This window comes from Coenobita brevimanus, chromosome 47, assembly GCF_032717465.1.
Source record: "Coenobita brevimanus isolate Jiangsu-jjx chromosome 47, ASM3271746v2, whole genome shotgun sequence".
In the NCBI taxonomy this organism is placed as follows: Eukaryota; Metazoa; Arthropoda; class Malacostraca; order Decapoda; family Coenobitidae; genus Coenobita; species Coenobita brevimanus.
Window position 1 is genome coordinate 8,591,274 of NC_137000.1, and position 130,855 is coordinate 8,722,128.

Here is a 130,855-nt window from a genome sequence, read left to right on the forward strand (position 1 = left end):
GATGAAAGGCCTAATGAAGGTTCTGATCCATACACTGCTAGAGGTCTCTCCGGAAGTCAGTAAAGTTGTTATGGCTGGAGGAAGAACAATATATGCTGTACTGTACATGTCATGGATTGCAAGTGTTGATGAGTCCACCCGTGCTTAACAGACATCACTGCGATGGGAAATCGGAGTAGAAAGTTGCACTTCACGTGATGTAAATCTTACCTCGAAAAGTAATTTCCATAGGGCAGGACTAGCAAACTTTTGTTCAGTTCCCTGTCGTGACTAGGAATTGTTTTTGCTGGTTGGACAAGGAAAGGTAAGTGGGGAATCTTTCAGTAATCTTCGCTCTTTCTCCAAAAACAAATTTTAGCTATGAGAAAGAATAAGTTAATCTTTGAATCTAGCCCCAGACCGAGGTTAAATGTGATCTTTCGTATATAGGAATTACACCCACTTACTGAAGTTATGTTATTAGCAGAATACGACAGTTTTCAGCCCTACATGGACTTGGTGCATGTCAGAGAGAAACTGTTGTATCCTCACTTTATCCCCCTCTCCCTGGGGAAGTGGGGAAAGAATACGTCCTTAGTCGCTTGAGAGACAACTAAAAGTGACCTTTTTGTCTCCACTCTTTCTTTCCTTTTTGTCCTTTTCTTCCTTTCTACCCTACCCCTCTTCTTGAAATTTCTGTGTTTCTTCCGGTCTTTATTTTTCCTCTTCCCCTATCAGGTTAGACATTTGATTTTATGGCATGAATGATTTAAGGGCCTCCCATTTACGTCGACCCATCCTTCCTTCCTGTGTCAAACCTTTCAATCAACTGACTTACCAAGCCATTCTGCGCCACGGCCACTTCAGCACCAATACCACTTCTATGCCAAGACCATCTCTACACCAAAAACCACTTCTGCGTCTCATTGCCCGTTTCTGTTCCTATGCAAGTCATAGATCTTTGCATTGAATTAGTGTCATGTGGTTTTTGATACCTGGCGCTAGATATCCATTATTCAATTCCATTTACCTTAGCCCCATCGCCGCGAGGATTTTTTTTTTTTCCCCTTAATGCTGTTGCCAAGTGATGCTACTGAAGTCACGAGCAGGGGTTTTAAGAATGTTTTGGCCAAGGGCTGGCTAAGTCTGTTTATGGGGTTGCCCATGCAGAAGCCTTTGGGGAGGTCTTGGGGCATAGATCTGAAAAACTGGGGTGGCCAGGAATATTTCTGGGATAAATGCCACCTCGGACAACCATGCCACTGGTCATAAGAGACTTTCTGAACGGGAGAGGTTAAATATTGCCCTCATTGACACCACTGCAGCATTCTCTACCAAGCTGAATGGAACTGTTGTGGTGGCAACAAAAATAAATTAATAAAAGACATCATCTGATTACAGAGATTAAAAACAATTTCAGACTCTGTGTATACAGTAATTTATTTGTTTGAACAACTTTCAGCGTTGTGAAACAAAACATTCCCCTCGTATCTGACACACCGCTTCATTTTTCCAGTACCTCAACTCTCTGCAGCAAGAGTATGAGGACGAGAAGAATGAAGACGAGGACGAGGATCACAACGCTGGGTATTTGAATATGGTGGGAAGCCCTGACTATCTCAACGTCCTGCAAGGAGCTCGAGGGGAGGGATTTGTGCCTCTTGCCGAAGTTGCTGATGAGAAAAATGAAGGCAACACAGACAGTACCAGCATCGCTACCGCGGCTGGTAAAAATGAAACTAAGGGAGACTGCGGTATTTTGTCGAACTTTGATGGTGGTGATGGTCCATGCTTGTTATTCGACGATGACTTTTCAGATGTTTTTAATGGTGGTAAGACAGAGTATGATTCACCGAACTTGACAAGTTGCACCACAACCTCTTGTAACAATGCTACAATAACAACTAATCCGTTCCTTCCGTTCAGCCCTCCTGCATCCGCACCTTCCCCTGTGGCTGGTGCCTCCCTTTTATTCTTGCCCACTACTGTTTCCTTCACATTTACACCTATGATCGCTGAAGCCTCCACAGCCCCGACTACCTCCACTTCATATCCAGCCAACAAACGCAGCATCCCGTCCTCTCCCTGTGACACCATTTCCACAGATTCTGGCATTAGTAACATATCCTTACCCTCCATCCTTAACCAACGTGGCATTCATTCCACCATACCTTCCTCAAGCACTCAGACCAAAAGAATTCACAGCTTCAAACCACAAAACATCTCAGAGGAGTCGGGAGAGGCAATATATCAACAGGCAAATAAAGGTTACTTGTCCCTAAATGCTGCTGATAGGATTCTGAATGAACGTCCCTGAGGAATTGGAATTAAAAAAAAAAGAAATAAATCTTGGCTGATTCAGTAACTCAGGGTGTTACAGGGACGCATCCATTATTGTTGGAAGGGGGTGTCTAAAATGTGTGTGTGTGTGTGTGTGTGTGTGCGCTTACCTAATTGTTCTTACCTAATATTGTATCGTTTCAGGAATGAATCAAGCTCGTATTGTCCCGTGTTTTGAACTATTTTTATCATACAAATCTTTGATTTTTTTAATAGTGTTGACACACTATTTTCGGTAGCGCGTTCCATTGATCAATTGCTCTGTTTTAGAAACTGGTTTCCTTACGTCTTTATCATCTCTCTTTTTGTATACTATTTTGCAGTGTCCTCTTGATTTTGCATCCCCATAGGTTATATACTCATTTATATCTATTTTCTCTTTTCCTGTGATGCATTTATATATCACAATCTTGTCTCCTTTAATCCTTCTTTCTTGTAGTGTCAGTAGGTTTAATTTTTCTATAGTCTCTTCGTAGTTTAGATCCATTAAGCTTCCAGCCCATCTTGTAGCAGCCCTTTGTACCTTTTTAATCTTATATATGTGTTTTTTAAGATGTGAATTCCAGATTACAGCTGCATACTCTAGAGTTGTCTAATGAATGATGTGATTATCTTTCTCAGCATGTGAATGCTTCTCTCATTTTAGCAAGAGAGTGAACATGCTCCGTACTTTTTCATTTATGTGGTCAGCCGGTGATAGAGTGTTATTGATAACCACCCCTAAGTCGCTTTCCTCTTCTGATGTGTGTAGGGTTGAACCTCCTAACTTATAATTCCATTCTGGTCTTTTTTCACTTTTACCAAACTTTATTACATTTGTTCACACTGAATTCCGTTTGTGTGTGTGTGGAGGGGGGGAGGAAGGGAGAGAAGTTGAAAGATAGAACCGGAAAACGAAAAGAGATTATGATTCTGCTAGGATCACCCCGCGTATACTGCACTAACATTTAGACTATATTGCTGCATGTTGTATTCACTGAGGGGTAGTGAGCAGGATTTCCAGATTAAAGAAAAGAAAAAGAAAAAAGTATGCCAGGTGTTATGTTCTGGTGCCTGGAAAGAGAATACAGAATCGGTGGTGAACTTTAAGGTTAATGTGAAAAAAAAAAAAAAAAAGTGGAAGGAAAGGTGAAAAGGAAATGGAAGATAAAATGGCACAAGGGAAAACGGTGATCAACGCAATGGTCATGATACGGAACAGTTGTGAGTGACTAGTTGACTGTACAATAGTTATAATACAGGTACAGTAGTTCCCACATCAGCATATGGATCCGGCATAAATAAGTTTGAAAAGAGCTGAAGCAGTGCAAATATGTAGGTGGGATGCACCACGATATATAGACAAAGATATAAAACAAGTATTAAATCTCTTGAAGAAAGGGTAGAAGAGCCTGTACATCGATATATAGTCAAGTAGTTAATGATGCAGATGGATGGATAAAGTAGCCTGTAGCCTACATGAACTCGCACCTTTTCTTGAACTTGACATTTGACGGAATAGTCTCACCCGCAGAAGTGCTTGAATGAGGCATATCATATGGAAGGCGTAACCTTGTGGCGGTGGAACTGAAAATATCCGAGATTTACCTGAAAATTATTATATTAGCCCTTTCACTGAGAACTCCTTTGATAGCTTTAACACTGAATAGAGTCTGGACAGAGGTGAAGAGAGTGTGCTTTGTTTGTTTGGTCATGTGGATGAACTTGGTGTGAATGGATTGGTGAAAATGGTATACTTGAGCGAGTTCGAAGGTGGGAGGAGGCGTGGTAGGCCAAGAAAATGAATAGATAAGGTAAACGAGGTTGTGAGAAAAATATGGAAGCTACTGAAGCAATGAAACTGACAAGAAAGCTAGGTGGCTGGATGGTTTTTGTGAGGAGTTTATGACTATGGTTTAGCACCCATTTTGACTTGAATGTCGCCGGATTTGACTCTGTTGGATAGGTGAATGTGAAATTACATGGTTCTTTTTGGCCTTCTGGACCCGACCTCCCCTCACTGTGATGATAGGGGAGGTCTGGAGGGTGGTGGTGATGTGAATTTCTCGGTTCTATGAATGTTTAGCTTTTACGCCATGACTTTGTACCATGTATGTTTTATAGGACTGATAAGTTTTATATCAGTAACTACTAGGTAGTAGTCTACTGTCAGTATGCTAGCATAGGCTACGGATTAATAAGAATATAAAGTTGTAACTTTTCTATAGTGTATCATGTATTGCTTAATATTTAATTTTCTATCATGAAATTTGCAGTACCATTTTCTTTGAAGTTTTATTTAAGGAGTAATTATGTTACTTCCAAACATAGTCTTGTGCATTCAACTTTAGTTTCACTTATGTGACATTTACACTGGTATTTTGTGCTGGTTGTTTTTCTTTCCTTTTTTTTTTCTTGGTCTTTTGGTTATCGGAATTTGTTTTCAGTGAGGAAACAAGCAATGCTCTAGCCACTGTGTCAAAGGAAAATTACATTTATGTATCATTTTATACTATACGCTACTTAGCAAAATTATATTTGGCCATCGTGGACAAACGTTCCCCAGAGCGTTGTAGGCTACTGTGTGGCGAACATAAAATACCGCGTTCTTTTACTACTTACAGAGCTGCCATGTAATAAAAGTTAGCTTGGAATCACTTCACAGGGTCAGATTAAATGTTGGACCACCAGGAGTGATATGCCATTAAACCCTTCATCTGGTGATATCCTAAACAATGTGGTATATACAGTAGGGTTAAAGTAGAGTGGTGCGGAATTCTAAATATAATGTAAAGGAAGAAGTATGACTGGTGCCATGAAGGCCATAACACGAAGGACAAAGGAATGCATGGTTAATAATTTGATTGGTCCATATAGTGTTCTGCGCCAAGGTTATTTTTTCACCCCTGTCCGTTTGTTTGTTTGTTTGGGCAAGATACACAAAAACTACTGGACGGATTTCCACGAAACTTGGTAGAAGAATGAGCCTTGGCCCAGAATAGACTCCATTATATTTTGGTTTGGATTCGTTTACTCGTAAAGGTACGGATCTTGGATTTTGCTTTTCACTTTAACAATGCAAGATAGGGCGTTTTTCGACATTTTCGTAAAATTTACAGTGAGTATTGCACGGATCTTGATAAAAAAAAAAAAAAAAAAAATCATTTAGGATGTTGGTATAGATCTACGAATGTGTACAGTTTGGCGCGGATCCATATAAAATTCCGGATCTAGGGGATTTAAATATATGCTTTTATAGGTGGGTAGTCTTTTTCCAAATTGGAATAGACTTGATTGAATTATGGGCCTTGGCGGAAGTATGCGCTCTACTGAGTGCCATTCTAGTTGGTGGATGCAGTTGTACATACGTTTTTTTTTTTTTTTTTTTTTTTTTTTTTTTAGTACACTACATATATGGCGGTGGAGATAGGCAGAGACTAAATAAGCATATTGGTGTCGGTAATGATCTGATTATGTTTCATAATCAATTTCGGTACGGTTGTATGGAACGAAGGAGTCTAAATTTAAAGGCACGAATGTATCAGGGGCAGCACAAAATGCGTCGTACCTTTGCCATAAAAAGATTCTGCTAAATGACAACAATTTGACAGAGCTTCGGGGCATCTAGAGCTTGTTGTTATAAAAGGAAATGTATAGGTGTTCATGTAATAAATAATAATTGAAGTACCCCCCACTAAAAATTTAAAAATGTTTGTTGGTTAGAAAAGAACCAACGCTCAAGTTTTTGGCTCTGGCAGTTGTCAACATGTCTGACCAGTGGCAGCCTCTGCAGCTGACAGCCACCCCATAAATATTGGGAATTATGCTCTTACTACAATGATCTGCTAGTTGACAGTGCTAGATATCGAACACTGAGAAATACCTAATTTAGTTTATACTGACTCTGAGGGTCAATTATGGAAAGCTTAACGTTTACAGACAACGAAACTAAATATTATGGAGATCTGTTTACACACTTGGATAGCGAAGGCTCGGGTGTTATTCCAGTTAATCAAGTTCATGAGTTCCTGAGAGCTTCCAAACTATCTCCAGAGGTCCTCACGCAGGTAGGGTTATATCTTGGCATGCCTCTCTCATTTAAACGCCTAACACTATATCAACAGTATTATTTGCTGCCAGGAACTCATTTCTTGGTCAGCCTATGCGGGTTCGCACACAGGTTTTCACAAGCGTTATAATTTCCCAATTGAGTATGTGGTAAATATTAAGGTGAATTTTTACATGTCATTGTCAGTAGATGGAATAGGGCATCATTGAGCCAAGACAACCTGTCCAGAGACTAAATATGAGAATATTGGTTAGAATTGTGTGGGAAGATGATGGGTGGAGTAGTGTGTTTGTGTATGCGTTGAGAGTAATGATTGTGTATACGCAGGTATTGCTGGTGTATTAAGCAGGAGTTCATTCAGTTTCAGCCTCATCTCTGATTCTGAACATACTGTGCAGTGTAGGCATAACATACTATGGACAGCTAAGTACACAAGTCAGCTATATTTTGAATTTGGATATACTTGTGTTGAAGATTTGATAATCCAAAAGGAGATATGACCACCCCTAAATATATATATATATATATATATATATATATATACACACACCTTTGAAGTGATTCAAAGATCCATCAGTGAACAAGAAAATATTATGACAAATAGATTAGGTTAAGTCCAGATGACATTGGGATAAATTAGCATAAAGTTGGTGGGATAACATTTAGATAAATTGGCATAAAGTTGGTTAGTGTAGCATAAAATAGGTTAGTTAGGATAGGATAAATAAGTTTGAGTTTGTATGAAAATTTAGGATAGATTTGGATAAATAGACACTGATAAGGGTAATTTTGTTGAAAAATGGCAGTTAAAGCTGACATCCCTCTTTCTTGACATACCATATGGTGGTGTCCATCTGCAGGCAAACACTGCTTTTTAAAAATGCTTTTCACCACTTAAAGAATAATAATAATAATAAAAACATCAGAACTTGAAAATGCAATCAGAAGATACTTTAAGAATCCCATGAAGAGCTAAGGTAAGGAAAAAACAAGGAGACTGCAAAAATAGGTGGTTCTATGTCCCCTTAACGATTGCCGAAAATTTTACGAGAGCCCCTTCATTTAACTTACAGTTCTCTCTCTCTCTCTTTCCCACTAATCTCAAGCCAGATTATCATTGTGATTGTGTTAACAAGTTGCAGGAGTGTGTACAGTAATTTTTAAGATATTGATAAAACCTGATTAGACATGCACATGCTGCAGCAAATGGCCACCTACTGTGTCGTACTTTCACTTCGATTCAACCTCTCAGTCAGTTTGTTGACGGTCATTTTGTCCCCAATAATGTACCAAACCTTTTGTGTCAAAATTTTCATCATCATCCAGACCTCCTTTCCCACCCTAGGGCAGGGTGAGGAGTAGCATGTCCAGAGAGCCCAAGTTTACTCAGTCCAATGGGCCATGCTTCCATTCACTCATCATTTAAGCCCCCAGAATCCTGGCTCTATCTGATACACCAAAAATTCGCCACAATCTGTAGCTTCATGTAAATATTTCCGATAGAGTCAGTCCGGACACTGTCACGTTAAAAAGGGATGCCAAGTCCCAGATCATGCACTTTCTCTCACAACATTCATCTAGCCAGCTCAGTCCCTTAGCCTCATAGATTTCATACCTCTCTTTCTTGCACACTCATCCACCATATCCGTCCACCTTCTCCTTGGCCCACCTCACCTCCTTCCTCCTCCAGATTCTCTCAGATATACCTTTTTCACCACTCTGTTGTTATCCATTCTCTCCATATGACTATACCAGCTCAGTACAGTATACTCTCTTTGATTCTGGTGTCCACAGATTTCCTCACTCCACATCTTTTCATGAATCACATTATTTCATATCTTATCCACTCTCTGTACTCCACATTCATTCCTCAGCAGTCCCATCTCCACTGCTTGTATTCTTGACATTTCATTTTCATGCCACATCATAGTCTCACAAAACATTGTGTTAACGTTGGCACTAACACTCCTTCATGTAAGCCTCGTGCAACTGCAACACTCGGGTCTTTATATTTTATCAAGGCCTTCATAGCAACAGCTGCTTTCCTTTCTTGTGTCACATTATTTTCCACTTCCTTTGCTCATTTTCCCCACTTTTCTATCACTGTACCCAGGTATTTGAACTCACTCGTCAATTCCAGTCTCTGTCCATTAACTGTAACATCACAGTGGGATTCACCTCTCTCAGTAACCATCACTTTACTCTTTTCTGCATTTATTCTCAAGGCACAGTGCTCACAAACATAAGCAAAACTCGGCGCTAATCTACCAAGCTCTTCGGTGGTATTTGCAAGTACAGTAGTTTTGCATCGTCAGCATACAATAAATTTGAGACATTCCATCCATCACCATTCATTACAAACCCCATCCCTCTCTCCATTACTCTTGTTTTTACTTCTCTCATCACCCCATCCACTTGTATATTGAACAGCCATGGGGACATTACACAACCTTGTCGCTCGCCCACACCAATTGTGAACCATTCACCCTTGCACTTGCCTCACTACCATTATAAAAACTCTTGACAACACCTAGCAGCATACCATCTACATTGCACTTGCACAAAACCTTCCACAACCCTTCTCTGTCTACCCTGTCGTATGCTTTTTCTAGATCCATGAATGCCATAAACACCTTATGGCCCTTCTCACAAGCCTTCTCCACTGTCTTACTGCAAATATTTGATCCACACATCCTCTGCCACTACTAAAGCCACCCTGTTCATCACACACTAGGACTTCTGATATCTCTCATACTATCTTTCTGTCTAATGCCAGACGCTTTAATCCCGAAAGAGGTGGCCACAAACAAATTGCCTCCATGTCCCCCTCTTCCCTGCCATTGCAGTGCCCTGCTTCCAGCTTACACCTCCTTTCATATAGCTCTCCACTCTATTTCTGTACCTCATCCTCAGCCTTCCCTTCCCTCTCCCCCCCTCCTCCTCACTCACATACACTCTCCTCATCAGTCTCTCACTCTTCATCCTCTCCATATGGCCGGACTACCTCATTGTGTTTCTCCTGTTACATCCTATCACATCCACACCACAATACTCCTTCACTTCCTCTCTTACTTTCTTTATAATCATTTTTCCATATACCTTCCCTGTCACACTCAATAAACTTATGCCATGATAATTCTTGCACTCACTTGGCTCACCTTTATTTGTACAGGGATACAATCAGAGCCTTTTTCCACTCTGCTGGCACAGTTTCACCCATCCATGCCTTCTTATATATCTCCAACAAGCACTTCATTTCACTCTTTCCACTAGCTCTAGTCATTTCTGTATACATCTCATCGACCCTAGTTGTTTTCCCATTTTTCAGCTGCTTCACAGTGTTCTTCACCTGTGCAAGTGTCATGTTTCCTGGCTCTGCATTCCTTCTGTGCACACCCCCAAAACCAATTATGTTTACAGCAGCTCTGTTTTCTGCATTCCCATGGGGCAGCTCGGTGGTAGGGTGTCGGGCTCGTAATCGTGAGGTTGCGAGTTCGCGCCCTGCCCGGTGGCTGCTGTGCTGGGAGGGGTAGCGCTCTCTTGTAACCCTAGCAGGGCTATATGATCTGATAAGGTCTAGCTCGGGGATTAATCCCTTATCCCTCTGCATTCCCATTCATCAGGCATGCAAAATATTCTTTCCATCTGGTCTTTACGCCATTCCCATGGGTTAATAATCTACCACATACATCCTTCACACTTTCACATTTCTTTCTGTTGTCACTTCTACATTACCACACCTCTTTCCAGAATAACTTCCTGTTTTCAGAGTAATCTGCATTCATTTTTCTTCCTAGATCATCATTTACCTCCTTCTTTTTCCACTTCACTAGTCTTACTACATGCTTCTTGCACTCAGTGTATTCAGCTCATGTTTTAATTGAATCCCTGTCCCGTAACCACTCAAGCCACTTTTTCCAAAATTCCTTCACTGTTCTCTTAACCTCCTCATCCCACCATGTTGTACCTTTCTTCATTGTTGTTACTCCTGCCACACCGCACACTGCTTTAGCATTCCTGACTAAACAGTCCCCATATGCATTCCACAGGCTGTCCAGATCCATTTAATTCTAGTTCACTTATTCTAACTCCTTCCCAACTTTAGTCCTGTATTCATAGCCTACCGGTATGCCATTTCTTTGATCCTAAGTTTCTCGATTCGCAGTCATTCTCCCCAACTGCGCCTCTCTCTCCTGGTCCACCTCACTCCTCTCAGCTCAGTCTTGCATACCACAATCATGTGATATGACAGATCTCCACATCATCCTCTCACGGCCCTCGTATCAGCAGCCATTCCTAGCATTGACCTTTCTACGAGCACATAATCAGTCAGGCTCGTTTTAACACGATCCCCTCTCCCTCTGTACCATGTATATTTATGTGCATCTTTATTAGGGTGTCGGGCTATAGATAGATAGATAGATATATCTTTATGTTTGAGATAAGAGTTACAAATGCAGAACCTCCATTCCTGACACATATCCTTCATTTGCTTCCCATTATCATTTTCTCCTCGTATTCCATTACAACCCATTATGTCATCCTCAGGACCAGTGCCTACTCTTCCATTCATATTGCCCTTTACGATCACTTTATAGCTCCTGGGCATTTCTTCCACTGCTTCATCCAGCTCATCCCAGAACCTGCCTTTCTCTCTCTCACTGCTGTCATTGCACAGTGCATACGTTACAGTCACAGCCACACTCACTTTTTCAGACTTGAACTTGACAAACAGTACACTCATCTCGAGATGACACATTTGTACTCTCTCATTCCACTCTGCCACCCTCATTCATCAACAAAGCAACCTCTTCCTTTCATCCTCGCCCATTCATGTCCAATCTTACACATTTCATACCCTCTCACTCCTCCACTTCACACCCTTTCATCCTTGTTTCATAATTTTTATGATTCGTTAATGGGAGCTCTACATTTTATTTATATAATACTCATTGAATAAGTCCCACCTCCCATCTATGGTCCACACATGGGGTAATCGTAATCTGTAATTGTAATCGCTTGTAATCGATTAAAGACTTTTGTGTATTTGTAATCTATCTATCTATCTATCTATCTATCTATTGCCAGACGCCTCAATCCCGTTTGGGGTGGCCACAAACAAATCGCCTCCAAGTCGCCCTGTCCCCTGCCATTTCACTGCCCTGCTCCCAACTCACACCCCCCTCTCTCATATACCTCTCCACTCCATCCCTCCATCTCATCCTCGGCCTCCCCCTCCCTCTTCCCCCCTCCACCTCACTCACATACACTCTCTTCGTCAGTCTTTCACCCTCCATCCTCTCCACGTGGCCATAATCGATTACTTAGGCATTTTTTTCAAAGTAATCGCAATCATAATCGATTACTCATTGTAATCGTAATCATGGTTACTTTTACGATTACAAGGCCCCGGATAAGTTATTCTTCCACAAATACTCGTCAAGAATAAAATACTGTAGTTCAGTGTCAAACAGTTAGATATACACCATAAAATTCCATAAGTAATATGAAAACAAAAGTGAATTGTAGGTTATCACTTAGAAGCTTCCATATAATATCCTACCTAAGCTAGAATAATATCACCTGGGAAGATCTCAGTTGGTAGAAAAGTTAATAGAATGAAAGGGTCAAGGACAAAGTGAAGAAAAGTCTCGGTGCTTGAATTAATAAAACACATTTGTATTGCAAATTGGCAAAAATATAAAGGAACAACTTACTGGACATAGCACTGTGCAGTATGTTTTTATCCAGAGTAACAGTTGCCATAGGTTCTGCAGAGCTTAACCCTATGTTCTTCCTTAAGCAGGCAGTTCTTATTAAAATGATTTACATGTAAGATCCCTAGAAAATATCAGTTTTATATTACAGGACGATGTTTTTGCTTTTAAAAACTAACCAGCTATTTACTTAATCATGCTCATAATTATATAGTGCATAACAGTACATGTAAACATGATTACTTCTTATGTAATCATAATCATAATCGATTACTCTTGCTTTTACTGTAATCGTAATCTGATTTGCAAAATAATCGTAATCGATTTCAATACCTCTGTAATTGCCCCATGCCTGCTATGGTCCCTTTGGTATGGTTGAAGTTTAGCTGTGCCTGGGTACCTTTTTGCAGTTTGGAATAATGTTCTTTTTACCTACAAGGCATTTAGTGATTACAGTACAATGGTAAGAAGCTAATTCTAAAATTAAAACAAGAGAGAGAATAGGGAACAAAGTTCCTTCCATTTTTCAGTTGGTTATTTTGGCCGTATTTGCTGTTTTTATGTTTCTTTGTTGTTAAGTTACATGAGTGCAGAAACTGGATTATTCATTACAGTGCAAGATAAGTAAGGACACGGAAATTTACTGTATTTTGAAGAACTGATGAATAGGGCTTATGATAAAAGCAGCTTATTTGTTGACATGAGGGGGTTTGTTGTTACACAAGAGTGTGCAGCCTGAGAATATGCCTTTAACTTTGGTAGGAGTGAAAAAGGCTAGGACATTATTGATGAATGGAAGAACAACAGCTGCTGGCAAGGTATTTCATAGCATAAAAATGATCCTGTGCTTCTTGTTAAGGGATCTCCTTAATAGGGTTTGTCATAACAGCTGATGTTTCTTTTCGACCAAAAGCTAAACCAAGTGCCATATATAATAACAACACTTAGCTTGTTATTATATATCCATGGGACAGCGGAGGAAAATACAGTTAATCTTGTTTTCATCATTGTTAATCACAGCTGAAAAAAATCTGAAAATAACAGCAATGAAAAATTGATCACAGTTCACTTACCTACAGCACACTATCCCTAAATTTCATTTACAATACAAAGTGGTGATTGTAGAATATAGTACCAAATGAAAAAGTCAGATACACCCTTATTTACAGTGTCTTGACCACTTGAGTCTCATTACCCCTTATTGAGTCCAGTTGTCCCAGGTGAGTCAAATAGCCCCCATCTTACGGTGTGTGTGTGTGTAGGCTATATACCGGTATATAGAGAGATAGATATAGATAGATTCATAGTGTGTGTGTGTGCAAAAATTTGATTGTGTAATCATCAGTTTTATTACCTGTTAGTGGTAGGTGGGGGAGCTCACAGTCCACTCACTCGATGTAGTGCTGCTCTCGGGTGTCTGCCCTTTCCTCTCCATCCTTCTTTCCTTCCATCATATTCTGTCTTTCTCTCCATCATTCATTCTGTCTGTGTGTGACTTTACACTCCCTCTTCTTTTCTTTCCTTCATTCTTTCCTCTTCCCTCTGCCTGTAGGTGACTCTACACTGAGTGACAAGCCAAATGGTTTCCTGTACACCAGGAAACCATTTGGCAGTGTGTGTGGACAGTGAACTGAGTGAATTTTTCTGTTTGAATGTTGAATTGTTACAGGGGTGTGTCATGTCCCCATGGTTGTTCAGTCTGTACATGGATGGGGTTATGAAAGAGTTACAAGATAGGGCAGTGGATGTAGGAGTAACCCTAATGAGAGAGGACAGTGTTTGGAAACTCCCTCTACTGTTGTTTGCAGATGATACTGTATTGTTAAGTAATGACAAAGGGAAACTGCAAGATTTGGTGAATGAATTTGCGAGAGTGTGTAAGAAACAGAATCTGAAAGTGAATGTAGGGAAGAGTAAAGTTATGGTCTTTGAGAGGAAGGAAGCCACTAAATGTACTGTGAGGCTGGATGAGGAGGAAATGGAAAATATGCGTGTGTTTAAGTATTTGGGTAGTGTGATGAGTAAGGATGGAAGTTTAGAGAGTGAAGTGCTTGAAAGGTACAACAGGGAAGAAAGGTTGCTGGTTCTTTGAAAGTAGTGATAAGGAATAGGAAAGTGAGCATGGAAGTAAAAAAGTCGCTGCATGACAGTATAATGATACCAACACTAACATATGGAAGTGAAGCTTGGACCTTTGAAAGGACACAAGAGTGAGAGTAGTGGAAATGAGTTGTGAGAGGAGCATGTGGAGTTACATGGAGAGACAGACTGACAAATAAGGAAGTGAAGGAGTGTTGTGGTGTGGATGTGACAGAAAGCGTTAGTGGAAATACACTGAGGTGGTTTGGCCACGAGAGGATGGAGAGCGAGATACTAACGAGGAGAGTGTACGCGAGTAAGGCGGGGGGGGGGGGAAGGCCGAGGATGAGATGGAGGGATGGAGTGGAGAGGTATATGAGAGAGTGTGGTGTGAACTGGGAGCCGGGCAGTGAAATGGCATTGGACAGGGCGACATGGAGGCGATTTGTTTGTGGCCACCCTTTACGGGATTGAGGCGTCTGGCAACAGATAGATAAATACAGAGTAAAACCCGACATTTTTCGTAGCCTCGAAAATTCATAGTACTAGGGTGAAACCTATGGTAACTTTTCTGTTAGCGCATTATTCATTCAGTATACAGGAATACCGACGTACCGTATTGAAGGCTTCCTAACATGTTGATGGCTTAAAACTTTTATTATCATTATTATTATTATTATTAGACTTGCCGCCCCGAAGGTTCTGTGTCCTAAGATGGCGATGCCGATTATTTGAAAGGTCACTAGGTCAATTTTCCAGTGCTTTCGTTCAGTATAATATCGACTTACCTTAATGATGGTATCCAAAAATGCTGATCACATAAATTCGGATCCATAACTCGGCAGAATGCTTCGTAAAGTAATTGTGGATGCAGTGACGGGAAAGCGGCGTGTGAGAGGTTGCAATGATTAGGGGTGATTGTGAGTGTAACTGGTGTCGAGGTGATGGTGGTATCCAAGGTTAGTATTTATAAACGGTCTGGAGGAAGGATTTATAAAGGACCTTGACTGTTTACGATAAACTAATCTTCAGAGCAGTTGATTGTTAGAGATCGTTTTGTTTTTCATACTTTATCACTTAGTATTATGGTTACTCTAATTTGGTTGTGAAGTGTTTGGTCACTGTATGAGTGAAAACCAAAGAAAGTAATTCAACTTGAGCTTAAGAAAGTACGTAAACACGGTACAGTTGCGGACAAAAGTTAGCTTAATATTTCACGTCTTCTGTTTCACGCTTTCCTCTACAGGCTAAATTATTCCCGAGGTGAGAGAGGCTTGGTATGTTTTTCTGCCCGTTCATGAATCTGCTTGATGAAATACCGTACTTTAGGGAGGAATGTGACGGGCTTTCCTGAAGAAGATACGGCGCGTCAGACGCACTGAGTTGGCATTTCTGAACATATTTTTGAATGATTCCTTAAAATAACTTAACTTCTGTTTTAACAGGAAGAACTATAGTCACAGGAAGATTCTGTACTCTCCATTCTTTGTTTTCCTAAGGAAAAAAAAAAATCACAGTTATGACAGGGAGTTCATCGTATGTCTGTGTATCCCTTCCTCTTGATTACGGTCAAACGAACTTTTGACCGTGACTGTAGCGGGGAAAGTGACGACATGCATCAAGTCTGATGTAGATGCACTGGATTGCAGGTAGGCAAACTTTTGACCGTGACTGTAGCAGGGAAAGTGACGACTTGCATTGTGTAGACCCACTGGATTACAGGTGGGCAAACTTTTGACCGCGATAGTAGTAGGGAAAGTGACGAAATTCCGTAAGTGTGATGTAGGCGTATTGGAATACTGTATTAGGTGAACTTCTGACTGTGGCTGTAGCAGGGTCTGGTTGCGGGACATATCTGGTATGAGGGCGGTGACAGTGCTGTCCCTCTGTTACGTCGCGCATGGGGAGTGCATCGTGTTACACCCACCATGCAGTCCACCTGAGCCCAACCTTGCGTGTGCCCGCTGCTTGCCCATTCTCAGTGAACCCTTTTATTGTGGTGAGTTTATGGGATGTGAATATATTAGTTCGTCCTGAGCTGAAAAATGTGAAGTTTATTATTCAAATTTAGATAGAGAATCGTGATGTTTTATAACTTTTTTTGATGCCCCGCGTGTTTCCTTTGAATGAGGCCAATTGTTGGTCATCTGAAAATAAATACAAAGTAAGTCGAGGTCAGAGATTTGGGGCTGTACTTGATTTTTCCTGAAATAAGTTGTGCATAGATTGCTTGGTTAGTCTTTTTGCTTTGACATACAACTACGAAACAATTGACCACCCATTAGGCTGAAAAGAAATTACCAAGCAAGACGATTTCTGATAACAGTAACCGCCAGAAAAACATTATCTTGTGAAGTGATTAAAATCCTTGGCAGATACGAATCCTGGAAATGAAATTCGTGCCTATAAAAAGGTACGGTAAGAGACTTCAACCTTGGAAGTTCTTTCGTGAATTGTGTTGGCCATCAAAATTTTACCGGTACAGGAACCAAACTTCCTCAAGAGTTGTATTTGAGCATTTTTTTTTTTTTTTTAAATCAAGTTTACGACTCCGCTAGGGGCTTGTGCAGTTGAGGGCAAATGTGTGCTTAATGCATATCTCACATCCTTTCTTCATTTTCCTCTGCTGGCTAATATTGTCAAGTTAAGAGATGCTTGTTAAGTTTGTCTTTAGCAGATGCTTTTATTTGAGATTTGCCACGGAAAAGTAACCAACCTGCCTTAGGTGTGTAGGCTAATAGGTTCATTGAATTAGTAGGCATAGTATATTGTCCCCGAAGCGTTAACACAGATATTTGGGTGAAAATTTTGGCCATATTCTTATATATGATAGGGCTGCATTGTACGCCGTTTCCCAGTTTTTGACGATAGATGTTATTAGTCTCCATATAACTTCACAGAGCGCATTCAGCAGGGAGGTAGAAATGCCAAACAACCTAGGTCGCCTCAAACCAGATGCTATTCGGGACAGGCCACGCACGGCATGTTACCGGCACCTGGTACGTGTCTACAGTAAATTGCAGCTAACTCACACCAAAAACTAACACTACGTACCATATCTTCTGGTGTTGGTAACGCCACTGGATAAGGTTACCTGCAATTCAGAGACACGCTACAGCACATACGCGGCGTGGGTAGTGTAGTTTCTGGTATACGTCTTTTCTTATCCCTTTCTTTCCACCTAGTTACGTATTTTGTAGTTTATTCTAGCTTCTGTCAGAGGTCGTAATTTATCTCAGATTCTTTCTTATCCCTTTCTTTCCACCAAGTTACGTATTTTGTAGTTTATTCTAGCTTCTGTCAGAGGTCGTAATTTATCTCAGATTCATTGATTACGCTTCACAGGCCTGGCAGCGTAACATCACAGTTCATTGCCGCCGCACAAAAAAAAATAAAAATAAAAATCCACCTTTGAACCATCACAATTTATCTCAGGAAATGCCCAAGTAGTATAGGGGTTAATTAAGGCCACAGGTATGTCTAACTCCTGCAGTGCGAAAAGTGCACCATAGTCTGAGCAGAAAAAAATATCGTTTGGTATAAGCAGTGGATAAAAATGACCGCTATATCACCTTAACTTGGCAAAGATTTTCACGCTTTTGTAGTTTATTATCCTTAGCGCAGTGGCAGAATACGACAGTACTTTGGCTTTACATCCTTTCCCCTAGTACACCCATATTCTGGTGATTGTATCGTGTTTTGCCCTCCATTCAGGTCTGAGAGATTGCAAATTTTGGCCAAAGTAAAGTGAAGAGTATCGTCCTGCTTCATTTCGCGAAGTTAGTGTATTTGTCGTACTGTGGTGGGACTGACAGTGATACTACTTCTAAAATCAAGGTATTGATGACCTAATGTATACAGTGTATATATATATATATATATATATATATATATATATATATATATATATATATATATATATATATATATATAATCGCGTAAAAGCCCCCTTTGGCGGCCTCCGCGCGATGTCAAAAGCCCAGAAATGAGTCCTAACTCGGAAACGGGTGGCCCGATTGGACTGGAAATTGTTTTATTCTTCATGGTAGAGCATTTTAACAGGTACCTTGCTCTAACAAAAATTGCGCTACGTTGCACCGTTTTTGCTGTGTTACGATAACAGACCAGCAAAACATTCAGAAATTGGATGATTATATATATATATATATATATATATATATATATATATATATATATATATATATATATATATATTAGTGTTTGTGTGTGGTAATTTTCGATTTGTGTTATGGTGAGGCTTTCACATATTTTTTCATGATGTTATCCTTGTTATAGGTAAGTAGGGAAGAGGTGGTAGTAAGTGGTGCATGTAAACTGGAGTAGGTGCGTGCCATGTGGCCGTACTTGCCGTAACGAGAACTGATGTGTAGCCAAAATGCGCCGCGTTAACCCCCACCCCACCCCCAACCCTTCTCCATCCCAGCACAAACAACTACGAACACATACCCTTTCCTATAGGTTATGAAATGATAGAAATATTATTACTATGGTAGTAGTACTGCGATATATATATATATATATATATATATATATATATATATATATATATATATTATAACACTTCATCATCATGTTATAATTATGATTGTATCATATTCTCGCGAAAATTTTGAGCATATATTTTTTGTTGTAGAATCCAACTTAGTAACGTTAAATTAAGATGGATATTGTACAGCATAATGTCGTGTTCAATGAACTCTCCTGCTGGTTGTAGTGGTGGTGATGGTGATTGCAGCTGGGGTAGGATTTCGTAACTTCGGTGCTGTTAGGAATGTATAAATATAAATTATTTATAGCGGACAACTTAATGCGGTAGCTGTTTGTGAGTATCCCCAGTCTACCCGACCACGGTGATGAGTATGTGTGCCACAAATAAAGGTGTTTCCAAGGTAGCCATTACCTCAGCCTGAGCTTCCCATCCTCGCCTAAAATTTCCAATATCTTTTCCCATCCACAATCCCTCCCCCCATATTCCTCCCTCACCACACGTGCCCTCCCCTTTCCTTCCCCCCTCCCTGGCGACACACTCTTCCTTCCCCCCCTTCCTCCCGGACGATACATTCTTCCTTCCCCTACTCTCCTCCTGATGACACAGACTTTCCCTTCCCTTCCCCTCCCGCCAACCTGACGACACAGACCCTTTCCCCCCTTTCTCTCTTCCCTGTCGACACATACATTTCTTTATATTCCCCTCCGTCCCACACTTCTGATCTTCCTTCCCCCATCTTCTCATATCAAAGTTCCCCCCTCTCTCTCTCTCTCTCTCTCTCTCGCTTCCTTAATCTTCATTTACTGTACAGTAATTACAGCGCGCGCCCATGTGTGCTTATTTATGCGCGTGTGTGTGTGTGTGTGTGTGTGTGTGTGTGTGTTCAGGCATCTTTTCATTCATCCAGATCAATCGGATCCCCGTGAATATAAATTGTTTTTATATGAAATTCGTGTATCGAGATATTTATTGCTCTCATACGTGGAGAGAGAGAGAGAGAGAGAGCACGCAGTTAATTCTTGACAAGTTGGCCTCTATAACAGGGTTGATCTCTTCTCCCTGGTATCTTTTGTTTTGTTTATTCGGGCTGTGCACAGACTATTTTAGTCCTTTAAAACGTTTGTTGGAATGTTGGAACTACAGTAGTTACAACCGATAGTCATCATTAATCCCCGTAATACTTGAAATCAATCAAATCAGTCAATTGCCAGACGCCATAATCCCGTAAGGGGTGGCCATTGACTTTGAGTTATTTGTTTTACGGGGAGGGGCACTAACCCTCCACCAACCCACTTGTTGACACGTAGGGAGCACGTATGGTTTGGTTATATGGTTACCACCCAGCGTTGTAAGTGGTGTCTTGGCTTACAGGAAACCATGTGGCTTGTCACTCAATGTAAAGCCACCTGTAAAGGAAAGAAAAGCAATAAGACGAGACAGGAAAGATGGGAGAAATAGGAAGAGAGGAGGGCAGCCACAGGAAAAAAAAAAAAATAAAGGCTGAGGAAGAAGTAGGCAGCACTACATCAAGTGAGTGGATGATGGTCGCCACCACCTACCACACTACTTGAAATATGTCCTAAAATAAATAAAATTGTCTTGAAGTGTTAAGAAAATAATCTAAAAATGGCATTGTGGTGAAAGAGATACGACGACAGAATCCAGGAGAGAGAGAGAGAGAGAGAGAGAGAGAGGAAAGGTCAGAGGAAGCCTTAGGCAAGTGTCACAGTAGTATGACATATGTAAACTAAAGATAGAACGAACGGACCTGGAGATTTTAGTCTCATAAGGAGTGTGAAAGTTCTCAGTACTGTACTGTAATTGCCTATTTGTGTGTGTGTGTGTAAACAGATAGATAGACAGCGTGTGTCTGTGTGTGTACCCGGTATATATATATATATATATATATATATATATATATATATATATATATATATATATATATATATGGTATATGTAAAATAACAGAACATTGGAAGGAAATACAAATTAATAAAAAAAATAGTCCACACACCAGATTACTTGCTGTCCTCCATTCATAAAAAATCAGTAACAGTTGGACTTAAACAGCTGTAAGTTGAAGTTTAGGGGGAAACAACCCTGGGGAAGCGAGTTGCAAAGAGATGCATGTCGGAGAATAAAAGATTTCTGACAGACGAAGTTGTGCAATATGGCAGTGTGACGTTCTAGTCTCGAGCCCTACCAGATGCCCATGTAGCACAGGGGAAGGCATGGAGAGGTGGCACAGTGGATGTAACTCGTCTGAGCATTTGCCAAAAAAGTATCTGTAAAATAATGCAAGGGAAGCAACATTCCGTCTTACCCCTAGGGAAGGTACAGTAGATTATATGTACAGTAATAGCAGGGTTATTAATTATTCTAACAGCTCTGTTCTGAATCTTGTCTAGTTGCTTTAGTGCAACCTTCCCACACCCACTCCACAAGGGTGAGCAGTACTACAGCTGAGAAAGCACATGACTTACAAACTATAGCCAACTGCTCGTCAGTAAAGAAGCTACGAACTGTGTACGATAATCCAGGTTTCTTTTAGGCGGTTTTAGCAAGTGATCTGACATAAGGGGTCCAGCTGAGGTTATTGTTAAGTGAAACACCGAGAATTTCAGTACCTTTGGAGACAGGAATATTAGTAGCATTGAAGGTAATTTAGGAATCTGACAATATCTATTTCTAAATTGTATATATTTGGGTTTTACTAGTATTAAATGAGACAAGGTTACTTTGTCCCCATTCAGTGATTCTTGATGAGTCTTGATTTATGGAGATTGCTGTACTGAGTTATGAGTTAGAGATATTTAATTTTGTAAATGGGTGTTTAAGTGTGAATGAACTGTGAAGTGTTGTCATCTGCATATGAATGGATGGGATTATGGGTGACGGATAAGAGATCATTAATATGAATTGTGAGTAGGGTTGGAGGCAGAACTGATCCTTGTGGCATGCCGGCGTTGATTGAGTGGAAATTGGAATATACAGTACCGTACATTATCTAGGTTTACTCTTATCTTTCTGTCGCTTAGATACTAGGAAATCAGAGGAACAAAAGATGTTTGTCCTTAGCGTTTGTCCTTAGCAAGGGAGTTTGGATAGCAGGGAACAGTGCCACACCCTGTTAAAAGCTTTAGAAATATCAAGGGCTACTGCATGAGTTTCTCCGTGTTGGTCAACTGATTGATGGATGGTGTGAATTAGATTAAGTATATCAATGGCGATCTTTTGTGGCGAAAACCGTACTGTCACTAATTAAGTTATTGGATTCAAGATGTTTGAGTGTTTAACTCTGTGCCAATTTATTACTATTCCAAATACTTTACCAAGAGAAAATGTGATAGCTATTGGTCTGTAATCAGAGGGGTCAGAGGAACTTCTTTTCTTCGGAATTGGGTGGATATTTGCTTCTTTCCAAGAATTAGGGAATGAAGAAGTACGTATGCATAGCCTGAATAATTTGGCTTGAACAGAAGTGAGTTCTGGGGAGCACTTTTGCAAAACAATTGGAGGAATTTCATCTGGGCCTGGAGCTTTGTTGGTTGGTAAATTGTCTAGGATGGATTTTACATATCTTGTCTGTATTTTAAGTGGAGCAATTTCGAGTCAAGTTCCAGTACTGGGACGTTCTGGCTGACATCCTCTACTGTAACGTAGAATTTCTGGCAGATGTACTGGCAAGGATATTCACATTACCACGCAGGTCATTATGTATTAATAATCAACAGAATAATTTTTCTACTTCCTCTGTGATATTTTTTTTTCTTGGTGGATGATTTTACTCATTGCATCAGGGCTCTCAGTTAAATAATCAGTATTGTTAATTTGCACTTTCGGATAATAGGTAACACATTTTTTCTTTCTAGCATTTTATAGCATTATCGGACTTTCTGAGTAAAATAATTATTTATCCAATTTTATTTTGTGGTTACCTTTATAAAATTGTCTGCTTCCTTAGAATATGTGGGAATGTATTAATATAAATGCTTAAATGGCTTCGAAACTTAGGAGAATATTAACTAACCATGATGACGTTTTTCATATTTTAATCTTGTTATCTGTAAACGATTTTCCTCAGCTTGGGAGAGCCTTTTCAAACTGGACTGTTCAAATGTAGTCTAACTTTCATTAACTTCCTCAGTAAGAATGGTATTTCCCAGGTTAATTAAAATTTATTCAGGTATTAGAACAAGAAAGTTATATCTAGGGGTTGAAAGGGTCTAATAATCAGCAGCTTCGGTTTACATAATCTTTTATATTACTGTATTTCTCTTGAGTAATTGCCATCGGTATTTTACTTTTTTCTCTAATATGATCGTAAGCTTAACTAATTTTTATTATACTGCTCCGGATAACGGTTTAAAACAGCCATTCCCCACGTAAAGAGGCTGCATTTACAGGGCACTTGGATCACACCAACCCGGATATTTTTACCAGAATTAAACTTGGAGTGCCCATGAAGCTTACGCCCATACTACAAATGAAACTGACATTATTTCGAGTGTGTTTGCCAAAATAGGCTATTTGGGTGTAGACAGATGTGTACCTTTTTCTTTATCTTTTTTCAGTCAAATTGATGTTTATATGCGGACTAGAGTTTAATTAGCCTCTTCGGTACTAAAAGGATATATTTATATATATATATTTTTTTACTCGCAAATCCTCATACCATGTCTCAATTTTTTCGTCAGTCAGTCAGTTTTTGCCTTTTCAGCTGTTTATTTTGATTAACCTTTTTTACAGTCCTGCATGTTGTAATACCGGTAATCCTTAGTATAACTGATTATAATACTCCAGATAATGGCTGAAAACTGCCATTATCCACGTAAAAGACCTCCATTTACGGCGCAGTTGGATCACGGATAATTTTAGCCAAATTAAACCGAGGACCTAGATCCGAAACTTGCGCAAATGTTACGAAAATATTTAAGATGTACCCGGTATATGTAAACTCCTTCTCCTCAGTTTTTTGTGTGGACTGTAGAATTTGGTTAAGCGAGGCTCCTTTGGCAGTATTACCTAAACAAAATCGTTTTGCGTTAGCTGGAATAAAGTACTAGAGGACACGGTAGCAGAAATAAAGTGTTAGCGGAAAATTTCGGTTTGTGTAGCTCTTTAAAGTGGTTGCGAAACTCAGCTCCTTCTGTTTGATTACGTTTTTATGGTTATTGTATGGTTTATTGTTGCAGCTACCAGACGATTTTATTTATTTTAAAAGAATACCGGTACGGAACCCTAGTAGTGAAGGGGTCATTGTGAACTAGGTGTATAAAAAGTTCGTAAAGCATTTCCAGAGCTAAATAAAATCGTTTGGTAGTAGTAGTGATAGAATAAAAAGATATGCCATAGGAATGAAATGATTAATGAAATGTGAAAATAATTGGGTGCGGTAGATTTGTAAGTACGCTATATACTTTTTTCAGTCGAATGATTATGGCTCCAGCGTTGTTGAATTGTTGAGCTTTCAGTGCGATGGGTCTTAAACTGAGTAAAATCTTGTGGTGGTAGCAAGCATGATGTTAAGGATGTGGTCATATTCTTTTTCGTTTCGTTTTCTATTCTTTCTGCCTTCGAAAGAGATGATGTGATTCGACTTTTTAAAAATGTCATAGCTGGTACTGAAGGGATTAAATAAGGCTGTAGCAAAATCCTTCAGTTCGGAAACTTTCTCCCAGGCTACTGATGACTAAACTCGTTTTGTGGTAGCAAGAACAAAGTAAAAGACCCGTATTAGGCTAAAAATGGGTGGGAATAGGTGCTTTTAAAGTTGGGAGCTATTTAGTGACATCAGAGGAAGTTTAGCTTCTCTCTCTCTCTCTCTCTCTCTCTCTCTCTCTCTCTCTCTCTCTCTCTCTCTCTCTCTCTCTCTCAGGTATCCTTGTGGCTGTTACGTCACCAGAGGAAATGAGCTTTGAGCGGGATTGATCGCTGTACTCTCTCTCTCTCTCTCTCTCTCTCTCTCTCTCTCTCTCTCTCTCTCTCTCTCTCTCTCTTCTCAACCTTCTCTCGCTCCCTTTCTCCCACTGGCACTCCCTCTTCTCACCGTCCCTCTTCTCAGCCCTCTCTCCCTGCCTACCTGCCTGTCTCCCTCCGGACGCCCTATCGCAGCGTCTGCTTTAAGGCGCCCTCTGGTCAGGCGGACTTTAAACATTGGTGCAGGAGGACGCGCCGGGGGAGGGAGAGGGAGAGGGCGGGGAAATGGGACGCACTTTGCCCATTTATATTTGCTGGTTCTTTGTATTTGTTCTACATGTCAGACGTTGTCCCTAACTCCCTTCCTCCCGAGGGCACGTTTTATTTTTTCCTTTGAACTACACCAGACGATTTTATTCAGCGAGGGGGAGAAAGTGAGGCTGGTGGGGTTAGAAATATTGTCCATTAAACGCTTGTGAAGGAGAACACTGTATCGAGCAGGAAATGGGTCGAGCTGTTTTTTTTTTTTTTTTTTTTTTTTTGTTTTTACGATGGTACGGTATTATTTTTATCTGCTGTGCCTGTTATGTTCGTGTCCTTACCTCATTCTTTGTAACAGACTATTTGGCATACAATATTTATTGGTTACCCTGCTGATGGGCATGATAAATGTGGGTACTGGTTGTGTCCTTTAATATTCTGTATCATGGCCTGAAACTGCCATCTCTATCTTAGAAACTGAGTTGTAACAAAGTATTAACTCTAGAATATGATGTTAGTCACCAAGAAGCGCTATGGTAAGGATGTGGATCCGTAGCATTGTCTTCTGCCACTCAGTTGTGTGAAGTAGCTGCAAAAGTACCGTAGGAAAATGTGGGCCTATTTAAGGTACAAATGGTACAGATTTTGTTTGCACCGTCACTTCAGACTCATAATATATAAATGGACAGTGACACACTTGGATTGGCACACCCTGCCGTTGCCACTACAACACTCTGACTTTTATATGCACTAATTTACTGTAGACTCCTCTCTTTTATTCGCATGAGGAAGGGAAATTTTTGGCTATCACTCTCGCTTGGAGGAAAATATTAGGTGTCGCAGTAAATCTAATATTATGGACTGATAACGGAACATTCGTAGCACTTCATCTTATGCGATTTAGTTTGCCTGTCATAGCTTGATATTTTCATCTATGCTACGAATGCAAACAGTGTTGTAGTAGAAAATTGTGAATAACGAAGAACTGAATATTAAAGTTTAGTATGCATAATAAATCGCAAAGGGGGAAATGCTATAATGTCTGCCAAGTGACTTTTTTTTTTTTCCCCTCGACTGGGCATAGGCTTCACAGCCTGCTCCCAAGGCCCAGTAGTCCTCTGCATACCATACACCTCTGCATGTCACCACTTCGGCGCTAACACCCACCGTCCGTATTGAATACATGCTAGGACTGGTGTATTGGTATTAGCGGGGGTATTTTTACATGTCGGCGGGTCTTCTGGTAGATCAGTAAAGTCTGACATTATGAAATTCAAATCCTTAAACTGTTCCCTGCCCCAGCGAGGATTTGAACCTGGGTCCGGTAGGACTGCAGACCACCTCTCTACCGATTGAGGTTGTTCTATTTATCTATTTATACCCAGACGCCACAATCCCTTAATGGATGGTCGCTTGTCTTTGAGCTAGTTGTTTTACGGGGAGGGGCACCAGTCCACTTCCTGACACAGGGAGCACGTATGGAGTAGTTATATGGTTACCACCTAGCGTTGTAAATGGTTTCCTGGCTTACTGGAAACCATTTGGCGTGCCACTCAGTGTAAAACCACCTGAAAAGGAAAGAAGAGTAATAACAAGTGGTACCAGGCACAACAAACATCGCCCAACAGCAATTATTTTATTGCTGTTAAATACTGACTCGTTTCTGCCATTTACTGTCAGCGCACAGTGAAAGTCTAAGGTAATGGTGCAAATGTTTTCAAGTTTGGGCCTCTGAAAATCCGTGATCTTGCATTCAACCTTTCAGGGTCACACAAAGTCAAAGGTCATGCTGCCAAATGAAAGCCCGTTTGAGACTTCTTATATCTTGGTGATAGTAAATACGAGTATCTGTATCTTCAACGAGTTTCGAGTTATAGCCCCTTGAATATCCGTGACCTTGAGTTTGACCTTTCACTGTTATTCAAGGTCGAAGGTCCTGATGCCAAATGAAAGACCATATTACGAGTTCTTGTATGTTCGTAATAGTAAATATCTGTCTTCAACTGTTTTCAAGTTATAGTCCTCAGAAGATCCGTGACCTTGATTTTGACCTTTCAGAGTCAGTCGATTACCTCCAAAATTTAATCACATTCTTTGGAGACTAGTGCCCACCTATCCTGAAAGTTTCATGTAATTTCATTCAGCCGTTTTTCCGTCATGTTAACAAAGAAACAAACAAGCAAACCAACAAAGAAACTCCACCAAAAACGATACTGCGTCGGACGACGTCCAGGCAAGGTAAAGTGTGACAGGAAAGATGGGAGAAATAGGAAAACAGAGGACAGATACAGAAATAGTGTGATAAAAGTGAATGAAGAAGTGGGCAGCACTACATCAAGTGAGTGGATGATGGTCGCCACCACTTACCATGTAAGAGGTTGGTAATGGTTGTCTGTCTATCTATCTATTGCCATGCTCCATAATCCCATAAAGGGTGGCCATTTGACACCGAGTTAGTTGTTTTACAGGGAGGGGCACCAACCCACTTGTTGACACGTAGGGAGCACGTATGGTTTGGTTATATGGTTACCACCCAGCGTTGTAATTGGTTTCTTGGCTTACAGGAAACCATTTGGCTTTCGATGATGGTTTAGTGTACTGTAGAGTTAACCCCTTGATATCGATGACACATTGTGATATTTTATTCTTCCAGACATCAAATGATTACGAGTATATTCAAATTAGGACAGAGCTTAAGCTGTGAAGGGGATAATGAAGACTATAAATATGGTAATGTCTTACACCTTCAGTTCATAAAGTCTTTCTTGAGCTGAATAAAGTTTATAAATATCAAAATATATAAGTCACCGGATTCAGAGGGTTAAGCCAACATCTTTACAATTAATGATGCTGATGGGCTTAATACTACTGAGCGTGGAGGTAGTTAGGCCTATGCTGAACATTCAAGGTTCCTTTTATTCGTTTCTCGAACCATTCTTTCCTTTTTGAATGTCAGTAGGTTCGGATATGTTCATGAGAAGGTCGTTTGAATAAATACGTGTGTGTGTGTGTGTGTGTGTGTGTGTGTGTGTGTGTGTGTGTGTGTGTGTGTGATAGTTTCCTATCATGGGTCCAAGTTATTAACCGTACACGTGTTTAGCCCTTTCGCTGCGAAGACAGTATATTGTTGCTACCTCCGGATGATTTTATTCAGTGAGGGGAAAGATTCATAGTTCTGAAGAGGTTAGTATATGCTGTACGGTGCCTGACCCCCTCGGTAGTGTTCGATTAATCTCCAGTACTGAATATGATCGCCTGGAAAGAGTAAGAATGAAATGACTAAGACGTCTTCTTGGATATCAGCTAAGTAGGCCTATGTGTGAAGTTCATTGAGTGCAGTAGGCCTGTGTGTTTGTCTACGATTTTAATGTCTCTTGTAGACGTACTTTGTCCTTCACGAATTTAATAAGATCTGTTGGTGTGTGTTTGTGTTTTGTTGTTTTGGTCTGTGGCTCACCTGAACGTGGGGTCGACGTTGTAGTTGGGTTTACATTGGTCATATGGCGAGTTTGTCTTAATTTTAGTGAATGTTAACTTTGTGTTATCATGTTCGGTGGGAGTTAGTCTTTCTTCTTTTATTTTGTGAGGCATTATTAAACGTGAATCATCTGCCCTTCACCATCCATAAAACGCGGCTTGATCATGTAGAGCTATCCACCCATGGCGTGTGTACATACATACAGCCAGGGATGGTACCGTTTTGTGATAGAGTCGTTTCCCATGATATTTTCTTGTTGCCGGGTTCGTATGTAGTTTGGTGTTGTTTGGCGTGGTCTTGTCTGTATACGTTTGTGCTGGTGTGTGTGTGTGTGTGTGTGTGTGTGTGTGTGTGTGTGTGTGTGTGTGTGTGTGTGTGTGTGTGTGTGTTTAACCTGGGTCATGCGGCGATTATGCTCTCATCATCATTGAGTTTTATAAGTATTATTATTTTTTTAATTCCATTGTTAGCTGCCATACGCATTAGTCTTCCCGCCTTTCGTATTATTAGGGTTAGGATATTGGGTGGAGAGAGAGAGAGAGAGAGAGAGAGAGAGAGAGAGAGAGAGAGAGAGATGGGGGTAGGGGGGATTTTGGAGTTTAAGCTCGCAGCCCTTGTTGACACCTCCCCCCCCCCTCCCTGACTTTCCTCTCTCTCAACCTTTCTTCCAACTCACTCAGCCTTCTCTTATCTCTCTTCCGACCCCCTCACATGTTCACTCCCGCTTCCCATTCTTCTTGCATTCGAATTTTAGTTTTTCTTTTTAATTACTGTTAGTTTCGTGGAATTTTTCAGCAGGACAGAGTCGTCGGATATTGGCTGGAATGAAATATTTTTAATTTGGCAAAAAAAAATTGTAGAGGGACCGGTATATTTTAATTACCTGTTAGCCGGAAGAAGGGGGGCGGGGGTTCCTAGCGTCGCAGTGTTAAAGCTAGATACCGATATCATCAAACCTTTCCGCCATGGTTTGAGAGAGAGGGGGGGGGGTAACGCCGAATGATATATTACCCTGTGTGTACAGTTAAGAAAAACGTTGCTTTATCTTTCAGTCGAGTAAGTACGGTATGAAACTCATACACAGTATTCTGAAAGGTTTATTGGGTTCTTAAGATCGCATTACAAAATTTCGGTAGATATTGTTCATTGTCTCAATATGTATCATAATGAAATATGTCAGTATAATCTCAGTCCTTCCAGATGCTCAATATGTATCTTTTAGCAGGATTTCCTCAGATTTTGACCCAGTATAGTGGCGGTGGAAATGAATTATTGGCTGCAGCTGTACCTATGAAAAAATTTTCTCTCTCTCTCTCTCTCTGTCTCTCTCTCTCTCTCTCTCTCTCTCTCTCTCTCTCTCTCTCTCTCTCTCTCTCTCTCAACAAATGATTAAAATATAGTCTAGATATTCTCATATCCAAAACAGGAATCTCTCTCTCTCTCTCTCTCTCTCTCCCCCAACGGATGATTGAAACATAGTCTAGATATTCTCATATCCAAAACAGGAATGTTTTGGCACCTCTCTCACTTCCCTCTCTCCCTCCGGCGTCCCTACCCCCTCTGACTCTCTTCCAGGCTCTCTCCCTCCCCCTCTCACTGTGTCCCCTATCAACGAATCCCCTTTAGCCTGGTGCCGCGGTGGTGCCACGTTTCTGTGATGTACCGCGTTGCGCGTCATAACAAACCCACGCGGTCCTGGGCGAGACGTGGCAGGGCAGCATCTCCGGACCAAACACAGCCACGCCGCAGGTCGCTGACATGTTTTGATGCCAGTGCTTGGGTGCCATCCGGGGTGGGTTGGTCTAGCTCGCATTTCGCTGCTCTTCTCTGTTAAATTATCAGCTCGTACTGTTTAATTTAGGCCTGACTAAAACCTTAATCCCTTCAATGCGATTACGCAATTCTTTTTCATTTTATTCTGGCTACTGGAAAGCAGTCTACTTCAGCTAACAGAAGCCCTCTTGTAGGCAGTGGTTTAACGATGCTTGCATTTAACCTTCGATTTGGAAAAGACTCTCCAGAGTTGTAGAAAAATCGTTTGGTGCTTGCAAGAATAGGATTGAAAAGATGTCTTCGTCGTAAAGGCAATAATGTAGAACCAGCGTTAATTAAATCACAGCTGCGGGATATTGAGGAGGGGGAAAAAATAGTGTCAGTGTTGTGAGGGCGGGGCCAGTGCCAGGCTGTGTACGTAGCATGTTGTATAATCTTGCTCGGCCCAGTTAACAAGAACACACAAAAGCAGACATAAAAGAAAGGTGAATGTAGTCACGCACCTTCCCTACCCTGCCTACCAATTAGTGGCCACCTCACTGCGTCGAGTCGCCGACAAGTAAGGTAAGTCACGTAGCTACACATTAGCTTACACCCCATTTAGTTGACTTGTCTTCTAGCCGTCGAGACTTGCTTTCTTTTGCACTGTGGCTCTACTTTTGTATATATATATATATATATATATATATATATATATATATATATATATATATATATATATATATATATATATATAGGCTACCGGTATATCGATTACACGATTTATTCAGCTTAGCCAAGACCTGTATTTCGTGAGGGGGTGAGAAGCAGTCTATTGTACATCAAACCTTGCCGTATGATATTTTCGTGAATTCTGCCACCACCAGACGATTTTATTCAGCCAGAGCTAGATCCCGCGTACAGCAGGGGGATAGAAGCTGTCGCTGTGTATCTGCAGTACGCTAACGACATTTCTGACTACTCCGTCCACCACCAGATGATTTTATGTAACAAATCGCTAGGACCCTGTGCACGGAAGGGCATAATTCCTTAACCCTAGCATTATGTTCATGTTGCATTGTTATCCCTGTTACCACCAAACAATTTATTCAGCTAGGATCTCCATAGACTGAGTACGGTAACACCAGTTGTAGGCTATTTCTGCCAGCTGCAAACGATGTGTTTTGTAGGTTAAGAAGTCTGTCATTGAATTGGTTAAATATCTCCCCCAGGTTCTAGTACAAATAGCTGTTGAGACTAGTAATCTAGGGGGAACCTGAATGTAGAGGGCAGGATGTGGTGGATGAGTTAGTGACAGACAAGGCTACTGTAAGTCAGTGTAGGCAGAGGTGCGTCGTGGTGACTGAAGGTGATGGCGGCGATATACGCAGTAGGACGGTGAGGAAGGAGAGAATCAGTGACTAGGTTATGCAGGGGGGCAAGGTGCGATGGTTTTGGAAGTGATGTAGAAAGGATAACGGGTGTGCAAAGAGAACAAATGTGACAAGACTGTGTAGGCGTGGGAGGTGCGTGGTGGAAATGGTGGTGGATGATCATGTAGCCGATATACGCTGGGTAACGGGTATGGAAGAGAACAAATGACTGCGAAAAGAGTGATAGATTGGCATTGCATTAATGTAGAATAAGAAACTGTAATTGTAGAATTGCAGGTGGGGGAAGTGCCAAATGGTGGATGAAGTTGGTGGGAGGTGGGTTTAGACTATAGACCTTTGTTAAAAAAACGGTGTGGAATTAGGACGGGCTTTGGGGACATTGTAGTACACTTTCCCTAGCGATAGTTTGCATATTGCGTTATTGTTATCCTCTTGAACGTTACCGAGGCAAACTATGTCGGTACCAAAAATTTAAATGACATAAAGAGAAAATCAGGGTCATGGTGGTGGTGGAGGGTGAAGCAGGCGTTATAGGCTCTGAAATCGGTCTGTGAGTTTGGAATCAGGGTGTGGAGAAAAAGAATGAGTGACAAGGGTACTGTACTGTAATTCGGTGTGGGCGGGGTGTGGCGTGTTGGTGGTAATTGAGGTTGTTGAAGCTGGTCCAGACGCTGGAAAGTGGAAATGGGACGAATAGGTGGCTGAACTACCGTAGTGTAGGTTGCAGTCTATCCACGTAGGCGGGGGAGGGAGAAAGAGGTTATAGCTGTTGTTGTTGATGATGGTGGTGGTGGTGTGGAGACGATGTACACCAGAAAATAAATCTAAAAACGAGAAAAATTAGCGACTAGCCTACCGTAAGATATACACTCCGGTATGTAGCCAAGGCTGAGGGGGGAAAGAAGGTGGTTGTTGTTGTTGTTGTGCAGTTATATAGACCTTCGCTGGGAACTGGATCAGAATTTACAAGGTTTGGAAGGAGAAAATTACTGACCAGGTTACCGTATGTTTATCCATATGAGCGTGGTTGTGGTACTTTAGACGACTTTACGCCACTCTTCTCCGCACGTGACAATGGGTGGAGGGAGTAGCTAGCTATAAGAGTTCCGAGCTGCCTGTCACTTGCTTGATTGTGAACATCCGCATTCTGCTACACACACACACACACACACACACACACACACACACACACACACACACACACACACACACACACACACACACACACACACACTTAAGGGTGTTAGTTGAAACCATAGGGTTGATTGGGAGCTGAGGGAAATGGGTCGTGAGTATTAGGAATATTGGGGGTTAAGGGAATTGAGATAAATGGACTTATAGGGTAGGAGTGAGGGTTGGGAGGGGTTAGTTTGCAGTTTAAGGGTAATTTACCAGAAGGGGGTTGGAAATGAACCTGTAAGGTAGGGGTGGGGGGTAGTAGTAGTAGTAGTTGTTCCTTAGGCAGTCTGGCCGAACAGCCCCGAGTCCCTTAGGAAGGCCATGGCCAAGACCGGGCTTTCCCACAGAGCTCTTAAAGAGTGTATGTTGTGTTGTTGGCGTAGGTGATTGTGTGCAATGCAGTCTTCCATAAGGTGCTTGATAGTATGGGGTGCTGTGTTGCATCCTGGACAGGCATCAGTGACGGAGTCATCCAGCCTCTTCTGGTAGCTTAAGAGGGCTGGATGGTGCCCACATCTCAGCCTGGCCAGGTGGACCCTGTCCTCACGAGGAAGATAGGATTCAGAAGGGTGGATGTCAGGAGGGGTGGGGGGTTGAGGGGGTTGGTTGAGAGTTAGGGAATATGGCTTCTGTAGGATTGTGGATCATGGGGGTTGTTTGACAGCTTGAGGAAGTCTGGGATGGGGGCTGAGACCTAGAGGATGTGACTCCAGTAGGGTTGGAAGGTTAAAGAGTTGGTTGGCAGCTGAGGGAAATGGACGAGTTGGAGGATTGGGGTTTTAGGAGGTTGATGAGAGTTAATGGAAATTGACCAGTAGAGAGTTTGGGAGGAAATAATGGGTTGGGGTCGAGGGGGGGATAGAGGCATAGTCGAGATGGGGTTGAGGGGGGTAGTTAATGATTTTGATGTTAATGGAGGTTGCTTGTAATTCCTTCATTACAAGAAAGTTCTCCTGTTAGGCTACAAATAAAATAATCTGGTGGTAACAAGAAGAAAGTCAGTTTATCATACAGAAGTGGTTAAGGGAGAGGAGCTATAAGGGATGGAAACTGGAAGAGTATACAGTAGATGCACAGGGGAAGGGAAAGGTGCTTGAATACATGCTGTGATGGTAGTGGTAGTCTGATTGTTGTTGTAATTGTGGCATCAATTGTAGCATGAATGTTGTAATGATAGTGTCACTAGGGTGGTGATTGTTTTGGAAATGGGTGTTGGTGAGTTGATTGTGGTGCTCTCATTTGTTTGTGATTGTCAGTATGGCATTAGTGATCATTTGTGTTAGTATTGGTGACAGTTGTGATGGTGGTGAATTTGTTGTTGTTGTCGAGTTGATTGTGGTGCTTTCATTTGTTCGTGATTGTCAGTGTGGCATCAGTGATCATTCGTGTTAGTATTGGTGACAGTTGTGATGGTGGTGAATTTGTTGGTTTTCATCATTGTTAGCAAAATAGAGACATTAATAACTGGAAATTATTGGATGAGAGAGAGAGAGAGAGAGAGAGAGAGAGAAGGTTTGGAGATGAGTTGTTTGTTTGTTCAGCGAGAAAAAGGGGGGAGGGGATTTCTATCATGTGAGAGAGTTGGGGGATGAGATGTTTTTTGTATGTTTGCTTGGTGAGAAAAGGATGGGAAGGGATTTTTATCATTTGAGAGAGAGTTAGGGGATGAGTTTATTTTTTGTATGTTTGTTCAGTGGGAGGGGGAGGGGGAGATTTTATCATGTGATGAAAGAAAGAGAGAGATGACGATTTCATGTTCATTCAGTGGGAAAGAGAGGATGGGATTTTTGTCATGTAGTGATGTCAATGGTGATAAAAACTTCCAACCAAATTATTCCTTGTACTGCATCTCTCAACTAACCACCAGTGCCTGTTTACTCATTTTCAAGCAGAAGTTTCACACTGAGTGTTACCATATGAGTTACACAGCATTCAGTCTCAGTTTTAGTGTTGAAAGCACAGTTAGGCCTGAAAGTGACACTGATGGACTGTGGTAGTGGCAGATACCAATTATTAATTTCATCATGAGGTTTGGTGTGTGCCCTAAGGTGGTGTTATGGTCCACCACCTCTCCAGGAGGGGAAGTAAGGGACTGAACATTTATGGTAGCTACTCCTGTGCTGTCTCTGCCCCCCCTCCCCCCACAAGTGTTGGTACACAGGAGAAGTATGGGACTTAACATTTACTTTCATTCACAACTGTTAACTACCTACCCAATGGTACTATTTTGCATAGCCTCCTAGGAAGGCAAGTAGAGGACTGAACATTCACTTTTTTTTTTTTTTATCTCATCTTAAAAGCTTCGATAGTCACCTTAAAGTAAACTAGGAAACTAAACATATACCGTTATTATGTGCATACCTGTATTTCTCCATTTACAAGTGTTGCTCAGGTTCATCACATCTTCATGGAGAGAAGTAGGGGACTGATTATTTACTAACTACCAGTATTTCTCTCTGTACTCTCCTTGCCCATGTTGATAGGGGTATTATGTACAGCCGTCTATGTGAACACTCCCCTCAGAAGTTGATAGTATAACAAGAGGAGGTGACCGAACATTAACCTCTTATATAGGCTATGTATGCTTTGTCTCATTAATGATACAAGAAGAATTATGGGTGACTGAATATTTACTCTCATGTGCATACTGTTTCCTATGATGTGTTGCCAGTGGAGAAGTAAGGGGCAGAGTAGGGTATATAGCGTACTGTTTCTTAGTGCCAACTTTCCTCTCAGATCCAGCATCGGTTTGATGGGAAGTAGGGGAATGTTCAGTTATTCTTCATGTATGTTCACCCTCCATTACTGTAGTTCACTAATTACTTCAGAGAAGCCCTGTGCTGAATGTACCGGTAGTTGTTTGTGTGTGCTTATTTACTGCATATTTACTGTCTAACATCTCCATAGAGAGAAGTAGGGGCGTGGGCTTTTATCATTCATAATTATGTTCGTATGCTCACCTCACAGTTATTGTTACAAAACAGTATATACCGGTACTTTTCCATGAAGAGAAAAGTAGGGAGCTGCACCTTCATCCTTCATAAGTACAGTACTGTATTAGTGCAGCCATATTTAGGCATTTTTCACCACCAACTGCAGTAGGATAAATAACTACAGTACTTAGGTATCAATTATTTTTAGTGTTGTCTCATATCTATATGATAATTTGCACATTATTCATCAATAATATCTGCAGTACTCTGCATCTTAATTGTCATCAACCATTTTCTCGATTATATACTGTCAGTGATTCTGTTCTTAGTACTGGCACAGTAGCTATTAATAATGGAAATACACCCAGTTCCCCCACCCAGTTAAACCTTTTTTTTATCAATGCCTGTCTCCCATGGTGCCTTTGCCAACCTTCATTTCTCATTTAGCTATTCATCCGTCATAGCTAACATGTCAGGCAAGTAGGCAGCTGAGAGCTCTGTCCTTAAGCTTTTGCCTAACCACTTCATTCAGATGACTGTTTTTATTCTTGCTTCCTATGGACGATTTTGTTTAGCTTAAAGACTTGTCGAAATGGAGGGGTTAGAAACAGCTTTCGTTAAACTCTTCAGTATGAGAGATATTTCCTGAGCTTGAAAGAAAAATCATATGGATGCAGCAGGTATAATATACTGCAATAATACACGGTTTATTCTCAGGTTGAATATACTGTAAAAATATACGGTATGTTCTCAGACTGAATACTGTATATATACAGTAAAAATATTTGGCATATTCTCAGACTGGAAGGGTTAAAGTCAGCTACTCTACCATACATCTTTCATCCCAACCATTCTCTCTATCCCCTCAAAGCATTATTATTTATCCCATCACACAACCATCGTCGTCATCTCCTACAACCGTCCATCCATGCTTCCCACACCCCTAACCATTCAGTCCCATGCAACCATCCAGCTGTCCATTCTCTCCCACACAACCATCCTTCACAACCATCCATTTTTATCCCTAATAATCATTTAACTATCCAGCCTGTCCCACACAACCATCCCTTGCAACTCACCATTTTATCCCTCATAATCATCCATCCATCCCTCACAACCATCCACCCTTCCCTCACAGCCATCCATCCATCCCTCAGTCATCCCTCACAACCATCGACTCCATACATTCCAACCCTCCATTCTGACCTTCACACCCATTCATCCATCCATCCAACCACTCCATCTCTCGCAGCCATCCATTCCTTTCTTCCCAACCACCCATCATGACCATCCATCCATCCATCCATCTTTCACATTCACCCATCCTTCACAGCCATCCATCTGGACCATACAGCCTTCAAAGCTTTCTGTCCATCCCTTACAGTCATCCGTCACAACCATCCGCCCCATCCCTCACAACCATCCACCCCATCCCTCACAACCATCCATCAATCCCCCACAGCCATTCATCTCTCCCTCCCTCCCATGCAGTCACCCATCCATCCCTCACAATCATCTATCCATCTTTCACAGCTGTGTTACACCCACCCCTCATAACTATTCACCCCAGCCCTCACAGCCATCCACCTCATTCTTCTCAACCATCCACCCCATCCCTCACAACCATCCATCCATCCATCCCGACAGTTATCCATCAATCCATCCTCCACAGTCATCCATCTATCCATCTCAACCATCCCTCACAACTAGCCACTCCATCCCGCACAACCATCCATCCATCCCTCACAGCCATCCATGCATCCATCCCTCAGAGTTATCCCTCACAACCATCCACACCATTCCTCAAAGTCTTTCCTCACAACCATGTTCCCTATTCCTATTAAACATCCACTCCATCCCTCACAGGCATCCTCCAAACTACAATACCGTACCGGTACCACTAACAACCATCCACACCATCCCTCACAACCATCCCTCACAATGATCCACCCCATCCTTCATAGCCATCCACCCCATCTCTCACAGTGATCCACTTCATCCTTCATAACTGTCCACTCAGTCCCTCACAACCATTTACTTCATCCCTCACTGACGTCCATATCATTCCTCATGGCCATCCATTACTCTTGTCATGAATATCTTTACATCTTCATAATTTGCAAGTCAGTAAAATGAAGAACGTTTGGTAAAAAATGAGGAGTAGGATGGCATGAGGGAGTAGCACTGTCCTATTTTTAGTTTCATTGTTGTACAGAATTACTGTATTATACATCACAACATCTACAGTATCTCTGTTTTTGCAATGCTTATTTCATCACAGAAATAAGTAAGTACAGTATTGATCAAAAGGATTTTGATTTTTTCTTTTTGAGGAGAACACTCAGTCACAGCATTTTCACCATACAGTATATATCCCAGTAATGCTGTACAGTTTGATATTTGTTTACTAGTTATTCTTTATCATTTTCAGATTGGCCATGTGTGTGGTGGTACAAGCCAGGGGTGGTATGGGAGAAAAGAGCTTTTTGTAGCACTAAAGCTGGTGGCTGCAGCCCAGCGTGGCCTGCCTGTCAGAACTGAGTCACTTTTTCTCGGGGTGGACCTCCCGCTGCCTAGGTTACACACTAACAATAACACTCATTATGGTAAGTGCTCAAGTTAACCATTAAGTGTGGTTGGTGCACTTTTTTAAGACCAACACTTAGGAGATTTTGTACAAATGAGAGAAATTATAGAAATAAAAGCATTTTGGGTTTAACTCAGGTAGCTGATCTTTACAATACTGTATTAGTCTTCCTGTCTGTCCATAGAAAGATTCTTTAATCCCAGATGGGCCACAAATGAACCACCTTCATGTAACTCTGTCCTCTGCCATCAGGCTACCTTCTTTCCAGTTCACATCACTCTCACTTATATAGCTCTCCATTGCATTCCTCCCATATTGGACTGCAGGGAAATGAATATGGAGATGAGGCAGAAAGGGCTGTATCTACCTTTGATGCCTTTGTCGGACCTCTTCTGTACGGGGATTACTTCTCCATGATTAAGGGTGCTGTTCAGGTCTCGTGACAGTGTGGTTGAGATATGCTTCCTGTTCCAAGCAAACCAGGGGAAGTGACAACAGTAGTTAGTCCATGAGCCTATACAGCCATGCCCCATCACTGGGAAGTTGCCATGACCTGCCTAAAGATTGGTCATACATGCCTAACACATTGCCGTCTCCTGGAGGGAAGACCCCCTCCTTATTGTGAAAACTGTCTGGTCCTATTAATTTTACCTGAGTGTCCCAATTTAGGGGATGCTCATCGTCGATACCTCCAGGTTCAGGGCGGGAGATGGGTCTTACCTTCTCTTCTCTTTTCTTGAATGATGGGGGGAGTTAACTTCGCCATTGTTGAGGAAGCTGGTTTCCTCAGTCACCTTGAATTTTTATTCATGGTTTTAACTTATTGTTTTATGCATAAGGTTTATGGTGTGTCCTCGACATATAACATGAATTTTCGTGTTTGATTCCTTTTTCTATTTATTTTATATACTTCCCTGGGACAGGGAAGGTTTGGAGCCAGCTGATCCTTAGCCTTTGATTGATGCTGCTACTGTGAGTGAGGCAATAGGCAGGATGTAGGTGGGGAAGGCAGCAGGTGTGTCTGGGTGGACTGCTGAAATGTTGAAGACCTCTGGAGATATAGGGGTGAGGTTAGTCACTGACCTGATAAATATGATTATATATGAGTGTGTTGTCCCAAATGATTGGTTGAAGAGTGTAATTGTAAATGTGTATAAAAGGAAGGGTGATGCCCTGGGAAGAGGAAATTGTAGAGGTATAAAGCTTTTAGATCAGATAATGAAAGTAATGGAGAGAGTTCTAGAAGGTATGATTAGAGAAAGAGTGAATATTGATGAGATGCAGTTTGGGTTTATGCCAGGCAGGGGGACCACTGATGCCATATTCATTGTTTGACAGCTTCAGAAAAAATATATTGGGAAGAAAAGGGATCTGTATTTTGTTTTTGTTGATTTGGAAAAGACCTTTGACAGAGTCCCTAGAGAGGAGGTGAAGTAGGCAACGAGAAAGCTTGGCTTGGAGGAGTGGCTGGTTAGGGTGGTTATGTCTGTGTGTGTGGGTGCTTGCACCCAGGTAAGAGTGAATGGAGATTTGAGTGATGAGTGTTCCGTGAAAGTTGGTGTGCATCAGGGGTCAGTTTTGAGTCCCATGTTGTTTATCATGGTACTTGAAGCCCTGTCACGTGACATCAGAAATGGACTCCTGTGGGAGATGTTGTATGCTGATAATTTGGTGTTGATTGCAGAGAACGAGAGGGAGGCAGAGGAAAGATTTAGGAAGTGGAGAGATGGTGTGGGGCACATGGGCTCAAGGGTAAATGCAGATAAAAGAAAAGTGATGATATCTAGGGTTGGTGGCGGTACTGTCAAAGACGAGGGAGAGTGGCCATGTGCAGTTTGCCACAATGGCATGGGAAGTAATTCTATCTTGTGCAGTGTTTGTGATAAATGGGTACACAAGAGATGTTGTGGTATCAGAGGTAGACTGCGAGATAATGCTGATTTTACGTGTATGGCGTGTTGGGCAGAGCAGATGGAGATTGTCAGGCGGGAAAGGATTGAACCTGCTGGTGAATATCTTGAGTGTGTGGAAGAGTTTTATTATTTGGAAGACATGTTGTGTGCTGGAGGTGGGGCTGGAGCTAGCACTGTGGCTAGGGTGAGAAGTGGTTGGAAGAAGTTCAGGGAGCTGTTGCCTCTCCTGACATTGAGAGGACTCTCCCTGTGTGCTATCCTTAGTCTTTGTATGCAGCATGTATTAGGAGTGCAATGCTGTATGGTAGTGACACTTGGGCAGTAAAGGAGGAGGATATTTGCAGGCTCAGACGTACAGAAATGACAATGATTAGGTGGTTGTGCAGTGCTTCCCTACGTGCAAGGTCTGGGGGGCCTGGGTTTACGATGGAGGAGTTGAGAGGTAGGATGGGGCTGGAGTGTAATGATGTTGTGATGAGGAGAGGTAGATTGAGATGGTGTGGGCATGTGGAGAGGATGGGGGATGATAATTGGGTGCAGAAGGTGAGAAGTGTTAATATTGGGGGTGGGGTTATGAGGGGTAAACCGAGAAAGACATGGGATGAGGTCTTTAAATGTGACCTCGGGGTTAAGGGACTGAAAAGGGAGGCTGCAATAGATCGTGCATCATGGAGAGCCACCATTAGGTGACTAAGGCCGACACATGCAAGCATGTTGGAGCGTTCAAAAACGAAAACGAAAAGAAAACGATATACATTATATATATATATATATATATATATATATATATATATATATATATATACAGTATATATACAGTATATATATATATATATATATATATATATAGCTCATCCCTGCTGTAATGATGAGATGTGTTTGGGAAAACCCATTGTTGAGCTGGATTATTGTTGAACAGGGACGTTATAACATGGAAAGAACATTGGAATCTTCTAAATCACATATTTCTAAACAGTGAATTCGTAATATGTGGCAACATCATGCAACAGTTTGCAATATCAGCTGTTTACCAACCACCGCTCCGATTGGGTGTGTCAGTATGTTATTCAATCTAAATCCTTATTTATAGCTTTCAGAGGTATGTTTATAAGAATGTCCAGTAGCTGTGGTAATCCAGGAATAATAAAAAGTACCCTGTGAAAGATTCAATTCAATAGAAAATAAGGAAAAGTTGCACCTGTCTGGTAAAGAGTTAATCACACCATGTAAAACTCCACTAGATGGGCACGGCGATTCCACCTGTAACAACAAACTCACAATCTCAAGTTAAGTACAGGTATACCTTGATACATGATACCCCTAGATGCGATACCCTGGCTTAATGATGGGGATAGAAATACCACCATACTTTGCCTAATGATGGCCAAACCCCGGTTTAACGATGGGGTTTGATTTTCTTTTTTTACCTATTTTGATGATATTTTAGACTAAGATTGTATGTTTAGGTTGATTTATAAACTGTTTTTAGACTTAGATTAATGTGTTTTAGCCATAGGTGGGTTGAACATTGTCATTTTGGGGTACAGTTTACTAAGTTTGATTTTTTTCCAGACTTATATTTGATGATTTTCAGATTTTATTTGTTGGTTTTACTGAGTTAAGGCTTAGGTTAGCATCTTTTACAGCTGTTAGGCCATATACATTGAGTGTAAACTTGTTTTTGGGCTCATTTAGGTGGGTTTTGGACTTGGTTGGAGAGGGGGGAACCCAAGACTGAGAAATGCATCCCTTTGCTTTAGATGTTAAATCAACCCCGATATATGATACCCCGCCTAATTATGTTTTTTTTTTTAACTAACCAATTGGATCGTTAAACCTAGGTATACCTGTAATTTTGGTACATAATTATGTAACACAGTTACCAGTAACTGCTGAATTGTGACTGCAAAAATTGAGTGGAAAAAAACAAAATTGGGGTATTCAAGGAAGCTGGCAGGTTGCCATCGGCAGTGTTTACGAACGATCTTTCCAAATGGCTGCATTGTTTATCTACCACCGCTCTGACTTGATGCATCAGTGTGTCATGCATTCTTAATCCTTATTAATAGCTTTCAGAGGTAAGTTTATAAAAATGCCCAGTAGCTGTTGTAATCCAGGAATAATAAGTAACCTGTGAAAGACTCATTTCAATAGAAAATATGGAAAGGCTGTGCCCATTTGGTAAGCTCAGCGAATTAACGATTCTCATGACAACACAGAGGCAGCTGAGGGCGATGATGACACCGCTTCCATGGCCTCCACACTGAACTTTGAGGAGTTCCTGAGGGAGATTGATGAGGAGTGAGCGGCACAGAGGTGGTAGCATGAGACAGCAGCACACTCACTTTGTGCTACAATGCTATAGTCTGCCTCAAGCCTTGGAACCCCTTCCCCAGCATCCCGGTCATTTTGGCCATAAACCTGTTCGGCCATAGCAGCCTGAAGTGGCAAATGGCTGAATCGCCTTATGACCAAAATATAGGTTAGGTTAGGTTATGTACAGCTGAGACATCTTTGGCCTAAACATCTTCAGCCTAACAGGATCACGGCCAAAAATAAATACGGCCAGTTAGTCATGAACTCTTTCCCCTTACCCCATCCATTCAAGCAGTGTCGTCAGTCAGAATCAGGTCGGAATCTTACAGTATTTTTCAGTGCCATTAGATATGCTTTACTGATTTCTTTTCCAGGTTGTTAATATTCACTGGTGACCAGTTTGATATAGGTTTTGACCAGTTTGATGCAGGTTTGGGAGTAAGGTGGCAACTCTTCCAAAATGACAGACGTATAAGGAACTCCCCATTAGATTAGTTATTGCCAGCTTGCGAAATTCTCAAATTGAGGCCTGTGCCCAGTCTCATGAGACCACAGTTTAGGAGATTCCACCATATAGGGATGCATTTAGGAGCCTTGGGATTCTCCCCCCCCCCCTCACAACCAAGTCCAGAACCCACCCAAATGAGTCCAAAAACAAGTTTCTAGCTCACTTATACCCCCAGATAGTTTTAAAGCAAGCTAAACTAAGCCTAAAAGCAGTTTATAACCCACCTAAACCCAAAAATAAAATCTTAAAATAATCAAAAATGTCTGGAAAAAATCGGACTTAGTAAACTGTACCCCAAAATGACAATGTTCACTGCATCTGTGACTAAAACACATTAATCTAAGTAAAAAAACAGTTTATAAATGAACCTTAACACAAAATTTAAGTTTAAAATATCATCAAAATCAGTATAAAGAAAAAAAAACATAACCGGAGACTGGTCATCGGTAGGCAAGGAAGGATGTTAATTTTTTACATCACTAAGGTGGGGTATCGCATAGAGGGAGATTGTATAGCTGAGTATATCTGTATATATATATATATATATATATATATATATATATATATATACACAGTAATCTCTCGATTATCTGGACAGCCATTACCCAGACAATCCATTAACTGGAGCTGTGATCTGGCTATTCGTAATCATTACTGTATTCATACATTTTTTTCATAATATCTGGACAAAATACTCATATATGGGTGGAAATTATGGTCGCACGAAAAATTTCCTCCCAGACAGACAGGAATAGCCCACCGGCGCTGCCATGCCTGGCTGCATAGTTTACTCAGCGTCCACTAGAGAACCACCCTCGCTCAGCCCCAGTTCCTGCAGAGCAGTTGTTTAGTAAACAGCTCCTCCCAGATGGTTGTTATGGTGGTGCACTTGGTGGTTTTTGTGGTTATCCATACCTGCTTCAGGCCATGTTATTCCATGCATGCATCTTCCTAGGGTGTGTGATGAAGGCCCCCCCAACCAGGGAAATGGAACAGGGTAGTGCTGACACTTTAGAAGTGGGAGATCCTGGGTAAGATTGATGCGGGATGGTTAAATCATGAGTGTTGACGTTTATTTTATTCTAGCTTTCTGTAGTGTACCGGTACCATGATTTTGTCCCATTTTACCGTTATGTTTTGTGTGCCAAATGCATTTTTCTTGTGTAGCCATTTTTTTCATGTTTTCATGTCACTGCTGGGTATGGCTCTGCAGTGGTGATTGCTTCTTTGTGGTTGATGGGTCTTCTGTCAGCTTGACCAGATAGGGTAGTGTTAAGCAACAGGAGCAAGTGTTGTATGATGTAGCTACTGTAATGGCCTTTTACACTGGCTTTCAAAGTTAGGTTATGTATACATGGGGGCCAGGGGAGAAGTCCATTATCCAGACGGAACCATTACCTTGACATTCCATTGGCTCTATTACGTTGGATAATTGAGGGATTACTGTGTATATATGTACGTATATATATGTCCCTCCATCGTATCCTCATTCTCCAGCTTCCTCTCCTCCTCAGCACCTCACTCACAGACACAGTCTCCATCAATCTCCTGTTCTTCCATATGACCAAGCCATCACAGGGTACTTCTGCTAAAGCATTCCATCACATCCACATTAACACCACAACTCTTCTTCAGTTTCTCATTTGTCTTTCTGTCTGTCCATATAATGCCATGTGCCTCTCTCAGACAAGTCATTTCTACTCCTCACTCTTGTCTTCTGTCCTTCCAACAGAGTACACATAATACAGTTAGGAATTAGTGTGCATTGGCCCCAAGAAGTGATGTGTTAGAAACCTGTGTTATGTGCGAAAAAGGACGCCAGTGAGTGTTACTGAAATGTACATGTAAATTCATTTAAGTTATTCCATAAATAACTTTTTTTCTTTTTATGCAAGGAAGAAGGCACCAAAGGCCAGGAGCCCACAAATTGCTCCCTCCAAGAAAGAACAAAAACAAGATAACAGAGAGCCAAATTCAAGATCTGTACATTTTGAGATGCCTGGACACACTGTGTTTGAAAGATTGATCACAGGCAGCAGGAAATACAGACAGAGGAGGACAGTTCCTGAGTTGACCTGTTGCATATATGAAGGACTGGGAGTAACGGTTAACTCTTGCATTAGAGAGTTGGACAGAAAAGGGATGAGAGTTTGTTGTTGGATGAGTGTTACGCGCCCGTCGTAGTGGTGGAGGGATGTAAGCAGACAGTTCAGGGGATTATTGACCATTGAAGTAGTGATAGAAAAGAGATAAAATAGTGTGGTGAACAGACAGAGGTTGAAAGGAGCCAGTAAGAGAAGGAGAGTTAATGAGATGAAAAGCTTTTGACTCCACCTTGTTGAGAAGAGCTGTATGGGGGGAGTCTCTCCACACATTGGAGTTGTACTCTACACAGGGGCAAATAAAACCCCTGGACAAAGTCAACAACTGTGTTGGGGTAAAGAAGGCACAGAGTTGGCTTAGCACATCTAGTCTCTTGGAAGCAGATTTTACGAGAGGTTTAATGTTCTTTCAAAGATAAATCCCGAGAGAATGAAACCCCAGGTATATTCAAAGATGATGCAGGATTAAGCTAGATATTATTAAAAATTAGAGGGTACTCCTGTGGAAGATGTCGGATTGATACATGCAGGAACTGAGTTTTTGTTGCATTTAAAACAAGATTACTTTTACCCCAGTGCACGCGTCCGGGTGGAAATTATGGCTGTACGAACATTTTTACACCCGGCCAGTTGGGAGTAGCCTGGTGGCACTGTCCTGTCTGGCTGGGTAGTTAACCCAGCATCCGCTAGAGGCCCCCTTGGTTGTTGTCAGTTTCTATGCGACGACAGTGTAGTGAACAGCTCCTCTCACACAGTTGAAGTGGCAGTGCACGTGGTGGCTTTTCTGATTGTTCCTTACGTGCTTCAGACCTTGCTATTCCATGCATGCCTCTACCTAGGGTGTGTGATGATGGCCCCTCCACCAGGGAAAAGGAAGAGGGTAGTGCTGACTCTGGAGAAGCTGGAGATCCTGGGTTAGATTGATGTAGGATGGTCAAATCATGAATGTTGATTGATTTTATTCCAGCGTTCTTTACTCTAGCATGATTGTATTCTATTTTACCATGATTTTATTCCATTTTACCATTGTGTTTTGTGTGCCCACTGCATTTTTCTTGTGTAGCCATGTTATTTTTCATGTTTTCATGTCACTGCAGGGTATGGCTCTGCAGTGGTGATTGCTTGTTTGTGGTTGATGGGTCTGCTTGACCATGGTAATTGCTTGGCTGTTTGGTTGTGGTGTATAGGTCTGCTTGGCCAGATTGAGTAGTGTTAAACAGCAGGAACAAGCGTTGTATGATGTACTGTAGTGGACATTTTCAACTGCTTTCAGAGTTAGGTTGTGTACGAAGGGGGGTCAGAGGAGGAGTCCATTATCCAGACGTAGCAATTACCTGGACGTGCCTTTGGCTCTGTTATGTTGGATAATCGAGGGATGACTATATTTAGGCAAACATGAGATAATATAGCCCCATTGAGAAAAGCATGAGCAGTCAAAGAGTTCAAGAATAGAACACCAAGTACATCACTTGTATTTCATTCTTGCAGCTACCAGATGATTTTATATAGCTTCTGAGAGCAATATGAAACTTTATGGGTTAATGGAGATTATATCAAACTCCCCTGGTTTGAAAAGTCTCTCCAGATAATAAAATTGTTGGAGATTGCAAGAAGAAACTTTTAAAATTGCATCATTGGACTGAAGGAATTTAAAAACCAAACATATTATATTTGTATTTTGATCTTTCCTCAGTAAAATTGTTATATCTGTTCAAAATCCTTCATTTTATCATTCCCCAGATAGGCCTCTATTTGATCAGTTTGACTGGTGTTTCACTTTGACCCTTTACAGTTAGTCCGAGGCAAGGATCGTCTACACATAGTACTGCCCAGTAATCCTAATAGCTTCAGTCATTCCTTATTAGAAGTGAGAGATGTACAGCTGTTACTGTAAATTGGAGAAATAGCATGTTTGTCTTATAGTTAGCATTGGAACTTTAGTAAGAATTATTCTTTAATATTCTGATGGCTTGATAGATAAGAAGAATGTAAAACAAAGGTAAGTTGTTGCTAGGACTTACTGGTATGTTTAGGCTGATTTGTTGTTTTTGTGCTACAGAAAATGATGTTGCATACTCCACAAAAGAAAATTACACCTCCAGTCCAGACCTGATTCAGCTTAGTGACTCAGATTGTAACACTTCACAGGTGAGTGCTAAGGTGCTCTTGTTTGTAGTCTTCATTTCATTAGAGAATCAAGATTAGGGAAAACCACACCACTATTCTCAGTTTTTTTTATTGAGGCGAAGATACACTTGATAGGTTGGTGATCATTGGCTGAATGCAACATGTCCAAATAACATTTACTAACCCAAATTTCCCCATCAGATATATGTTGTCAAATAAATTTAAAGAAATTATGAAGAAACATTGCATCCAGCCAATCATCACCAATCTGTCAAGTGCATCTTCGCCTCGATAAAAAAAAAACTGAGTATAATTTCCATTATATATTGGAAGTATTGTTTGATATTTTGTAACATGCCCTAGTGAGCCTCCCATTTTTTTTTTTTAATATAAATAATTTGTTTCATTTAAAAGAAATTTAATGTAACATAAAAAGATTATAAATAATACTGAGATCACAGCGTTGTTGTTGTAGATTAGGGAAACCCACGCCACTAATTTCCAGGATATAATGGAAGTATTGTTTGATATTTTGTAATTTGCCGTAGTGAAAGACTCCCATTTTTTCATAATGAATAATTTGCTTCATATTAAAGAACATTTAATGTGAATTGTACATAAAGGTTATGAATGAGACTGAGATCATTTAACCCCTACACCGCGGGCATGTTTACCGATGTTTTGCGTGTGCCGCGGGGTTATTCAGGCTCCGACAGACTCTCAAAAAATATTTGCCAAAAATCAGTTATTAGTCCTAGAATATTAAAATTATATATGCTTATGGCACATACCTTCAGCTTTCTCCTGGAATATTTGTTGAGCCTTCGTCAGTCACCGTAGGAATTGTGGAGACCTCTGAAGTTGGGTAACGAAGTCTCCACTTTACACTTCCTGACAACCCGTAATATGATTACCACAGCCAGATATTAACACTATAAACACTACTCTATGAATTTCAAGTAGTTTGGGATCCATACTCCAAAAAAAAACCCACTGTGAAAGCAATGAAAATTATGAGCGCGTCTGACCGTCGCACTTGCGCTAGTTCGCCCTTGGTACTCTGTCATTTATTATTCATAAAATCCCTCACACTTTGTATTTCTAGTACTATATAACACTTATATATATCTACAGTCTTCATCCATAAGTTTCCTTCAGTAGTATTAGTTTATTGTCACTGTAGGGATTCAATTTCTTTCAGTAAAATACGTAGCATTCACTTTCTCGTCCTGTATACTAGCATTGAGAGTGAATGTCACTTTCATCTTCACTCTTATAACTCATAGTATTCAGACATGCTAGAGTGAAACTTTCACTTTCATTACTCCTGGGGTATATACTCGTATTCTTATAATACTACTCATTTACATTTCTATTTACGTTCTCTATTTTATTTACGTTATTTACATTTCTATTTTATTTACACTGTGTTATGCACTGTCATGTGAAGTAACTTATAAAACTATTTTCCATTGTTCACGTATATTTACATTCATTACTTTCACTTGCTGTTTTACACATTATTTACAATTCCACTTGCACTGTTTTACTCAATAGAAAGATCGTAGTCACGCTTTTATCAATTGTCAGCCCTTTACCTCTTTCCACACGAGGTTTAGTAGGGGGTAAAGGTCACAGGGCCCTTTGCATGGGGATGAAAAAGTCCCTGAAGTCAGCATGAGGAAACAGACGTACCTCCACTTCGGAAGATGAGAGTGAACTGATAAGGGAGGGCCGGGGTGGAGGCCTACTTAGGGGATATTCAGCACTACCAACGTTAGCTCTTGAAACAGCTATGTATAGCACTGAAATGATTGGCAGGAAATCTAGACAATACATTATAAATTAGGTAGTTCCAGGTGAATGTAAATATCACTTAGGCTTCTCCCTTCCCTCCTTATGTGTATATTTATTACGAAAATAGATTATATGGCATATTTCAAGGGGAAAAAAACAGCGAAAATTAGCGAACGAGTGCACGTGAGGTGTTTTCAGGTGATAATTAGCCAATTCCAGGTGTATGGCACTCTCACTTACCTTATTTCTTTCTTGTATATATTATTTGGTTTAAGAATAGGGCATAGGGCTTATTTCAATGGATGGAATCAGTGAAAAATTCCAGGGAAGATTTACTTAGCGTAGCACGGCCGGGCAGGCGAGAGGATAGGGTAATGGAGGGGGGGTAGGGAGGGGAGTCAAGAACGGGGAGAAATGGCTAAATTGTCAACAATGGATGGGAGTACAGATGAGATTAGGAGTGCTGACTAGTGTTGGACATTGGCAGTACTGATAGATGATACAAGCCCCTACTTGGAAGCCCGGGTGAATTCAAAATAACACAGAATCACAAAAGCGACGCCCTGTGGTATGATCCCTTGCTCCCAAGCGTCACGAAAGTGACGCCCCGCGGTTAAGGGGTTAAGCATCATAGCGTTGTTGAGTAGCCTCGTTCTGTCTGGCTGAACAGACCCACCAGCCATATGCAACCAACTGCCCCTATAGGGCCATCCTGTGCAATGAACTGATGTTCCATTGTGGTAGACAGCATCCTGCCATGGCAAGACTTGGAGAAGAATGTGAAGGTTTGGTTCCTGGATGGATGCCACATTGTGTCTCTCCACGCAGCTAACAGGAGCACCATAGTAGGCTCCACATTGCTCCATTATTTAGTTATGTGGTTTATTTGGTAATATGGTTACCACCCAGCATTGTAAATGGTTCCCTGGGTTACAGAATATTATTAGGCTTGACACTGAATATGGAGCCATCTGAAGTGGAAAGAAGAATAATTAAAAGTGACAGGAAGGATAGGAGAAACAGCAGAAGAGAATGACAGATACAGATATAGAATTTTACAGGTGAAGGATGAAGTAGGCAGCACTCTATCAAGTGAGTGGATGATGGCTGTCACCACTTATCTAGCACCATAGTGTAAATGAGTACTGTACTGTACTTTTATGGAGAAAAATGTGTAGAGGGTAGAGATGCATTTTAGCCCTTCCATCCATCTATCATCCAATCTGTTATTGCTCCTTTAGAAGAGTATGGGCCTGGAGCTAGATTACTCAGTAAACTGGTACTTTGCTGTACCATACATACTTAAAATGTATAGATTATAAACTTTATGATCCTTATTATTTCCATTCTTCTACAGTTTGTAATATTTAAGGATCTCAGAAGGCTTATTGTATAATTACCATTGTTTTCCCACAGATGGTTGACGGAGGTTACCGAATGATGGAGAGTGAGGAAGGGGAAGGCGGTGATGAGAGAATGAGTGACCCCTCAGGCAGGATGGTCTCACATTCCACCTCAGTCTCCTCCCCAGCATCTGACTCCCCCACACCCACCAACAGTGTCCATGAGAAAACTTGGGGCCAGGCTCACACACATTGGCATGGCCTTAGTAAGTCGTGGCAAACCTGGGGCCATATTTTAAAAGAATCTTAATGCTTTCATTTCAGTTTTTTTTTTTTTCTTTTCATATGCTACCTACAGATGATTTTGCACAGGTTTAGAGTTTATTCTAGCTGGGGGGGGGGATAAGATAAAACCTAAGACCAACTTGCCTAGCCCCAGGCTCCTACACTCCTCATGGAGCAATTTAGGATTGGATGATGGATGGAACTTCTTCAGGATTTATAAGATACGTATAGATTATTCCCCAACTCATACCATGCATAATTTTCTCACGCATTATTGTGATGTTATGAGAATTAAAGTGGAATTCTATAATATAATGTTAATGTCTTTGTGGAAAAGTGGAACATCATTATGTTTTTTACAGTTAATGATGAACACAGACAGCTGTTGGGAACAGAAGAAGATTCCTCTGAATGCCACTCATCAGGTGAAGAAGACTATGATGTGTGGACCATAAATGAGGAGCAGCGTCAGTACTACACCCAGCAGTTTCGCACTATGCAGCAGGACCTCACTGCTCTCCTCTCAGGCACAGCTGCTAAAGAATTCTTTGAAAAATCCAAGTTGCCTGTTAATGAACTTAGTAAAATATGGTGAGTGATGGGTCGTTAATTTATATATCTTTTCTTGATAGTTGAAGGAAATTGAACAAAAGTGTGGAGTTGTTTTGATTCATTATGAAATGCAGTGTGTATTTACTCCTGATTTTTAGTTGTTGCAAGTAAATTGAATAATTTTGTTATTACAGTATTGCAGTTAGGTAAGATTGTACAGTATTTTTACAGTGTAATATTACTGTTGAATACAGTAAGACCTCTTTCTCTTGACCTTCCTGGTTTCAAGTACATCTGTACTCTGTGAGAAAATTCTTGAATAGACATTGCCTCTTAACATTGGCCCATGCAGTAGTCTTGTCTCATGTTGATTACTGTAATTCACTGTGGATTGGTCTTCCAAATAATATACAGTACTAACAGAAGTTCAGTCTGTGTTGAACAGGGCAGCATGGCTTATCTTTGGTCTTCCCTCGAGAACCTTGACTACACCATTCCTAATTGAGCTGCATTAGTTACCAGTAAAGGATGGAATTGAATTTAAACTGTGTCTTATTACATTCACAGTTTTAAGTTTGGTGAACCAAAGTATTTTGCAAAATTTCTTAAACTCCCATCGGCACGCCCAGGTGTGATGTTACACAGTGAAGGTGATTCCTTGCATCTTGACGAGCCTGGAGCCATTCACCAGTCTTCTTTCTATGATTGTTCTTTTGTATATAGAACCCCTAGATTATATAATAGATTGCCGTTTTCCATGAGACAACTCTCTTCTGTTGAAACCTTTAAGAGACAGCTGAAAGCCTTTCTTTTTTTCAAAATGCTGTGACTTGGAGAGAGGTACTGTAACGGATGATTATGGGGTTAATTATTGCCACTCATCCACTCACTCGATGTAGTGCTGCTGTTGGGTGTCTGCCCTTTCCTCTCCTCCATCCTTCTTTCCTTCCATCCTCTTCTGTCTTCCTTTCCTTCATTCTTTCCTTGCCCTTCTGCCTATGGGTAACTTTACACTTCCTCTTCTGTCTTTCTTTCCTTCATTCTTTCCTCTTCCTTCTGCCTGTGGGTGACTCTACATTGAGTGACAAGCCAAATGGTTTCCTGTACACAAGAAAACCATTTACTATGCTGGGTGGTAACCATACAACCAAATTTTGGCACCTGGTGGGTTAGTGGGTAATTATTGCACTCCAATCGGATTGAGCCGGTGAAGGTTTATATCCAAGGGGTGGTTGGGATTGTTCATGTAATGCCACTCGGGGATGAGTGAGGCTGGTCACTTATCTTATATGTCGGGACCAGCTCCCTAGCCCCGGGCTCCTACGCTCCTCATGGGGCAATGTAGGATTGGATGATGGATGGATGGATATATATATATATATATATATATATATATATATTGAATAACCATGGGGACATCACACAACCTTGTTGCACACCCACATTGATCGTTAACCATTCACTTGGATGCCCATTTACCGTTACACTTGCCTCACTGCCAACATAGAAACTCTTGATGGCACTTAGCAGCTTACCATCTACACCATACATGTGCAAAACCTTCCACAATCCTTCTCTGTCTGCTTTGTCATATGCTTTATCCAGATCCATAAATGCCATAAACACCTTATAATTCTACTCACACGCCTTCTCCACTGTCTGTCTCACTGCAAATATTTGATCCACACATCCTGTGCCATTCCTAAAGCCACCCTGTTCATCACTCACTAGGACTTCTGATATCTCTCCTACTTTCACCATAATAATTCTTCCATATATTATCACTACCATACTCAGTAAACTTATCCCACAGAAATTCTTGCACTCACTTCGCTCACCTTTATTTTTGTACAGGGGTACAACCCCTGCCTTTTTCCACTGTGCTGGCACAGTTTCACTCGTCCATGCCTTGTTACATATCTCCAACAAGCACTTCATTCTGCTTTCTCCACTACACTTAATCATCTTTGCATACACCTCATCAACCCCAGCTGCTTTCCTGTTTTTCAGCCGCTTCACAGCATTCTTCACCTGTGCAAGTGTCACGTTTCCCGGCACTGCATTCCTGCTCTGCACACCCCCAAAACCAATCATGTTTACAGCTGGTCTGCTGTCTATTTTCCTATTCATCAGGCTTTCAAAATACTTTCCATCTGGTCCTTACTTCATCCCCATGGGATAATAATCTACCATTTACTTTCCTTCACCCCCGTCACCAGGAGAACAAAATGGGGATATTTCAGTAGAGGGGGAGATTTGGGATTCTGTGAGGAACAGGGCTAGAGGGGATACTGATTGAAGAAAAAAATGAACTGAATTCAAATTGGTACTAAAACCAGGGATATTGCTGAAGTTACCATGTTACTTTGTCTTGAGAGTCCCCTTGTTATCCAAACACTGATTCAGTAACTCTCAGGAGATTGTTTGTGGGAGGTCTTTACTGTACATTAACACTTCTGCTAGCAGCTCCCTGTTTAGCCACCACACTACTTATTTTGCTATAGAAGGCATCCCTTAGTGCTTGGTTTTTCAACTTCCATATTTTCCTCCTACGTGCATAGGTCCTCTTCTTCACCACCCTCACCTTAAGCACCAGAAAATATATTCCAAAGGTATTATAAGGAATTTTTTAGATGTAGCTTTGAGATGCTACCCTTACAGACCTGGTGATGTAGAGTCAGCAGTAATTGCCATTTTTTTTCCCCTGGTTATTTTCTGTCTTTGGAGATAGCTGAGAAAGAATGCAGTATTTCTTTGATGTCCTATGTCCAAGTTGCTTTGTACCTATTATGGCACAAGAGGGAGAGGGTATTGTACTTGGGGATTCAGTTTCCGTATGACTAGTCCCTGGAGTCATGCTCTGGATAACCTCACCCTATGTGAATGTGTGAAATTGAATTACAAGGATGGTTACAGACTTATTGCAGATATATTTTGTACAGAATAAGGGAGCCAGTCCATGAATCTGTTACAACAACAACAACAAAAAGTTAAAATGTGACTTAAGCTAAATTGTCACTAATCCTATGGATTATACAGTAAGTGTAAATAAACATCCTACTGTGTACAAAGTGAATGAACTGATGTAGGGAAACATGTCTTTCTTCTTTACACAGGCAACTCGCGGATGTAACACGTGATGGAGCACTCTCGCTGGAGGAATTTTTCACTGCCATGCACCTTGTGGTTTTACGAAGAAACAACATTGAGCTGCCCGATACCCTCCCACCCTCTCTTTACCCAGTCCTACAGGTATTATCTTCCTTATTAGTCTCATTAAATACAGATTTATACATTCTTTGTACTTGTTTTGTTCTAGGTTTGTTTTGTGTGGGTATGCTGTACGTGGCTCTGCATGTGTGAGGAAATTTTCACTGACATAGCATGGGGTACGCCTTTAAGGGATCAGTGTTCAGTTAATTGCCCTTAACCCACATACTGCCATGTATATCCCCAATAGAGGACATGGCTCTGACTGCGACGTATCCTAGTAGAGACCAGTTAAAATGGAATTTCCTTTGCCTTTATGTGTGTGTGTTCGTGCCTGCGCGCGCGCGCGCACACACACACACACACACACACACACACACACACTGCAAAAACAGTGCACAAAGATTGAAAGTGGCATAAGCTAATGTAGATGGTCTAATCTCAGCAAGGCTAGAAATAGACGATTTCATGAGGGTAAATGAGCCAGACATTATGTGCTTTTTAGAGACCAGGCTAAGAGAGAATATTGAAATCCAAACAGGAGATGGGAAATATAAACTATGGAGAAGAGATAGAAAATAAAAAATGGAAGGAATGATGATAGCAGTGAAAAAGTCTTAATGTGGATAGTGTGGAACTGGGAGAAGGTATGGCTGAAGTGATAATCATGATACTAGAAACTAGAGGGAAAGGCAAGAGAGACATCACAGTAGCATATGTCCCCCCCATAGAGTGAGGAGGAATATCAGGAGATGTTGTTGGACACAGATACCTACAGAAAGTGATTGAGAAAAGCAACAGCATAATCCTGATGGGTGACTTTAATTGTAAAGAGGTAAACTGGGAGGTGTGGGACTCAGGTAGTAGTGAAGATTCGTGGGGCAGTATGGGTATACTGTTAAATATAGCAGTGGAGAATGTTATGTCCTAGTGGATCAAAGAAGAGACAAGATTTAGAGGTGATGACACACCAGCAAGACTACAGTAGATTTCATTCTAAGCAAAGAACCTGATCCCATTGAATCTTTGAAATATCTGTGTCTTGTAGGAAAAAGTGATCATGTAGTGATAGAGTTCCAAATGATAGAAGGAAGTAGGGAGACGAGATGAGCTATACAGGCATGGAAGATACAACTTTGGGAAAGCAAACTTACAGAATTGAGAAAATTTTTCAAAGAACTTGGTTGGTGAGAATTCAGGGAAACGAGAGATACAGAAGAAGTGGGATATCTTTCTATATGTCTCTAATACAGGTGTGGAATGTTCCAAAAGTTAACGGGAAAGACAACTGGAGAAATGACTGGTTTAACAAAAGGTGTATGATTGCAAAAAAAGAAAGGGATAATGCATGGAACAAATGGAGAAAGAGAGGTAATGATAGAACAAAGGAAGAATATAAAAGAACCAGAAATAAATATACAAGAATATGTAGATGGGAAGAAAGAAACTTTGAAAAAGATATACAAGTTGACAAATGTATGAAGAACCTAAATTGTTTTACAGGTTTGTTAAGAGCAGATTGAAACAAAAGGAAGGAATCAATAAGCTGAAAGTAAAAGGAAAGGTCTACAAAGATGCTGTAATGCAAACGGAAGTAATGGACAAAAGTTTCCAATCGGTTTTTTCTAAAGAAAGTGATTCTATGGAAGGGAAAGGGTGTGAGTAGAAATGTAGTGTTAAAAGATATAGAAGTGGAAGTGTAGGAAGTGTATAAATTGCTGGAAACTCAAAGATGCAAGGAAGGTCCCAGAGCCTGACGGGATCTCAAACTGGATACTAAAGGAATGCAAAGAACAACTGGCAGACAAGATTTGCGGTTTAATTATGTGTTCTCAGTTAGAAGGGAAAGTGCTCCGGGAATGGGAGAGGGCCAATGTGGTACCAATTTACAAAGGAGGGAATAAGTAAGAACCACGGAATTATAGACTGGTGTCCCTGACCAGCTTGGTCACAAAATTGTATGAGAGAATCTTGAAAGGTAGATGAATAAAATATCTGGAGGAGATGGACATTTTGGCAGAAAGTCAGTTTGGCTTCAGAAATGGAAGGTCGTATATCTTAAATTTGTTGGGCAACTACACTAGGGCAATTGATGTGCTACAGGAGAGAGATAGTTGAGTGGATTATGTATATTTAGATCTGGATAAAGCCTTTGACAAGGTACCCCCATAAGCGATTTACATGGAAATTGGAGCACATACAAGGACTAAAGGGAAACCTCTTGATGTGGATGAGAGACTTCATGAGAGACAGGCTGATGAGGGCAGTAATAAAAGACAAGACGTTAAGGTGGAGGGAAGTAATATGTGAAGTCCCACACGGCTCGGTGCTGGTGCCTGTAACGTTCGTGATGTACAGAAACGTTATGGTGGATGGAATGAACAGTTATGGCAGTCTGTTTGCAGATGATGCGAAGATCACGAGGAAGGTAGAAGTTGAAGAAGATTGTAAAATGCCACAGGAAGACCTGGACAGGATTTACGATTGGAGCTGGGTATGGGAAATGAATTTCAGTGCAAAAAAAAATGCAAAATACAGGTATATGTACACCGGTTCAACGATGCAATTGGTTAAGTAAAAACCCATCGCAAGGTGGGGTATCATATCTTGTGGTAGATTTAACATGTAAAGTACTGTATAGGGATGTGTTTTTGAGCCTTGGGTTTCCCCCCCAACCAAGTCCTACTTCCACCCAGATGAGTCCTCCCCCCAAAAAAATTTAAAGGCAATCTAATTGGCCTAGCAGCTGTAAAAAAAGCTAACCTAAGCCTAAAACCAGTGCCTGTCTCGCATGTACCCAATCAAGGTCACTGGAGAATGCGATCTCTGACTCGTATTCAAACTCAGTAGAGAAGAAACAGCAGCATTGTATACAATCCCACCATGAGACGGTCCCAGGACAATTAAATAACATCTCTTATGCAAAATAATACTGTATGAATGACACAGAATTGTTCAAGATGCGAATTGTTGTTACAGAGAATCGTTGATGTTTTGACTGGGCATTCTCTTGACGAGGAATGCGATTGATGATGTGGTAAAGATAGTTTTTTCAACAACCCCTCTTTATGTTGTTTTTGGTACTTTCCTGGTTCCAGAGCTCCTTTATTTTCTTCTCTCTTATGGGGGTAGGGGGGGTTTTCAAGAATACTCCCCCAGTATCCCTGCTTGTCGTAAAAGGCGACTAAAAGGGTTGGCGGAGGGTTAGTGCCCCTCCCTGGAAAACAACTAACTAAAAAAACAAACAATAAGCCTCGGACAAGGACTGACCAAACGATGACGACCAAGGACTGGACAAAGGACATTGTAATTGGAACCTGGAATGTAAGGGGAGCGAATGATGAGGTGAAAGAGAGAGAGATTGTCCAGGTGCTTGAGGATGGGAAAGTGGATGTATGTGGAATACAGGTAACTCGCACGGAACACGTGGGTTTCGTTCCTACCGTGCCGTGTTAGGTGCGAAATCGTGTATATTTAAACTACTCTGTATTTTGCTCCCTAGACCCCCCAAATGTGTTGTTTTGCTGTTATCTGTCACTGGTAATCACTAGAAAGCACTTTAAGTGGTTAGGTTTATTTAAGTTATAACTCAGAAATACAGTACTCTAGAGCAAAACTTCAACACACAAATACTGTACGTAAACACAAGGAAACATTCCGACTTCGATCATAGGTAATCATATAAATCAGGTTAACTGGTACCAGTGCTTTAACTTACAAGTACATACCAGAACAGTACATATTTAACTTAGAAATGCAGTACTGTGATATCGAATGATTTCAGTACATAATCTGTTAAGAATAGCTGGAAAAAAAAAAAATGTTATGAATACATTTTCACCTTTTTGATATATGTTTATGGTAGTTTCGAGTTATTTTTTACATTATCGTTGTGCCCATGCTTGGAAAAGGGAGCGAAAGAGTTGAATTTTCAGTCCTAAATGAGAAAACTGCACGTCCTCCAAGGCTCGACTCTGCCGCGGGAGAATAAAGTGAAGGATCAGGAAGTTGTGTCACAACTTCCAGCTCCCACACCACGAGAATGGCTAAAAATAAAATCGTAATGCAGTTTCAGAACTAACAATAAGTCTAATTATTACGAATACAGATACAAAGCAGAAATAAATACGTTTACAGACGGGGAAAACGTACTTCTTCCGTCATAACATGTTCATCTTTCTCTATCATTTTACGTTCATCTTTATCATTTTACCTTGTTATTTTCACAATATATATTGCTGTCTCGTAAACAGGGTGGTTGTTTGTGTTTTGCAAGGGAGGAAAAAGGTTGTATTTTCTGTCTGGGTCAAGATAATGGGTGTAACTGTGTCTGGTTAGGCATGGCCACGAGCGAAAAAATCGTACATCCACTCCTCACGATAGCAGGTGGTGAACTGACAGATGATACATAACATGAGAGGGTGAAGTCAAGGTCAGTCTCATGTCTCAGATTTTCGTTCACTGCCCGAAAGTTTTCACAGTTTTCTACAAGTTGCATTGCATCAAATGATCCAAACCATTACAGCAAACCTGAGCAAATAGGTAAAGATACCAAGACAAAAATGTATTTTTCTCTTATTATAAGTCTTTAACGAACAAACAAAAATGGCAATATTCCGATTCCGATCATGGGTAATCATATAAATCAGGTTAACTGGTTACAAGGCTTTATTTAATGCTTTAATTGCTTACTAGTACATACCAGAACAGTAAATATTTAACTTACAAATACAGTACTGTAGAAAAGCAGTACAGTAAGAGTTTAACGAACAAACAAAAAAGGCAATATTTCGACGCCGATCATGGGTAATCATATAATTCGGGTTAACTGGTTACAAGGCTTTATTTAATTATTTAACTTTATTTAAGTGCTTACAAGTACAGTACATACGAGAACAGTAAATATTTAACTTACAAATACTGTACAGTACTGTGGAAAAAACGAACAAATAAAAAAGGCAATATTCTGACGCCTATCAGGTAAACTGGTTATAAGACTTTATTTCTTGCTTTAACGTTATTTAATAGTACTTTAAGTTGCACATAAACTTACCAGAACAGTACAGTACTATAAATATTTAACTTACAAATACTGTGCTACTGTACTCGGAAATGTCTCACTCACTGAATAATTTCCCGCCTAGATCGTCACGTAATCAAAACAAACCGCGCGCTGCGGTGATGTTCGAGGTTTTGATTTTTCAAAGGCCTCTCCTGCGTTAATTTGTAGTTTTCGTAATGGTTTTTTAATCTTACGTTGTCTTACATGTATCCCAGCCCTTACCGTGTATAATTGCGAGCGCGTTCCGTGAGATCGTGTTCCATGCGAGTTACCTGTAACTGAAACAAAATGGAGAGGAGAAAGTGTGAGAGAATGGGAGTATGGATGGGGTATATGTGCAGGAGTAGGTGAGAATGAGAGAGCAAAGGAAGGAGTATGTATAGTTGTGAGTAAAAGATGGAAGAGGAGCATAAGACAGTATGGATCAGATGGGTCAAGGATTGTGTGGGTAAAGTTGAAAGTTGGAATACAAATGTGGGCGATTGTGTGTGTGTATGCGCCAACGCAAGATCGTGCTAGAAGAGTGAGAGAAGAGTTCTGGACAAATGTAGAAGTGTGCATGGAAAAGTTTGGAAGGAATGAGAGAGTGTTTTTGATTGGTGATATGAATGGTAAAGTTGGGAATGTGAAGGTGGATGGAATAGTTGGTGAGTGGGGTGTGCCTGCTGAGATAGATGAGAATGGGAGTGCGTTAGTGGACATTTGTGCTGGGAGGGGGTTGGTGATAGCCAATACCCTCTTCAGGCATAAAATGATTCACAGGTATACATGGCAAGTGATGAGAAGGGTGGGTGGTGAACTGAATGAAAGGAAGGCAATGATTGATTATGTGTGTGTAGATGAAAGGATGCGAAGATGTGTAATGGATGCAAGAGTGTATAGAGGTTGGGGGAGTGGACTTTCTGACCACTACTTGGTGATGGCCAGAATTAAAGTACAAGAAAGTTGGAGGAATAGAAGAAGGGAAAGACGAGAGGAAGGAGTAGTTGCAAGGGGAGTGGAAAGGTTACATGAGGATGAGAAAAAGGCAGAGTATAAGAGAGAAGTGGAGGAACGATTGGGCAAATATGAATTGGAGCAGATGGGAGACGTGGAAGGTGTGTGTAGAATATTTACAGAAGAAATATGTGCAGCATGTGATGTGGTGTGTGGAAGGAAGAGAAGACAGAGGGGGGTGCAAGGAACAGCGTGGTGGACTGAAGAGGTGAAACAGGCTGTGGCACAAAAGAAGGAAGCATACAATGAATGGATGAGAAATAGGGGCGTGGAAGAGGTTGAGAGGCGGAAGAGAGAGTTATATGTAGAAAGGAAGAGAGAGGTGAAAAGATTAGTAAGAGAGAGTAAGAAGAGAGTGGATGAGGAATTTGGAAGAAATTTGAGTGTAAAGTGGAGGGACTGTAAGAAAATGTTCTGGAGAGAGGTGAAAAGAGTAAGACAGGGTGGAAGTGAAGTTAGCAGGGGAGTGAAAGATAAAAATGGTAGATTACTAGTGGAGAAGGGAGAAAAAGTGAGCAGATGGAGAGAACACTTTAAGGAATTGTTGAACGTAGAGGATGGAAGTAATGCGAGTATAAGTGGCTGGGGAATGGCTGGGAGAAGGAGGGAGGTGAGAAGACAGGAAGAAATCAGTAGGATAGAAGTTGTGGAAGCAATGAAGAAAGTTAAATCGGGGAAGGCCCCAGGAATTGATGGAGTGTGTGGTGAAATGCTGAAGCATGGGGGAGAGATAGTAGTAGAATGGATGTGGAAGATGTGCAGATTGGCCTGGGAGGAAGGTAGAGTCCCGGAGGATTGGAAGTCAGGTATAATTATTCCCTTGTACAAAGGAAAAGGGGAAAAAGAAGTGTGTGGTAACCATAGGGGCATTTGTCTTCTTAGTATAATAGGAAAAGTGTATGGTAGGATACTTGTGTATGGTAGGATACTTATTGACAGAGTTAGAGAAAGAACAGAGAAATTAGTTGGAGAAGAACAGGGAGGCTTTAGGAAGGGAAGAGGTTGTGTAGATCAGATATTCATTCTCAGATCTTTAGTGGAAAAGTTTCTAGAGAAGGGAAAGAAGTTGTATGCGGCATTCATGGATTTGGAGAAAGCATATGACAGGGTGGATAGACAAGGATTGTGGAAAGTGTTAAGAATATATGGAGTAGATGGAAAGTTGTTGAATGCTGTGAAGAGTATGTATGATGGTGCGAAGGCTGCAGTGCGTGTGGATGGTGAACTAAGTGAATTTTTCTCTTTGAAGGTTGGGTTGAAACAGGGATGTGTCATGTCTCCATGGTTGTTCAGTCTGTACATGGATGGGGTAATAAAAGAGGTACAAGGTAGGGTAGTGGATGTTGGAGTGGCCATGGTGAGAGAGGATAGTGTTTGGAAACTCCCTGTACTGTTGTTTGCAGATGATACTGTGTTGTTGAGTGAAGACGAAGGAGAGCTGCAAGGCTTGGTGGATGAGTTTGGGAGAGTGTGTAAGAAACGGAATCTAAAGGTGAATGTAGGGAAGAGTAAAGTGATGGTCTTTGAGAGAGGTGAAGTCAGTGAATGTACAGCGAGGTTGGATGGTTAGGAATTGGAAAATGTGAGTACGTTTAAGTACTTGGGTAGTGTGATGAGTAAGGATGGAGGTTTGGAGGGTGAAGTGCTTGAAAGGGTACAGCAGGGAAGAAAGGTTGCTGGTTCCTTGAAAGCAGTGATAAGAAACAGGGAAGTGAGCATGGAAGTGAAAAAGTTACTACATGACAGTATTGTGATACCAACTCTAACGTACGGAAGTGAAGCTTGGACGTTGTTGGAAGGACACAAGTCAAGAGTGAGAGCAGTGGAAATGAGTTATTTAAGAGGAGCCTGTGGAGTCACATGGAGAGACAGGCTGACGAATGAGGATATAAAGGAGAGTTGTGGTGTTGATGTGGATGTGATAGGAAGCGTTATGAGGAACACACTGAGGTGGTTTGGCCATGTGGAGAGGATGGAGGGTGAAAGACTGACGAAGAGAGTGTATGTGAGTGAGGTGGAGGGGGAAAGAGGGAGGGGGAGGCCGAGGATGAGATGGAGGGATGGGGTGGAGAGGTATATGAGAGAGGGGGGTGTGAGCTGGGAGCAGGGGAGTGAAATGGCGGGGGACAGGGCGACTTGGAGGCGATTTGTTTGTGGCCACCCCAAACGGGATTGAGGCATCTGGCAATAGATAGATAGATAGATTTTCCAAGCATTTTCCCTTGAACAGCCCGAATGTAAACACGTGATTCATTGATCGATGATGTGATTGGGATAGCCTGTTCAAAGGCCCCTCTTTATGTCATTTTATTTACTGTTCTGGTTGCTGAGCTTGTTTATTTTCTTCTCTCTTATTTTCCAACATTTATTTAGAAATTCCTTTGTATTTTCAAAGCATTTTCCCTTGAACAACCCGAATGTAAACACATGATTTATCGATTGATGATGCAATCGGGGTAGTCTTTTCAACAGCCTCTCTGTGTTGTTTTAGGTACTCTTCTGGTTGCTGAGCTCCTTTATTTTCTTCTCTCTTATTTTCCAACTTTTTTTTAGAAATTCCTTTGTATTTTCAAAGTGTTTTTCCTTGAACATCCCGAATGTAAACACATGATTTATCAATGTCGCAGTTTTCATCAGTGCATGAAATATTTTCTGTCTAAGGTTTTCATAATTAATGTATTAATCCATTCATCCATCCATCATCTAATCCTGTACCACCCCATGAGGAGCATAAGTGCCCAGGGCTAGGCAAGTTAGTCCTGACATTTAAGATGAGAGTGACCAGCCTCACTCATCCGTGAGTGGCATCATGTGAGCAACAAACCCCAACCACCCCATAGATATAAACCTACACCGGATCAATCCAACTGGAGTGCCTTAATTACCCACTAAACCATCAGGTGCCATAATTTGGGTATATGGTTACCACTCAGTGTGGTAATTGGTTTCCTGGTGTACAGGAAACCATTTGGCCTGTCATTCAGTGTAGAGTCACCCATGGACAGAAGGAAGAGGAAAGAGTGAAGGAAAGAAATACAGAAGAGAAAGGAATGAAGAGAGGAAAGGAGAGACACCCAAAGCAACACTACATCGAGTGAGTGGATGGTGAGCGCCCACACCTACCATGGTAATTATTGGTATTTATTGAAAATTATTATTATGTACTCCATGATTGGTTAGATGACAGGTCAATGGTCAGACACAAAATATTCTTTGTTGAGTCGCCTAGTTGTCCACACCATTTTGTACCTTATCTGACGGACGAGAATCTGTACCCCAAGTGGGTGTTCACTCTTGCTATGACTAAAACACATTAATCTAAGTCTAAAAACAGTTTGTAAATCAACCTAAACACAAAATTTAAGTCTATAATATAATCGAAATCAATTTTTTAAAACTCAAAACCTGTCACAAAACTGGGGATAGGCCTACGATAGGCAGGGTAGGGTGGTATTTCTACCCCATCACTATTTTGGAGCATCGCACCTAGGGGTATCGTAAATCAGGGTTTGCCTGTATTGGAAATGGGTAAAAGTACCAAGAGGCCATCCCTGAATTACTCAGTGGGAAAAGAACTGATCGTAAAAGCGAGAGGAGAAAAACCTGGGCGAGTTGGTCCAAGATTATTTGTCACACGTAAAACACATTAACAAGATTGTCAGAGAGACATACAAGCTCTTGACAAACATAAGTGTGGCATTTCATTACATGGATGAGGAGATGATGAAAAAATTGGTAGTGTCAGTGATCCGCTTCACGTTGGAATACACGGCAGTGGTGTGGTCCCCACATAAAAAGGAAGATATAAACAAAATCGAGAGAATACAAAAAACAGCAGCCAAGATGGTCCCTAGCCTAACAGATCTGTCGGACAAGGAAAAAATGGAAAAGCTTGATCTTCCTTCCTTAGAAGAAAGAAGAGAGAGGGGTGACACGATTACAGAGTTCAGGGCCATGATGGGTGTAGACAGAACTGACAGAGAAGATCCGCATATACAGTAATCCCTCCACTATCCGACGTAATAGAGCCAAAGGCATGTCCTGAAAGTGGTCCTGTCCGGATAGTGGGCACCAGCCTCCTGGACTGGTACTTATGGACCCTAACCAGCTTAACTTTGAAAGTCACGTAAATAACTCCCTAGCGGACATGCATAGCACCTATTTAAACCTATTTAAGACCCTAATCACACCAATAATGGACATTAAGCATGAAATAAATGAAAAGGAACCAAAGAATGAGGAATTAGAGGTAACTGAACCTCAGCCAGGGTACTTACATCAAGTTTGTGGCTGCCTTTCTAAGGTTTTGGCAGTGGTGAAAACGCTCTTGAAGCACGTACTGTAATCCACTGTTGTGCTGCACTTAATTCTTTGCACTGTGAGTTATAATTGTTTAACACTGCACATTGTTCTTAACTGCACCACTGCAGTTCTAACCGCCAGTTTAAACTGCCAATTTTACACTCCACAGTTGATCCTTTGCACTCTAAGTTCAAATTTCTTAACACTGCACAACACTGTAAATTCCCATGTGGTCTAGAGGCGAGGTATTGCAGTATATTCACTGTTTATTCACAAAAAACGAGCATGTGTGGCTTCCAGTGCGATAAGCATTTATTCACAATCAAAGTTAGGGAGTAACTGTTGATGTTGGAGAAACAGTGTTGCCAGATCGCAACGGCCACATTACCAATCTCCTCAACTTTCATTACCAAATTTAACGTTTCATTACCAAATTCGTAAAGCTAGCATTTATTCTTCACTAATTATATATACAAGTGGAAATACATGTAATCACTCTCCTTATAATTAACAGCATGTTGATTATTTTCACGCCATGTAGGGTAGCAGATTAGTCAGAGAGAGCAAACAATCCACCATCTCCATCCTGTGTATCCTCATACATGTGAAAAATCCGTTTGGTAATGCATTATTCTGATTCATTACCAAATGAATTTTTCATTACCAAATTGGCCCACTTTTGGTAATGAAAAATAACAAACGGCAACCCTGACAGGGGAGGGGGGAGGGGGGAGGAAGGAAGGGGTGAACGGGCCATGGTGTAAGCAGCTGTTTGGCACCGTGCGGCAATTTCAAATTTCATTCATTTCATTCATTGTCAGACGCCATGTATCCCAGACGTGGTGGCCAATGGCTTAGAGTTAATTGTTTTACAGGGAGGGGCACTAATCCTCCACCAACCCCACTTGACACGTAGGGATGCCAACAGCATCTGGTGTTCCCAGGCGGTCACCCATCCAAGTACTAACCAGACCCAACGTTGCTTTCAAATTACCGGTGGGGAAAAAAAAAATTCGGATCTCTCCCCCCCCCGATGGTCCAGGCCCACAATGTCTGGTAAGTGGGGATGTCCAGAAAGTGGGCATCCGGAAAGTACAGGGATTACTGTACAGTACTCATATGGGATGAGGGAGCAATAAGAGGACATGGAAAGAAATTGAAAGAGACAAGTTACTTGAAGGAAATCAAGAAATACAGTTTTCCATATACTGTACTGTACATGCATTGACCTGTGGAACAGCCTGGACAGAGAGATCATCCAGTCCAAAAACTTAATTGAGTTTAAAGCTAAGTTTGAACATTTGAGACACGGAATGGGACTCCAAGAGTGTCGCTTATTTCCTGAATATCACAGCTAGGCAAATACAACTAGGTACACACACACACACACACACACACACACACACACACACACACACACACACACACACACACACACACACATGAGCAAGGGAAATTAAGTTTTAACCAGTCTCTATTAGGATTTGTTGCAGTCAGACCTCTGCATACATGTGCATGCTTTTTATGGCTATAATACTATACAGTAGATATTAATTTCAAAATTTGTGTATTCCTTCATTCTTTCCTCTTCCTTCTGCCTTTGGGTGACTTTACACTTCCCCCTCCATCTTTCTTTCCTTCATTCTTCCCTCTTCCATCTGCCTATGGGTGACTCTGCACTGACTGACAAGCCAAATGGTTTCTTGTACACCAGGAAACCATTTACTACAGTGGGTGGCAACCACAAAACCAAATTATGGCGCCTGTTGGTTTAGTGAGTAATTGCAGCGCTCCAGTCTGATTAAGCCTTTGCAGGCTTATAACCAAGGGATGGTTGGGGTTTATTGCTCACACAATGCCACTCAGGGATGAGTGAGGCTGGCCACTCGCATCTTAAATGCCAGGACCAAGTTGCAGGATATATATATGTACTGGTAAGACTCCATTGTACAGGGGAGTTATATGTGTAAAAATATAAAGAATCAAGAGTGAATGAGTGTATCCAAGAGGAAAAAATGTCCATGATAACAGGTAGATCATGGATTAGCTAATTTATGACATTAAAACAAACCATTTCGTACAGCGCAAGAGCAGCAGTAGTGGTATGGAGGGTGGCAACTCAGGAGCATCAGGGAATTCTTCCGTTGTTGTGGCTGGTGCAGCAGTGGCAGCTGAAGCAGAGACTGTTACTACCAAGGCCACACCAGACCCTCTCTCACCATCAAGGAACAAGGAGGTAATGTAATACCATTTCTAGTGTTTGGGCCATATTGGTTTTACTTGTTTTGGTCCCAGTCTCATCTGGATGTGAACTCAGTGGACTGCAGACTGAAGTTGCCCTTATCCTGCTGTCCACTGTCCTTCTTTTGGGGACAGGGAGGAAATTCAGGAACATTTTTATAACTGGGCTGTGGAAATGCATAGTTATATCAGCACTGCCATGTGAATTTTCCTTTTATGAATATAGGGAGTTTTAATGGACGGGCAACTGTCTTAAACTGGTAGCAGCTGTCGGTGGGCACATGTGTTTACTTGAGTCAGTTGTTTTGGTTTCCCATTTGATCAAGCTAGTCTTATAAGTGTTAACATACTGCACATACATATATTTTCTTGCAGACAATTATATAATGCCAGCTCCATTTTCATAGTCCATGACTCTGTTCAGTCACATCCAGCACAGCTCTAGATCATCCATATTTATAGTGTTCACATGTATGAGTGGTGACTATGTGGCTTATTTGGTGACTGTAGCCTATGTTTTCGTTTGCAAAAGAAGGCTACCAGAGAAATGGTGATATACCCGACAAGTGGCAGTGATAGCCATCGCTTTGGTGATGGGATAATGTTTTTCAGAAGGATTTTGAGTAAAAACTGAAGATTGTTGAGTGTTCAGCCATTGATGTTAGCTGATTGCAAAGTTTTAATTACATAATTAGCAAATGTTCACTGACCATTGAGTGTCTTCAGTTACTGTGATATACCATGTTTAACATTGACTTGTAAATTATTTTAGACTAAAGAATTGCCATATTAAGGAATAAACAGAAAATACTGGGTGATGCTGAAGTGATTATATAGTAATCCCTCAGTTATCCAACGCAATAGAGCCAAAGACATGTCTGGATAGTGGATCCGTCTGGATAATGGACTTCTCCCATGGTCCCTTCATACATATCCTAACTTTGAAAGCCATTGTAAAAGGCCAGTACAGTACATCGTACAACACTTATTCCTGGTGTTTTACACTACTCCATCTGATCAAGCAGCCCCATAAACCACAGCCAAGCAATTACCACAGTCTAGCAGACCCATCAACCACAGACAAGCAGTCACCACTGCAGGGTCATACCCTGCAGTGACATGAAAAAACCAGCCCGGCGGGGTGAAAATGTTCACTCAGCCTTAATTTCCACCCGGACACACGCATTTTATGTGGATAAAATAGAAAAATGTATGAATAATGGTTTCGAACAACCAAACCACAGCATCTGGATAATGGACATCCGGATAAACTCAAGGAATTACTCTATAATATTTTCATTTGTTTCTGTTGCATAGAACATGTTCAACAGACAATACAGTATATACAGTAACAGCTGCATGAGGAGTGAGATTTCAGTAGTGCTTATCTTTCTGCTTAATTTTCATGTATGCCAGCTGAGCTTTAGACCACAGAATATAGATGTTAGTAGCAAAGAATAATGTGAAAATGGCACCTGGTGGTCTAGTGGTTTAATTTCCATAGTTGGAGTGATTGTCTTGCACAGGTTCATTCTCCAGGAGTTAAGTGGAGGCCTTTCAGTCATGTAATGCCATCAAGGGAAATAAATTAATTGGCTGGTCATTTACCCTCATATGTATAATACATCCTTCAACTTTGCGAATTTTAACTTCGCAATTCACCAATTTTGCGAGGTAGTTTCAAAAGTCATGTATTTTTTAACATTTATGAACTTTGTGAGGTCGATGGTGGGAGAGTCGTCTTCCCACACTACTTTGCCATGTGGAGTAGTGACGTCATAGTTCACTGGGCGTACTGGGCCTCCTAGTTCAGTGGTGTGCTGCCCTACCACGTTAGTTTGCACCTGTTCCCAACCAAGGTCACTAACCCTCACAATTTGGTGGTGCTCCTCGCAATATCCTAGCAGTCTAACCTTGCACGAGTGTTATCATGGGACCAACGGGTAAGGAGAACAAGAAAATAAGTTTGGAGACGAAATTGAAAATGATTGAAAGGAAAAAGCAGGTAAAGGTAACTCTGCTCTTGGTCGGGAGTTTGGTGTGGGTGAATCAACAGTGAGAATGATTAGAACAGTGAACAAATCAAGCAAGCAGCAAAAAACAATGGAGGTGCTCAATTTGATGGTAGAATGCAGGTGGCCAACAAAGAAATATCTGTCGACAGTGATAGCGATGACGTAGGCCCCTCGGGGCCACAGTAGCCATACCCAGGCCTCGCCCCGTCGCCAGTCCTGTACACCACACCAGTCTTCACATCAGTGTAAATGATTTTTTTTTTATGTTTCTTACTTATGATGTTTTCTTATTAATATTTCTGTACAGTACATCAGTTTATGTTTGTTTCATTTATCATCGTAAAATTAAGAGGTAGAGCCGAGAGAAAGAGCGGGAAAAAGTGCTTACCTTGAGGTGATGTCGACCAATTTGCCTATAATTCATATATTAAATTGTTTCAATTTTGCGAATTTTGATTTTGCGTGGGTTTTTGTCGACCATATTCTCGCAAAATTGGAGGAAGGACTGTACTGGGCAACAGTAGTCTAGTCTTAGTCTTCAGTGTCTCATCAGGAAAAATATGGAATTAGTTGTCACTGTCTTTATTAAGTTGATATATAATGCAACCATAATTACAAAGAATATTTTTTCATAATTAAAGAAAGGAAAACTCTAACTTAGTGTATAACCTAACCCATCCTTGAAACAGCATCTATGGGAGTAGCATTAAATAATGAGGATTTTCTGCAAGGTAATGTATTGAAAAATATACTGTACAGATGGGGATAGACAGTAAGTTTAAAACTACTAATTGAAAATGGCCAGTTTTCATCAGATGTTTAATGATGTGTTAATTTACAAAGTACAAAAAATGTTGGAAGACAATTGCACCTTAAGTCTCACATTCTGGCTCAGAATTTTGCAAATTTTGGTTACTGATCATGGATGAAGCTGAATATTTTTGAGACTGTTGATTAGTGCCTGGAAGTATGGAACATTTTTCACTTTGGACTTTTAAACAGTAGTTTATTTTGTTTTCACTGGGGATTCTTTTGAATTGTAGTTTCTCTTGCATTGTTTTCCTGTACTTGGATCTCACCCATCCCATTTATGAGGTAGGATATTAGGTTATGATGATGATGAGACTGTGATAAAAGCCTCATGTTTAGTTATTAACTTTATTAGTTAATCTCTGAAGATTAATCATAGCAGTCCTTCTTTACAGTGGACAAAGTTTGTTGACTCGCCGACCAGTACTTTGTCTTCTCCTGGGTTGAAACCAGTGAACTTTGACTTCCAAAAATCAGCTGTTGAACAGGTATACAGTGTATTTATCGTTTTGCCACATTTGTTGTACAGCCTTCCAAAAAGGTATCGACCCCCTTGGAGCTGATGTATCTGTAAATGCACACAACTCGCCTGGCAGGTTTGATAGGGTTGGTATTTATGGCAGTAGTCTATACCTTGTATTTGTTTTCATGCACCTGATAATCACCTTATATGAAGTATACCATTCACTGGTATTCTAAAATTAGACAGTGAATCAAAAGTATTTTTTATACCATATGCAAAACCTCTACCATTATTTGTAACCCAAGTGATTCAGTCTCCTTAGATAATGGCTGTTCCTACAGTTGGGATGCCAAGTAGCAATATAAGGCCATGTGTTTGCTGGAACCGAGCTTATCAAACTACTTTGTACGTATTATACAGTACAGTCAGTCAAAGCAATATTAATCAAAATACCATAACAAATAACAATGACATTGTGATTTACTGTACAGTAGCATTATTTTTGTATGAAGTGAATCAGGGCATTGGAGACTTCTGAGGCATTAACTGAAACAGTCTCATATATTCCATTGGGTTAACAGTCATCTTAAGCACTTTGCGGAAATCACGTGGCTTTATCATCGCCCTTCATGAAATGGGCCTAAGTTTCTGATATATTTTGCCGCCTTACTGTATTATTTTGCTGAAGATGGACAAAATGACCCAGAACAGTTGAATCAAAGTGTCTAATTGATAATTCGCAACTCTTCCATACTAGGATGGCAGACCTACCAACAGAAGCCAGGTGTATACAGTCACTATTCAGAAGGTTTTGTCCATTGTGTTACTTTGTATCGTTGAGGAAAAGGATTGATACTTTTTGGGGAGGCTCGTACATCATTACTGTATATTGTAGTAATATAGTATGGGGGTTGCCAGAAGGCAATAGATAAGTGATATTATCTATCTACTGTCGGACGCCTTAATCCCACAAGGGGTGGGCACAAAAAAATCACCTCCATGTCGTCCTCTCCCCCAACATTTCACTGGCCTCCTCCTAGCTCACACTGCCTACTCTCATATACCTCTCCACTCCATCCCTCCATCTCATTCTCGGCTTACCCCTCCCTCTCCCTCCCCCTCTACCTCATTCGCATTCACTCTCCACGTTAGTCTCTCACTCTCCACCCTCTCCACATGGCCAAACCACCTCAGTGTATTTCTCCTTATGCATTCTATCACATCCACATCCACACCACAATAGTCCTTCACGTCCTCATTTGTCATCCTTTCTCTTTATGTAACTCCACAGGCTTGCTGTCAAATAACTCATTTCCACTGCTCTCACTCTTGACTTGTGTGTGTAGGTTTTATCCTACTGTGAAAGTTTTTTGCAAAGTATCATGAAACTTTTATCCCCCATTTATTGCCAGTGTTGGTTAATGATTTTGTGGTCAGAAATGAAAAATCATAAATAATTTGACTGCATGGCTATACTCACAGAGTAAAGCAAAGCGTGTGAAATCCATCCATCCGTCATCCAATCCTGTGTTGCCCCATGAGGAGCATAGGAGTCTGGGGCTAGGCAAGTTGGTCCTGACATTTAAGATGGGAGTGTCATGCCTCACACATCCCTTAGTGGCATTACATGAGCAGTAAACCCCAGCCACCCCTTGGCTATAAAGCTGCACTGGCTCAGTCCGATTGGAGCACCTTAATTACTCACTAAATCACCAGGCGCCAAAATTTGGTTATATGGTTACCACCCAGCATAGTAAATGGTTTCCTGGTGTACAGGAAACCATTTGGCTTGTCACTCAGTGTAGAGTCACCCATAGGCAGAAGGAATAGGAAAGAATGAAGGAAAGAAAGACAGAAGAGGGAGTGTAAAGTCACCCATAGGCAGAAGGAGGAGGAAAGAATGAAGGAAAGAAAGACAGAAGAGGAAGGAAGGAAGAGAGGAAAGGGCAGACACCCAAAGTAGCACTACATCAAGTGGGTGGATGGTGAGCACCCCCACCTGCTACAAGCGTTTGAAATACTTTGGAATATAATAGAAGTGCAGGGTGTCCATCAAGTCCCTGTTTCAGGGAATTACTGGTTTGCATCTATAGATGGACATTGTTGACACCTTGTCTTAACTGTGGAACATTTTGAAATGCTGTCAGGTATCCTTTCAGTATGAGTTTACATCTTATGTTTTTTCTAGCTAATGCGAGACAATTTTTGAATTAGGATAGAACCCTGGGGGTGAAGGACAATAAACAGTCTCCATTTACCCCCTCAGCTCAGTGATATACCTTGTACAATATGTTATTGTGGCAAACACCAGGTGATTTTATTCAGCTTTGAATAGATCTCCTGGGGTAAAAGAGTTAGGAGAAGCCATGTCATAACATGCTGGTATACCAGTATATACATACTGTATACAAGCATATATAGTACTCCCTCAGTTATCCAATGTAATAGAGCCAAAGGCATGTCCAGGTCATGGCAGTATCCAGATAATGAACAACATCCCCCCTACTATACCCAGACCCTACCTGTACCCAACCTCCAACCTATATATACCTTACCTATTTGTGCAGTATCTCTGCATATTTTGACAGTGTTTTCCTGTCATCCATGCATATTTAAGCATCATAACACACATAGGAATATCCAAAATAATTAAAAAGAAAAAAAAAAAAAAAACCTATTCACTACTGTATGTACAGTACTCCTCGTGATTTTGGCACTGTTTTCAGGTCAATCTGCCATAGTTAGACATCAAAACACACATCAGAATATCCAAAGTAATGCTAAACACCAAGAAAACCATTGCAAAATATATATATATATATATATATATATATGTACAATACCCCTCCAAATTTTGGCAGTGTTCCAGTTATTCTGCCACATTGAGACATCAAAACACACATAGGAATATCCATATAATGCTAAACACCAAGAACACAATAAATAAACAACAAAAATACACAAAAAACCTGATGACAGTTGGAAAATCAGTTATCTTTCTGTGACACGAGTGATAACTGCTCCCGGGGCACCAAAAGGGGTGGGGGGGGGGCAAATATGCCACCGGAAATTGGTTATATTGCAATAAATGGTAATCTGTCACCTTTGCTGGTGTTTATACAATAAGATAAGCTAATAAAAACACAGAAAACTGATGAGTAAAACAGCAAAACTGCAGTGAGAACACATGTTCAAGAGTAAAATTTACCTTCATATAACTGCTTACCATCCAAGTGCAAAATTTTGTCCCCACCTTGTAAGAGCTAAGCATATGTCTAGATGCAGAATTTCATTAGCTTTCTTGTGGATGTCATGGAATTTTGGTACGACCAATAGTATTCAAGTACATTGTCAAAAACTTTAAAAACTCATGGGTCAGTGTTTTCAGCACGAAGGAAGGAGGGAGTGAGAGGGGAGCCGGGAGGCAGGCTGGCCTGCCAAAGTTCTTGGGGACTTTTATGTTTGGGTAATTGCAAGTAAATTCAGATAATGGTTTATTAGAGCCAAGGTCCAGTATCCAGGTAATGAACAGGTCCGGATACTGCACATCCAGATAAATGAGGGATTACTGGATACAGTACTGGTATGTAATTGTGTCCTGTGAACCAGAAGCAAGCATGTAAGTCAAGCACAAGGACTGATGAAGTTATTATAAGAACACAGGTTAAACCAACTTACTTTTTCAGGACCCCAAGATCCTTCATCCAAAAGCAGTCAGACTAACCCCAGAATCCAAGCGACTAGAGGTTGCAGAGGTGGATGGTCCATCATCTTTTAGTCCTGATCCCTCTGCAACTCAACCCTCTGAACTGGTGCCATCTACTGCACCTGCTTCTGGTGACCTGCAGCCTGCTGCAGCACCAACCTCATCCTCTTCCAACTCTGGAACTTCTCAAGGCAGTCCAAAGAAAACCCAGGAGGGGCAAGAAATCAAGCCAATCCAGCGTCCATTACCTAGAAAACCTGCAGGTTAATTCATAGCATTGTGTCTGTTAATATTTGCTTTTACTCAAGCTCAGTTAGGTAATTTTAGCATCATAGTCTACTTTAGGGTGTAAAGGTGAGGTTCATATTAATCAAATGATAACTGAAAGGTGATCTCTGCATTATGAGTGACTTTTCAGTTCAGACTTCTGACAGCCATGTGGAAATTATACATTAAGGACTCTTTCTTAATTTCTTGTAAAGTACTGTATAAATGCTGCCACATATCAAATTATTTCAGACTTGATGAATTGGCAATGCTGATTGCTGTATTTACGGTATTTGTGTCAGTGATTTCTTGATGTAGGTTTTATATTTTTTAATAGTGTATATTGTTGTATGTTTTGTGTGTGAAAATTTTAATAATATGTAGTTGTGACACTACTATGGAAGGTGAATATAAGAGAGTATGGATCCGTCTGCTCAAGGATTTTGTGGGTATGATTGAAAGTTGGACTACAAATGTGGGCAATTGTCTGCATGTATGTGCCAACACAAGATCGTGCAAGTAGAGTGAAAGAAGAGTGCTGGACAAATGAGGACCGTGCATGGAAAAGTTTGAAAGGAATGAGAGAGTGTTTTTGAATTGAGATATTAATGGAAAGGTAGGGAATGTGCAGGTGGATGGAGTAGCTGGAGAGTGGGATGTGCCTGCAGAAGGGTATAAGAATGGTAGTGCTCTATTGGACATTTGTGCAGGGAGGGGGTTGGTAATAGCAAATACTCTCTTGAGATACAAAATGATCCACAGGTATACGTGGCGAGTAATGAAAGGGTGGATGGTGAACTGAATGAATGGAAAGCAATGTTTGATTTTGTGTTTGGATGATAGAATGAGGTGTGTAATGGATGCAAGAGCATACAGAGGTTGGGGGAGTGGACTTTCTGATCACCACATGGTGGTGGTGAAAGTCAAGGTTCAAAAGAAATGAAGGAGTAGGAGAAAGGAAGGACAGGAGAAAGTAACCCATACATGAGGGTAGAAAAGTTGCAAGAGGTTGGAAAAAAGGAAGAATATAAGAGTGAAGTGGCAGAACGATTGGGTAAATATGAATTGGAGCAGATGAGGGACGTGGAAGGTGTGTGCAAGATATTCACAAAAGAAATATGTCCAGCATGTGGGATGGTATGTGGGGTGAAGAGAAGAAGAAAAGGGGTGCAAGGAACAGCATGGTGGAATGAAGAGGTGAGACAGGCTGTGGCACAAAAGAAAAAAGCATATAAAGAATGGATGCGCAATAGGGGTGTGGAAGAAGTTGAAAGACAGAAGAGAGACTTATATGTAGAAAGGAAGAGAGAGGTGAATAGATTAGTAAGAGAGAGTAAGAAGAGAGTGGATGAGGAATTTGGAAGGAATTTGAGTGTCAGGTGGAGGGAATATAAGAAAATGTTCTGGAAAGAGGTAAAGAGAATCAGACAGGGTGGCAATGAAGTTTGTAGGGGAGTGAAAGATAAAAATGGTAGATTACTAGTTTAAAAGTGAGCAGATGGAGAGAACACTTTAATGAATTGTTGAACATAGAGAATGAAAGTAATGCAAGTTTAAGTGGCTGAGGAATGACTGGGAGAAGGAGGGTGGTGAGAAGAGAGGAAGAAATCAGTAAGATGGAAGTTGTGGAAGTAATGAAGAAAGTCAAAATGGGAAAGCCCCAGGAATTGATGGAGTGTGTGGTGAAATGCTGAAGCATGGGGGAGAGATAGTAGTAGAATGGGTGTGGAAGATGTGCAGAATGGCCTGGGAGGAAGGTAGAGTCCCGGAGGATTGGAAGTCCAGTATAATTATTCCCTTGTACAAAGGGAAAGGGGAAAAAGAAGTGTGTGGTAATCATAGGGGCATTTGTCTTCTTAGTGTAATAGGAAAAGTATACGGTAGGATACTTATTGACAGCGTGAGAGAAATAACAGAGGAATTAGTTGGAGAAGAACAGGGAGGCATTAGCAAGGGAAGAGGTTGTGTAGATCAGATATTCATTCTTAGATCTTTAGTGGAAAAGTTTCTAGAGAAGGGAAACAAGTTGTATGCAGCCTTCATGGATTTGGAGAAAGCATATGACAGGGTGGATAGACAAGGATTGTTGAAAGTATTAAGAATATATGGACTAGATGGGAAGTTGTTGAATGCTGTGAAGAGTATGTATGAGTGTGCTAAGGCTGCAGTGCGTGTGGATGGTGAACTGAGTGAGTTTTTCTGTTTGAAGGTTGGGTTGAAACAGGGATGTATCATGTCTCCATGGTTGTTCAGTCTGTATATGGACGGGTTAATAAAAGAGATACAAGGTAGGGCAGTGGATGTTGGAGTGGCCCTGGTGAGAGAGGGCAGTGTTTGGAAACTCCCAGTACTGTTGTTTGCAGATGATACTGTGTTGTTAAGGGAAGACGAAGGGGAGCTGCAAGGCTTGGTGGATGAGTTTGAGAGAGAGTGTAATAAATGGAATCTAAAGGTGAATGTAGGGAAGAGTAAAGTTATGGTCTTCGAGAGAGGTGAAGTCAGTGAATGTACAGTGAGGTTGGATGATGAGGAAAGGGAAAATGTGAGTACGTTTAAGTACTTGGGTAGTGTGATGAGTAAAGATGGAGGTTTGGAGGGTGAAGTGCTTGAAAGGGTACAACAAGGAAGAAAGGTTGCTGGTTCTTTGAAGGCAGTGATAAGAAACAGGGAAGTGAGCATGGAAGTGAAAAAGTTATTACATGACAGTATTGTGATACCAACTCTAACGTATGGAAGTGAAGCTCGGACGTTGTTGGAGGGACACAAATCAAGAGTGAGAGCAGTGGAAATGAGTTATTTGAGAGGAACCTGTGGAGTCACATGGAGAGACAGACTGACAAATGAGGATGTGAAAAAGCCTTGTGGTGTGGATGTGAATGTGATAGGAAGCATTAGGAGAAGCACATTGAGGTGGTTTGGCCATGTGGAGAGGATGAAGAGTGAGAGACTGATGAGGAGAGTGTAAGTGAGTGAGTTGGAGGGGTAGAGAGGGAGGGGAAAGCCAAGGATGAGATGGAGGGATGGAGTGGAGAGGTATATGAGAGTGGGGTGTGTGAATTGGGAGCAGGGGAGTGAAATGGCGGGGGACAGGGTGACGTGGAGGCGATTTGTTTGTGGCCACCCCGTATAAGGGATTAAGGCGTCTGGGAATGGATAGATAGATATTTTTGCTGTAGGTGGGGGCGTGCGTACCATCCAGTCATTCAGTGTAGTGCTGCTTTGGGTGTCTGCTCTTTCCTCTCTTCCATCCTTCCTCTTCTGTCTTTCCTTCCTTCACTCTTTTCTCTTTCTTCTGCCTACAGGTGACTTTACACTCGCTTTTCTGTCTTTCTTTTCTTCATTCTTTCCTCTTCCTTCTGCCTATGGGTAACTCTACACTGAGTGACAAGCAAAATGGTTTCCTGTACACCAGGAAACCATGTACTACCCTGGTGGTAGCCATATAACCAAATTATGGCTCTTGGTAGTTTAGTAGATAATTAAGGTGCTCCAGTCTATTGAGCCTGTGTAGGTTTATACCCAAGGATTGGGTTTATTGCTCACATAATGCCACTGGGATGAGTGAGGCTGGTCACTCTCATCTTAAATGTCAGGACCAACTTGCCTAGCCCCGAGTTCCTATGCTCCTAATGGGGCGATAGGATTAGATGATGGATTGATGGATGGATTCATATTATTGTTTCACAAGTCTGCTAGAAAATCTGTTTGGTATTTTGGGATAAAAATTAGCCCGTCATACTTAACGGGTCACTGCTCGTGTCCATGACCTATTTTAATACACCTAATTGAAAGATGATCATCCACTTTCTGAATACTGTACATAGAGATTCCTCTACGCCATTGCAAGCACGTGAGAAGCCATTCACGTACGGAAGTACCGTCAAGTATCAATAGAGCACCACTAGCAGCATGACTATATAAAATTTTATATGTACTACGTTATTAGTACGTGGAAAACTCTAGTTAGTAGAATTCTTATGTGGGCAATGAAGCACCATTGTGGGAAAGGGTCTTTGCATAATTAACACACATTGGTGCAGTTTTGCACAGTTACATTAATCTCTAACTCAAGGCTTTATTTAGCTCTTTTTAGTTCATCCCTGAAGTCCCAGCATGTTTGAGTGTAGACATCACGTGAGACAGCTGAATAGTGCGGCTTTGTGCATTGCACTCTAATTGGAAGTGACCACGTTGTGATACTGTGACCATTTCTTAAAGCAAACTAACGCCAAATTTGGATCAGTTTTTCTGCGTTATTGGACTTCATCCTGACAGTAACCATCTCACGAGTCAACTGCAGGGGGGCGCAGAAGAGGGGAAAGAGGAAGAGATGGAGGAGGGGGACAAGGAAGAGGCAGAGGAAGGGGACAAAATGGGCATGGGGGAGGCACAAGAAGTGCCCCCTACATCAATTATTACTGTAACTAATGTAGTAACGTTGCATTTTCATCCATCCATCCATCCATCACCCAATCCTACATTGCTCCATGAGAAGCATAGGAGCCCGGGGCTATGGTGGTACTACTCTAAACTGGTGGCTAGGGTGGGGTGCAATCTTCTGTACAGTGTTGCTATGTTTCCCAAATCCGCGATGTGAAAGCGATGTGAAACGGCTGTTATATAATTATGTTAAAGGCATTACAAATAAGATGAACACATATGAATACAATGTTAACGTGTGTATTTTAATATATGAAAGAACAGTAAACTTACTATGCATAAAATATTTATACAGCAATACAGAAACGTGCCATAAATATCTTACAGTGTTGTTAAAAAATGTAGTCACTTTTATTAGCTTTTACTGTATTTCTGGGGTGGGTAATAATGTCACATGTATGAATATAAGATAATGTGCAGGAGCATATGTAAAAATATGCCAGTTTCTTAGTAAAAAAAAAAATAATACATTAAACCCTCATGAGCAGCAACACTCACACAGACCCAGTCTGGAGGAAGGGAGGGAAGGAAGGAGGGAGAGAGTGACTGAAAACATATCATGGTGTTGCAACAGTGAGGTCATCTGGCGCCATATGTAAAACAATAATAAATATTTTTAAATATAATTAGATATAATAAAAACAATATAAAGAAATGAAAGCACAAATTTATAACAGTCACTCATAAAAGAAACAAAATTCCCTAGGGTGATGCACATCTTCCCCCAGGAGAGAGAGAGGGGGGGGGGGGAAGGCAGGCTAGAGGCAGTGTTGAATGCTTTGTCAAGCTGAGGGAGAGATGGAGGAAGGGAGGAAAGGAAGGAGAGAGAGAATGATTGAATGAAAACAAATCATGGTGCCACAACAGCGAGGTCATCTGGTGCCCTGTGTAAAACAATAATATTTTAAAATATAATTAGATATAATAAAAACAAAGAAATGAAAGCACAGGTTTATAACAGTCTCTCATAAAAGAAACAAAGTTCCCCAGGGTGATGCACATCTCCCCCAAGGGGAGAGGGAGAGAAAGAGAGAGGAGGGGGAGGGGGGGCATCGCGGGTATGGAAAACGTGGCAACACTGTACAGAGGTTCACGCCCCACCTTAGCTGCCAGTTTAGAGTAGTACCACCATAGGCAAGTTGGTCCTGACGTTTAAGATGAGAGTGAAATATTCAATTTAAAAAAAAAAAAATTCAAAATCATCATGCAAAGCACACAACAGCAGATTTTGATTCTGTCTTGTAATCAGTTTGAATATACAGAGTTTCAGATTTTACTAAATGCAACTTCTTAAAAATTATCTTTGTTTAATCAGTAGTGGTAGATGATGGTGCCCATCATCCACTCAATCAGTGTAGGATGCCAAATGGTCTCTACACTGAGTGACAAGCCAAATGGTTTCCTGTTCCCAGGAAACCATTTACTACACTGGATGGTAACCATATGAATGGGGTTTTTGGCCAGGTTAAGTGTCCCCCAGATTCCCCTATCTAAAACCACTTAATCATGGCAAATGTTTTGGAGAGCCTCGGGGGATCCAATACCTGTCCAGGGTCGCAACCAAATGGGCAGATTTGCATGGCCATGTGGAATGTGAGAGATGTGAATGAGGAGAGCAAGAGGGTGGAAGTGGTGAATGTGTTCAAGAGTGTGAGATATGCTGTGATGACATTGTGTGAAACAAAGATGAAAGGGTTTGAAGTGGAGGAGTGGGAGGGTGTAAAGTGTGTGCGGTTGGGCATGAATGGGCGAGGAAGATGCAAGGAGGGAGTTGCTTTGTTGATGAATAAAGTGTGGCAGAGTGGAATGAGAGAATACAAATGTGTCAGCTCGAGATGTATGTATGTCAAGCTCAAGTTTGAGAAGGTGAAAGTGGCTGTGATTGTAATGTATGCACTGTGCGATGACAGGAGTGAGAAAGACAGGTTTTGGGATGAGCTGGACGAAGTAATGGGAGAAATGTCCAGGGGCTATAAAGTGTTTGTAATGGGTGATATGAATGGAAGAGTAGGCACTGATCCTGAGGATGACATAATGGGTTGTAATAGAGTGCCAGGAGAAAATCATAGTTGGAAGTGACTGAAGGAAATGTTTCAGGAAAGGAGGTTGTGCATTTGTAACTTGTATTTCAAACACAAAGATGCACATAAATATACATGGTGTAGAGGGAACGGGGATCGTGTTGATAGAAGCCTGATTGATTATGTGCTTGTAGAAAGGTCGATGCTGGGAACCAGTGCTGATACAAGGGCTGTGAGAGGACAGTGTGCAGGTCTGACGGATCGTATGATTGTGGTATGCAAGATCAAGCTGAGAGGAGTGTGGTGGACCAGGAGAGAGAGGAGCGGTCCGGCAGAAGAACTGAAAGTCGAGAAGCTGAGGATCAAAGAAATAGCAGATGAATACAGGACCAAAGTAGGGGAGGAGTTAGAATCAGTGATTTGGAATGAAACGGGCCTGGACAGCTTGTGGAATGCATATAGGGATTGCTTAGTTAGGAATGCTAAAGCAATGTGTGGTGTGGCAAGAGTAGCAACAGAGAAGAAAGGCATGGCATGGTGAGATGAAGAGGTTAAGAGAGCATTGGAGGAAAAGAGGAAGAAGTGGCTAGAGTGGTTACAGGACAGGGGTTCATTTGAAATAACTGAATACTGTATATTGAGAGCAAGAAGCACGTAAATAGACTAGTGAAGAGGAAAAAGAAGGAGGTAAATAATGGTCTAGGAAGAAAAATGAATGCAAATTACTCTGAAAATAGGAAGTAATTATGGAAAGTTGTTTGGAAATGTAGAAGTGACAGCAGAAAGAAATGTGAAAGTGCGAAGGGTGTAAGTGGTAGATTATTAACCCATGGGAATAAAGTAAGGACTGCTTTGTATGCATTATAATGTTGGAAGCAGTGCTGCTTATGTCATTTCTCTCTCTCTCTCTCGTAAATAATACAAAATAATCCGCACCCAGATTGCACTAAAATCATACAGGACTGGCAGAAAGTGTTACTTTATATTATATTGTAAATTAATGTAAAACCTCACTATAGCATACTAACTGGGGCCCAAGCCATTCAGGGGAAAAAAAAAAAAATCTGATAAAAACAACATATGGACTTCCCCCAGCTGTCACTTGGAGAGATGGTAGCTCAGGCGGTAAACAGGTGACCTGCAGTCCTACCGGACCCAGGTTCAAATCCATGCTGGGGCAGGGAACAGTTTAAAGATTTGAATTTAATGAAAAGCAGACTTTACTGATCTACCAGAAGTCCCGTCGACATGTCGAAAAAATACCCCAGCTAATACCAATACACCAGTCCTGTATGAGACAGCCCTAGCATGTATTCAATATGGATGGTGGGTGTTAGCACTGAAGTGGTTACATGTGGAGGTGTATGGTATGTAAGAGCACTACTGGACCTTGGGAGCAGGCTGTGAAGCCTATGCCCAGTGTCGGACACATAAAAGAAAAAAAAAAAAAAAATACAGACTTTTTTTACAATACCAGACATTAGTCCAGATTGCACTGGCGGTTTTTAAACTGTTTTCACCACCGTTGCAGTACTGTACTGTACTATACATTCACTACAGTAATCATATGGTATAATACGTATACTGTCTATAACAATACTGTGCTGTACTCTGATAAACATGTTTTTTATATACTTTATTGTGGTGAACATAGCTGAAGTGGTCAGGCAGTCCAGACTGCTTGTGGCTGTATCAGACTTTTTCCAGTTTATAAGAATTTATTCCAGTCGGCTCCTCAACTCTGATAAAAGCGAATTCCGGTATATTGAAGTCCGTTACATTGAGGTTTTACCGTATCGTGATAACATACAAGTGATTTAGTGATTTTTTTCTGCGATAATGAAGTCACGTGCTAAGCTCATTGAAGGGTTAAAGTTATTTGGGGGTTTAGGTGAGTTAGAAATTTCTTTTTGGACTATTTGGATGGGTTTCGGACTTGGTTGGGGATGATCCCAAGGCTTCCAAACATATCCTTATACAATACTTAATGTGTTATAACGTCCCTGCATAACGATACCTCGGCTCAATGGGTTTTCCCAAACGCATGTCATTGTATAGTGGGGACAGGCTGTGGTTTTTTATTCTGCTACAGAACTTCCAAAAGTTTTGCGCATGTATGATGTAGATGGTAAGCCGCTAGGTGCTGCCAAGAGTTTTTTATGATGGTAGCGAAGCATGTGTAAGGGTTAATGGGCATCTAAGTGAAAAGTTCACAATCGGTGTGGGCGTGCGACAAGTTTGTGTGATGTCCCCATGGTTGTTCAATATATATATGGATGGAGTGATGAGACAAGTGAAAACACGAGTAATGGAGAGAGGGATGGCATTGGTAATGAATGGTGATGGGTGGAATATCTCAAATTTGTTGTATGCTGATGATGCAGTACTGCTTGCAAGTACCGGACAGGAACTTGGTAGGATGGTGCAGAGTTTTATTGATGTCTGTGAGTCATGCCTTGAGAGTAAATGTAGAGAAGAGTAAAGTGATGGTTATTGAGAGAGAAGGTGACTCCCAGTGTGATGTCACAGTGAATGGAGAGACTGGAATTGGTGAGAGAGACTGGAATTGTTGAGAGAGTTCAAATACTTGGGTACAGTGATAGAAAAGAGAAGAATATGTGCAAAAGAATTGGAAAGTAGAGTGACACAAGGAAGAAAGGTCGCTGGTGCAATGAAGGCTTTAACAAGAAACAGAGGCTTGAGTGTTGCAGCTGCACGAGGCTTACATGAGGGAGTGACAGTGCCAACTGTAACTTATGGGTGTGAGACTATGGTGTGGCATGAAAATGAAAAGTCAAGAGTAAGAGCAGTGGAGATGGGACTGCTGAGGAATGTATGTGGAGTACAGAGGGTGGATAGGATACGAAATAGTGTGATTCATGAAAGGTGTGGAGTGAGGAAGTCGGTGGACACCAGAATCGAAGAGAGTGTCCTGAGATGGTATGGTCATGTCGAAAGAATGGATAACAATAGAGTGGTGAAAAATGTTTACCTGAGCAAATTTGAAGGAGGGAGGAGACAAGGTAGGCCAAGGAGAAGGTGTAGAGATATGGTGGATGAGTGTTGGAGGAAGAGAGGTTTGGAAGTCGGTGAGGCTAGGGAACTGACAAGAGATCGAGCTGGCTGGATGAATGTTGTGAGGAGAAATGCATGATCAGGGATTTTGGCACCCATTGTGAGCATGGCAGTGTCCGGATTGACTCAACCAGATACGTTTGTGTGGAGCTGCAGAGTGTGGTGAATGTTTTTTGACGTATCCAGTAGAGCCAGGATTCCGGGGGCTTGAATGATGAGTGAATGGAAGTATGGCCTATTTGGATTGGGTAAGTTTGTGCTGTCTAGACATTGCTACTCCTCTCCCTGCCCTTGGGTGGGAAAGGAGATCCGGATGATGGTAATGATGAGAACTTCCGAATATTATCACATTTTTATGTTGTAGATGGTTGTGTTTCCATCACAACACTCGTCTCATAACACGTGCACACAACATACAACTTGCAGCTGGATTATTATGTTGCATACTTTTTCAAAGGACCAAACTAAGCAGTAAAGCTTTTTAACCCCTTTGCGCACGATGACTCAAAACGAGTCAAAACGGTGTTAGTCTGAAGAGGAACTTATGACACACTTGTCAGTATTAGGCTGAAGGGATACCAATTAGGCAATTCTGGAAAAAAATATTCAACAAAAATTATGTTTTAGCATGAAATGTGTCAGTATTTGGTGAGTCATAGGGGAGGGTGTCTATTTCCAGGCCAACACTCTCAAATAGTCGGCATTCTCTCTGTTTTTGGTTCGGGGAGGAGGGCACACAATTTTTGGCAACTAACTCAAACACTAGTGGTCGTATCAGAATTCCAACAATACCATGTGAAAGTTTGTAAAGTTCTGCATCTACACATATGCCTAGCTATTGCATTATCCAGGCAAAAGTTTGTGCTAGAGTGTAGGGCAGTAATTTTCACTATTGAACAACAGTATTCTCACCTCATTTTGGTACTTTCACAGTACTTTTACTCATCAATTTTGTGTGTTTTTATTAACTAATCATATAGTACAGTGTAAACATCAGGGAAGATGATCATATACAGTTTGTACCATTATAACCAATTTCTGGGACAAATAAAATACATGGGATTGTTTTGCTTTGTGTGCAAGTCCAGCCTGCCATCATGGTATTTTCTCTGATCATGTCACACACTTACAGAAAACTTACAGTGTGTGAGGGGTTTAAAAGCTATGATTATGGTGAAATCTTCTCCTAAGTCTTGAACTGACTCAAATAATAATGAGCTTCTTGACCACAAAAAGAAATGGAAACTTTTGTTATGAGTAACAAAATGTTTGCCAGTAAGGTTAGTTAGTGCCAGATAAGTGTAGTCGTCAGTTTTAGATGCAAGTTTCTGCAGCCATTAAGAGCTAATTTGGGGAAATGAAAAGGCCAGTTTCATAAATTATGGTATGTATGATTTTTGGATGTTTCCAAACTGTAGACATTTGAATATTCAAGGTTGCACTTTAGCACCATGTGCAGTACTTGCTTCATTAAATCATATTCCATAATTACTTTCAGTATGAGTATCAAAAGATATGATAGATTTTATACACTGACCAGTGGTTGAAAGGATGTTTCAGTCTTGAACATTATGCTTACAGGTTCAACCACAGGAGGGCTGCCACCCCCACCCCAGTCATCTGTGGGCACTCCACCAGAGGACTCTGGGTATGTTGTGTGCTGTTTCAAAGTTTTTGATGAATGCCCCCCCCCCCCTTTAAATAAAGTAGTAGTAGCTTTTTTTTAATGCAAGGAAGAAGGAACCAAAGGCCAGGAGCCCACAAACCATTCCTTCCAAGAAAAAAACAAAATCAATACAAAAGAGAGCCAAATTCAAGATCCATTCATTTCAAGATGCCTGGACACACTGCGTTTGAAGAACTGGAGATCGTAGGAAGTAGGAAATACAGACAGAGGGAGACAGTTCCAGAGTTAGCCTGTTGCATAAATGAAGGACTGGGAGTAACGGTTAACTCTTGCATTAGAGAGTTGGACAGAATAGGGATGAGAGTTTGTTGCTAGATGGGTGCTACAAGCCCATCGTGGAGGTGGAGGGATGCAAGCATGCAGTTCAGTGGAGCAGTGACCATAAGTAGTGATAGAAAAGAGATAAAGATGCAACAGTGTGGCGAAGAGACAGAAGTTGAAGGGGGCCAGTAAGAGGAGGAGAGTTAATGAGACGAAAAGCCTTTAACTCCACCCTGTTGAGAAGAGCTGTATGTGGAGAGCCTCCCCACATATGAGAGTTGTACTCTGCACAGGGACAGATAAAACCCATGTGTAAAGTCGACAACTGTGCAGGAATAAAGAAGGTATGGATTCGACTTAGCACACCTAATCTCTTGGAAGGAGATTTTACAAGAGATGTAATATGATCTTTCCAAGATAAGTCCCAAGAGAATGAAACCTCAAGTACGTTTAAGGACAATGCAGGATTGACCTGGATATTATTAAACATTAGTGGGTACTCCTGTGGAAGATTTTGTCAGTTTGATAAGTGTAAGAACTGAGTCTTTGAGGCATTATAAACAACAAAATTATTTTTACCCCAGTCAGAGATACGAGCCAAGTCAGACGTTAGGTGTGCCATAGTCTCATCCTTGTTTGTTGAAGTAACTGCTGAGATGGACATTGCGGGAACCAAATGGAAAGATGAAGGGTGGAGTCATCAGTGTATGAGTGGATAGGGTTAGATGTACAGCGTAGAAGGTCATTGATGAATAAAAGGAAGAGAGTTGGTGATAGGACAGAGCCCTGAGGAACGTCACTGTTAATAGATCTAGGAGAAGAACGATGGCCGTCTGCAACAGTAGCTATAGAACGACCAGAAAGGAAGGTATAGATGAAGGCACAGAAAGAAGGATAGAAACCATAAGTGGGCAGTTTGGAAATTCAAGATTCATGCCAGACTCGATCGAAAGCCTTTAAGATGTCAAGTGCAGTGGCAAAGCTTTCGCCAAAGTCCCGAAAGGAGGATGACCGGGAGTCTGAATGGTAGGTGAGAAGATCGCCAGTTGAGCATCCCTGATGGAACCCATACTGATGATCAGAAAGAAAGGTATGATAGGAACAATGCTTTAAAATTTTTCTGTTGAGAATAGACTCAAAAACTTTTGAGACAGATTTTAAAGCAGTTGGGCGATAGCTAAAGGATTGGGAATGGTCACCCTTCTTTGGGACTGGCTGAATGAGAGCAAACTTCAAGCAAGAAGGAAAGGTACAAGTTGGTAGACAAAGGTGAAAGAGTTTACCTAGGCAGGGTGTAAGCACAGTTCTTGAGGACAACAGGAGGGACCCCATCAGGCCCATATGCCTTGTTAGTATTGAGGCCAGTGATGGCAGAAAAAACATCAGCTGAGGAAATTTTAATGTCAGCCATGAGGAAGTCAGGGGGGGGAATAGCACCAGAATCGTCTAAGATGGAATTGGAGGAGAAAGTCTGAGTGAAGAGATCTGCTTTGTCAGTAGTAGAAACAGCAACAGAGCCATCAGAGTAGAAAAGAGAATGGAAGGATGATTAGGTAAAGTTGTTAGAATGATTTTTGGCAAGGTGCCAGAAAGAGCAGGAAGAATTCGAGTTGGAGAGTTGAGAGCATTTAGTACAGATGAAATTATTTTTAGCAGAGCAAAGAAGAGACTTTGCACGATTCCTGGCAGAAACATAAAAAAGATGTGATTCGGGGGTGGGTTGGCTCTGGTGCCTTTTACAAGCCTTCTCCTTGTTGTGGACAGCATTGGAACAAGCATGATGAAATTGTTCTCATCATCATACCTCAATGTCCTTATCTTATGAAATGGGGAGATCCACAGGAATATTCAGTTTAAATATGTGATTCATTGGAGAGAGAAAGTCTCAGGTACACACTTCCCATCAGTGTCAGAGGAGATACAGGGCTGATTTGTTCATTTTTTGTTTCACACTTACCATCAGTGTCAAAGGAGATACTGTACAGGGCTGGTTCGTTTCATTTTTTGTTTCATTTTTAAAGGCTCCAACATGCTTGCATGTGTCCGCCTTGGTCATCTAATGGCGGCTCTCCTCACTGCTTAGTCTCTAGCAGCTTCCCTAGTCAGTTCCTTATCCCTGAGGTCACGCTTATTGACTTCATCCCATGTCTTTTTCGATCTACCCCTTGCAACCCTACCCCTAACTTTAACACTTCTCATTTTCTGCACCCAATTATCATCCCCCATTCTCTCCACGTGCCCAAACCGCCTCAATCTACGTTTCCTTATCACAACACCAGTACTCTCCTGTCCCATCCTGCCTTTTAACTTTTCCATCATAAACCTAGTCCCTGCCCGACCTCACACTCAGGGACGCACTGCACATGTCCACCTAATCATTTTCATTTCTGTGTGTTTGAGCCTGCGAATATCCTCTTTCTTTACTCCCCAGGTCCCAGTACCATATAACATTACACTTCTAACACATGCCACATACAAAGATCCCTTGGCATGGAGGGAGAGCCCTTTCAAGCATTTTACCATTAAGACAGTCATTAGATCGTGGGATATGACTGAATCTTTGAAAAGTAATCATCATTACTGTGTTTATATGGTGGAGAAATAAGTGCTAGAGTCCATGATCATTGGGAAAAACAAACCTTCATATATTTGTCATCGCTATTCAGCCGATTCTGATACGATTCCATTTATTGGATAATTTATCCCGTCCAGTACCGATACTGATGTTAATCGGCATCTGCTTGCCGATTTACAGCACTAATGCTAGGCCAACTGTATGGTAGCCTTGCCATGATATCCCTACTCTGTGAAGAGAGTGATTTGGTATTGACTTTTATTCTTTGTACTCTGATTATACACCAGGATTTGTCTAAGACTTTAAAAGGTTTGAATGACGAGAGAATGGATGTGTGGATCATTTCACGAAGCACTCTTCATAGTTCAGTTTTGATGCATTCTTTTTCTGTTTCATGATCCCATCCTTCCAGTCTTTCAGTGAATAATAGTCATGGTAATGATATTCCCCAGGATGTATGGCCCCACCAGCCTGCCCATGATACCAAGTGCCCCTATTCCTGGTGGAAAGAAGGATCCTCCACCCCCACCACCTCCAAGACCTGCACGCACCCATACTCGTTCTTCCTCTCTAGACCTCAATAAATTCAGTAGGTTTTGTGTTAAAGGTCTCTGTGTTATATTTTCTTCATTATATTTGCAGTAGTCATCTGGCAGAATAGGAGCTGCATAGGTGCATTGTGTGTGTGTGTGTGTGTGTGTGTGTGTGTGTGTGTGTGCGTGCATGCATAAGGTCAGATGTTGATGGATAGTCCATTCATTACAAGTAATCTTTTATGGGTTAGCAAGAGTAGTCTTAAAAATAAGTAAACTAAAAATTACAAAATAAAAACAAAAGTGAATTCATATTGAGAAAGCATCTGGAGATTGTCTCTATAGTGAATTCATTTGAACCTTGCAGTTGGAGCCTACCTGAATTTCCCATCTTGCAACTGATTAGCTGATATTATTAGGAGAACTTGGATAATAAATAGCTCATCATGTTTCCTTTTCAGCTTTATACTCTGTAGCTGTAATTAATATCAACAGGTGCATATTAATCACAAATGACTCAGTTTGGGAAAACAATAAGAAGCATGTGAAATTCAGTAATATAACAATATTGGAAAAGGACACAAGCAAATTTTAAATTCAGCAGTGACGATTTCACTCATCCACAGATTCCTTGGTTCAAGGTGTCATTATGCCGAGGAAGATGCTTGAGTTTCCAAACTGTTTATCAATCATCATATTCCCTGGTGTCCTTATTGTAATACATTGTCCTGTTAGCAAAAGAAAGCAGTCTAACACTTAGTTGTTTCAGCCACAAAATTGTTGTGCCAGTTGTATTTGATTATTTAAATCTTCATTTTCTAAAAGACATCAGTGAATGGAAGATCATGTGACTGTCATAGTCACTAGTAATCAAACTTTTTAAGCCAGTGTCATTTAACATCTGTTCATTTTGCAATAAATTTAATTTGGTAACTGAAATGGATGGGGTGCTGAGAGAAGTAAAAACATGAGTAATGGAGAGAGGGATGGCATTAGTAATGAATGGTATTGGGTGGAGTACCTTAAATTTGTCATATGCTGATATGCAGTACTACTTGCAAATATCGCACAAGAACTTGGTAGACCAGTGCAGAGTTTTGCTGATGTCTCTGAGCATCATGCCTTGAGAGTAAATGTAGAAAAGAGTATAGTGGTGATTATTGAGAAAGAAGGAAACTCCCAATGTGATACTGCAGTGGATGGAGAGAGACTGGAATTGGTGAGAGAGTTCAAATACTTGGGTACAGTGATAGAAAAGAGAGAAAAATGTGGAAAAGAAGTGGAAGGTAGAGTGACACAAGGAAGGACAGTACCTGGTGCTATGAAGGCCTTAATAAGAATCAGAGGCTTGAGTGTTGCATCTGCATGAGGCATACATGAAGGAGTGTTAGTGCCAGCTTTAACATAAGGATGTGAGACTATGTAGTGGCATGAAAATGAAAAGTCAAGAGTGAGAGCAGTGGAGATGTGACTGCTGGGGAATGGATGTGGAGTACAGAGAGTGGATAGTCTATCTATCTATCTATCTATCTCTTGCCAGATACTTTAATCCCTTATACGGGGTGACCACAAACAGATTGCCTCCACGTCATCCTGTCCCTTGCCATTTCACTCCCCTGCTTCCAATTCACACCTTCCTCTCTCATATACCTCTCCACTCCATCCCTTCATCTCATCCTTGGCCTTCCCCTCCCTCTCTCCCCCTCCACCTCACTCACATGGACTCTCCTCATCAGTCTTTCACACTCCATTCTCTCCACATGGCCAGACCACTTCAATGTGTTTCTCCTAATGCTTCCTATCTCATCCACACCACAACACTCCTTCACATCCTCATTTGTCAATCTGTCCCTCCATGTGACTCCACAGGCTCCTCTCAGATAACTCATTTCCACTGCTCGCAGTCTTGACTTGTGTCCCTCCAACAACGTCCAATCTTCACTTCCATATGTTAGAGTTGGTATCACAGTACTGTCATGTAATAACTTTTTCGCTTCCATGCTCACTTCCCTGTTCCTTATCAATGACATCAAGGAACCAGCAACCTTTCTTCTTTGTTGTACCCTTTCAAGCACTTCACCCTCCAAATACAAATACAAAATAATGTAATTTGTGAAAGATGCAGAGTGAGGAAGTCTGTGGACACCATAATCGAAGAGAGTGTACTGAGATGGTATGGTCATTTGGAGAGAATGGATAGCAATAGAGTGGTGAAAATGGTATATCTGAGCAAATTTGAAGAAGGGAGGAGGCAAGGTCAGCCAAGAAGAAGGTGGAAGGATATGGTGGATGAGTGTGTGAGGAAGAGAGGTATGGAAGTCGGTGAGGCTAGGGGAATGACAAGAGATCGAGCTGGCTGGATGAATGTTGTGAGGAGAAGTGCATGGTCAGGGATTTGGCACTTCTTTTTAACATGACAGCGTCTGGATTGACTCTATCAGATATGTTTATGTGAAGCTACAGAATGTGATGAATGTTTTTGTTGTATCAGATAGAGCCAGGATTCAAAGGGCTTGAATGATGAGTGAATGGAAGTGTGGCTCATTGGAGCTGTCTGGACATTGCTACTCCTCACTTTGCCCTAAGGTGGGAAAGGAGGTCTGGATGATGATAATTTTATTCTCGTGAATGTTACTGAGGCAATCTGTCTCACTTCTAGAAATGTGTAACTGGCATAAAAGAGAACATGAAGGTGTAATATGCATTGTAAATAAGATAAAGGTGTAATATGCATTGTAAAGATGCAATGACTTGTACAGTGCCACCTCAATGTTGGTTAATAGTGATTGTGTTGCAGATCGAAGTACTTTTCTTGGTGCGCCTCCCGCTGTGCCTCCTCGTGCCTCACCCGGAGCCGTGAGTATAATCATCTCTTTTTCCTTGCACTTACCAGCTGTAGTTTTGGCTTTGTTCACCCTCTGTCTGTGATGATCTGTGAACACGTTGACCCATACAATCACATCAAGATGTTATAATTTACAGTATTCTTGCTGTCACCAGATAATGATGCTCAGGTTTAGAGAGACTTTTCAAACTGGAAGGGTTAGCATAGAACCTTTATTAAACTTTCACTATGAATGGCCAATCCAAATTTGAATAAAATAAATAAGGTAGTAGAAAGAATGAAATACTGTATACAATTCATCATCATAGCAAAAGGGCTAATTTGGTTAGTATTTGTGGTATACAGTAGATCCTCAATTTATGTGGACCTGATTTGCATGAAGCATATTTTATGTGGAAAGATAAACCCTGACCTGACCTAGTAAATGCAGGAGAGAGAAAAAAAAAAAAAGCAGTTGCACAGGAAAATCCCAGAAGTCAGTCCCCATCTGCAGCCATCCCCCCCAAAGTTCTAGTATTAGTCTCCATAGACTCTCACTCACCCCATTTACAATTTAACATTCTTTTTTGTTTTTTAAATTTTGTTGATCTTAGAAAAAAAATAATAAGATGTGAAATTATTTCGTTACACTTGATCAGTAGGTCTCTCTTTCTCTCTCTCTCTCTCTCTCTCTCTCTCTCTCTCTCTCTCTCACACACACACACACACACACACACACACACACACACACACACACACACACACACACACACACACACACACATCTATTAAGCTCCTATGATAGAGTTGCAGAAGCTCTACAGAAAAGAGAAGGATGGGTGGACAGTATCTATTTAGATTTTAAGAAAGCATTTGACATAGTACCACACCAAAGACTTTTATGGAAACTGTACCATCAAGGAGAAATCCAAGGTAATCTGTACTGTTGGATGCAGGATTTTCTCAGGAAAAGGGAAATAAGAGCAGTACAAAGGGGAAATTAGTCATCATGGAGTAAAGTGACTAGCGGAGTTCCACAAGCTTCAGTGCTGTCACCAATTATGTATGTTTTTAGTGTATATAAATGATGTAGACAGTAACATTTCAAATGGAAGCTATCTAAATATATTTGCTGTTGATGCCACAATACAAGGGAGAATTACAAACACAGACTCTTGCCGAGAGCTACAGAAAGAATTTAAAAAGCTTCATGAATGGAGCAATAGATGGTAAATGGAATTCAGTGTGGACAGATGCCATGTAATTAAGTTTGGTATAAGTGGAAAAGACCAGATTGGGATTATAAGCTAGGAAGTTCAGCTCTACACCTATCGGAAAAGGAGAAGGACCTACGAGTAGGAGTGATTTATCAGTAACAGACTGTCTCCGGCTGACCAAATGATAAGGTATGGAACATGCATACTGTACACTGCTTGCTGGTATGAGAATAGCATTCACATATATAAACGAAGACATGCTGAGGAAGATAATAACATCATTCATCAGACAAACCCTGGAATTTGCATCAGTAGTCTGAAATTGTCATCTCAAAAACACAGAGATAAGATTGAAAAAGTACAAAGGGCCTCTACAAGATAGGTACCAAGCTTAAAGGATCTAAGCTATGAAGAAAAACTAGAAAAACAGAGCCTACCAACATCACAAGAGAGAAGGAAAAGAGGAGACATGATTACACTATATAAATGCATCCCAGGGAAAGAGAAAATTGACATCAATGAGTTTTTTTAACTTATGGGGAGGCATCAGCAAGAGGACACTGCATAAAACTACATAAAAAAAAAGGTGACAGAGACATGAGGAAATTCAGTTTCCCAAATAGGGCAGTTGTTCAGTGGAATACACTACCGAATGAAATAGTGTGTGCCAAAACTATTCATAAATTCAAGGATATGTATAAAAATGGTTTAAAACACTTGACAGTACAAGCTTGACTGATTTCCGTTAAGGTACAATTAGGTAAGAACAGTTAGGTAGGTAAGAGCACACACACACACACTGTAGAAAGGAACAGATGTGTGGTAGTATTTGGAAACAGGGAAGAGGAAGAAAAGGTTAGGTTCGCAAGACTCGAGAGAGACACGAACATGGTGAGAGGAATATTAGGCAAGATTGACCCCGAAGGAGACAAGTGGGTAAAAGAAATTGAGGAAGTAAGGAGGATAGGGCCTTATAAGAAAGGGGAAACAAGACCAATGAGAGTCAAGTTTACATCAGAAAGTGTAATAAATGAGATACTTAAAGTGACCTGGAAATTAAGCAAAGAGGCGGGGATGGAAAATATTATAATAAGAAAAGATCTGAATGAAGAAGAAAGAGAAGTTTTAAAATCATTAAAGGAAGAAGTAAAGGAAAAAAATGATAAGAGGACAGAGGAAGAACGTAATACTTTTTTTTGGGGAGTATTGGATATGAAAGTAAGGAAATGGTATTTAAGGAAATAGAAGTGAAGGAAACTAGGGGGGATGGTTGTGAAAGATCAGAAGTTGAGGAAGTGGTACGGACAGAGAGTAGGAGAGAAGAGGGTATTAATAATGTCAAAAATAATTTGAAGGTGATATATACTAATGTTGATGGTTTCATATCGACAAGGATCGAAATTAATGATTTCTTGAGAGAACATGAACCTGATGTCATGTGCTTTGTAGAGACAAAATTAAGAGAAGATATTGATGTTCATTTGGGAGATGGTAAATACAAACTGTGGAGAAAAGACAGAAAAGAAAAAAAGGGAGGAGGAGTGATGATAGCAGTGAAGAACAACATAAATGTAGATACTGTGGAAATGGGAGAAGGCAGGGCTGAAGTGATATATATGAAATTAGAAACTGGAGAGAATGTTAAGAGAGATATGGCGGTAATGTATGTTCCCCCAAAGACGAGAGCATGGAAGGATGACGAATACCATGAGATGTTGTCAGATATGGCTAGCTACTTGCAAAAAATAATTGAGAAAAGCAATAATATAATTTTGGTGGGTGACTTTAATTGTAAAGAGGTGAACTGGGAGGAATGGTACTCGGGAGGCGGCGAGGATTCGTGGGGCACTATGTTATTAAATATAATAATGAATAATGTGATGACGCAATGGGTCAAAGAAGAGACACGGTTTCGAGGTGAGGACACACCAGCAAGGTTAGATTTACTGTTCACCAAAGAACCCGATGTAATAGAATCATTGGAATATCTCTGTCCTTTGGGAAAAAGTGATCACGTGGTCATTGAGTTCCAGATGTTAATAGGAAACGTCGAGCCAAGAGACGAGCTTCATAGACAGGGAAGATACAACTTTGGCAAAGCAAATTTTACAGGCTTGAGAAACTTTGAAAATGCGGATTGGAGAAAATTCAGAGAAACAAGAGAGATACAGAGGAAGTGGGATATCTTTCTAGACCTCTATAATTTGGGAGTGGAAAAATTTGTACCAAGAGTAAGAGGGAAAGAAAACAGGAAAAAGGAGTGGTTTAATAGAAGGTGTATGATAGCCAAAAAAGAGAGAGATAAGGCGTGGAACAATTGGAGAAAGAGAGGTAACGACAGAACAAAGGAAGAATATAAAAGAACAAGAAACGAATACACAAGAATACGTAGGGAAGAAGAAAGGAATTTTGAAAAAGGTATAATTGACAAATGCAAGGATGAACCCAAATTGTTTTATAGATTTGTTAATGGTAAACTGAAACAAAAGGAAGGAATCACCAAGCTGAAAGTAGATGGAGAGGTCTTTAAGGATGCGGCAATGCAAGCATAAATAATGAACAAACGTTTCCAGTCAGTTTTCACTAAAGAAAAGGAGCTTGTGGAAGGGGAGGGAGTGATTAGAAATGTTCCGGTGATGAAAGATATAAAAGTGGAGGTGCAGGAAGTGTATAAATTACTGGAAACTCAAGATGTAAGGAAAGCCCTAGGACCTGATGGAATTTCTAATTGGGTACTGAAGGATTGCAGAGAACAACTGGCGGATAAAATTCATAGCTTAATTGTATGCTCACTGGAAGAGGGGAAAGTGCCAAAAGAATGGAAGAGGGCAAATGTGGTACCAATTTACAAGGGAGGAAACAGGGAAGAACCCCTGAATTATAGACCAGTGTCTCTAACCAGCATGGTCGCAAAATTGTGTGAGAGAATCCTGAAAGACAGATGGATAAAATATCTGGAAGAGATTAATATTTTGGCTGAATGTCAGTTTGGATTCAGAAGTGGAAGGTCATGTGTTTCAAACTTGTTGAGCTTTTACTCAAGAGCGATTGATGTGGTACAGGAGAGAGATGGTTGGGTGGATTGTGTGTACTTAGACTTAGAGAAGGCCTTTGACAAGGTACCTCATAAGAGACTAATGTGGAAACTAGAATATATAGGAGGACTAAAGGGGAAACTCCTGGAATGGATGAGAGACTTTTTGAGAGACAGACAAATGAGGACAGTAATAAAGGAAAAGATGTCTGGATGGAGGGAAGTAACAAGTGGAGTCCCTCAAGGCTCAGTGTTGGCGCCAGTAATGTTCCTGATTTACGTAAATGATATGGTAGATGGAGTGAACAGTTATGCGAGTCTGTTTGCTGATGATGTAAAGATCTTGAGGAAGATAGAGGTTGAGGAGGATTGTAAAATACTGCAGGAGGATTTGGATAGGATACACAATTGGAGCCGGACGTGGGAAATGAAATTTAATGTAAAGAAATGTAAAATATTGGAAATGGGTAAAAGTACCAGGAGACCATCACTGAATTATTTTTTGGGTAATGAATTAATCACAAAAAGGAGAGAAGAGAAAGATTTGGGAGTGCTGGTCCAAGATAGTTTGTCACCAGAAAAGCACATTAACAAGATAGTTGGAGAGACTTATAAGCTCTTGACTAACATAAGAGTAGCATTTCATTATATGGATGAGGAAATGATGAAAAAATTGATAGTGGCCATGATCCGCCCCAGGTTAGAATATGCAGCGGTAGTGTGGTGCCCACACAAAAAGAAAGATATAAACAAGATTGAGAGAATACAAAGAACAGCAACCAAGATGGTCCCCAGTCTGACAGACCTGTCATACAGAGAGAGGCTGGAAAAACTGGATTTGCCTTCGTTAGAGGAAAGGAGAAAGAGGGGAGACATGATTGCGGTGTTCAGGACCATGATGGGAGTAGATAAAATTGACAAAGAAGATCTGTTTGTATGGGATAAGAGAGCAACAAGAGGACATGGAATGAAATTGAAAAAGTCAAGCTGCTTGAAGGATATCAAGAAATATAGCTTTCCTTACAGAAGTATAGACTTATGGAATAGCCTGGACCAAGAGATCGTCCAGTCTAAAACTTAAACGAGTTTAAAGTTAAATTCGACTTATTGAGAAACAGCGACGGAAACCCACGAGCATAGTACATTCCGTGTATATCACAATTAGGTATATTCTTAAATATTTGGAACGACTTAGACAAAGAGGTGATGCATGAGAAAAACATTCATGTGTGTAAAGGTAGACTTGATAAATGTGGACATGGAGACAGGACAACACGAGCATTGCTCAATTCCTGTATACTACAAATAGGTAAATACAAATAGGTAAATACACACACACACACACACACACACACACACACACACACACACACACACACATACGAGTGTACCTTTTCATCGTTCAGCTAAAAGTTTTTTATTACTTTATGCTTTCGAAATAGTTTTTCACATACCTGTAAGTAGATAAGTTGCCACCTGAAGAATCTGTACCCCCATCTCTGACATTGCTCCCCACTTTGTACTTTATAATTAATTCCCCTTCATGCCCAGTGATGTTTTTAGAGATTGTATGTTTACTTCAATGAAAATTAAGCATTGATCAAGAGGGGATTACATTTATTTGAAGAGACCCAAAGGTGGGGGGGGGGGGACTCTGGGAAAATTTGTGGGATTTTATCATATCGTATTACATGGGTTTCAGTGGTTTGCACGTTTTGGTTTATACTTTAAAATACCTAGATACATAGCTGCGCAAATTGATGATCTGCTGTAATGATGAGAGCTTGTACAGTACTTAGATGATTAATTTTGTTACAGTATCATTGTGGTTAGTAAAAATATACTTGATATGTGTTCCCCTTTGCTTTCTGTTATTACCATATACTAAAGCCGTATTTTCTTTGTACTTGTTATGTTGTGATATTGGTATTGTCAAAATTTTAGTGTTTTATGTAGGAGGTTGATGTTTCTTCTGATAGTATCAGTATATTTGTAGCTTACTGTTAAGTCTTTCTTTGGGTAGTTTTTTAGATTAAAGATTCCATGGTTTATATTTGGTAATCATATGGTTTGTGAAGAGTAGAATCCTTAGTATGTTTCTTCTTCAGTCATCATCCTTCTACTTATCAGTTGTTTTATGTGTAGTTACATGTCAAGTAATGTTTCTGTGTGTGTGTGTGTGTCATTCAGATGGTGTGTATATTTTGTAATTTAGTTTTTAAAATGATAATATAATACAGTTTTAGATATGTATGCTGGTATACATATTTTTTAAATAGTTTGCAGGTTCCCTTTTGTTTTGTGCTCAAGAATTTTAAAGTTGATGTGCAATTTTTGGGTAAAATAAATATTTAAAAAAATTAAGTTTGATAATGTAATTCAGTTCATTTTTATGTTAATGCAATGATGTGTGATTCAAAGAAGTATTTCATTCTGCATAGTAAACATTAATGTAAATTGAGTAATTCCTCATTTAGCACGAAGTTGTTTTCATAACAGATATTTTAAGTAAAACCTTGTTGGAGGGACAGAAGTCAAGAGTGAGAGCAATGGAAATGAGTTATTTGCTGGGAGCCTGTTGAGTCACAAGGAGAGACAGACTGACAAAGGAGGAAGTAAAGGAGTGTTATGGTGTGGATGTGGATGTGATACGAAGCATTAGGAGAAACACACTGAGGTGGTATGACCATGTGGAGAGGGTGGAGAGTGAGAGACTGACAAGGAGAATGTATATGAGTGAGGTGGAGGGTGGGGAGGCGAAGGATGAGATGGAGGAATGGAGTGGAGAGGTATATGAGAGAGGTGGGTGTGAGCTGGGAGCAGGGCAGTGCAGTGGCGGGGGGACAGGGCAACATGGAGGCGATTTGTTTGTGGCCACCCTGTATAAGGGATTAAGGCGTCTGGCAATAGATAGATAGATAGCGTTATATGTGAAAGTTATGCTCCACCATGCATGATTATCATCTCAGACTTTAATTGTCGTTGAGGCCTAGGTTTATCTGAATGTGAACCAGTGGAATGCAGGCTGAAATTACCCTTCTTCTACAGTCCATCATCCTCCTTTCTGGGGATAGGGAGAGAATTGAGGAATATTTGTATAATGAGCCTGACTATAAGTGTCATTGTCACAGAATTTTAAATAGAGAAGAAAAAGAAAGAATCACATTAAAGATTCTTTAGTTTGAGAGTATGTGTTATTGTGATTTAGTGTACATATACAGTAATCCCTTTAATATCCAGACTCCCCAAGGTCCAGACATTTTGGGCCCGTGCCTTCGGAACCCAAAAATGGCCAAAAAAACATAAAAAAAAAAAGAAGAAGAAGAAGAAGAATCCGACATTTTTTTCAGCCATACTTTGAACTTGGCACGTGGCACCGAACAGCTGTGTTTATGCGCGGCCCCTTGCTTCCTCCCCTCCCCAGTTACCACCTAACTACCATCCTGACCAGACGCTCATCACAATGGATGCCGCACGTGCGTGTTTTTGTGAATAATCAGTGAAAAAACTGCAGTACCTCGCCACTAGACCACGTGGGACTTTATAGTTTTGTGCAGTGTTAAGAAATTAGATTTCAGAATGCAAAGGATTAAGTGCATAGTGCAAACTGGCAGTTGTAACTGGCATGGCGCAAGTAAGAATAGAATGTGCAGTGTTAAACAGTTATAATTCACAGTGCAAAGGATTAAATGCAGTACAACACTGGATTACTGTATGTGCTTCAATAGCATTTTCACCACTGCCAGAGCCTTAGAGGAAGCAGATCACCAATTTTTGTAACGGCCTTGGACGTGTTGGAAGTACCCGGTACACTGCTAAGTATTTTCCATACTCACTTCTAATTCCTCATTCTCTGGTTCCTTTTCATTTATTTCATGCTTTTTGTCCTGTAGTTGTGTGAATAGGGTCTTAAATAGGTGCTATGCATGTCCGGTAGGGAGTTATGTAGGTGGTTTTCTGAGTTAGGCTGGGTTAGGGTCCATGAGTACCTGTCCAGGAGGCATTTTCCCAGTATCCGGACAGACCCACTTTCCGGACATGCCTTTGGCGCTATTACATCAGATATTGGAGGGATTACTGTATATGGAGCCTAGCCAATGGAGAGTACAATATCTGGTGGTATCTGGCCAGATTGGTCCCCCTAGATGCGGTGAGGAGATACCCCCTCCCCATGACATCTCTCCACCTCCCTCTGCCCCATTGGATCTTGTCCCCTGTTGGTTGCAGGCACTTATCTGATGTGGAGGTTGACTCAGTTGATCCCCTCATCTCCAGTCGTGCTCTGCTCACTTTTAGTTTTGATGTCCTGATAGCCCCTTCCTATAAAGAGGTCATCAGGTTCAGAAATTACAGGAACGTTGACCACCATTTGATGTGTCATGAAATTGATCAGCGTTAAAACTACCGTACGTTGATTCTTCAAATCTTTCTTCAGATGATTTGGTTGATATATATAACAACGAGCTTAGGTTAGTTTTTTTGTCATTATTGTCCTGAGGTGGTAAAAATAAATCAATGTACATGGTGACTCTCTGTGTTATGGTCCATCCATTAATTCTTTGCTTAGACAATGTAGAAAAGCAGAACGCACGTGGCACTTGCAGCGCACTGAATTAGCTCGTTTGCATTATGTTTGTGTGAGAAGAGCAGTTGTTTACACTGTAAAAGCCCAAAAAGCAAGGTATTATCAAAATAAAGTTGATTCATGTGGTGGTGATACAAAAAAAACTGTCTGCAGTTGTGAATGCCTTGGTTGGTCATAGGAATGTAATTTTTAAACCAACCTCTGTATCTGATGCCCAGTTGGATTCTGATTTTGCTTTTTTTTTTTTTTTTTTTTTTTTACAACTAAGATGTCTTGCATAAAAAATTATTTAGACAACAGTTCTAGTGAAGTGTACTCAGTTGACTTCCAACCACGGTGCACAGGGGGTCATTTGCATTCAACATTTCATCCACTCGATGTAAATAAAGTCAACTGTTACATCAGAGAACGTAACAAAACATTTTTCCCACTTGATCCGTGTAACTTGTCACAACTGCCTGATGTGTATGAGCATGCTGCAGACTTTATCTGCAACATAGTAAGTAGATGCTTCTTAGAAAGTGATTTTGTGCAGTCTGAGAAATGTGCTTTGCTTAGGCTCCTAATCAAGTAACCTGGCCTTGACATGGAGAGCATGACAAACTATCGTCCTGTCTCGAACCTGTCTTTCTTATCCAGGATACTTGATCAGTTCTTACCACTACTGGAACATAACAGAGTTGTTCCTGTTGTTCAGTCGGCATACAGAAAATACCATTCAATTGAAACTGCATCAGCAAGGATTAATAGTGACTTGGTGACAAACACCTGTAGTGGGATGTCCTCTCTCCTAGTTCTGTTGAATCTGTCTGCAGCTTTTGATACAGTAGGTCATGAACAATTGTTGGATGATCTTTATTTTTATGCCATTCGTGATAGTTTTCTTTTTCTCCTAGTCATATCTGTCAGACAGATCTCAGAGAGTGGTTGTTGTGCCATTTGTGATAGTGCTGTTTTGCTCCTTAAGTTGTATCTGTCGGACAGATCTCAGAGAGTGGTTGTCGATTATGCTAGCACTGATTCTGCTTCCCTTCTGTTCGGAGTCCCTCAAGGATCGGTTTTGAGTCCAATTCTGTTTACAGTCTACATGAGTAGTTTATCGTCTTTACTTGATGCTCAGTGGTAGGTGGTGGCGACCATCATCCACTCACTTGATGTAGTGCTGCCTACTTCTTCTTTACTTTATCATTCTTTTTCTATGCCTGCCCTCCTCTCTTCTTATTTCTCCCATCTTTCCTGTCACTTTATTACTTTTCTTTCCCTTACAGGCGGCATTACGTTGAGTGACAAGCCAAATGGTTTCCTTTAAGCCAATAAACCATTTACAACGCTGGGTGGTAACCATATAACCAAACCATACGTGCTCCCTACGTGTCAGCAAGTGGGTTGGTGGAGGGTTAGTGTCCCTCCCTACCAAACAAATAACTCAAAGTCAGATGGCCACCCTTTACGGGATTATGGCGTCAGACAATAGATAGATAGATAGATAGACTTGATGCTCACGATGTGTCCTGTAATTTTCATGCTGACGACACCCAGCTATATGTTAAGATGTCAGATATCAACGATACCAAGATTAAGCTTGAATCTCTAATGTCTGATATTAAGATTTGGATGGCTAGGAGGAAACTTAAGCTGAATGATGGTAAAACTGAGATCATCATCATCAGAGGAAACAGAAGGGGTGATGACTGATAATGCCCTGGCTTTGAACATTGGTGTGTCACAGCTTCATCCAGTCAGTTCTGTTCAAAATCTGGGTGTTTATTTTAATTCAAAGTTATATTACAAAGAACATATTAATCAAGTTGTCTGGGGATGTAACTTGCATATCAGAAATCTGTACTCTGGGAGAAAATTCCTGAATAGATATTGCCTCTTAATATTAGTCCATGCAGTGGTCTTATCTCATGTTGATTACTGTAATTCACTGTGGATTGGTCTTCCAAATAATATACTAACAAAAGTTCAGTCTGTGTTAACAGGACAGCACAACTTATCTTTGGTCTCCCACCAAGAACCTTGACTACCCCATTCCTAATTGAGCTGCATTGGTTACCAGTAAAGGCTAGAATTGAATTGAAACTGTGTCTTATTACATTTGCAGCTTAATACTAGCTGGTATGGATTTATTCATACCAAGTCAACAGTTCACTAAAAGATTGATCTCTCCGAAATGGTTCGATAGCAACTGTGCCAGAGCAACGGCCCAGAAGTCATTAGCTTATAACTCTTACTTAAAATAAAAAACATCTGAATCACTCTCTCAATTTAAAATTGCTAGAAACCATGCAAAAGCTGTAATAAATCATGCTAATCAAACTTTCTTCAAAATCAGGCATCAGAACTACTAAACAGCCCTAATGACAGTAGAATATTCTGGTCAGCTCGCAGTTCTTTCAATAATAACTTTAACAAGTCTTCATCCATTCCATTACTAATATCATCAGATTGCAACATTACAAGTGACCTGTGTGGGAAAGTAGATATCATTGCCAGTATATTTGCCAGAAATTCTACCATACAGTAGAGGAAGTCAGCCAGAACGTCCCAGTACTAGAGCTTGACTCTCCCAAAATTGTTCCACTTAAAATTCAGACAAGATACATAAAATCCATCCTAGACAATTTACCTACCAACAAAGCTCCAGGACCAGACAGAATTCCTCCAATTGTTTTTGAAAAAGTGTTCCCCAGAACTTGCCTCTGTTCTAGCTAAATTATTTAGACTATGCATACATACTTCTTCATTCCCTGATTCATGTAAAGAAACCAATATCCACCCAGTTCAAAAGAAATGAAGTTGTTCTGACCCCTCTGATTACAGACCAATAGCTGTCACATCTTCTCTTGGTAAAGTATTGAAATTTTAATTAATAAGCACGTAGTTAAACATCTTGAACCCAACAACTTAAATAGTGATAGACAATATGGTTTTTGCCACGAAAGATCCACCATTGACATATTCAATCTCCTGACTCTCTACCATTCATCAATCAATCGACCCACATGGAGAAACTCATGCAGTAGCCCTTGATATTTCTAAAGCTTTCGACAGAGTATGGCACTGTTCCCTGCTGTCCAAACTCCCTTGCAATGGACTAACGTCTTATGTTCCTCTGCTTTCCTCATATCTCAGCGACAGAAAAATAAGAGTAAAATTAGATGATGTATATTCCAATATCCACTCAGTTAATGCTGGCGTGCCATAGGGATCAATTCTGGCGCCAACCCAGTTCCTGGTTCATACTAATGATCTCTTATCTGTCACCCACAATCCCTTCCATTCATATGCAGATGACTCAACACTTCATAGTTCATTCACACTCAGACACCCATTTACAAAGTCTAATATCTCTAACTCTTAATTCATTACAGCCATCTCCATAAATCAAGACTTATCTACGATCAGTGAATGGGGACAAAACAGCCTTGTCTCATTTAATGCTAGTAAAACCAAATATATATACAGTTTACTAATAGACAGATATTGCCAGATTCATATATTACCTTCAGTGCTACTCAAATTCCCATCTCCAAAAGTATGTAAATTCTCAGCGTCTCACTTAACATTGCCCTCAGCTGGACCTCTCATGTCAGATCACTTGCTAAAACTGCCTCAAAGAAACTTGGATTATTGTACAGAGTATGTAACTTCTTCACAGACGAGCATTTATTGCTCACCCTTGTGGAGTGGATGTGGAGAGGTTGCATTAAAACAACTAGACAAAATTCAGAACAAAGCTGCTGGAATTATTAATAACCCTGCTATTATAAATAAACTATCTCCCTAACAAATAAGAAGGAATATTGCCTCCCTTGCATTATTTTACAGATATTGTTATGGCAAATGCTCAGACGAAGTTGCGTCCATTGTGCCACCTCTCCATGCCTTCCCTCGTTCTACACAGGCATCTGGTAGCGCTCATGACTGGAATGTCACACAGCCATGTTGCAGAACTTCTGCCTATCAGAATTCTTTCATTCCCCAAACTGCATCTCTCTGGAACTTGCTTCCCCAGAGTTGTTTCCCTCCAAACTTCAACCTACAGCTGTTCAAGTCCAACTGTTACAGATATTTTATGAATGGAGTACACCAGTAATCTGGTGCTTGGATTTTTTTTTTTTTTTTTTTTAATTAAAAAAAAAAAAAAATCAAGGTTCTTTAGCTCTTGCTGACTTGTTAAAACTCCCATTGGCACACCCAGGTGTGATGTTCCATAGTGAAGATGATTCCTTGCGTCTTGATGAACCTGGACCCATTCACCAGTCATCTTTCTCTGATCATTCTTTTGTCTATAAAGCCCCTAAATTATATAATAGATTCCCATTGTCCTTGAGACAACTCTCTTGTGTTGAATCCTTTAAGAGACAACTGAAAGCTTTTCTTTTTTCACAATGCAATGACCTGGAGAGAGGTGCTATGACAGATGATTATAGGATTTAATTATTGCCACTTTCATTTTTTTTTTTTTTACTGATGAAATCTGTATTGTATATGAGAGATGTTACAATTCTTGTAATTGTAATAATGTATATGTGTGGCAACCGCTTGTGAATTCCTTATGGAAGAACTGGCGCTTTTGAGAAACAAAAGACCATATTATTTTTATTTTTGTTATTATTATTATTATTATTATTATTATTATTATCCATCCATCCATCCATCATCCAATCCTACATTGCCCCATGAGGAGCGTAGGAGCCTGGGGCTAGGCAGTTGGTCCCGACATTTAAGATGAGAGTGACCAGCCTCACTCATCCCTGAGTGGCATTGAATGAACAGTCAACCCCAACCATCCCTTGGATATAAACCTACACTGGCTCAATCCAATTTTCGTCGTAATACTAAATGCCCCATTTGAACTTGATTGTTGTTGTTATTGTTGTTGTGGCTGCAGTCTCATCTGGACATGAAACCAGTGGACTGCAGGCCAAAGTTGCCCTGTGCCTGCAATCCACCATCCTCCTTTTGGGGCCCAGGGAGGGAGCTGAGGGTGTTTACATAACTGTCAGCTCTCGCTGTCTGGATATATCAGTGCCAGTGTGTGAAAGCAGCGTTCTCCAGCATTAACAACATACTAAATGAATTTCAGTACTTAAAAATAAATAAAATACTTAAGGATAATTTGGTCAAATTGAGAGTATGAAGAATGGGGTGACTAGAAGAATGTATGTGAGTGAGGTGGCAAGGGGGAGGGGGACGAGACTGAGGATGAAATGAGGGAACAGGATGGAGAGATATGATATAAGAGTTTTTTAGTTGGAGGGAGGGCAGCCAAATGGCAGGGGACAGGATGACATGGAGGTTGACTTATTTGTGGCCACCCAGTGTGGGATTAAGGCATCTTGCTATAGGTAGTTAGAATAAAAATTCATCCTTGAGTTGGACGTCATCCTTGAGTTGGACAGTCACATTTAGGCAATACACAGTGGAATTGTGAGTGGCTGAATGAATGTCAGTGTTAGCTACTTGTTCCAGCCATGTGTTACACAATCTGACCGTTTGGTAGTGAGTAAATATTGTATCCAAATAGTGTTCATAACATAATTAATCATGGTACGACTATTATGAAAGTGCGGTAACTGAAATGTTAAGTGAGGAATTTCTCATTTATGAAGAGTGTGTGTTTCTTTATGAGTAATTTTTATACTTATGCCAGCCATTTATATTTAGTTCATGTATTTATGTTTTATATATTGTATGTTTTTATGTATAACTGGGTGCTTCCCCCCATTTCCCCTTCCCCTTCCCCCCTCGTGGTGTAACAGAGAGAGCTGCCTCCCATTAGGGTAAGTGCAGTGTTGTGGTGGCCCCTCTTGTATGTAGATTATTTTTTGTATTGGGAATATAACTTTAGTATTTAAGGTAATAACAAAATCTTCTGTATATTATCCATCTTCATAGTGGTTAAGTATTGCATGAAATTTGCCTTGTAGTTTGTAGATATACTATAGTACTGTACCTTTGTTTTTACATGATCATATACAGTAACATAGATGCAGCTGTGTAAGCTCAATATTTTGCCTTGTTATGTAATATTATTCTGCTTCACAAACCAGTACTAGGTATATTAGCAGATTGCTTTTTGAATGCTAATTATTCTTACCTTTCCTTTGGCATGTAAACAGAGTAACACTTTACACTTACCTTTGCATACAATACAATACACTTACCTTTGCTGTACAATATGTCTGGCATCATAATCTTACTGCAAAATGGTAACCAATGATACTTTAATTTAGCTGTCCATTTAACGAAAATAGGGTCATATATACATTTTTCATAGCTTTAGGAATGTAGCTTAATTTCAGGCAGCTACTTTATTTGTTACAACATTATTCTAACCATTTTACAATGTAATATCTCTTATCAGTAGATCACATTTTTTTTTTTATTGATATATGTTTGTAACAGCTATGCCATTAGTTTTTTTTTTTTTTTTTTTTTTCATTAATATAAAAATTATGATAATAATAATGAATGCATTGCTTAAAGTAGATTTGTAAGAAATGTGTTCTTCGCAATATCCTCAGGTTAAGTTTTACCATGTTCTTCATATTCCTTTACAGAGCTCACCAAAGAAACTGATCTACCAGAAGAGTGATGGTGATGTTAATGTTGGTGTTGATGGAGGGGTTGAGGAGGAAAGCATCTGTCCCCTTGAGACCCGACCATCAATGGAACATGCGAGAACTTCAGCCTTCGAAGTGTACCGCAAGCCTCATCAAGGTACCTGTATTGCTTTGTAACCGAGGAGGGCATATCCATGAGATAAAAGTGCATTTCACAGATTCTGCAGTGGTGAATGCCCTTTTGCAATTTGAATTGGGTAAGGTTGAGTTTTATGCCCTCCTTTTGGAAACTGAGGTAAGGATGACTCCATATGCCCTCCGTGTAAGTTGAACGGAGCTGGACACCTCCGCAATCACTTCCGCAGTCCACAATTTCCGCAGTAGTGGACTGCATGATTTCAGTCACAGAATTGCGACTGCGGCAAACTCATGCAAAACTTGTGGTATTGCGTTGTGGAAGTACTTCCGCATCGCAGTCTCCCACGTGGCAGTCGGTGTCGGTTAGTATAGGCTACAGCATGACCCATGAGTATCAAGCTTGTACAGGATTCCCGGCCAGCAGTGGTGGTGGGCGAGGCGTCGCTGCGTCAGTTAGCAGTAGGGATGGGCAATACCAGGAGAAATGATTTGTTAACAGTACGATACGATATACTATAAGCCAGCATGGCAGTAACTTTTGTGGCATACATAACTAATCATGCACAGTTGTTCCACAATTTGACATGATGATCTTAAGAACTAATGTAATGGTGATCACTGAAAATGCTTTTTTTTTTTTTTTTTTTTTTTTTTTTTTTTTTTTTAAATGGTCTTACTGAGTTATTACCTGCAAGAGTAAGCAAATTTCTATGAATTGTCTACTGTATTTACGTTCTATGAACTGCATTCTGCTGCAGGTCAGATTGATTTTCCCGAGTGGCACAAAGGCTATTTCTTTTCCTTGTAATGTTATTTTTGTACTAAAGGATATGATTATATTATTATATTTGTACTGTGAGATTTTCATGGTATGCTCTGACTCTGATACAAAATAAAAAGTGATAGATATACACCTGAGAATACGTCAGTACCTTACAAAATTACGGTTCTGAGGAAGATAATTGTAATGGGTAAGTTTTCAGTAAATACACCAATTTTAATACATCATAAATGTCATAGATTATAAATACAGTAATTCACTACATTACCAATCGATTTACCCTTGCTTGTGCACTTTGTATTGAAAATTCTGAAACTGGATTCAGGTAGCACATTCCAAGTTTATTGCGGTATTGTGGTGGCAGAAGGTAAGGGTCAAAGGCTGTGGACTTGTGATTGCGGAGTTGAGTTTTAGATTGCGGTGGCCAGCTCTGAAGTTGAACAAGGTTAAGAGTACATACGTCTTCTTTTTGGCATTGTTTTTTTCTTCCATGAATGAATTTAGTGCTCCATTTGTCAGGTGTAGCTTGTTGCAAATGCAGGTTAACTCTGATGTAAGCTTCAGACAACTGTGTGTGTGTGATGATGCTTGAGATTCTGTATCACTTAGATTGATATAGAAGGGATTGCAGTTTCCACAATTTTGAGCCGCAGAATAAATACATACTGTATATACAGTAATTTCTCTGTTATATGATGTAATAGAGCCAAAGGTATATCCAGATATGGACAGAATCCTGATACAGTTTAATAACCTCGTCTGCGCCTATACCCAGCCTATAAATACAGTACCCCTACTATTTGTGGCAGTGTTGTCTGGTCATTCAGCTGTATTTAGACATCAGAACACGCATAGGAATATCCAGTACAATGCTAGGCACTACGAAAGCAATTGATAACCAACAAAAATCCACAAATACCTTATCAGTATGTGCAGTACTCCTCTGGATCATGGCAATCTTTTCCAGTCTTTCAGCTATGTAGATATCAAAACACACATAGAAATAGTCAGTATAAGGCTAGACTAAGAAAACAATGCATAAACAACAAAAATCCACTAAAAAATCAATGAGGATGCCGGTTGTAAAAACGATGTTTAAACTTTCGGGAATTGTAAGTTTTCAGTTTGTTTGGGGGAAACATACACACAGCTGAGAACCAAACAATGGCCACTTCCGCATGCACAAAGAAAAACGTTTCCATGGCCAAATTTGCCCTCAGAAATTGGTTGTACAGAATTGGTATAAATTGTATACCCTCATCTTCTGTGGTGTTTATACCATAAGATAAGCTAATAAAAACATGCAAAACTGATAGAGTAAAAGTACAGAAATGTAGTGAGAATAAACTTGTTCAAGCGTACAAAATAGCATAGAATAACTTCCCAACATCTTAGCGCAAAATTTTGCCCATAACATGCTAGAGCTGAGCATGTGTCTAGATGCAAAATTTCATGAGGTTTCTCATGGTGTTTTCGGAATATCGATACGACCAGTAGTATTGAGTTAAATTGCCAAAATGTAAACAACTCACTGGTGGTGATGCAGGGATGGTGGGAGAGGGCAGTACACGAAGCAGGGGTAGAGGAGGGAGGGTGGGGGGACGTGGAGAGAGATACGCCTGGCAGTGCTGTGCTTGGATGGGGATTTGAGGAGGGACAGGGGAGTGAGAAGTAAGAGCGGCGGGAGGATTTTGACCATTGGTGAGGGAGCCCGATGGCCATATATGCTCATCGTGTGGGTTGCGGTCTGTATTACCAGCACACGGCCATTAGCATCCGAGTGATCCAGGTTGCTGGGGGACTTTGACCATTCGGTAGGGAGCTGGACAGCCCTTTTGCTCATCTTTTGGGTTACAGGCCTGTATTACTCAAATGCTGTGGACCTTTCCGAGCAATCTGGGCTGCTGGGGGACTTTGACCATTCGGTAGGGAGCCAGACAGTCAGTTTCCTTTGCTTGTGGGTTGCGTGCCTCTGTTACCCTCGTACTGGCTGAACTTTCCAAGTGATCGGGGAGGCTAGGGAATTTTGCATGTTTGTTAGGGAACCGGACAGCCATTTTTGTTCAGCTTGTGGGTTCCGTCTATTACCCACATGTTGCGGAAGAGGCTGGCCTGCGACCCAACCGATTTTTTTTATTTTGTAGGCCGGCCAGATGCTGATGTCGGAGCTGTTACATTTGGATATGGACAAATAAATCTGGATATGGATTTAATTAAACCAAAGCCTAACTTTTCATTTGTTTCTTGATGAGAATTATTTCAGCTCTCCTTTGGCTGCATAATAATTGTATTGCCATATTTGGAATGTGCAAAGGAATGAAAAGCTAATACAATGATGGCATGCACAGTACGTGTATCATCTCCAAAACTGTGATTTCAGAATTGTTTTTAGTTGGGTAACTCTTATGTAACTGTCTTGCCGTCATAACACTTACCCATCATAACAGTTGGAGCCAGAATTCTGGAATGATGGGTGAATTAGTATCAAGCTCACTTCACTAGGCATGCTGTTGGTAATAATCCTTCTTTTGTACTTTCTCGTTCATTTACTTTAGATCCTAATTTACTCCATCCCTATGTGAGGAAAAAAAGGTCAGGATGATGATAATGGTGATGATTTCAGAGGTTGGATCAGCTTTTGAACGAGTGTCTGGTCAGCGTGGAGAAGAAGAGGATAGAGTGCGTCACCTGTCAACAGGAGCAAGGTGAGTTGGTTGTCACATTTTGGCTGTTCTTTATACATTTTAGCCAGTCTTTACCTTTTGTTTCTTATTTATTTCACTTCCTTTTTGTTACTGGGATATACAGGATTCTTTTTAGCTTTGGAGAATTTATAACATTTCTTCATTGGTGATTTACATTGTCTGACACACCATACTATCTTCTTGCATGTTATCTCTATCTATCTATCTATTGCCAGACGCCTCAATCCCGTTCGGGGTGGCCACAAACAAATCGCCTCCACGTCACCCTGTCCCCTGCCATTTCACTGCCCTGCTCCCAACTCACACCCCCCTCACTCATATACCTCTCCACCCCATCCCTCCATCTCATCCTCGGCCTTCCCCTCCCTCCTCCCTCCTCCACCTCACCCACATACACTCTCTTTGTCAGTCTTTCACCCTTCATCCTCTCCACATGGCCAAACCACCCCAGTGTATCCCTCCTAACGCTTCCTATCACATCCACATCCACACCACAACGCTCCTTTATGCATGTTATCATTGCTGATTATATTAAACATTTTAACCTGAGGATATATATATATATATATATATATATATATTATTCTATTCTTGCCATGACCAGATGATTCATTTTCAAAATATGAGATCCTCACATTGTATTAATGTGTTAATGAAAGTAAGGAAAGTTTTCCTTTGAGCTTGATAAAAGCATCTGGAATAGTAGGAATAAAGTTGCAAAATGTTCAGGCTAATGGAGTTCAAAAGACAAACCAGTGTAGCAGACCAGCAGTTATCCCAGGCCAGAAATGACTTCACACGCACTGCTGATAACGTCATGGATGCTCTTCTCACCTCACCCAGTGTTTGCCCTTTGTAAAGATGTTAGGTCAAGTTAGATTAATATCTCTATTCCCCTCCCAACTGGGGGGGACTTAGCTCAAATCAAACCTCAACTTTTTTAATTCACCTGACCTTTACAATAGGCTGACTTATGGTAAGGTGGGCAGTACATAAGTTGTCAGCAACTTTGCATGTGCAGTGGACACTTATTGTAGTACATTTGTGGCCCAGGTAATTCCTGATCCACTACATCGATGCCATGCATAATATATTTGACAAAATATAGAATACAAAATAAATAACTAAGAAAGAAATGCTAACAAGTTTTTATGTCAGTAAAAATATGGCATACCGTGTTGACCATGTTCTTATCTCACATATTTAACTGCCATTCACCACCAGTGACTGTATGGTTCATATCACAGAGCACTCTGGTGATAATTTGTCTTACTTTTGTAATTTTTGTTTGTTCCTAGTCATTTGTAAATAACATTTTTTTAAAGGCTGTGATGTTGCATGCATATGTATGCCCTTTTTTCACATGTCAGTGGGAATCAACAGTGGTATCAATACTGTGTATAAATCTTTTTTTCATTTTTAATGAGAATTACGGTGATACTTCATGTCATCTAGCCCCAGCAGCACCAGTCTGCCACCAACATGTAGTTTTGGCAAGTTCTTTTAATGGCCATATGCCCTAAACCCCTAAAGCCCTTTCATCATCTGTTGATGTATTCAGGTTTTGGTACATAGAGTCCTAATATCATCAATCATACACAAGCTGCCAAAAACTGTCGCGAGGTATCCCCGCCTCTTTGATGACATATATGGAACCTAGCCAATGGAAAGTACAATATCTGGTGTTGTCTGACCTGATTGGTTTCCTTAGATGTGGTTGGGAGAGACTCCCCCCCCCCCCTCATGCCATCTCTTCACCTCCCTCTTCCCCATTGGAACCTGCCCTCTGTGTCCCCTCTCACCCAGACTACCTCACGTACCCCTCTAGACTGTGTTGCCTGTGTGGCATATTCCCTCCCTTTCTCCCACTCCTGATGCCCCTCCTGCTCACACTCCCTCCACCTCCCGATTCCCCCTAATTTCTCAAGGATGTCCGATTCTTGCACATAGTGAGGGATGACTCTAATTTTTGGTGGTCACTTGTGCAGTAACCATTAGACATATTAGAGTGAAATATACATTTTCTGGTGTGTAAAATCAAGGCCTTCAAATCTGTAAGACCAAATTTTTCTTTGGTGTAATTTTTTTTTCTTTCTTCGCAAGGGGTAGCAATTTTTATTTTTGATGTTCTTTGATGGTTGATAAAGCGGTAACCATTAGTCATATGAGAGTGAAATATACATTTTCTGGTTTGTAAAGTCAGGCTTTTGAAGTCTATAAGACCAAAATTTTCCCTGGTGAAAGTTGAAATATCTGACCCTAAATTCAGTTCTGGGGCCAGACAGGGTGGGAGAACTGCAGTCTTTAGGGGTCAGTGTTGTCAAGCCTTACTTAGAGCTTCATGTTTGAATTGTGGAGTTGTCCTTCCCTAGGGATGATTGTCATCAGAGGTTGATAACCCCAGCCTACTGCATGGAAGAGGTTGTAATTGTGTACTAGAGATATTAGTATGTAGTAGTCTCAGCCATGATGGACAGTGATATAAAAACATGCATTGAACATGTGTCGTTAGGGTTTAACCTTGATATCGGTGTGTGGTTAACTCATCCGTATACAGTATATTATTGTACAAAAATGGGTGGTAGATAAAGTAGGTCGTTGAATGAAAAAAAATCTGTTTGTAGTGTAAGAAAGCTTAGAATCATACTGCTTGCCTAAAGGAGAAATTAATTTAGTTTGAAAAATAGGTAGTAGATGTGTAGAGACTATAATTTCTTGTTGAATCTATCTATCTATCTATCTATTGCCAGACGCCTCAATCCCGTTTGGGGTGGCCACAAACAAAACGCCTCCACGTCACCCTGTCCCCTGTCATTTCACTGCCCTGCTCCCAACTTACACCCCCCTCTCTTGTATACCTCTCCACCCCATCCCTCCATCTCATCCTCAGCCTCCCCCTCCCTCTTCCCCCCTCCACCTTGCTCACATACACTCTCTTCGTCAGTCTTTCACCCTCCATCCTCTCCACATGGCCAAACCACCTTAGTGTGTTCCTCATAACGCGTCCTATCACATCCACATCCACACCACAACGCTCCTTTATATCCTCATTCGTCAGCCTGTCTCTCCATGTGACTCCACAGGCTCCTCTTAAATAACTCATTTCCACTGCTCTCACTCTTGACTTGTGTCCTTCCAACAACATCCAAGCTTCACTTCCATACGTTAGAGTTGGTATCACAATACTGTCATGTAGTAACTTTTTCACTTCCATGCTCACTTCCCTGTTTCTTATCACTGCTTTCAAAGAACCAGCAGCCTTTCTTCCCTGCTGTACCCTTTCAAGCACTTCACCTTCCAAACCTCCATCCTTACTCATCACACTACCCAAGTACTTAAACGTACTCACATTTTCCAATTCCTCACCATCCAACCTCGCTGTACATGCACTGACTTCACCTCTCTCAAAGACCATCACTTTACTCTTCCCTACATTCACCTTCAGATTCTTGTTAAATGCTGTCCCATATTTATATTTTATATGTCTTGTTAATCAGTTCTTCCACTCTTTCCAGGCCAAAAGACAAGCGAGAGATTCAGGCATTTATAAGGACAACAACAGAAAAGAATACGATGCTAACGAGATTAAACTCAGAACTACATCAAGAGTTAGCCGAGGTGAGTTGATAATTTCTGAAATGTGGCGTTATAGCAATGGAAAGGTACATGAATACATCGGACTATATCCACAGTATGTTACTGAATTATCAGTGGGTTGGTTTGACTGCATTCTGGTGCACCTGAACATTGCATGCTGTGGTTTAAAAAGCACAGATTGTCCTTATGGTGGTCAGCTGATTTATATGTTTCCTTTTATATCACTAGACATATCAGCTGTTGTTTCTGAGTTATCCCATTCTGTCTGGTCAAGTAGATCCATCAGCCGCAGGCAAGTGGCCACTCCTGCTGGGTCATCCCATGCAATGATGCGATGTTCACTGGGCATGTCAGTAAGGAATTGTGTAATTTATGAGTTATCAGTTAACATTTGATATTTCCCACCATATATTGTGCACTGGCATATAATGCGAACCCTTGATTTGGTAAGGGATGTTTAGGGAAAAGAATTTACTCAGTTTAATTGTGCTGAGTATATATTCATATTCAGCATCAGCCAATAAGCTGTGAGGGAAAATAATTTTGCATTGAATTATTTATTTGAAGTGGAAATTAATGAAGGCGGATTCTGTGGTGCAGTGGTAGTATCTCCAGTGTGCAACTGGAAAACCTCGAGTTCGACTCTCGGGCCGCTGAAACTGTTGAACATAGTTTTGGTGGTAGGTGGGGGCATTCACCGTCCACTCACTTGATGTAGTGCTGCTCTTGGATGTCTGCCGTTTCCCCTCCTCCATCCTTCTTTTCTTCCATCCTCTTCTGTCTTTCTTCCTTCATTCTTTCCTTGTCCTTCTGCCTATGAGTGACTTTACACTCCCTCTTCTGTCTTTCTTTCCTTCATTCCTTCCTCTTCCTTCTGCCTGTGGGTGACTTTACACTGAGTGACAAGCCAGATGGTTTCTTGTACAATAGGAAACCATTTACTAAGCTGGGTGGTAACCATATAACCAAATTTTGGCGCCCAGTGGTTTAGTGGGTAATTACGGCGCTCCAGTCACATTGAACTAGTGAAGATTTGTATCCAAGGGGTGGTTGGGGTTTATTGCTTACTTAATGCCACTTTGGGATGAGTGAGGCTGGTTACTCTCATCTTAAATGTCAGGACCAACTTGCCTAGCCACAGGTTCCTATGCTCCTTATGGGGCAACATAGGATTGGATGATGGAGGGATGGATGGAGAAATCTTTCGCCTTGACCTTGCGTTTGCCAGCAGGCAATCAGATGGTTTTTGTTTATGTGTTACTGTTGCTCTTAGCATGGTGGAATGACTTTATGCTCCATGTGTGTGCATATCTGACCCACAGATTTTTTTTTTTTTTTTTTTTTCCTTTATGGTTTATTTATGATAATGCACACACATCTAAGTCTGCATTATTGAAATCTTGATTAATAATTAGCAAGGCCATCATGATTTTCTTCTGACAGTTGATGTTCGTGATCCCAGTCACCGTAACCCATAGTCCTGCTCCAAACCATGACCTTCGTGGTATAATGCCAGTCCTTCTGTCTGTTTATAGGTAGATGCCATAATCTCGTAAGGGGTGACTGTTTTACTTTGAGTTAGTTGTTCTACAGCAGCGATTCTCAAACTACGGGTCACAACCCAAAGGTGGATTGCGAGAGGAATTTTGATGGGTCACAGGGACATAGAATAGGCTTAATGCTTTCAGTGTATTTGATTTACTTAATTGAAATTGTAATTATACATATTACACTATTAGCATATTCATAATAACTACGATAGGCTATATACTGGTTACTCTCTCTCTCTCTGTATGTGTTTGTGTGTTTGATTTTTTTACCCTGTTGGTTACGAGGTCTTGAAATATTCCAATTAGGGTCACACACTGAATAGTTTGGGAACGGCTGTTCTATGGGGAGGAGCACTAACCCTCCGTCAACCCACCCACCTGTTGCCACGTAGGGAACCTGTATGGGTTGGTTTTATGGTTACCTCCCAGTGTTGCAAATGGATTCCTGGCCTACAAGAAACCATTAGGCTTGTCACTCAGTGTAAAGCCACCCAAAAAGGAAATAAGAGAAATAAAAAGTAACAGGAAAGATGGGAGAAATAAGAAAAGAGGAGGGCAGACAGAAAAAGAATGATAAAAGTGAGAGAAGTAATAGGCAGCACTACAACTAATGTGCAAGGTGTTTTTTGAAGCAAATTTTTTTAGGGAAAAGTGTGTATTATATGGTGGAAAATACAGTATATTTAAGAATGTTGTATGAATTTTAGGTGATGGAGGATTTATATCTTTCCCTTTTTATAGCACTGGGAATATCAGAGTTGGAGAGTATAAAATTCACAAGTTATGAGTAGAAATACTGTATGTGTAATTTTCTTGTATGTTTTCAGGTGATGGAGGAGAGGATTGCTCTGGAGATGCAGCTGGAACAAATGAAGCCATTTTCCAGTTAGTGTCTAAGAATGACACATTGTGACAGAGCAAGGCAAGATGGGGTGAGAGGAGGAGTCCAAGCAGTCACCCTTGCCTCTGTCTCATGTGTTGCTGTGCTTCTCAACGTTAGATGTTTGGTCCTTCATCTTTAGTCAGGTGATGTACTTTGTGTTTTAGCCTTGGTACTCTCAGACGATTTTATACCACTTAGGCCAGACCTCTAGTAGTTAATTGATTAATGTAGGTTGAATCTCACCTTTCCAGTTTGAAATGTGTCTCCAAAGCTAAATATAATCGTTTAGAGGTGGTTAGAGTAAAATGAAAGATACATCAGCAGATTGAAGAGATTAAACCCTTCAGCCAGATGATGTATTATCATATTCATGTTGCCACCAGAGGATTTTATTCGGCTTTGAAGAGGCTGATTGAGTTGGAGGAATTACAGTAGATATAGCCTTCATCAACTCCTTTAGTATGAGAGGCCTTTATTGAGTTGAATAAAATTGCCTGCAGATAGCAAGAATAAACAAAAACAAAAAAAACTCACCAGATTCAAGGGGCAAAGAGCTCAACTTTTGTTGTACACATTATTTTTTTTCTTCCTATTTAGTCATATTTATAAAATTCATTATATGGGGACACTGTTGTGTGTTGGAAAATTAAGAATTTTATCGAACAATTTAGTTTTCTAGTACAATAGTTACAAAAGGGATTGATAGTGTAGTACAGGCATCCCTTATTTTTCGTGGAGGTTAGGTTACCAGATATACCATGAATAGCTAAAACCACAAATACTTTTCATGATTTAGAAGTACAGTATACTCCTCATGGGGTACCACGTGATTTTCATTCGCTGTATAGTGGTAAGTGTATGGAAGCCAGCAGCCCTTATTGTACTGTACGTAAAATATAATGTAACAGCATAAAAGATGAAAAGACAATGGAATAACAGAGGAAGTGCAGTGTAAATTAGTTTTGAGTTAATATTAGTACACAGAAAGAAAATAAAATAGACATATAGTAAGAGTGCTGTACATTTCAGTGGTACATAATATTTATGTGTGTTGCCATTCAAATGTCGTTGCCTCATCTTGTTCCTCTTCCCTGCCTCTCCTACAGTTTATGCTTTTGACGATGATGAGGTGTCAGTGAGATGACAATGTGATGATGATGTATATGATGATGTTGAGATGATCATGATGGTGATAAAGCACAGCCACCTTTTCAACTAGAGTCATAACTCTCCAGCAGAAAGACCTTTTTCAATTCACGTTTTATTGTTCTGGTTTGTTTTCTGTACTTTACTTATTATTTTTTAGGGTGGTAAATAATTGATTTGTGGTGGTGCTTTTTTTCCCCATTGTTTTTATCAAAGATTTGCATTCCTGGTACTTGTTGTTTTTCTGGTGTAATTGTGGACACTTACTACATCCTATTTTAATTTACCAAAATTCGTTTACTTTCACAACTCTGTGGGTTAGATTGCCAGGTTAGATTAGGTTAGTTTTGGTTAGATTTATGTGGTTAGGATGTTAGGTTATGTTAGGGTAGGTTTGGTAAGGTTAGGAAGTTATGTTAGGATATATTACTTTGTTAGGTTATTGTTTGTGAGTTTAGATGATCATACTTTAGGCTATTTTAGGTTAGGTAGGGTTAGGTTGTTATTGTTTTTTAATGTTAGGTAACCACATAGTAAATTTTGGTAGATATAAGTAGGTTGTAGAAAGTACCCACCTGCTTGGGAGACAACATGCTTCAGGAAAACAAAACGTGGATGCAATCAACAGGAAAACAAAATAAACAGAAAACAATCATGTACTGCTCTAAAAATTATTTGATACATGTAGAAAATGTCCAGGAAGAAGAGGAATTATATTGATAAAGCATTTCTGCTGCTTCAAGTGAACCATTATTATAACCTCTCTTTGACATTTAGCCAATTTTGCATTACTACTGGACTTTGCTGAGGCAGGTTGGGGATGCTTTGGAGCCATAAAACACATAATGCACTGGCTAGAGCTTGCAGTAGGGCAGCACATATGAGAAAGGTTGACTTTGAAGGGAGTGCAGCAGTTTGTGTGTGAGACATCTAGCATTAGGGTGCAAAAACTTTTGTGGTATATACAATATTTGACAACCACCAGAAAAAAGGATTCCCCAGGTAGAAAAGTGTGACTTATAGAATCTGTGAATAAAAATCTCACAAATAATAAGGGATGACTTTATAGAAAGTCTTCGTTATGTGTCACCTTTTTTGACATTCCTATTTTGCTGTTATGTCCACAATAGTTAAAAAAAAAAAAAAAAAAAATGCCTATTGAAATTCCATCCATCATCTAATCCTTTTCTACCCCATTAGGAGTATGGAGACCTGAGGCTTCATTGCTGCTTGCAGTGCCAAGTTGCCAGATCCCCCAGTTTACAATATATATACCACTTACTGTATGTGGAAAAGGTTGTGTTATTTTGGAACACATCACAGACATAATGAGTACTTTCTTTACAGGCATTCCTGGTTTGGATGTCCTCTAGAATGTTACAGCTTGTTCTGTATGGTTGGTTCTGAAATAGGGGGAATTGGCAAATCAGCATTATCCACAGCATTGGGACTTTAATAACACTTTCAGTCTAGTATGACTCACACTTGACTGAACAGAATCATCTGACAGCTGGAATAGCATGTAAATGACAGTAGTAACACTCTCAGGCTCCTTTACTGACTTAGCTAAATAGCATGTTAGAGTTGTTCTAACCATTAGAGAGCTAAAAGTAAAAAAGAAAGAATGTCAAAAAGGGAGACTTGTTACTAGGACTTCCAGAACTGTTGAATCATTATTGTTATAATTTGTTTGCATTGTGTTCTGGTGTCTCCAAGGAAAGTCTTTGAGTACTACTGTATATGCAAAATATGTACATAATCTAGCATGTAGATCAAGCAAAGTAACATTTCGTAGTGACTAGCTCTCTGTGTTAGTGTACAGTAAAGTGCACAGTGGAGAGATTTGGATCCAATAGACACCCTATAGAGCCAAATTAAACATCTCCATTTTGGTATTGGGAGCCTGGCTCACGGACAAATAATCAAGCCCAGTCAGATTCACTGGTGGATATACGATCATGTTCCATTTGTAACTTTTTGCCAGAAGGACAAGGAAACAAGAATGCAGAGTCTTCCCTTGTCTCTTGTTCCTCCTGCAGAAGCAAATCCAAGTTACAACAGGAAACAAATTGTAAATATGTTTGTGAATCCCATCCTCTGATGATGACAGTATACTGTGTTAATAGTGAAGGAAATGCCAGCTTAATCCTTTAGTGCAAGTGTGGGAAGAGAACAGTTCTTCGTGACTTCAGATTGACTTAACCACATCATTGTGAAGATGTGGTGGTTGGTGGTGGTGAGTAGATGGTGGTGACAATCATTCACTCACTTGTAGCCCTGTCTACTTCTTCCTTCACCTCTGTCATTCTGTTTCTGTATCTACCCCTCCTCTCTTCCTACTTCTTCCTTTCCTTTCTGTCACTTTATTACTCCTTCCATTTCATGTGGCTCTACACTTGAATGACAAACGTAATGTTTTTCTGCAACCAAGGAAACCATTTACATTACTGGATGGTAACCATATAACCAGATAGCTGGGTGATGTGGAGCCTGCTATGGTGCCCTTGCTAACTGGATGAAGACAAGTGTGGCATCCATTCAGGAACCACACCACCACACTTTTCCTGTCACCTTGCTGTTTCAGGGTGCTGTCTGCCATAAGGGAACATCATTTCATTACATGAGACGACCCTGCAGGGACGGTCACTTATGTGCGGTTAATGAGTCTGCTCGGCCAGACAGAGTGGGGTTAGTTAACAGCAACAATGTATTTTTTTTCCAACCTACCACCAGTGGATTTTATTTATTTATTTATTTTTTTCAACTCTAATATTAAAAGACTAGCAAGGGCTTTATCTAATCTATTCTCTTTGAAAAAGTTTCCTTTTAATTCTGGGAATTGGTCTGGTGATAACAAGAATGAAATGTAAGGAATTAACTCCTCCTCCCGAGCGATGATGTACTTCAAATTTATTCTTGCTGCTGGTTGATCATTTTATGCAGCTTAGGACAGACCTTATGTAGTGAAAGGGTGAATGGAGATTGCTTCTGACCCCTTATATGTGATGGTTCTCCCATTATGTGAATACGGTCATCTGGAAGAAGCAAGTTGTACCGTATAAACTAGCCCATTACATCATCATAGTGTTGGGTAAATTAGTCTGGCAGATCAAGAAAGGAATATACAAAACCTGAGAAATGAATGAAAAATGGAGGTTTGTTGAATTACTTAACCCTTGCTGGGCTGTTTCTTTGTAAGGTAGCCTACTTTCCTTGCGTCATTGTTTATGACCAGTGTAAATTGTAGCTCACGTGAGGCTTAGAGCTTGGCTTGTGCACACCTTCATTGTGTCTCATATGAGGTCCGCAGCTTGGCAAGGGTTAAGTCCTTCATTATGGTGATGACTTTTATTATATCCTTGCTATCCATGGACAATTTTATTCAGTTTAGTTGAAGCTTCTTTAGCTGTAGGGGTTAGATACAGGCTTCAGTAATCTCCCCACTGCCAAGGTACTCAGATAAGCTAGGTAAAATGTGTAGAAATAACAAGAATAGAACATTGAAGGTTGAACATTAACCCCTAACCACACAAAAGAGGTGGTGGTAGGCCGCCTGGTGTCAAAAAGAACCGCAATTGTTTTCATGATGCAGTTTGAAGTGGCCGCCGCTTGATCTCATCACCAAAGGTTCGGGAGTGACTCCTCCCACCCGAGGCAAGGATGCCTCAGTTGTCACTGTGAATTTGCCAAGTGTAGGACTGTTTTTTTTCTTCAACCTCCCTTCCCATTGCATTCCCTCCTTATGTTGACACCTTGCCCCATCCACCCCTGCCAAGCCTCTTTCTAAGGATACTAGGAAAGCACTCAGTGATAGTGCCATAGGGTGTGCCTTGGACACAACTGTGTCAAGTTTGTCTAGTAATGGCGAAGTTATCACGTTGAGAACGAAGCCAAAATTGAGGCCGCGTGCAAATGCACAAACACATACAGCTTTTGCACGCCAAAAATTAGTCCCCTTCATCACTGCCTTATTCATCAGCGCGACAACCTGCAGACCTGGGGATACTTTCATTCGCAAGACGAGCTGGGGAGGAATATAGTCTTTAATTTGTTTCCCTAACTGCTGTAGGTTCAGAGATATCAAGGTTTGAGGCTATTTTCGGAAAAATGTCCGTAATGAAACAACCAAGCCATAAATAGCCTGGCTTGGAGGGAATAAAATGTTGTTACCATATTGAGTGAATTAACTGTTCGATTCTAGCAACATATTTCCTCATTCAGTTTTAGTACCTTTAGACAATTTTATGTATTTAAGGGAAGACCTCTTGTAATGAAGGGGTTATTAGAGGCTAAACCAAACTCCATCTAAAAAAGCCTCTTAAGCCAAATAAAATTGTGTGGAGATAGCAAAAAAAAAAAAAAAAAAAAAAAAAAAGTCTTCCTATTAAAGGGGCTTCTTAGCCCTGGCCTCAAGAGTGGAGGGTCCAGAAACAGTTAGCTGTTTGACTTGTTAATCATTTCAGTCTGAAGTTTCTGTTTATTATTTCATACAGTCTCTTGACAGTTCATTTTAGCCTAGGAGAATACCCTAGAAATGCAGGGTTTAATTAGGGCTATTTCTAACCTCTTCAGTTCAAAGTCTCATGCTGAAATCAAATTTCTTGGAGATAACAAAGCTACAGTGAAAAAAACATCTACACATTGAAAGTGTTAGAGTACAAGGTTAGTCTTGAGGGTCAATGATTTCCACTCTGCTGTCACCAGGTGGGTCGTGTTCAAGCTCTTGCATATGCAAGGCTGTGGACTGGTAAGAAACCTTTAAGCTCAAATCACACGTGCCCTTTGGCTTTGATAAGTTTCTGTGAGTTCAATAAAATTGTCAAGTTGTAAGCTGGAACCAAAACGAAGTTCTTGCTTGTCAGACAAAACAGTAATTGTTGTTGTTTAAACATTTTGAGGACCCCAGGTTTCATTTAAGTGTAGTAGAGTCATATGACATGAGTTAAAATTAATTACAAAGCAGGTGATGTACAGCAAAGAGGTGAACCTCATGCAACACGAGCTAAAGGTGTAGTGTCACTACTTTCACATGAATGAGATTAGAGTTGAGCTTAGGGACTTCCGCAGAGTCTTGAGTCTTGGTTGAAATGCAAGATACTATAACTATTGTTGGAACATGCAAATGTATAAGTATACATTACATAGAATTATGGCATTATTTAAGGTAATTTGAAATAAAGTACAAGGAGTGTTAGCCACTGACAGTTATATATTTGATTTTACAGCAATCTTTCCTGATCTTTAGCCATTGTGTTGTAAACTACCAACTGCATTAGTGCAGTCATTTGTCTATCTATCTATTGCCAGATGCCATAATCCCTTAAGGGGTGGCCATTTGACTTTGAGTTATTGGTTTTATGAGGAGGGGCACTAACCCTCCATCAACCCACTTGCTGACACGTAGGGAGCACGTATGGGTTGGTTATATGGTTATCACCCAGTGTTGTAAATGGTTTCTTGGCGTACAGGAAACCATTTGGCTTGTCACTCACTTTAAAGCCACCTGTAAAGGAAAGAAGAGCAATAAGAAGTGACAGGAAAGACAGGAGATATAGGAAGAGAGGAGGGTAGGCACAGAAAAAGAATGATAAAGGATAAGGAAGAAGTAGGCAGCACTACATCAAGTGAGTGGATGATGGTTGCCACCACCTACCACCAAGTCATTTGTACAGGAAGTAATTGTTGATAGAACCTTGTAATCCAGTCTTTTGTGATTGTTATACTAAAAGTCAGTGTATTTGAATTTAGATTATTATTACATGCATGTTGTGTAGAGTTTATTGTTTTATGAAGTAAAAATTGCAATCATATTGAGGGATGATATATCATGGCCAAGGTAGTACGGAATTGCCACTATCTTGTGCATGGCCCACTGTTGCAGTTAAAGGTACAGTTTTATATACAGTACACCATAGATCAAAGCTGGTAAATTGTTAATGAGCTGCAGTCAGTTCTCACTTAAAGTATAGGATATATTCAGGCAGCAGTGTGCTGCTTTAAATTAAACAACTTCAATTGAGATATGTTCTTGGTTCTTGTCTTAGGAGTTAAATGCACTAAAAAAGTATTCTATCTTGACTTTAGAGCAATTTTTTAGTTAATCATGAACATCTAAAGGGAGGAATATTTATTAATTATGGGATTCATCATCAGCTTAGTAATGAAACAAATTTAAGTGAGGACTAATTGTATTTATACTGTAGAGTAGCAGGACACAAAATAGTGATACCGTAGATAAGTTTTAGCTCCCCTGATGGATGTCGTGTAGTAATATCAGGTGTTAATGGCGTTTGACGGCTGTGATAATTCCTGAAGACTTCTTGATTTGTATTATGCAGGCACTTCTCATCATAAGCCAGGGATGTGCTCCAAGATATCACTACATTTTCCATTCTCTTGGGTCCTGTATCAGTTGGGGCAGACTGATAATTCAGCTTTTCAAGTTGCATTGGAGCTTCTATAGGGGATTTTGGGGTGATTTACATTGGACTTTGCCCTTTCAATCCAGTGTTTTAGTCTGGTGATGCCTATTTTAGTGTACAGTATTTTTAATATCCAGATAGTTATATTCAACCTAGGGGAGACATTTCAAACTGCAGTGTAGGTTAAAGGTAACATTCCATTAACCACTTCACTTTTGCAAATCCTTCCCAAGGTGAAGAAAATCATCTGGAGGTAGCAGAAAAAAACTGAAAATATACCACTGGATCAAAGAGGGTAATAACAAAAAACAAACAATAAAGTGAAAGTTAATAATGAGGATTTACCATAATACTATGCTTTATACCAGCGACTAAAATTTTAGAATGTACAGAGCAATCAGTAATTTGTACTGTCAGGGAAGTATCAGATAACTGGTGTGCTTTCTTGCATTCTGATATTTCCTGCAGTTGGAGCCACTTAAATTCCATGTTGCCTTACTGTATGTTTTGAGCATTAATTCCATGCATCTCATGTGGAAAGACTTGCCTTACATCCCTGGTAATACAGTGAGTAGGGGAGATGTTGAATGAGTTTAGTGCTTCAATCTGATGACATAGTTTGTTGGTTTATTCGTACTAACTCCTGATGATTTTATTTGACTTTTGAGGAAACCTGTTGCAGTGAAGAAGAAACTATGTTCTTTTTTTTTGTGTGTTCTTTTATTATAACAATGAATGGTCTACCCAAAGCTGATAAAATCATCATATGGTACAGTAAAAAGACTAAGAAAGATAATACATCATTGTAGTGAAGTGATTAACCCTTTCACTTTGTAAATGTTTCTCTCTCTCTCTCTCTCTCTCTCTTTCTTGTGTCACTAGACACTTTATTCAGCTTAGGGATGACGTGTAGCTGTGAAGTAGTTAATGAAAGCATCTGACCCCCAGTTCAAGAAATATCAAGTTTAAGCTATAAAATGCATCACCATGGTGAAGTGGTTAAATATCTGCCTGTTAGCTAACTGTAGTGCTGGCATTTATAATGATTCTTAACCCCTTGAATCCAGGTAGTAGCATTTATAGTTTGTTCTTGCTGTTGGCCAACAGTTTTTTAATGAAGGAAAGACCTCTCATATGGAAGATGTTTATTAAGGGTTTATTAACCCCTCCAGTCTGAAAATTTTATCTTAAGCTGAATATAATTGTCAAGAAATAGTAAGAATAACTACATCATCAGAATGAAGGAGTTAAAAAAAACTTTGAACTGTAAATGACAGAATTCCGACTGACAAGTATCTTTATGTTAACTTATCTATGTAACTAATAATTCAGGATTATGGGTCATTCAATGTATGGATCTTACCCACTCCAGTTTATTAGTGGGAAATAATGTTAGATGATGATGGTGATGATGCTGTAGAGTGAATCGCATTAATATTTGAACTTCATGTGGAGTAAGTGCGCGTAATATCATAAGCTTCCAAGTCAAAATTTTTAACTGCCATTAGAATAAGTCTCAGTATACAATTACTGTATTAGATATATAAATATATATTCAGTTGTATGTATGGTTACAATATATATGACATGTTTATTGTTGATGTAAAGAAGTTCTGCTTGCCCTTACACCACTGTATGTAAATTATTTATCAGAGTGATATAAGATAAGCCGGTAAAGAAATTTATCTAAAAATTAAACTATATGAGGAGTTTTGTCATAGGATCAGAATATTCTTGTAGACGTTTTTGAGCGACAAGGTAGTCATTTATTATGTAATGGTTGTTATTAAGATTCCTTTTATGTGTGTGTGGAGTTGTTACAGTCTCCTGTTATCAGTGCATATGAGTGGAAAGTTAAGTAACTTTTTTAGTTGTTCAAGCAGCCTTGTTTCACTCTTACATGTGAGATGTCATTAACAGATTAAGGATGTTCTCTGTATGTTGTCAATAAGTTTGTAACATTATGATCCACTTTTTATCTCAGTCTAGTATTATAATGGTCATAGTCTTATTATCTTCTTGGTTTGAACTGGGGAGCCAGTGGTGCACTGGAAAACATGAGTTTGTCATAATGGTCAAACCATTCTCTCTGTTCACCAGGGAGCAGAGTTGGCAACCTGGTTATAACATCATCTATTGAGGGTCTTCTTCTAGGGGAAGATTGGAATATAGCAGAAATTAGTCTTCTGACCCAGTAACCCTTTATATAGTAAATAGAAATGCTTTGCAGTCCTTTAAGCCTGCTGCATACTTGCTTTGCAGAGAACTCTTGGGCTTTCAAATTTTAATCATTTGCAGCATGGCATCAACTGAACAGAAAAGATGAGAGTTGAGTTGATGTTTCCACTACACAGGTTCAGTTTCAATCATCTCACAATTGCAGCAGAATGGCTGATTGAATGGGGAATCTATTTACACAGCAGAATGTGCATCATAGCACCGATACCAGTGGTGTGAAATTTTATTCATTTATTTGAATTTCATGTGTTGTGATTATGTTAAAGATGATCAATATTCAGCAATGCATATTCTCTCTGCCCACCAGTAGTTGTTTGCGTTAGATGCTACTGGCTTACTATGCATCTGCATGCATTAGTTTTTGCAGTATTGCATGCAGATTTTCATAACATTGCCAGTGATATAAATTTTGTTGAGGAAAACATGATTATGTACAGTATTTGACTTCAAATGAGGGCCGTTTTTCAAGCACACCTTCTGCTGCTTGAAACTGAAGAATAGCTGCTTCAGTGCCAGACAACCCCTGTTCAGCATGTTCCAAGTAATGTAAAGCCAAAAGGGACAGTTTTTGAGGCCAAAGCACCCCTTTAGAAAATTAAAGTCATAATTGAAATCAGACCATCTGTGACCCAATTGTAACCATCCTGGTAGGTTTCATCACAATCTTTTTTTCTAGTTTCAGTCATGCTGCACACATAGGCAGACAGACAGACATACATTTAGGATTATAGTACAGTACAATAGAACCTCTTTAATCTGGACTATTTAGGGAGAATGGTTGTCAGTATCAGGAGATTGTCTGAACCATCAGGGTAATCACCAGTCCATACCAAAAACATTATCTACACACGTTCATTCTGTATAAGTTTGTCTATATATATAGATGATGATGGTGTGTGTATATATATATATATATATATATATATATATATATTTTCTCTCCACTCATATTGTCAGGACCAACTTGCCTAGCCCCAGGCTCCTACACTTCTAGTGGGGCGGCATAGGATCGGATGATGGATGGATGGATGTATAAATATACATATATATATGAAGAGATGAGAGAGGCTGTGGCACAAAAGAAGAAAGCATATAGTGAGTGGATGAGAAACGGGTGTGGAAGAAGTTGAGAGATGGAAGAGAGAGTTATATACTGTACAGTGAAGAAAAGAGAGGTGAAAAGATTAATAACAGAGTAAGAAGGGAGTGGATGAGGAATTTAGAAGAATTTGACTGTAAAGTGGAGGGAATGTAAAAAAATGTTCCAGAAAGAGGTAAAGAGAGTTTAGACAGGGTGCCAAAGAAGTTAGTTGGGAAATGAAAGATGAAAATGGTAGAGTACTAGTGGAGAAGGGAGAAAAAGAGAGCATGTGGAGAGAACATTTTAAGGAATTATTGAACAAAGAGAATGAAAGTAATGCAAGTGTAAGTGGCTGGGGAATGGCTGGGAGGCGGAGGGATGTGAGAAGATAGGAAGAAATAGGATGGAAATTGTGGAAGCAGTGAATAAAGTTCAGATGGGGAAAGCCCCAGGAATTGATGAAGTGTGTGATGAAATGCTGAAGCGTGGGTAAAAGATAGTAGTAAAATGGATGTGGAAGATGTGCAGATTGGCCTGGGAGGAAGGTAGAGTCCCGGAGGATTGGAAGTCCGGTATAATTATTCCCTTGTACAAAGGAAAAGGGGAAAAAGAAGAATGCTGTAATCATAGGGGAATTTGTCTTCTTAGTGTAATAGGAAAAGTATATGGTAGGATATCTATTGACAGAGTTAAGGAAATAATAGCAGAATTAGTTGGAGAAGAAAGGTAGGTGTTAGGAAGGGAAGAGGTTGTGTAGATCAGATATTCATTCATAGACCTTTAGTGGAAAAGTTTCTAGAGAAGGGAAAGAAGTTGTATGCGGCCTTCATGCATTTGGAGATAGCATATGACAGGGTGGATAGACATGGATTGTGGAAAGTATTAAGAATATATGGAGTAGATGGGAAGTTGTTGAATGCCATGAAGAAAATGTATGAGGGTGCTAAGGCTGCAGTGCATGTGGATAGTGAACTGAGTGAATTTTTCTGTTTGAATGTTGGATTGAAACAGGGATGTGTCGTGTCTCCATGGTTGTTCAATCTGTATATGGATGGGGGGGGAAGCAATGAAGAGGTAGGGCAGTAGATGTTGGAGTGGTCCTAATGAGAGAGGGCAGTGTTTGGAAATTCTCTGTACTGTTGTTTGCAGATGATATTTTGTTATTAAGTGAAGATGAAGGGGAGCTGCAAGGCTTGGTGGGTGAGTTTGGGAGTGTGTGTAAGAATTGGAATCTGAAGGTGAATGAAGGGAAGAATAAGTTATGGTCTTCGAGAGAAGTGAAATTTTGAATGTGCAGTGAGGTTGGATGAGGAGGAAATGGAAAATGCGAGTGCGTGTAAGTATTTGGGTAGTGTGATGAGTAAGGATGGAAGTTTAGAGGGTGAAGTGCTTGAAAGGGCACAACAAGGAAGAAAGGTTGCTGGTTCCTTGAAGGCAGTGATATGAAACAGGAAAGTGAGCATGGAAGTGAAAAAGTTACTATATGACAGCATTGTGATACCAACTCTAATGTATGGAAGTGAAGCTTGGACCTTGTTGGAGGGACACAAGTCAAGTGAGAGCAGTGGAAGTGAGTTATTTGAGAGGAGCCTGTGGAGTCACAGGGAGAGACAGATTGGCAAATTAGGAACTGAAGGAGCATTGTGGTGTGGATGTGGATGTGATAGGAAGTGTTAGGAGAAACACACTGAGGTAGTTTGGCCACGTGGAGAGGATGGAGAGTGAGAGACGGACGAGGAGAGCGTATGTGTGTGAGGTGGAAGGGGGGAGAGGGAGGGGGAGGCCGAGGATGAGATGGAGGGATGGTGTGGAGAGGTATATGAGAGAGGGGGGGTGTGAGATGGGAGGAGGGCAGTGAAATGGTGGGGGACAGGGCGACATGGAGGCAATTTGTTTGTGGCCACCCCTTATGGGATTAAGGCGGCTGGCAACAGATAGATAGAATAGATATTATATATATATATATCCATCCATCCATCCATCATCCAATCCTGTGCCGCTCCATGAGGAGTGTAGGAGCTGAGGGCTGGGCAAGTCAGTCCAAACATTCAAAATGAGAGTGACTGGCCTCACTCATCCATGAGTGACATTACGTGAGCAATAAACCCCAGCCACCCCTTGGATATAACCCTACACAGGCTTAATCTAATTGGAGCACCTAAATTACCCACTAAGCCACCAGGTGCCATAATTTGGATATATGGTTACCACCCAGCATAGTAAATGATTTCCTGGTGTACAGAAAACCATTTGTCGTATTACTCAGTGTAGAGTTACCCATAGGCAGAAGGAAAAGAAAAGTTTGAAGGAAGGAAAGACAAGAGGGAGTGTAAAGTCACCCATAGGCAGAAGGAAGGGGAAAGAATGAAGGAAAGAAAGAAGTGGAAAGAAGGAAGGAAAGGGCAGACACCCAAATCAGCACTACATTGAGTGAGTGGATGAACACTCCCACCTACCACCATACATATATATATATATATATATATATATATATATATATATATATGAATGTATGTATGTATATATAGACGTATCCGATTAACTCAGTCAGATACGTTTATGCGAAGCTTCAGAACGTGGTGAATGTTTTTTGACATATCCGATGGAGCCAGGTTTCCGGGGGCTTGAATGATGAGTGAATGAAAGCATGGCCCATTGGATTGGGCAAATTTGGGCTCTCTGGACATTGCTACTCCTCATCCTGCCCTTGGGTGAGAAAGGAGGTCCGGATGATGATGATATATGTATATATATCCATCATCCAATCCTACGTTGCCCCATGAGGAGCGTAGGAGCCTGGGGCTAGGCAGTTGGTCCTGACATTTAAGATGAGAGTGAAATATACATATATATATATATATATATATATATATATCTATCTATCGCCAGACGCCTCAATCCCGTTTGGGGTGGCCACAAACAAATCGCCTCCAAGTCGCCCTGTCCCCCGCCATTTCACTGCCCTGCTCCCAACTCACACCCCCCTCTCTCATATACCTCTCCACCCCATCCCTCCATCTCATCCTCGGCCTCCCCCTCCCTCTTCCCCCCTCCACCTCACTCACATACACCCTCTTCGTCAGTCTTTCGCCCTCCATCCTCTCCACATATACAGTATATATATATATATATATATAATGCGAGTATAAGTGGCTGGGGAATGGCTGGGAGAAGGAGGGAGGTTAGAAGACAGGAAGAAATCAGTAGGATAGAAGTTGTGGAAGCAATGAAGAAAGTTAAATTGGGGAAAGCCCCAGGAATTGATGGAGTGTGTGGTGAAATGCTGAAGCATGGGG

General features: G+C 40.6%; 1 protein-coding gene across 1 annotated transcript; it reads left to right on the forward strand.

The window, feature by feature from the left end:
- Positions 1-6,139: 6,139 nt before the first annotated feature.
- Positions 6,140-116,938, forward strand: Reps (RALBP1 associated Eps domain containing). Its single transcript, XM_080271669.1, has 17 exons — positions 6,140-6,365; positions 38,021-38,195; positions 47,075-47,163; positions 50,356-50,548; positions 50,930-51,158; positions 54,236-54,371; positions 66,773-66,925; positions 70,151-70,243; positions 73,905-74,187; positions 85,309-85,375; positions 88,703-88,839; positions 91,581-91,639; positions 106,215-106,235; positions 107,016-107,175; positions 110,561-110,642; positions 114,158-114,260; positions 116,617-116,938. Exons 1-17 carry the CDS (start codon positions 6,216-6,218, stop codon positions 116,677-116,679), a joined length of 2,193 nt encoding a protein of 730 aa, XP_080127795.1. The 5' UTR covers positions 6,140-6,215; the 3' UTR covers positions 116,680-116,938.
- The last annotated feature ends 13,917 nt before the right edge of the window (positions 116,939-130,855 follow it).

Bases quoted from the DNA above. Each gene is read 5' to 3' on its own strand.
- Reps (XM_080271669.1), top strand. From the start codon at position 6,216: ATGGAAAGCTTAACGTTTACAGACAACGAAACTAAATATTATGGAGAT. The intron at 38,196-47,074 runs GTAAGTGCTCAA...TTTGTGCTACAG, and splicing joins TAACAATAACACTCATTATG to AAAATGATGTTGCATACTCC. The intron at 74,188-85,308 runs GTTAATTCATAG...TTATGCTTACAG, and splicing joins ATTACCTAGAAAACCTGCAG to GTTCAACCACAGGAGGGCTG.